Genomic DNA, 102360 nt, shown 5'->3' on the forward strand with positions numbered 1-102360 from the left:
GTCTGTGTCAATACTTCTAAACAGTCATGACCCGGAGGCCCCGGCTCCGGCAGTAGAGTCGCTGGATTTAAGGCAGTGGTGTGCTTGAAGGTAAGACCTGGATTAGATAAAAGAAAGATTTCATATCTCGATTGTCTGGAGGGGTTCAAAAATTTCCCTCCTTCTCCTCCGAGAATCTGGGGAACCCCATGTGGAGTGTGTATCTCCATGTCAGCTCCCATAACAATCTTTTGGGCCTCTTCCATGAGGGTAGCAGTGGCGGCGACAGCCCTCAAACATGCAGGCCACCCCTTTGCCACCGGGTCTAAGACCTTGGAGTAGTATCCCACTGGTTTCCAAGTTGGACCAACTGGCTGAGTTAAAACTCCTGAAGCTACCCCTTTGTTTTCATGCACATATAGTCTAGAGGGCTTGTGCCCATTTGGGATCATTAATGCTGGGGGTCGCAAGAGGGCAGCTTTCAGTAATTCAAATGCATGTTGTTTTTCCTTAGTCCATTTCCAATTTGTGAGACCCTCCTTCGTGAGGGACTCATATAGGGGTTTGGCTTTTCCCCCATAATCAGGAATCCACAGTCTACAAAACCCAGTTAAACCCAAGAAAGCTCGCAGCTCTTTAGGGTTCCTGGGAGCAGGCATATCCTGAATTTCTTGAATTCGATCCTTGCTCAGAGCCCGAATCCCCTTCTTAATCTCATATCCCAAAAAGGTAACCTTTGGTTGGCAAATTTGAGCTTTTTCTCAAGACATCTTATACCCTCTCTGTCCCAGGGTATTCAGTAAGGATTCTGTCGCCTTTTTCCCCGTCTGTAAGTCGGGACTTGCTATTAATAAATCATCAACATATTGCAACAGTGCCACCTCGTGGTGTCTCTCTTTCCAGTGCTCCAAATCTTTTTGCAAAGCTGTTCCGAAAATATGAGGAGATGAAGCAAATCCCTGAGGTAATACCGTCCACAACAATTGGGTCTTATAGTATGTATCTGGATCTTCCCATTCAAAGGCAAACAATTTCTGACTATCTTCATGTAGTGGAATAGAGAAGAAAGCATCTTTTAAATCTAGCACAGAGAATACCTCAGCATCCGCTGGAACCTGGGTTAAGATGGTGTGGGGATTTGGGACTGTATGGTGGTCCACTAAAATCTTTTTGTTTATGGCCCTTAAGTCTTGTACCAGCCTAAAAGAGATTCCATCTGCTTTGGGTACACCCAAGATTGGGGTGTTAAAGGGGGATGATCCCTCTATTAACCACCCATACCTCTTAAATTTTTCAATTAGTGGCTTCAAACCTATTCAAGTGGCTTTCTTCAGAGGATATTGTTTGACACACACAGGACCTTCTCCTTCCCTCAGGGGAATTTTTACAGGGTGTACGTATTTTGCTCAGGCAGGAGTTCCGTCTGCCCATACACAGGGATCCACATTTTCTAAAATCTCAATCCCTTTGGGTTCTGATCTTGTCTCAACTGTCCGTAAAGCCATCTGGTAGTTTGAGCCTTGTTTTACCGGTAATTGCACTACGATTTGATCTTCACGGAAGAAGATTTCCGCTTGCAGTTTTGTTAGCAAATCCCGTCCCAATAGTGCTACTGGGCAGGCAGGTGATACTACAAATGCATGCTTCAGCTTATTATTCCCAATCTTCGTGAGGAGGGGCTTATATACAGGCAATCTGATCCGTCTTCCCTCTATCCCTTCTACCGTTACATACTTTCCGCTTCCTTTAGCTAAAGGGGGTTTCACAGGAATCATTGAAAAGGTGGCCCCAGTATCCACTAGGGCCTCATAATCTCTGCCACCTACCCTAATCTGTACCATGGGATCCTTCCGGGCGTTTGCCCGTAGGGCGGTGGCCTTGAATCCCTGGACCCTTCAGCTAGAATCTTCTCCCGAGGATTCCGCTAGCATCTGCCAGTCCCCTCGTTGGGTTTCCCTCTTTTTATCCCATAGCTTAGGACAATCTTTTTTCCAATGTCCTTTTTCCCGGCAATATGTGTAGCAGAAAGCCCCCTTTTCCTCTAATGTAGCAGAAAGCCCCCTTTTCCTCTTGCCTGCATTTGCTCTCCCCTCTTTGGATATGTTTCTCTTTTTCTACCTTTTCTTCCTTCCTATCTCTTTCACTTTAAGATAAGGAATTGTATTTTAAAATGTGTATGTGTGCATTTTATATCTCCCCTTGTAGTTTGGTATTTTTATCTATTTGTGTGCCATGGCATTTGTAGCTTATATTTTATACTCCTCACGTTTCAACTTTCAACTAAATGTGTTTTAGTAAGTTATTCATTGTAACATTGTTAACAAAGGCAGGAATCAAACTGCCCTTCCCTGTATCAGGCTGGCCTCTGAAAGAGTGAGTGAATCAGTGATTGAATGTGTAACATGGAAGCAGGCAGCAATTATCACCTGGAAGCTGAACTCAATAGAAGACAGTGTAACAACCGGGAAATCTCTATACCTCACTGATCAAGGGCTAGAAGCCCTGGCCTGACTTAATCAACACCAGAGACCAACTTTTGGGCTGAATATCTCCAGATCGACCACTCCCAGAGCCCTATTCTAAATTCATCAACGGACTCCCAAACCTGCACGTACATGCGGACGACCCCTGGGGCTGACAGATGCCGTCCAGTAACCACCGAGGGGGGGGAAGTCCCACGAGGGTCAATGACCCCTGGATTGGGGAACCAGAAAGCTGGGGAGTCACCAAAGTCTGCCAAGGACAGATAAAAGGCAGTGAAAAGTGACCCTCAGTGGCGCCCTCTTGATCTCCAACTCAACCAGACCCGTCCAGCCAGAAGGACCAGCCAGTGACCCCCTTCTGGAAGATAACACCACACTGAAAGAAGCCTCAATGACAGACTCCAGCGCTTGTAGGATAGGTATACCTGACTCTGTAGCCTGCTACTGTGTGTGTGTATGTGTGTGCATGTGTGCATGTGTGTGTGTGGACCAGCCCCAAGGTTTATGATTACAGTGTTTCAATCCGCCTAATAAACTAGAATTTTAAGGATCCCGAGTTGGACATTTGTAACTGTTCAACAATGCATCTGTGGATGCATGACAGGGTGTGGTTGGCCTTACTGACTGCCTCCCCACATTGTCGGCCCACGTTCATCTTGGAATCAATAATGACTCCAAAATCCTTTTCTGCCTCTGTGCTGATGAGAAGGGAGTTCCCCAGCCTGTAGGTATGCTGCTGGTTCATCCACCCCAGGTGCAGTACCTTGCACTTGTCAGTATTGAATCCCATCCTATTCTCATCCGCCCACCCCGTAACCTGTCCGGATCTAGTTGTAGGCTGTCCCACCCTTCTAGTGCGTCCACCTCTCCCCACATCTTAGTGTCATCCGCAAATTTGAACAAGGTGCTTTTCACCCCCTCGTCAAAGTCGCTGATCAAGATGTTGAACAGTGCGGGCCCGAGGACCAAGCCCTGGGGGACCCCACTGCTCACATCCCTCCAGGTCGAAAACGACCCATTCACCACCACTCTCTGGGTGCGGCCCTCTAGCCATTTTACGACCCACCTGACTGTGTAGACATCAAAGCCATAGTCGCCTAATTTTTTAATGAGAATGGGGTGAGAGACAGTGTCAAAGGCCTTCCTAAAGTCCAGAAAGACTACGTCCACCGCAACATCTGCATCTAAAGATTTTGTGACCTGGTCATAAAAGGCAACCAGGTTGGTCTGACAGGACCTGCCCCTAATGAACCCATGTTGGTTGCCCCTAAGCATGATCTCCCCTGCTGGTCCCTTGCAGATGTGCTCCTGGATAATTTTCTCAAACAGCTTCCCCAGGACTGAGGTAAGACTAATGGGCCTATAGTTATCTGGGTCCTCCTTCCTCCCCTTTTTGAAAATGGGGACCACATTGGCCCTTTTCCAGTCCTCTGGCACCTGGCCAGAGTACCACGAGTGCTTGTAGAGCCATGCCAGGGGTCCCGCAATGACCCCTGCCAATTCCCTTAGTACCCTGGGGTGGAGATCATCTGGACCTGCTGATTTAAACAAATCCAGCCCCTCCAGAAGTTCCCTAACTAAGTCCTCTCTGACCCTAGGTCTGGCTGTGGCTCTCCTGAGTCCGTCTGGAATCCCAGTGGGGGGGATGTCTTGGTCCCTGCTCAGAAACATGGAGGCAAAGAATTTGTTAAAGAGGTCAGCTTTATTGTCTGGTGGAACCACCAAATTGCCAAGGGTGTCCTGCAGGGGCCCCATGTTACCCAGTGCCTTCTTTTTACTCCCTATAGATTTAAAAAAGGATTTCTTATTATCTTTGATTCTGGTTGCTAGTCCTAGTTCTGTTTCCAACTTAGCCTTTCTAACAGCCCCCCCTACAGTCTTAAGCAACGGAGGTATAATCCTCCTTGGTGATGGTCCCTCCCTTCCACCAAGTGTATGCCTCCTTTTTAGCTTTCAGACGTTCCTAAATGCATTTGGTGAGCCATGGGGGCTTTTGAGCACTCTTGCCCACTTTGATTCATGTTGGGAGTGTCACCCTTTGGGCTCGGAGGATTAGCTCCTTAAGAAAAGACCACTTGTCTTGGACTCCCAACTCCCCTCCCCTCTGGGACCTCAGTACCTCCTTGACTAATCTTCTTAACTCATTGAGATCGCCCCTCCTGATGTCAAGGGCTATTGCCTTGCTGCAGGCCTTTGACACCCTGCGCTGGATGGTGAATTCCAGTAGGCAATGATCGCTATCACCCAGGTGGATGAGAATGCGCAGTCCACTCACCAGGTCGTCACCTGTGGCCAGGACCAGATCCAGCAAGGCATTTCCCCTGGTGGGAGTATGCACCTCCTGGGTTAGGTGGAGGTCCTGTATCTCGGCAAGGAACCTATGTGAGCAGTCAGACCTGGCTGACTGCTCCTCCCAGCAGATGTCTGGGTAGTTTAGGTCACCCATGATGACCACGTCCCTTGACTTAACTGCCCCCGCGAGCTGATCTGAGAATTCCTGGTCTACCTCTTCCCCCTGGTTGGGTGGTCTGTAGTAGACCCCCACCGTTAAGTCCCTTTCCCCACGACCCCCTTGTATTCTAACCCAGAGCACCTCAGTCTGCCCCTCCTCTGACCCAGTGTTGTTTGTTGAGGACGTGTATTGCTCTTTGACATAGAGCGCCACACTCCCACTTTTCCTCCCTGTTCTATCCCACTTGTACAGTCTGTAGCCCTGGATGTTTACCACCCAATCATGGGTTGAATCCCACCAGGTTTCAGTGAGCCCCACTATGTCCGGGTTTGTGTTAGCTAGCAGGAGGACAAGTTCCTCCTGCTTGTTCCCCATATTACAAGCATTAGTGTAGAGGCATTTAAGGCCTCCTATGGGTGCATGCACCACCCCCTTGATCCTAGGACTATGCAGACACCTGTCATGTAGCTGAGTACTTCTTGTGCTCATCACCTGTCTTGACTAGGAGGTGTCCTCGTGTCCCCCTGTGGCCCCATCCCCCAATGAAGCTAATTTAAAGCACTCCGTATGAAATCTGCCAACCTGGAAGAGAAGACACACTTGCCTTTAGGGGACAGGTGAAGCCCATCTGACCCGAGCATGCCCCCTGTGCGAAAATGCGGGTCATTGTTAAGGAACCCGAGGCCTGCCTGGTAGCACCAACTCTGAAGCTGCTGGTTGACCACTCTGATGCAGGCCTCATGGCGCCATCCACATCTACTTACTGGGAGAATTGAGGAGAATACCACCTGCGCCCCGGTCTCTTTAAGCTTGGCCCCCAGGGCCTTGTAGTCCTTCATGATGTGGTCTGGACTGCTCCCAGCCACATCATCTGTTCCCACGCGGATTAGGACCATGGGATACTGGTCTGAGGGTCGAACGAGGTCTGGGATCATGTCTGTAACATCCTGAATCCGAGCCCCAGGCAGGCAGCAGACATCACGTGCCATAGGGTCGGGTCAGCAGATGGGACCCTCCGTTCCCCTCAGGATGGAGTTTCCAATGATGAGGACTCGGTGTTTCTTCCTCGTGGTGTTCCGTCCTTGCTCAGACCGTGCTGTGCATAGAGTGGCACTAGCCCCCCTGGAGGCATCCACTTCAACTTTCTCTTCTAAGGCTGCCAAGGCTTCGAATCTGTTCCCCAGTTGTACTTGGGGAGCCACCACCACGCTAGCCTGAGCAGCTTTTGTTCTAGTGGCCACCTTCTGCCATTCTTCTGCTGTGCATCTCTCCTGGGAGGTCTGTCTGCTGGAAAACTGATCCTGCAGAGAATGGAAATTCATGTCAGTTTTGTCCTCCGCAGCCCTGATCCCCCATAGCCTGCTCACCGCAGCCTGGAGTTCCCTCACCTGCTCTTCCACGGCCCAAATTCAGGCACAAGAGGGATAGGCAAGGGAGCCTCCAGAACCCTCCCCCACCCACAGCCTCCGGGTCCCCACCAGGCAGCCCCCACAGACGGGGGGCAGGGGGCTGCCGACCCCACCATGGGCTCCATCTGGGTGGAGGCCTCAGAGGAGCCCAGGGTAGGGGGAGCTGTGGGTGCTAGCCCAGGGGACAGCTGTCTCCTGGCAGGGGCTGGGACATTGCTCCCGGGCTCTGGGGACTGCCTGCTGCCACAGTGGGCTCTGCTACCACAGCCCAGGCAGGGACAATGTCCCCCTGCCCCAGCAGCAGGGAGGTCCCAGACCCCACTCTGCAATTGCAGGGCCCAGGCTGGGAAAGCCTTATCTCCCAGTGCCAGCTCTATGGTCATGGGGCTGGCACTGGGAGATCCTTATTTCCCAGCCCAAGTCCCAGAATCACTGGGACAGTGCTGGGAGATCCTTATCCCTCACATTTGCTCTGTCAGGCAGAATCTACATGTGTACTACTGTGCAGTAAGTAATCTCGAGTAAATTTCCTACTTGCATTTGCAGGTAGAAAATTTATTCATGATTAGAGCCAATTACTGTGCAGCAAGTGTCTACACGTGTACACATGAATGCTTACTATGCAGTAATTCGCTCTACTGCACGGTAAAGCATCTTGTGTAGACATGCCCACAGGCACCTAAGTGCGATTCTATTCCATCCTATTCCAGTTCCTGAAAATTCATGAATGCACGTACTTTTGTAACACACTATCTTCTTAAGATTGAATCACAAAAGGCAGCAAGGACCCACTCACCTTTTGCATTAACTCTTCTTCAGGAAATTAAGTGGGGAAGAGAGAGAGGGAGAAGTGCAGTTAGGCATCTAAGCTGACTTATGTACCTTAACAGGTGGAATAGAATCTGTTGCTACAAGTTTCTACTGTTGTACACTTTTATGGATTACACTAATCAACCAAGCAGATAGATCAGGATTCTCTAACTGGAAAGCAGACAGTTATCAGAGGTACTGAGCTTCATTGTGTCACCACAAAAGGGATGAAAAGTCTTCAAAAGGCCACAAGCAATTGTGAATGAAAGTACTGAGCTTCAGCATTGTATTCTCTGTGGGCTCAGATCAAGCATAGTCCTCTTGAAGGCTGGCCTCTTGAAGACTCAGATCAAGCATAGTCTATGCTTATCTAGCAAGGGAAACACCGTGACCACGGGGGCAGTCTTCTTAGCCACACTGGGGAAGACTGCTCTCCTGGCACGGGGATAGTACCTGCCAAGGTAATGTATAGAAAACCTCCCACTTAGCTGCTGAAGTGGGAATGTCTTGGCTTTAAGCCCACTTTATGGAAATAGGAAACTGCTCTCTGGCTTGCCCCTGGGGCCTTACAGCTGCGGGCAAGGAAAACTCGGGGGCATCCAAACCCCAAGCCTCCAGGCTTAGGCCTGCAAGTAGGATGCTCACCAAAGGTTTTAGAAACATCTGAAGTCCCAGATGGGGGGGTGGAGGATGTTTGCCAGTAGTAGGGCCACTTATGGTTCTGGACTGACTCGTGGATTTGGAATTTGATTTGGCAAATTTGGCTTGGAATACGGAAAATTTAAATAAATAAATAAATAAAAATAAATAGGAAGACGGTAATGAAAATATACTGAACAAATGGCTTTAAGCAGCAAGGCTAACTGCAAGCTATATCCAAATGACTCGGCCTACAAAGCTAGCTATGCCACAATATTCAACTTTCAGATGTCTGGCTCCCAGTGTTAGACTCTATACACAGTGCAGAGGGTGAACTAGTTGCCTCAGAAACATGATCCAAAAATCCTACTTGCTGAGTGGGGATCTGCCTGCAGATCGCCTGTAAGGAACCCTAAGTGCAGGTGTGTTGGCAGTCCTGCCAGTGTCGGGATTGTTGGGGAACATCTCTGCCCTTTGGGACCTAGAGCCCAGCTCCCAAGAGGTATCTACTTCTAAGGGTAGAGCCTGGCAGGTATTTTTTGACAGATTTGAGCAGCATTGGCTTTTTTTAAATGCAGAGACAGGTCTTTATATAAGACCACAAAGTGGTCAGACAGACCACTCATCCAAGACACAGAAAACCAGGGTTCAAGTCTCTCCTCAGCTGGGGGGTGGGGGTTCAAAGCCACATCTGCCTCCTAGGAGAGTGCCCTCAGCACCAGACTGTGGGACTCAATGCTGAAGCTGGGCACAATGCAACAAAGAGTACAACTACTGGCACTCTCCTGGGAGGCAGATGTGGCTTTGAACCCCCACCCCCCAGCTGAGGAGAGACTTGAACCCTGGTTTTCTGCACCTCCAAGAATGTAGTATACCTCATCCAATGCACCAAATGCCCTGATGGAAGATATGTAGGAGAGACCAGACAACAACTGCGCACCAGAATGAATGCACAGTGGAAATCCATCAAAGACAGAAACACCCAATTACCGGTGGGGGCACATTTCTCACAGGAGGGCCACTCTCTCTCCAATCTCTCAGTCCTGATCCTCAAGGGAAACTTACACAACACATCCCAGAGACGAGCCTATGAGCTCCATTTCATCAATCTGCTGGATACTAGAGATCAGGGACTAAACATAGACATTGGATTTAGGGAAAAACATTCTCACTAGGAGCGTGGTGAAGCACTGGAACAGGTTAGAGACTCACAACTTCTCTGGGTAACCTGTTCCAGTGCTTCACCACCCTCCTAGTGAGAACGTTTTTTCCCTAATATCCAACCTAAACTGCCCTTGCTGCAACTTGAGACCATCGCTCCTTGTTCTCTCACCTGCCACCACTGAGAACATCCCATGGGCAGGGATGGTCCTGGGAGCAGGGGCCAGAGCAAGTGGCAGGAGACAGCGCAACCCCGACAGGCGCCTGCAGGTGGCGCTGTGGGAGTGCTCCTGCCCACGGAGACTACAGCTCCCAGCGTGCACCAGGCGCCGCGCTGCATGCCGGGAGTTGTAGTCTTGGCGGCTCAGCCCAACCCCTTGCCACGTGCGAGGCGGGAACAGTAGCCCCGCCCCTTTCCCGCAGTGGCTGGGATGCAGGCTCCACCCCTATTTGCAACCTGGCCCTCCCTCAGGACCCTGGTGGGACTGACAGCTATGAGCCTGTTTCTAAAAATGCATGCTTGAGGCGACAGCAGCAATGGCCCCGTCAGACGCTTAGTGTGAATGCCCACGGGGAGGTTTCTAGAGCCAGCGGCAGTATCAGCGAGGCAGGTTGCACCTCAGAGAGCCCCATGTGTCTTTCAGCCCGTCAGGCAGCACCGTGGGCGCCCCAACGGGAGGGGCGGGGTCCTTCCTGCCCTGGCGGCGCGCGGACACGCACTCTGCCTGCGCCTGTCGGGCCCCGCTACGGCTCCGCGGGCTCCGGGCGGATGGACGTGCGCGGCGGCGGTTACGGGAGGCGGCGGCGGCGGTTGCGGGGGGCGAGGCGGCTGCCGGGCGCGGCGCCGCGGGGATCATGATGCCCGGGGAGACGCCGGCGGCGGCGGCGGGGACCGCGGCCGAGGCCGTCACGGGTTGTGCCAACTGCGGCGCCCTCCAGCAGGTACCGTTCCGCTTCCCCCCCAGCCAGTAGTGGTAGCGCCCTGATGAGGGAGGGGGACAGGGGCGAGGACTCTCCTTGCGGTGCGGGGGCGCTCATTGGGCGCGGGAAGATCCCAAATGTGTGTGCGGGGGGCGGGGTCCCCTTTCAAGCGCTCATTGGGTGCAGGAAGGTTCCGTGTGTGTATACATATAGACATATGTGTGCACGTGTGTGTGTGTGTGTGTGTGTACACACATACATTATATATACATGTGTAGTTAAAATGCCTCTTGAAACAAGCCAAAGGCCAGATTCTCTATCCATTGAATTATTGGCAGTTTTCATTGCTTTCAGTCGTGGCGGCAGGATCTGGCTCTAGGTTTAGACTGAATCTGTTATAAAAGCTGTAGTCTGTCGGTTTGTCTGTCCATAATGCTTTATTCACACTCTGATTGGCGGATGGAAACAACCAATCAGAGTGTGAATACAGCGTTTGGACAGGAGGTAGTAGCATGGCATGGTGGTGGGGAAGCTGGCACAGCTGGCCCACACCCCCCCTCCACTGCGCTGCTCCCTGGAGCTAGTGGCAATGGAGCTGATGGAACAGAATAGGGGGCTAGGTGAGCAGAGCTGGTCTTGCCCCCCCACCCCCCCTTGCTCTTTGGAGGTGGCAGCAGTGGCATGGAGGGGGGAGTGGGGTTGGGACACCATGGGGGGAGGTGAGATCAGTGCTGCAGGCTCGCCCACTTTTTCTCCCATGTTATTCCCTCCTGATGTGGGGGGTAGCAGCGGGCCCAGGCCAATGTGGTGGCAGCTGCGGGGAAGGAGGGTAGCAGACCAGGGCTGACAGGGGACGGAGCGGGTCCGGCCTTGAAAGGCCGGGGGGGGGGGGGGGGGGGGGGGCATGCTAGGCCCAGCCCTGAAACAAGTCGAGCCTGGTGCTGGCCCCACAATGGATGGTATGGGTGTGGGGGGGTGTGCCAGGCCCTGCAACAGCAGCCGGGGGGGGCAGGCAGACCTGGTCCGGTGCCAGAGTAGGGGCACAGGGGAGCAGCCCCCCCCCCCCCCCCCCCCCCCCCCCCCCCCCCCCCCCCGCTCCATGTAGGAGGCTTTGGCAAGGGGGGTGGGGGGGTGGGGAACGAGGTCGGAGCCATCGCAGTGAGGTGGGGAGTGGCCTTGAACCCAAACTGCTGGGGGAAGTGGGGTCAGGCCCGAAGCGACTGGCGGAGGGGGAAGGAGAACAGGGTCAGGCCCGAATTGTGGGGGACGGGGCCAGACAAAGTGAGCAGTGATGCAAGGCCCAGGGACGCTGGGCTCTGTCCCTGCTGGCTTCCTGGGTGGCGGGGGAGGGAAGTGAGCCTGGCCCTGGGCCTCTGTTCCGACCCCACCATCCTGGCAGGCCGTGGAGCAAATGGGCCAATGGTGCTTACCCTGGCCCCCCTGCTCCCTGCAGGCTGTGAAAACAGAGGCGGGGCAAGGCCAGTGCTGCTGGTCACGCCCCCCTGGTATTGAACACAGTGGTGATGGAACGGTTGGGGGGGTGGGCAGCCCAGCCCCAAAATGGTGGGGGGAAGAGGGGAAGTGGGCCAGGTCCTGAAGATGGGGGAGGGAGGAGGCGGGAAGTGGGGCTGGACGCAGGCTTCTGTCCACGGCCACGCCCCACCTACCCCCCTGTCATTTTTGACGGACAATTGGCTAGTTTTTCTTTAAAATCTAAGGTTTCCTTTTTTATATTGTTTTTAAAATAAGCCTATGGTTTGAGCTGTTTGATTTTTCAAAAGTTGTTAATGTACCAGATGGTTCTGTTGAATGTTGCATGTTTTTCATAGTGAATCTTATTTCTAGATAGGATTTTTTTCCCCCTGTTGCTGTAATGGATTGCTTTTGCGCTTCTTCGAATTTTGCTTATTTCAGAAAAGACTGAATAAATATCAAGTAAAAAAAAACCCAACAAAACAATATTGTAACAAATGTTAATAATGCTGCAGAAATACGACTTTAAATGTTATCTGATCCTTTGTCAGATTCACATAACACCTGTAGGCTGGATAAAGATTTCTCAGTTCCTTGGATAATTCCTGCACAGAGCAGGAGAGATGCAGAAAGGTGTTAGATTAGTGGTGCTCAACTTTGTGGCCCAGAGGGCTAGATGCGTGGCTTTTTGGCTAAGATCACACCAGAAAGGGAAGGGGGCTTCTGAACCCCAAGGCCTCTGGGCCTGGCCCTTGCACATTGGATGCTTGCCTGGATTTGGGTCACGTCTGAAGCCCCAGACTCACGGTTCTGGGAGGGAGGATGCTTGCCCAACAGTAGAGCTACACAGACTCAGTTGAATTTTGGAACTTGCCTACTGGGCATTGCTCAGTTGAATTTGGTACTGGTTTGGCCTTGATGAAGATAAAGATGAAGGGGGAAAAAAAGGTGTTAGATCAGTGGTACTTACCCTTTTCGCTCTGCGGTCCACATGAGTGGCACAGGACCCATCTGATGGCCAGATTAGGTTTGGGGCCCAGCGCCACCCCATCCCACTCCTTTTGTCCCAGCATTCGGTCCCAGAGCTTCGACACCACCCTCTCCCAACCCTCCTACACTGGGATTGGGGCCTGGCACTATCCCTGCCAAGTCCTACCCACTGGGATCCAGTGTGTGCGGCCAAGGGCTCCCCATGGGTCCAGAGACTTGGCAGTAGGGCAGTGATGCCACTGCTCTCCTGCTGCCAAATTTCCAGACCTGTGGGGAGCCTCACAGGCCAGAGTTTTAGCCACCTGTGTGTTAGATTAATCAACATGAGTATTACTAGTTAATAAACATCCTTGATTTGTGCACATACAGTAGACCCCCGATTTACTTGAGTATTGCGTTCCGAGGGAATTTCGTGTAAGTTGAATTCGCAAGTTGGGGCAACTTTCCCCATAGGAAATAATAGAATAGTGAGGGGTTGCATACTACAGATGTACCTTAGTCATAGCTTTTTTCCCCCTTTTCTCAGGGGAATCGCCTTTAGGAGGCATGTCTAGTGTCTCATCTGTGCATCTTGAGATGCCTGTACCACAGTGGTGGCACAGCTCCGCTTGATTCCGCCTGCAGATCTTGTGAGGTGTTTGCATATATATGCGAGTCTCGCAAGCATTCGTGTATATATACACGAATGACGTGCATCTTGAGGAGCATTTTCCAGTCCAGACCCTAATAAAAAAATTGCATAAACACGAGACACGTGTAAGTTGGAATCACATAAATCGGGGGTCTGTATGTTGTATATGAATTCTTTTGGGAGTGGAGCTGCTCTACTACTTACTTTTCTTTCTTCTTTACAGAATTTAAATGAGTATGTAGCTGCATTAATTGCACTGAAGCAAAAAATATTTGACACAGAGTAAGTACAAATGCTCTTTTTGTGCAAATACGTCTTTACCATTCTTAAGTTTAGTAGTTTTGTTTAGGGGAGATAGCACAACAAAGCTGTTTTGATATAAATTCTTTATTGTCCTTGTGGATGTTGGTTTTCAAGGAATTGTTACTTCCTCAGGGAGAAGCTCAAGATGAGACTGTGAAGATAGTTGTGAGCACAGAAATGGAATGTTCATGATATGTAGAGAGACATCATGCTATGTGTTCATATCATTTCAGCCCTTCTTATTTGTTTAGCTTTCAACCTTGTGATAAATATTGCAAAAATGTTTCTAATGTGTGCAGGAGTGGGTAAAAAGGAACATATAGGAAGCAAAGAAAATGTTAGCTTTGCTGTTAAATGATAACAGAAAACGTCTTTGGAAGTAGAGTCTGAGAGTTATGATTTGAAGTGTAAGCCTGTTTCTTCCAGATACTGATCCATTTTACTAGTTACCTTTTTCATTTAAATATGGTGTGCAGGAATGAGTGTGTTTCATTAGAAGAGCCTGGAGACAATTTAATAACAGCAGTAAATGCTTCTGTGTAATACAAAGCTGATAACTTATTTAAAATGAAATTTACTGATTGCACAGCTTTCAAGTATGTTTCAGATTAACTGGGTTTCTTCAAAAGTCAAATATTAAAACTTGAGTTTGCATCATTGTTTAATGTAACAGAGATATTGTTTATATTTTCAACTTGTAAATCAAGTAACTCTAAAACTGTGTGTGTTACAGTGATATGGAAACTTAAACTTTGATTGTCCAGGTTAGACAGAAAAATGAATAGAAATATCACCCATGTCAGCAGTTTGTATTCTCTGCTTTCTTACAGCCGCCTGCTGACGGACTATCAACAGAAGTGTGATGATATCCTTTTTCATTTGAATATTTTGTGATATTGGGAGTGTTTCATTTCATGAATGGGGCTTTAGGTATTTCCGAAGTTAAAAATTAAGATTAGAAGCTAATTTGGCCCGAAATATTGAACGTAATGTATAGATTCCGGGAGGGTTGGGACAGGTGTTCAGAATTGGATACTTATTCCCACTGTAACCTGAATGCATTTTTTTTATAGTAAAGCCAGAGGGAAGAATTATTGGATCAGGGTGTGGTCTAGGGGAATTTTACAGTGGTTGTAAAAGATGCATGGCAGTATTTTCATGTTGTGTTTTTTCAGTTTATTCACTCTATTCATGCACTTACAACCCTTCTGCTGTACTGCTAGACATTGTTTTTACTCCTGCAAAGGATCATTGTGGAAGGAGGCAATAATTTGATTTTGTCATCCAAGCTGCTGATTGGATTTTGCATAGCTTTTTCTTTCCATTCTTAACACTTATGAAATTATCAGAGGAAACTGTAACTACAATTTCTTCCTTAACAAGACACCACAGCTTCAGTTTGCTGAAAGGTAAGAACAAAATTCAAGTTTAAGGCAGACTGTTTGAATCTCGGCTTAGACTGGGAATTATTCTAGTGAAGGAAGAGGGATGTTTGACACAAATAGTTGTATGGCTGGCAGTGCTGCTGTGCTAAATTCCCTGTGGGGACACATCATAGCAATGGCAGTGTCATGTAGCTTCCTAGTGACCCATAGTCTTTTTTGCTCTGGTCCTACCCCTTGGCATGTGCCCTAAAGCAGGGGGCAGCAACCTTTTTCTGTCTCAGGCTAGAGCTTGTAACCCAGAACCCTGCTGTGGCTTGAAAATCACCATCCCCTGGAGAGCCCAAGCTACTTTGCTTTCCCTGGCTACAGATAACTGGCCCTTCTGCAGCAAGGATAGCACTGGTAAGGGCGGACTATTCGGGGGATAGGCAGATCAATGCAGCTGTATGCTAGCTGGGTGGTGCCTGCCACTTTAAGAGCCAGAGCAGGCAGCGGGTCAGCCAGCAGGTGTGTGCCAGGGGAATAAGGAGGTCACATTACTGCAGGAGGGCCCTGGGATTGGAGGAGGAGGCTGAGCAACCTCCTGTTTTAATCCAGGCCCTCAGGGCTGAGGCAGCAGTCTGCTGCTGGCAGCCAGAAGAACAACACCCAGCTGAGCTTCTGCTCATGGAACATCCTTGGAGGTAAGGGCAGGAGCTATGGGGATGGTAGGAGGCTCCTGGTCCTGGGTATGACTGAGAACTGCATGCTTCTGGGGAAGGATGGCCTGGCGGGAGTGCCTGTGGTAGAGGAGTTCCCCAGAAATGCCAGGCCAGTTGCCTCCCCAGAGAAAGACAGGTAGAGGCGTCTTATAACTCCAGCCCCCACAACTTAGTGGGTAGTAGAGCAGGCAGTGAGGCCAGGCACATCTTCGGACACCTGAGCCCGTGGAGGTAAAAGGTAGTGGGGCCAGGCATGCCTGGGGAGAGCCTGATTCCCGTGGGGTGCAAGACCCATGGTCCCAGCATGGGGCCTGGGTGTTGGCCCCAGTGAGGGGGCATAGCAAGAGAATGGGCCACGTAGAGTAGGGCCTCAGGGGAGGCCTGAAGGGCTATGCAGTAAGTGTACAGTAGGGTTGCCAGGGGTGACGTGAAGGGCTGCACTAGAGTAGTTTAGGGTGTAAGCCCCAGTGAAGGAGAGTAAATTGTTACCCCAGTGAGAGGGTGAAGGAGTAGCCCCAGCGAGGGGGACAGAGGAGTTGGATCCCATTAAGTCCTCAAATGAGGTGAGGCTGAGGTTTGGGTCAGAGAATGACTCCAGTAAGTCCACAAACATTGTGAGGCTGTGTGTGAGTCATAAGTTAAGAACTTTGGCTCAGTATTGGAGCCTGGGGAGCGATAGTGAGTAGCTTAGAGCACAGTGTGGTGGCACAGTGACAGCAAGTTCCAGGGGGGAGTGAGAGTCCTGTGTGAGACTCTGGAGCATGGGTCGTGGTGTGATACACTGTGCAATATGGATGCCATATGTGAGGCATGGGACACAGTGTAGGGAAGGTTGGAGCTGTGTGTAACGCCCTAGGCATTGGGGCATTTAACGGGCAGCCTTCCGCATATTACATCAAGTTTATTTAACAGCAAGTTGTGGCAGGAGAGACGGGGCAGACTGCCCTAGACAGAGGGGTGGGCCGGTATGGTGACTGGCTATGAGTAGTCCTCTTTGTCATACTTCCCCAGGTTAGATCTAACTTCTTCATGGGCTGGATTAGGCCCGTAGGCTACAGGTTTCCCAGCTTCTGTCCTAGAGCATGTCAGTCTTTGTCCTTGGGTGTGCGGCATACTTATAGCATTCTCCATTATCGTGTCCTGGCAGAAACCTTCTTAGTTCTGGTACAGAACTTTTGTGCTATGTAAAAAGTCCCCAGGGGCCTTTAGACAGCATGCAGATCTTACCTGTTGTATGGGTTCAAAATGAGGGTTTGGATGACTCACATTTTTAATCAGTGAAGAAGGCAGAGTTACACTTCTTTGTGTAATCTGTGAGTCAGAATATGCCTCTAGGGATTTGGCACTCCTCTCAGGTCTCTTTTTTAAATCAGTCCCTATGCGTAAGTGGACTTGGCTTAACACGTGTAACAAACATACTTGTTTTTTTACACATTTTAGGCCAAGTTCACTTATGCAGCGCACACTTTTAAAGCACACTGCTTAAAGCATCTTGAATCTTGTATGGGAGACTACAAAATAAGTGCTTTTTTGCCATAGTCAGCAGAAGTACTGCACTAAATTTGGATTTTTTATCTTTTGGTTATCTCTTCATTCTCTTAACTGTGTGTTTCAGAGAGAACAGCACTCTCCGTAACCAAGTAGAACAGATGCTGCAAAAAATCTCACCTCTAGAGAAATGCCAAGAAGAGCTGGGGTCTTTGAAAGCAGAACTGGAAGAGAAAAAGGTAGTCTTGTGAGGAGCATGAGGCTGATTTAAATGCTGCTTGTGAAACCCGCACGCATGTGCACGTATAGTTTTAATACATGCAATTAGGATAGAGGCCATTTTTTTTGTCAGTGTTTTGTTTTTGTTTTTTAGTCCAAATCCCTTTTCTTCATTTTTAACCAAGCAATATCTTGGGGTGAGCTCAGGCCTTCTTCCAACTACTTGGCAGCTGTGAGTTCCAGATCTTCAAATTTTGTCACCCTGGTTCTACAGATAGCCTATAGATTCTGTCACATTACTTGCAGAATAAAATGTTACTCATTGCAAGTAAGATGGAAGAATCAGGCCCATACTGTTAGAATAGCTTTCTTAGAACAGGATGTTTGAGAGTTGTTACATACTTGGGAATATTTAGGATGTTCTCTTATATGTGAGATTTAACTTTACTTAAGTGAAACTATGCTGAATGTCCCAAACGTCAAGGTTAAATGTAGAAGCGCTAGCATGTGTAGTTTTGATAATGTATATGTCCTGCATGGGTTCTACTTGAGCCTGTGTTTTTATTTTTCATACAGCAGTATTGGGCTGGATCATTACTTGTCCAGTTGAAAAACCAAGATACTGCCTAGGTCTGGCAATTCAGTGCTGAGTTGCAGGGGGGTCACTCAATGGTCTTAGCCCTGTGTTCTTCAACTTGCCATGGTAATTCTTAAAAGGGGTGTTTGTATATTCTCACTGGTGAGAATGGCACCCACAGTGCATGACACACACTCACAACCTTCTTTCAAAGCTGTGTCTAGTAGCTTTCCCACATGCATGCCAACATAGTTTTGAATGTTAGGCTTTTTTTTGTGTTTTAGTATAACTTGCTACCCTAAGTGGGACCCTTGACTTACCATGTGTCAAGAAATTTTTCAATATGATTTGTGCTTGAAGCTTTTCTAAGTTGGGTTGGACCTGGTAATATTGTTGCATTGAAATCTCAGTGTTGATGGTTCTGCTTTGGGAAGATACATTGCAGGACTCCAAGTGGAATGTTTGTATTGAGAGGTGTTGTTTGTAGTTATGTTGGTCTAAGGACATAGGCAGGCAAGGTTCTCTGGGTAAATCTGCTATCTTTTATTAGACTAACTAAAATAGTTGGAAAAATTATTTGCAACCTTTCAGGTACAAACAAATACCACCAAATTTGCACTGAGGAGAACACTTGCGCTCGTCACCTCAACAAATTTCAAAAGGGCTTTTACTCAGCAAGGATACTTCTCCAGAGAGAGAGATCACATGTTTGAAAGAGCCACCCGAATACCATGTGAAGAATTGCTGCAGTACAATAAGAAAATTCCCATGAATTGCACACCATTAGTTATTACATACCATTCCTCCCTGGGACCTATACAGAAAATCCTCAAACAGTTGCAATCCATACTAGAAGAAGACCCAATTCTTAGACAGATCTTCCCAGAGCCACCCATCCAGGCCTTTAAATAAGCACGAACCTCGCCAACCTCATCCCCAGAAGCAAACTTCTTATGGTCCAAAACACACCAAATGGATATAGACCACAACATGACAAGAAATGTAAAACCTGCCAGAGTCTCCACCACTTCCTCAATAAGTACACCCCACAACAGAACCATCACCATTTCTGTACATCCAGGAATGTATTGCATCTCATCCAGTGCAGTAAAAGCTCTGATGGAAAATACGTAGAAAAAACCAAACAACTGCACACCAGAATGAATGCACGCTGAAAAACTATCAAAGATAGAAATACCCAATTACCTCTGGGTGCACACTTTTCACAAGATAACCACTTGCTCTCCAATCTCTCAGTTTAATCCTCAAAGGGAATTTTACAAAACACCGTTCACAGACAAGCGTAAGAACTTCACTTCATCAACCTACTGGATACAAAAAATCATGGTCTAAATATAGTCATTGGATTTATGGCACATTATAACCTGCCCACTATCTGATACCCCAGGTTACTTCTCTCCAATTTACCAGCTACATTTTTATCACCAACTTACATCACTCCTTAGGACTGAGTGAATTACAAGACATTTCTCATGCCAACTTAGTCAACAGAGTTCATAGGAACTCTTTTACATTCCAAGACAACAAAGTCAAACCTCCCGCTAAACCAATTTCAGACCACGATATTACTGCATGCAATCTCCGGGAGACAAGCAAAAAAAAAAAAAAAAAAAAAAAATCTGGCCCAGGCTCTTAGGTCATAAATAATTGTGGATTTATGTGACATTTCATGTCAGACTTCACCCCTGCCTTTTCAAAGGTCTCAAATGTCTGCCTACTCGCCCACTAAACATGAGGATACAGCTCACATCCACAAAATCCTGTAAGTAGAAGCCAGATAGTTATCTGTCTGGGTGATTCACAACCCACTCCATTTGTAATGAGTTGCTGAATTAAGAATGATCCACTCATCTGATTGATGGGGCATTCATTTTAAAGGGTACCTCTTCTTCATTGAAATGGAGCTCATCAGGTCTCACATACTTGTTTGGAGGGACAACACCCTTTGAAATAAAAGCCCCAGCAAACAGCTAGAGCAGCTCAGATCCATACTTAGGTATTTTGCAATTTTAGTGACCTAGATTTTAGGTCATGCTTTATTATACCTTAGAAATGAAAATTAACCTTCCATATTATTTTCATATTGATATGACTGTACCGATATAATAGTCAGCTTTAAAAGCATGACCAGTGCCTTTTTTCTAGCAACATTACATTGAGTTAATGATAAACTATTATGTGAGAGCCTGCATAAGAAATTCCAGTAGGTGTTATGGTTCACTACAGGGCTGTCCAATGGGCAGCCCACAAGTGCTTACTGGGTGGCATCCCTGATCCTACCCAGCCGCCACTCCCTGTGTCCCCCCAGCTGTTCCAGCAGCCAGGGTCTCTAGGCTCCTCCCATTTTATCCCCCCAACCTGCTTCTCACCCATTGTCTCTCACCCCCTCTGAACCTCACTGCTTGGCATTTGTATTTTCACTGACCTGCATTCTTGCGCACTGGATTCTGTCCCATCTAAGATGAGCGCAAAACAACTGCAGCTGCTTCCTCTGCCTGAAGAAGGGTGCTTGTACCTGAAAGCTTGCAAAGAAGTATTTTTCCAACTATTTTAGTTGGTGTAATAAAAGATATCAGGTTTACCCAAAGAAACTTGTCTGCCTATGTTTGTATTGATTAATTTTCCCATGGTACTCTTAGCTATCAAAGCTTTTCACCTTTTCTAAGTAATTAAAATTTCCTAGTGTTAGAAGTTGCTGACTAACCCAATTTCAAAATGTAAATGATTCGCATTATTTCCCTGATTTTCCCTGTGTGCTGGGGAAAACATTAGTGGTTTTACTAGATAGACGTTCCAGATCCTTTTCATTTCAGCTCTTGCCTTCTTGGCACGTTGAACTTCCGGGTGACTTTGCCTCGAGGAAGGCATGATATGGCTAAAGTTGTGAAGCTTTGCTTCTCAGCAATTTTAATGGTACTATTTGCTACTTTATTTTTAATTTATTTTCCTCACCATTTCTGTAGAAACATCTATAAAACTTTTACTCTCCAAGTGTGGGGAGTTTACTAGATTTATTAACTACTACCTTTGAAGAAAATGAAGCTACTTCTCATTCTTGGTTTCGGTCAGCACTGAAGCAAATTATCTTTTATATCGTTCTTTAGTCAGTACTTCAGGGATCTAGTACTTTATTGATTAACATTAGTTCCTTTTCTGTAAAAAAAATTAACAGAAGGTCCTAAGGGTTGTACCATCTAAAACAGTTTTACTCTGTACGTTAGTTTTGTATTTCACTCTAATTAAGTACTGAAAGCACAGACCCAAAGGAAATATATCTGTTACGTTTTGTACCTGTAGAGAACATGAATGACATACAAGATGTTTTCTTTTCTAGTTTATTTGTTCTGTTCTTCCTAGTGTTAGAAGTTATTTTTTTCTATGCAATTTTTTTCTGACCAGTTGTTTCCATGAGGATATATTCTCAATTGTCATTTTCTTTATTTACAGAGTTCTCTTAAGATTTACCAGGAGAGTCATCTGGAATATATTCGGGTGAAAGAAGAAGTCACCAAAAGTGATGCTGCGTAAGCAAATCTTTTTGTGTCCGCTTACTCTAGCATATCATGCTTATGGCAATAAGTAAACTACCTGTAAATTGTCTTGTATTTGCTGTATGCTTATATGAACAGAGATGCTTGTAAATTGTGTGTACACATGTCATAGCTGGGGCTGGAAACAATGCTGATATTTAAGCAAGCACTTTCCTATTTTCAGTTGCTGATGAAAACTTCCGAAAATTTCAGCACAGGTGGTTACATTTTGATAAAGTCATCTGGAAAAATGGCAGGCTGACTTTGACAGTTTCAGTGAAGACAGCCAGCTGTTTGAGTACAAGGCTGCCCCTCTTTTATAAGAAAGTAAAATGAGCTTTGCTGATAAACTAGTACGTTTATGATTGGGAGCAAGGACTTGCATTTTGGCAAGGAGTTTCATCCTGGGGTCAGAGATCTCTTTGCCAACTGTATAAAAATCTACATAGATTAAATTGAGTCACAAGTCTCTGGAACTAGTTGTACACAGTAGAAGATGGTTAGAGGCTGGCAGCAGTGGTCTTTAAAAGTGGAATCTTCTTTGGGCATGTTGTAGCAACTGAGCAGGCTTTTCCTGCTATTTGTTTCTGCAGATGGCTAGCATTGAGCCTAACATGGAGCACAGCAGCTGTAGCAGAGAATATAGAACCTAGGCGCAAGTCCTGTGATCATAGAATCACAAAAAATTAAGGTTGGAAGAGACTTCGGGAGGTCATTTAGTTCGCCCCCTTCTCAAAGCAGGACCACCCCCAATTGTATTATTCTATATTATCCCAGCCAAGAGTGTCTAGCCAGGTCTTAAAAACCTCCAAGGATGGAGATTCTACAACTTTTCTAGGTAAGTTGTTCCAGTGCTTTACTATGCTCCTAATGAGAATTTTTCCTAGCATCTAACAAATTTCCCTTGATGCAGCTTCAGAGCATTGCTCCATGTTTTGTTGTCTGCCACCACTGAGAACAGTCTAGCTCCATCCTCTTCCCTTCAGGTAGTTGATGGGTGCTATCCAGTCCCACATCAGTCTTCTCTTCTCCAGACCAGATAAGTCCAGTTCCATGAGTTTCTCCTTATGAGTCATGTTTACCAACCCTCTAACTATTTTTGTTGCCCTCCACTGGACTTTCTCCAATTTGTTCACATCCTTTCTGTAGTGGGGGCCCCATAACTGGACGCAGTACTCTAGATGTGGCCTCACCAGTGCTGAAGAGAGAGGACTGATCACTTCCCCCAATCTGCCAGCAACGATTCTATTAATGCAGCCCAGTATGCCGTTAGCCTTCTTTGCAGCAAGAGCACACTGTTGGCTTATATTCAGCTTATTGTCCCCTGTAACCCCCAGGTCCTTTTCTGCAGAGCTGTTGCCTAGCTGGTTGGTCCTTAGCCTGTACTTATGCATGGGATTGTTACATCCTAAGTGCAGGACTTTGTATTTGTCTTCATTGAACCTCATAAGATTTTTTTTTTTGATCCAATCCTCCAATTTGTCAAGGTCTCTTTGAATCCTAGCCCTATTGTCCAGCATATCTACTACCTCCTCACTCCCCTCCCCCAGCTTGGTGTCATCTGCAGACAGGCTGTGTGTGCACTCCATCCCATCTTTAGGTCATTGATGAAGATGTGGTCACTAGGTCATTACATAAAAGGAACAGCACTTTCTTCCTTTCCAACCCTATTTTCATAGAATCATAGGGCTGGAAGTTTCATAGAAGTTAGGGCTGGAAGAGACTTCAGGAGGTTATATAGTCCAACCCCCTGCCAGAGACAGGATCATCCGAACAATAATGAGTAAATGCTTCTAACCTATTATTATGACTACACAGGTAACCCTGTCACACAACCACAAAGCATAGATAGCATCCTATGGCAGCAAGTAAAAGCAGAGGGTCAACAGTGACCAATTTCCTGCTGCTGCAAGGGTTATTAAAATATGCTTGAGAGACCCATGGAAACTGGCAACTCCTCCCCGCCCCACCGCACTATCAAAGAAGACAAAAACCTCTGCAGTCTGTACCAGTCTGATTGTGGGTAAAATTCCTTCCTGACCCCAAATATGATGATTAGTCTGTCCTTGAGTGGAAGGGCAAGACTCTGTAACCAGGTACCTTCAAGTTTAAGTCCCAGCAGAAGCATTGGTACACCCCAGTCAAAATCCCCAGTCTTGTTGCTGCAAATGTCCAGTGCTTCTGAGAGAGGTGAAAAAGCCCCCCTGACACTTGTAGCAACAGGAGAGGAAAACATTCCTTGTCTGCCCCATGTGGCAACCAGCAAAGCGCAGAAGCATGGGAAATACCCTGAGCATAGCATAGATATAGAGACTCCTAGGTCATCCCTGACCAGTGCTTATCCAACCTCTTCTTGAACACCACCAACAATGATGGAGATTCCACAGCTTCCCCAGACAGTCTATGCCTTTGTCTTACGTTCTTCTAACGGTGAAGATTTTTTTTCCAGACATCCAATCTAAACCTACTTTGCTGCAACTTCAAGCCATGGGTCTGTGTCCTGCTCTCTGCAGCAAGAGAGAAAAGGTGTTCACCCTCATCTTTATGGCAGCTCTTCAGCCTTTTCAAATGTGTTGTAAATTTAACTCCAGGAGATGGGCATCCCAGAAGCCAAAACTTTGGGTCACTTACTCAGGTTCTAGGTTTTGGAGTGCTGAGAGTACTTCCGATGCTGAAAAATGTTGGATTTACTTAATACCATAGCTAGTTGTCTGTGCAGTGTTCCTAGAGATGAATGTGTAATAAAAATGTAAGTTGTAATACTCTTTTATACTCCTTTTGTATGAACAGGAAGAAGAAACTGGAAGCCAAAGTGAAGAAACTTGAAGGTAATTATAAGTCAGCATAAAAGTGATAATGGCCATACCTTGCTTAGTCTTTCAGTTTATTTGTAATTATCTAATTAAGTAATTGTGTTAAGTGGAAATTAAGGAGTTCAGATCACATGTAAGCAAGGATAGAATTATGGGACCCTTGAAGAGGATAAGAACTTTAGTTTGTGCCAGAATTATGGGCAAAATGATTTGGAAGAATGAGGACTGTGACTGGGGAACAGATTTAGAGATTTTTTTCAGGAGTGCTTTTAAAGGTGCTATGTTTTTGAACAATAGGCAGGATATATTGTTGGTATTGAAGACCTGAAGAAGAGGAGGTGATGTTGTCCAGCAGATCTGTGGGGAGCCCTGTGGGCCAGATTATTTGGTGCCAGAGGCCAGATCTCACCCATGGGCTAGGGAGTTTAGCACCTGGTCAGTGAAAGGAAAAAAGAAATTTTAGGACTGTTAGGCAGAAAATGCCAACAGAATTTGCTTAGGGTCTGAGTGAGGAGAGATGTGAAGAGGAAGGAGTTGGAGATGAAGTCCCATGTGTAGGCCTGGTAGCCCTGGAAGATATTGATGTTACTTGTGATGGTGAATGAAAGTATGAGAGAATTTGGAAGGAAAGGTTATGGGCTGGCTATTGGTCACTGAGTTTAAGATAACAGGTGTCCAAAGCCAGGGTGTCTGAAAATTGATAAATTTGAGAATGAGCCATAGTATTCTACTCCAGAGTAGTTGGATCATGTCCTGGGAGTCTCTGGGGACTTCTGTAAAGTCCCCAAAGCGTGGAAAAAGCCCCCTCCTTTCCCCTCTCTGCTCAGAGGCACGTTTCCTCCCTTTTGCTTCCCCCCACTTCCCCACCTGCTGCTACTGCTTTCCCTGCTGTCTGAGGGACCAAGAATGTTTTCTGCTCCAGCTCCACAATGTGGGGATGCGCTCAGCTGGGAACACTGACAGTAGCTGAGGTGATGGGCAGGGGGTTCTTCCTTCCTGTGCCTGCTCCTGTGGCTGGGGGGGACTGGACAGGGTGGGAGAATGCTCTCTCCACCCATCTCCACTGCTACTGCTGTCATTGTGCCAGCTGAGCCCAGCCCCCTTGTAGCGTGGCTGGATCAAACACGGGTGGCTTTGAAGATTTCCCCCACCCCAGTACAGTGGGGAAAACAGTAGCAGTAGGTGAGGAGGAAGAAGAGGGAAGGGGATATGCCTCTAGATACAAAGGAGAAGGAGGAGTTTGTTACTTGCTTTTGGGACTTAACTGTATTTTTGCGCATATAGCCCGCCCACGGGTATAAGCCACACCCATGTATAACCCGCAGAAAATTGTATGTTTGTAAATTAGTCCATGTGTACGCCGCACCTGTGTATTCCCCTTGGCAGCATATACACAGGGAGGCAGTACACTCCGGCTGGCCCCGGCCCCCCGTGGCAGCGGTGGCACATCCCGGCCTGCCCAGGCCCAGTAGGGAGGCGGCGCAGCCCTCCCCGGCCCCTGCAACATCAGTGGCGCAGCCCGCCCCGGCCCCGGCCTCCACGGCAGCGGCGCAGCCTGGCAGTGGCAGCGGCAGCGCAGCCCAGCCTGCCTGGGCTCAGCGGGGAAAAAAAGTTCGTTGATAGCCCACATCCCCATATAGCCCACATCTGTCCACTTTTTTTTGTAAAATCGCATATACCCCGCGGGATATATGCGTGAAAATACAGTAATTAAAAAAAAAAAAAAGACCTCAGAGGCTTCAAGCGTGGTCTGCTCACACCCTCATAGCATGGGTAGTTGCCCTTGCACCCCTGTTTTTGCCAAATTGTTGATCCACCTCTATGCTTTTCTGTGTCAGTGTCAAAACAATACAGTAAAATCCCCGATATCTGACACGAGTGGGGAATGGGCGGTAATGTAAAAATGCTGGTTACCTGAGGGCACAGGGTTTCCAGCCGTATGCGGAGTGGGGGTGGAGGGGGTTGTGGCGGCCACATGGTGAGTGGGGGGTGGCAATGGCTGCACATGGAGTGGTGGCAGCTGCAGTGGCCACGTGTGAGCTTTCCTCCGCACCCCTCCTGCATCCGGCCTGAAAACTGGTTACTATAGTGTGCCGGTTAGTAAAATCCTGGATAACAGGGATTTTACTATATAACCAAATCTGCATCAGCCTTATTGGGGGTAGTTTCCTAACTAATGAATTAAGATTGATTCATGTTGTGATGCTTTCATATTCTCTTGTTCATACAGTACAGTAATAGGAAATGGTAAATTAGAACCCTAATCCAAGTAAAATACTTCAGAAGGTATTCCACTGACTAGTGATGAATCCTACATAAACTTCCAAAGTTTAACAGATCATTTAATATAGGGCAGTTCCATAGATTTGTGTTCTATATTTGCAATTGCTGGAGTTAGATATTTTTGTACTTTGACGTGCAAATTACTAATCTCATGTACTTGCTTTTCTCTTGAATGAAGAGGCTGCAACAAAGCATACACAAGACTTCAAACAGCTGAAAAGTGAAAAGAAAATGCTTGAAAAGGAACTAAAGAAAGCACAGGTAATATTTAGCGACTTGAGGGAAAAACATTTTGTAATATTTTAAAAGAAGTAGATGAAATAGTTGTGGACTTCATGAATATTTCAGCTTCTACAAATGGGCTAGCATAATGTATTGCTTTGAAATATCAGCTTGTCAGATCCAGCGTGTTAGTAGCTCAGTTTATCAGATTCTACACAGCATTTATAAAATTTAGCCTATTTTAGATGATGACCACTGTGCTTCAGCGTGAACATTGTAAAATATATTTGCACTATGAAGTAACTTAACAGTGTTAATTGATTATATTAACAGGAAAAACTTGATGACTGTCCCAAACAGAAGTGCAAAAAGGGTGAGTAGCCAGTTGTTGTTTGCTTTCAGATTTGTAGTTGTGTTTCAAACTGTATGTTATCGTGCATCTTTCTCTTTCTTTTCAGTGTTGAAGCACGCAGAGACCCAGAGTTCAAGAGATGATCTGGTAGCAAGCATTGATAAAGGTATGTTTGAACTTGCCTGTGGAGGGAACTAGTAGTTAGAAATTCTATTAATTATTTGCAGGAATATGTTTTGCACTTTTTTAATGGTAGAGATGATTGGTAATGGAATTGTAATGTTTGCTACAAAAGTAAACAAGTTGGTTTTAAGAATGAAAAACAGTATATTTAGGAAGGAGTACAAGCCAGTCATGTTAATATACAGTTAATTGTTTCTGTTAAGAGTATAGAAAGATACAACATTTAAATCCATATCTAAGTATAGCGATATAAGCTGTTAGGATGGTACTGTTATGTCCACATGATTCTGCAGTGATGCATGTGTAGCAAATATGGTGCAACTTGCCATTCAGGGTGAAAGTGTGGGCAGTTTAGCTAACCTGCAGTTGCTTTAGGACCTTGTAGACCCTACCAGTTAGATCTTAAAAGCTATTGTGCTCTCCTGAGTGGGAGCTCTCCCCTCTGCTTTCAAGAGGTTAAAATGTATGTTTGTCTGTAACCTATAAAATCTCTAAGGATGTTTTAAGATGCAGTCATGTTTAAAAGTTTGTTCATTTTTCTGCAATCCCAGTTTGCAGTTACCAAATGCTCAGAATGAAAACGTTCTTGAAAAATAAACGCTTTCCCATCATTTTGTACTTTATCCAAAGCCCAGGGTTGAAATCTTGATGAGAAATGTTAAACTAACGTTACGAGATATGAATTAAAGCTGTATCATAAAAAACTTTGGCTATTTTTGCCCAACCACCAAGTTTGCTTGCTTCCCTGAGGGATGGCAAACTCAGAAAGGTTGGTTGAAAAGAAGGGAAATGGAAAGGATTACTGTTGTCATACTGGATTATTTCTGTTGAACGCTGCAAAAAGCCAGAATGTCTGCTTGAATATTCAAGACTTGTCGGCTGTTCCTGAATAATCCCCGAACGGGAAATAGCTAAGCAAGTAAACAAGTACCTTGCTGTGACAGTGTGCCTGTAACCTCCTTCCAGCATACACCTTCATTTTAATAACAGAGGGTGGACCCCTTATTGTCAGTGGGGGGGGTGCCTAATTTGCTGCACTTCAGCTGACAGTTACCATATTCCTTCAAACATAAAATGCCCTTGGATTAAATTTTCAATTGAAGAAAGTAAAACATCCAATAAAATCATATTTACAAGGGTAGAACTTTTATGGTGCATGTTTTTGGAGCAATCTTTCATTTTAAAGTATGCCTTAAATTTGAAGGGATACAGCATCCCTTTTTGTTAGAGCAGATGTGAAAAACTTTGAATGCATTCTGCAGGGGAGAAAACCTGTATTTTTTTTTTCTAACTAGCTCTCCTGGCTTGTAGCATTTTTTGCATAAATTAGTTTCAAAAATATTTTTCTCCTTCAAGGGAAAGTTGACATCAGTCATCATTTGCTTGTTTATTAAAACATACTCCATTTGCACCCCCAAGCATCCTTTCATTTTAATTCAGAAGAGTAGAAAGATGTAATGAACTGTGGCATAAAAATACTTTTGATATGAGGAGCTGCTGAATGTGTGAAGAAAAGATCATAGGCTCCTTCTTATTCTTTACATTATAGAAGAGCTAGGGGATAATCAGTGAAATTGAAAGGAAGCAGATTAAATGAAATACTTCATGTGACATACAGCTGTGTTAAAGAGCTCATTGCCAGGAGAAGTAATTGAGATTTAAGAATTTAATAGGATTCCAAAAAGGCACTGGATGTTTAGATGTGTAAGAAATTACCCAGGTTTTTCATTAATAATGATCAAAAGGAAGTTGGTAAAAAAAATAAATAAAAATTACAAAGCATTGTGTTTTAAGCCATAAACCAACCTCTGAGGGATTTAAGGAAAGTACCTGATTAGCAATTTATTTTATAATATTGCATTTAAGAGATTATTACATGTTCCTTTAAGCAGCTGTTATTCCAGACCATACCAGAGTAGGTAGACCACTAGGTTGACCTTATGCAGCATGCACATGTTCCTAGACTTGTTGCCAAAGAGTTCAAAGAATGTACTCGGATCCCAGAAGCCTGTACTAGAGTTATTAATCTACTGCAGCTTGTGTTAGTCCATCCCTGTTTCTATAACCTGAGCTTGCTAAATTAAAACTATCCCAGGTTTTGCTACCTGTGCTGGAATTGCAATTCTCTTTCTTTATAGATTTACATGGTCCAATAGTGAACTGTTCAGTTTTCTGGTTTTCAAACTGTTGCTTTCACTTTTTTTGCATCAGTGGTTTTATTTATCCTTCTATTTCAGTGGTGCTCACATTTTTGTCCCCGTGTCAGAATAAGGGGCGGGCAAAATACGGCCCACAGGCTGGGTCCGGCCCTCCGGGCCACTCTATCCGGCCTGCAGGGCCCCTAAAAATGTAGAAAATTAATATTTATCTGCTCCTGGCTGCCTGTCAAAGATGACAGGAACCGGGGGCAGTAGGACCCAGGGGGAGCCGGCAGGAGTCAGCAAAAAGGCTGGCTGGGCCCTGCCTCATATTACGCTATTGTACACAGGGGTGATTGCACGCTACACAAACACATGTAAATCAGGACAGAAATACTTTTTAAAATCAAGTTAATGAGTGTTGTAGATGTTTGATGTTTAGAATATAATCTGGTATTTTTGTGGTTCTGAGATGGCAAAACCCCTTGCTGAAAAAAGTACTCCCAGGGGCAAGGGGGAGGGACTTCTGGTGTTAAAGGGTCAGGTTAGGTGGCGGGACTTCTGGTCCCAAGCTGGCAACCAGGGGGGCAGGGCTCGACCTGACTCTCGACAGCTTGCCAAAACTCTGCCCAAAATAATTGCCCGCCCCTGTGTCAGAAGAATGCCATGAGACCAGATCGGGTCCTGCATGTCAGGATCAGGCTCCATGGTGCTTCCACCCAGCCAGAGATGGCACCACCATGCACGCTTGATCGGGCACACGCTGCCACAGCTAGCAGGGCTCTTCGTGGCATCTATGGAGAGCCCCACAGGCTGTATTACATGGTGCTGGGGACTGGATCTGGCCTGGAAGCCATGGGTTGAACACCCCATTCTAGTTGATGGTAGATTCTGCTATTCTTCATTTTACTGTTGCCAGATGTATATACTGGATTAAAACAAGAATGATATTGATAACTCACTAAGATAAAGCTATTAAACATAACTTTTCTTCCCTTTTAATAGAAAAAATAAAACAGTTGCTGGAAGAGCTCTGGGTGTGTATTGACAGTGCAGCAGGAAAAAGGCAGAACCAAGACAATGATTATATCTTGGGTGAGTTGGAACCCAAAGTCTTTGAAGTGTTTTTCTTTTTTACTGATTTGAGAGCAATTATTATTCTTTTTTTTCTAGCAGCGTCTGTTCAGGGTCACTCAAGAACTCCAGAAAAAATAAGCAAGTTCTTTAGACAAGGTATATTGCAATAGATTTCATTGTATTTACTATAAATATATTAATTGTTGCTAAGTGGAATTTTAATACCTCTGAAATATTACAGATAAGATAGTATCATTCTCACACTGGTATCTTTTTGTTTTGAAGTTTTGTTTTTTTTACTCGTATCTAGTACACCAAAAGCTGTGTTATCCAGCACTTTATCAACCGGAAAGCTCCGCTAACCAGCATCCAAGGGACGCAGGAAAAGTGAAACTGGACGTCCCACTTCCAGTTTCACTGCCGCAAGCTGAGTTCTTCTCCTTCGCTTCTTAGGCCCACGGCTTGGAGCAAAGCAGCCTGCGTGGGGCCCCCCTCCCTGTCCCCCAGTGACACCAGGGAGTGAACCAGATAGTGCACATTTGATTAACGGGCATCGGATAACAGAGCTTTTGTTGTACCTAGGTGTTAACATTGTTGGGGAAAAAAATCATTGCACAGTTGTACTGATGTACATTTGCCTGTTAACATGTTAAAATTATGTATTGGACTAATTTTTGCAGAGAATACAAGTGCATGGTTGAGGTTTAGCTTGGGGTTTAAAAATCAGGACCTTTGAAAGTTTAACTTCTTCTGCCTTATGTACATATACATTTAAAACAAATTCTGCATAGATATATTATGACAGGGCTATCCACCTTCTAAACAGCTGGGAGTTGTGTGTTCTGCACCAGGGGACCACATTAATGTGAGCCATGAGGTTCTGGGTTGTCCCCCCAGCCCCATCCTGCACGTCACATGTGGGTGAACTGCACCTCAGCTTCTTCACTGAACCATGTTGTGGTCTTCTTTGGTGCCATGGGCTATGCTACTATACCACCTAGGCAGGAGCAGGAAGCAGAATCTGAGGTTGGAGCCTAGAGACCCTGGCTGCTGGAACAGCTGGGGGGACACAGGGAGTGGCGGCTGGGTAGGATCAGGGATGCCACCCAGTAAGCACTTGTGGGCTGCCCATTGGACAGCCCTGTAGTGAACCATAACACCTACTGGAATTTCTTATGCAGGCTCTCACATAATAGTTTATCATTAACTCAATGTAATGTTGCTAGAAAAAAGGCACTGGTCATGCTTTTAAAGCTGACTATTATATCGGTACAGTCATATCAATATGAAAATAATATGGAAGGTTAATTTTCATTTCTAAGGTATAATAAAGCATGACCTAAAATCTAGGTCACTAAAATTGCAAAATACCTAAGTATGGATCTGAGCTGCTCTAGCTGTTTGCTGGGGCTTTTATTTCAAAGGGTGTTGTCCCTCCAAACAAGTATGTGAGACCTGATGAGCTCCATTTCAATGAAGAAGAGGTACCCTTTAAAATGAATGCCCCATCAATCAGATGAGTGGATCATTCTTAATTCAGCAACTCATTACAAATGGAGTGGGTTGTGAATCACCCAGACAGATAACTATCTGGCTTCTACTTACAGGATTTTGTGGATGTGAGCTGTATCCTCATGTTTAGTGGGCGAGTAGGCAGACATTTGAGACCTTTGAAAAGGCAGGGGTGAAGTCTGACATGAAATGTCACATAAATCCACAATTATTTATGACCTAAGAGCCTGGGCCAGATTTTTTTTTTTTTTTTTTTTTTTTTTGCTTGTCTCCCGGAGATTGCATGCAGTAATATCGTGGTCTGAAATTGGTTTAGCGGGAGGTTTGACTTTGTTGTCTTGGAATGTAAAAGAGTTCCTATGAACTCTGTTGACTAAGTTGGCATGAGAAATGTCTTGTAATTCACTCAGTCCTAAGGAGTGATGTAAGTTGTGGTTTTGGGTATGCCCTTTGAAAATCCTATGGGGATTTCCCTTTGAGAAACCAGTCATGCAAATACAAGGTGCTAGATACCTTGCTGTAGCAGATGGAAAACCTCTGCTACTAGGGAGTTACAAATGCTGTGTGGGTAGCGATCATTTTTTTACTGTAAGCAGAGAGAGTTTCTGTGGGATGGATGAATCATTTTGTGACAATAAACCATCTCAAGTGAAAACTGCAAACCATCCTTCATCTGCTGAAGAGAGAATTATGGAGGCTGGTTTCACTGTTCCAAATCTGAGTCAGCATGTGAATGTATGTGTTTACTGTGAGTCCAGGATAGCACAAGGTCCCCTTCCCTGTGGTGGATAAGGAAATGGCATTGATCCTCTCCCCCTCCTTATTTTAAAACTTAAGTGGTTCCTTAGTGGGTCAAATAAATATTCTTCAGTTTGGTCCTCTCTTGTGAGATGCTGTCTCAAATTGGGACAGGAAAAAGGTGATTGAGGAATATTGACCAGAATTGCAGAGTATTGGCAGAGCCTTCGGTGGTACAATCCTGCTAACCTGCAGTAATCCCAGCCCACGTCTAGGAAATGAAAGGCTACAGGGAAAAATCAGGCACAGCAGGAAACTGATAGTTTGTTCATAAGTTTAGACTTGAATGTTAAATTTGTTGTTTGGAAGATGGTATTGGATGGGTGACAACAGAAGAGGGTGGGATGCCCTTGTAGGAGAAGTAAGATTTCTCTTAGAAATTTAGACAAGCCTCCCATGGGAGGAAGTTCTGGGTGAATTGGTCCCAGAACCTAACAGGTTACCCTTGACAACAGGTACATAGACACTTGCATCTCAGCTCTAATGTTCTTTAGTCATGGTCTACAACCATGACTCTGTGCAGGAGCTAAACAGGCCTGGTCCTTCAGAGAGGAGATCTTGGACTTGTGGCGATTTTAAGATGATAGATACTCCCATCACTGTGATGGCTGGGCCTGTGGAAAGGGTTGCAGTCACAAAGACACTAAGGCCTGCTTGCGAGGCAGTTTTGAGTCTGCAGACAAGCAGTTTGAGAGTCTGCAGACAAGCATAACTGATGGGAAGGTATGGGGAGACTCGCATACAAACACATGCATACAGTTTTCTCTTTTCTTTTTCTCCCTTTCCTCTGTTTCCTCTCCTTTCTTTCTTTCTGCTAGTCAAAAAAATTATGACACCATGTGCAAGAGCTAAATAGGTGCCCCAAATAGGAACCTCTTATCAATGTCTCTCAGGACCACTGATACTATAAGACAAATAACTGTCTTTTTCAATTCTCCTAATAAATCTCCAGCATAGGAATACAGTTATTTGAGAATATGAAAGCTTATATTTTATTCATGCACTATGAACAGTATTTTGGAGTTTGTCTTATTTTGGTGTGTTTTCTATAGGTAATCTGTGAAAATACCATTTAGGAAAACAACAGTAATAATTTTGTCTTGCAAAATATTAACTGGATAAAGCAAAATGAAAAGTTTAGAGATCTGTCAAACCCTTTAAAATTTTGTTTTATAGAAGTTGCACAAACTCGCCGAAAACCCAGGAAATCTGAGAAAATGATACCTCACCAGTCCTCACTAGAAACTGTTATAGAACAAAACTCTTTAGCTGCCACGCAAATAAAAATGGACGAGTCTCTCATTGATCACTTTGAGAGCAAGACCACTGACGAAAGTCTGCAAAGCTGTAATGGTGACAGTGCTTTTTATGAGGACAAAACAATAGGAGTAGTTGTACAAACAGACTGTGAAGACAGGAGTTCAGACTTCTCAGATGAGGAAGAACATCTTGCTGGAAATGTAAAAGACATACTGAACTGGATCAGACCTCTTCCTCCACTACTCTCTCCAATGCAGCTTTCACCAGCAGTGACACCGGTCAGTTCCAGAACCTTTTTCTGAAATGGCAAAATTTTTGTCTTCTCCTATACAGCAAAAATAAAGGTTTCATAGGCTTATCTAACATATTATTATTTCTGTTTATGCATTTTAAAGTGACTTTATCACAGTGTTTAAATTAAAATTTAATTGATCATTTTTTTCTGTGAGTTCTTTTAAAGTATGTCATTGTGAAAGGGGAGACCATTTTCTATTATAATAAGCATGTCAAATGACTGACTATGGGCAAATAATTGCTGTCACTGCTATTTTAATGCACAGAGATGTGTGCACAAGTGATAATTTTAATCACTTAACTTTATGGAATGAGATTTGAGAGTTTTGCCTCCAGCTACTTTGTAAGTCTTTCTGCTTTACTATTGTCAAGAAGTAGTCCTTTCTCCCCTCCCTTTGCTTGTTGCTCTTTTAAAACTTTCTCAGTTTTCAATAATTGATATTTTCTGCCATCTTAAAGTATAGATGGGCACAGAAGTTGAACTATTTTTTTCCATATAGGTACTCTTACTAGCCCATTACTAAAGAACATTGATAGAGAATTGTTTTTTTACTAACTGGTAACTGTTTAAATGGCTATATGGTAGGGGTGTGCGAAACGGGCCATTTTCGATTCGGATTCAGATTCGGCCTAAATTGGGGAGAGTGATTCGATACCGATTCTCTGAATCAGCAGAATCGGCTATAGACACAGCTTTAAATGTTTTTTCTACATACCTCAAGGTACCAGGTCTGGCTCATGAATGCTGCGATGCTGGGGCAGATGGAGCGTGCCACAGGAGCATGTGGGGCGCCCCGTGTGTGTGCTCGGCAGCTAACCCTGAAATGGACCAGAAGTACTTCCTGTCCATTTCTGGGTCTGCGGCCGAGCGTGTGGGAGACGCCCCCCCGGCTCAACAGTCAGCCATGGGGGGACCCCGGGTGCCCCCCACCCCCCCAGACCAAGAGGCACCAGTCACTGGGAGGGGGTGGGGTTCCCCATGCATTCCCCAGCAGGCCCGGAAGTGGACTGGAAGTGCTTCTGGAAGCGATTTGGAGGATTTCTGATTCCATTCAGAGAGACTTAAAGGGTCTCCTGATTCGATTCAGATTTGGAAACTCGGCTGCCGAATTGATCTGAATCTCTGCTGTATCAAATTAGTGACCGAAGCTTCGCACAGCCTTACTACATGGCATAAATTCACAGTGCTGCCAGTAAATACGTTCACTTTAAAGAAATATCTAATAGTCATGGAATATAAGCTTTGAAAAACTGCTGTTTAAATTATTCATTCTCTTTTTTTTTTTCTTTTTTTCATTAAAGGATACATTATTTGGAGATTTCACTGATTCCAGCGATGAGGAAATTGACTATTGTGCTCAAACAGTGGAAGATATTTTGGAAAAAAGCTCAGAAGAGTATCATGTCAGTTTGAAGGAGGAAAGCAACATACAAGAGAAATATGAACCAGATCATGATACAGAAACTTCAAGTAAATTGAGAGTGAATGAAGAAACATCAATTTATAGTGATCTTTTCACAGCAGAGAACTTGCTCATAACTGGGAGAGATGCTGAAGCGAAGCAAACCCAGATGGTTATTTCAAGTATAGACACAATGGTAAATGAAGAACTTTTAGAAGAAAAGGTTGAAAGTATGGAAGCTGAACAGATTTTAGCAGAGCAGACTGAAAATATGGAAATTGAGACTGGTACAACAGTGCAGCTGGTGATGCCTACATCAGAAGTTAACGAAGAAAAGATGATCGATGATGAGGGGGTGCAAACTGAAGACAAAGCCTCTTCAACTGAGCGCGTGTCATTTAATTTTGAACACTTACAAGAAAATTCTAATGGGGCAGTACAAACAGAGAAAGATGTCGTTTCAAATACGAATACAGTAGCCAGTTCTGAGCATTTGCAAGAAAAGTCTAGTAAATTAATGGAAGTAGGGGAAGATGAATTACCTAGAAAAGTAGATACCCCTGAACTGTCACCCATTCCAAAGGACCGTGTTCCCTCATCGCCTCAGAAATCCATTTTTGCAGTTGAGAATGAATGTTTTGAGGAAGAGCCTAATGAGATGGAGAGTGAAATGGTTGAAAATGAATCCAAAGGCATAAAAAGAAAACCTAATGTAGTAAATGTAGTACTTGGCCTAGAAGACCATGTTGAGCAAATAACAACCGGGAAGAAAGTAATAGCAGAAGAGCTCCATGTAGAGACTGAAGATAAAACACAGCATCCTGAAGAGGAAGATTTGGCATCTAACTTCAGTAATCCTAAAAGTTTTTCGGGAGTGGAGAGTGATGAGGTGTGGCAGTGTAATGGGGAAGAAACTTTTATGAAAACTGATATAGACACTGAAATTAAAGATACTGCCATTGAATCTCAGTTCTCAGAAGAAAAACTCAGCAATGGAGAGAGACTGGAGGAACTACTTGTACAGTCTGAAGAACCTGAAGTAAATGAAGACCGTGGACTGGAAAAAGCTAGTGCTTTTATTTCTGCCACTGAAGTAAACAGAAATTCATTGTCTTTGGATGAGGCTAATGCCATTGCAGATGTAGGTGGAACTGCTGCTTCTCTTCCTACAAAAAAGGGAGAGGGTGAACAGCTCAAAACTGTAGAGCTGAGCACTGAGGGGAATATAACTGAAGTAAGCAAAAATTCACTGTCTTTGGATGAGGCAAATGCCATTGCAGGTGGATCTGCTTCCTCTCTTTCTACAAAAGCAGGAGAGGGTGAACAGCTCACAACTGGATTGCTGAGCACTGAGGTGAATATAATGAACTCTGAGCAAAAAGGTTTCTCTGGCAATTCAACGAATGGGAAAAATGTTTTAGAAATAGCTACATTTTCTGAATCTTGTCATGTTGAATGTGGAGAATTGCTGGAGGTACAAGAGGAGGGATGTTTGCAAGCTAAATTAGAACACAACCAAAAAGATGCTGGTATATTGCTGCAAAAGGAGTCAGATTTTGAAATTTTACCTGCATCACCAAACCCAGACTGCATTATAAATGGAGAAAATGAGGCATTGGAACCCAAGGAGATGGATCCAGATAAACATGTCATAGGACAAACTAGTGAAACCAAGCACATTGAAAATATGTTTGGTGTATTGGAGCACAAGTTGTCTGAAACAATAAAAGTATTCGAACGTCAGGAAATTAAAATGGAACATTTAGAATTTAAATTGGGATATGTTAGAGAGAAAAGTAGTCAGCTATTAGAGACTGAGAAAATAGGTATGGCAAACTGTGTTGTAACAGAAAGTGAACATACCTCTCAGGTACAGCCTTTAAAAGCTGTACATTCATTTTCAGTTGCTGAAAATTTTCAGTGCAGTAGTATAAGTGAGAAATTAAATGACAAATCACCTGAGGAAATGGTGATCAAGAACTGCAACAACAATTCGACTGATCTGGAAGAGAGACATGGGGAGAAAATGAATGAAAGAGGTGAGATTTCAGATGCCTCAGAACAGGTTGCCTCAGAAGAGAATGCTGAAAAAGAACTAGCTTTGTCTAAAGAAGATATTTTGTTGGGAAGAAATGTAGTTACTGAAGAGACAAACTCTTTTAGCACAGTGAAAATTGGTTCAGAGGCTACAGCAGCGCCTGCTGGTTTTACTCTCAGTCTTCAACAGAATTATCAAGATTTTAACACTAACAGCACAGACGATTCTGTCAAAGACTGTATCACACAAGATGCTGCTTCCACTGTAGCTCGAAATAATGAAATAGATTATGATAGCAGTATCCGGTTTGCATATAATCATTCTTTGTCAGATGTGAATGGCAAGGAGGCTGTACCTAATGACAAAGAAAATGAATGCAAACAACTTGTGTGCCCCATTAATGAATATGAGAATAAAAATAATATACAGACTATTAAAGAGCAGCTTGAGGAACCTCAAAAACCATTAGTAACTTTAGAGGTTTTGGGTGCAAGTTCTACTGATAGTGGTAACCATGCAAAAGAGGACACTAATTTAGTTTTTGAAGGAGGAGTTCATGGGATGTCTATCCTAAGGGAAGTTGACACACACATTTGTAGAACAAAAGAAACTTCTTCCATTCACAGAGAGAAGCCTCTGTGCTCTGAAAGGCAGATGGAGAGTCCTGTAGAATATCCTGTTACAGAAATAATGATTGAGGAAAACGATAAAGACTTGAACAGTCTTGGGGAATCTAGTAAAGACGGGGGCAGAACTTTGACAGAAACTCCTGAGTTTCAAGAGGAGGCCAGTGGATCTGCAGAAGAAGACTATCCTTTAAGAAAGGTTAAATACACCAAACACTATGACAGCTTTTCAGTGTTCAAGGAAGAATTGAACACTTCTAGGACCTCAGTAGAGGACCTGTCACAAATTCACATGGCTGTTGATGACCACCAAGTGTTTGGCCATTCTACACTGCATACAGAAAATAATGAGAGTGATAAACAATTAAAAATAAATATGCTAATGGATATAGTCATACCTTGTAAAACTAATCACTCTCCAAGTATGACAAAAGAGGTGTCACATTTCACAGGTGTGAGTGAGTCTGAAAGTAAGCTTTCCATGATACATGAAACTATGTTCCACAGTGATGAGAATACTGAAAGGGCTCCTGAACATGGAGGAAATACAAATGCAGTTGGGTGGGCCTGTGACAATGAGAAGAATTCGCTAAGAGATGAGGCATCAGAAGAGATTCCAACTAAACCAAGTACTTTAGAAACTAATTTATTGCCACACCAGCTACTAGCTGAATGCTCCAAAATTTATAAAAGTGTTATAAAAAATAGTAAATTAGATGCAGCACTGTTCACATCTGCTGACTTGTTAGAAAGAAAAGACAATGAAGAACTTGGATCAAATGTTGAGCAAAGTGTGCCACATGAGGCTGGCATAGAAACACCTGTGCCTGGTGAAGAACTAAATGATAAACAGGAAGAAACTCATGCTGCTTTTAGCTTGGCAGACTTCAATACAAGAGCATCGCAGGATGCTATCAACAGTGGCACTTCTCTTCAACAGACAGATTTTCAAAAAAGCAAAAGAGAAAACATTTCTGTTAAAAGCTCTCAGAATCTAGCTATGTTGAGTGCTATTTCTGACCCGCAAGCTGAATATCAAAATTTTGAGTCACAAGAAACAATATTGGAAAACTCACCTGCTTTAGAACTAGAGTCATCTGTAGATCTTGCACCCCAAAGGAGCAGCAGATCAAATCAGAAAGCCCAAGAACCATCAAAAAGCATAAAAGATTCAGCCAAGATGATAGACCAGGACAGCCAGGGCAAGTTTTTACAGAGGTTATCTCGAGGTAAAGGGAAAAGGAAAACTTTGCAAGTCCAGCTAACCCAGCAAGTTCTTGCAAATACTGATTCTTCCACACCTAGCAGATGCTCACCTGAGACCATCTATAAAATTAGACAGGAGATGGGCCCACCTCTTCCTCCCTTGCTTTTGCCTTTGAAAGCTACTCCTCCGAGAACAGTACGGCCTGCTTCCCCAGTGATGACTTCAGCTAGTCAGTCCTCTCTGCCATCTCCTCTTGATGACCTAATATCCCCACTACGTGATATTCCAATTCCTCCACTTGTGTCTCCCCTGGCAGATACCCCAAAACGCAGATCTCCCCCTAGGACGTGCACTCCATCACCCTCAGAAACCACTGTATGTCGAAGAATCCTGTCCTCGCCTTTGCAGTTTTGTGCTGCCACACCAAAACATGCACTTCCTGTACCGGGGCGACTTCCACTATCTGCGTCTGGTAGTGGTGCTCCAGGCGTTCCTCAAGAAAACTCTGTGAAAATACTGGACACTATGTATCCAGAGCTATCAGCAAGGGCAAGAACACTCAACATCCTCAAAGGTAACATTCAGCTCAATAGATGTGCCCCTTCAGACTCCAAAAATCTACCAGGGCCTGTGAGTCAGATTACTGGGTTCAAAACAATTGCTTCTACATCCACTGCTTTCGTTAAAACGGGAAGCAGCTCGAAACCTGACAGCAACAGAGATCAGCAGACAGATCTGGGGAATCAGCAGCCATGTACCAGCTCATTGAATCAAATTGGGAAAAGAACATTGTCAACATCTATGCCAAGAAGCGCTAAGAGGCTGCGTCTAGATAGTGAGTCGCCCAGATTGGAAACTAATGATAAGGAAGATGTTGCAAATAAAGGTAAAGGAGACTTCAGTAGCGAAGTGCAGAGTGTTATGGGTAAAACTATGCTCCTCAACAATTTTGAAATCAGTCAGTCTGTAGGGAACTCTAGTTCAGAAATGTCTTCATCAGTAGAGAAGATTATTGATCCTGACAGCAAAGCTGTGTCTTTGGCACTGAAGAAAATTTCTGAATCCTGTTTTGACCTGTTTCCTGTCATACGGAGTCATGTGCATGTAGGCAATATTTCAAAGGTCCCAGTAATGAGAAATGAAGAGAAGGACATTGTCTATGAATTTGGCGTTGCAAACAAGGTATGTGGCGTATCTTTAAATTTTGTGTGCCAGTAACTGCCTTTGTTCAGATGAAGAGAATGTAAATGTCCTGGAAGTGAAAACTTGAAGTTGGAAGTTGAGGTTCTCTGTAATGATGGTATTTGTGCTGTTGAGATGGTGAAGCCAGCAAGTACTTTGTAAAACTGTATATTTAAACAAAAAAAAAATTAAGACTTTAGACTAAGTTTCAATAGCTTCAAGACATTTAAGATATATTTGTTCCTTCGGTATCCACACATTGCTCCATCCGTTGGTGTACTCATTTTCCTGACAGTCATAAATACCAGAGTTAGCATGGTTAGTTCTTTTTCTCTAAACTTTTATTCTGGTGGGTAGCAGAATTATTTATGAAATACTTAAGTTTCCCTCTGTAAATCTGTGGTCTGATTCTTCCTCTTACAAAAGATATTACACTGGACAGTTTATTTGGTTATGTCACAACAGCTCACCCTCTGTTCAATCCATTTAGAATCATGAGATTAAGATTTTCTAGAATTGGGGAAGAGCAACTCCTAGTCCTGAACTATACACACTGATAACTTCTCTAATGTTATAGTAGAGATAGGGTGGAGGATCACAACCATTTATCAACTCATAGGGTGGAGGATCACAAAAAGATGAAATCTTTGTGAATCTATAATCTGGTGTTGGTTGGAGTATCTTGGCCCTTTTCGGAAAGGTACCTAAAAGGTTACCATCTCAATTTTTATCATTGTTTATCACTGGCTGCAATCTTTTGTACCAGTCCTTTTTCATGGGATAATACCATAGGTCTGTGTCATCTAAACATTTGAACATTTCTAAAAAATGTTTTTAAAGAACCATAAAGTCACTTTGCTTCTTTGTTATAATAATACTTATTCTGATAGGCCTGTTGTGAGGACCTCAGATATTTGTGTTTGTATGTCTTTAAAATCATTGCTTATGTCACCATGTACCTTCTTAATATGGTTACAAGGAGCATGCTATTTCATGTATAGAGTTTACGTTCATGTTTATTTGTCACCTACTCCCCAGTATATCTTGGTTATTTTTACTAATAGGCAATTGCTTTTGCTTGTTACAGCATTTAGCAGAGCTGCTGCTGCATACTATTCTTAATAAGCTTAAGACTGAGAAGACATCCTTGGAACACAGTTTCACACATGCTCTCTGCCGAGTATACATAGGAATCTGTCGGCAGTTAGGAGATTTGGAAAGAGCCCGTCTTTTCTGTTACAGCTTGCTTAAGGAAGGTATGGTTTGGTTTGGTTTAGCAATCTTGTTTTTCAAGGGTGGTGTGCGCCTTTTTGTTTTAGATTTTATTCTTCCCTCATGCTGCATATGTATTTGCACTTTTGTTCAAGAGTGTAGTTATCCTTACTCCTTCTGCCTGTAAATGGACATCTGTGTTCTTCTTGGGTCTTGTGGTACAAATGGACAGGTTTTTATTAAACTGTAGTCTCTTGCCTATTCTTGTGCTTCACCCCAGTTGATCCCTGGCTCATTTGCACCTTTAATGTTACAGTGACGTTCATGGTAGTTTTTGGCCTCTCTTTCTCTCTTTGTTTCCAGTTTGAATGCTTGTCTTGTGATTTTGTGTGTTTTCCATTCTTTTTATATTTCTGAGCTATATTTCACCACCTTTTCTTTATTAAGCTGTTAGCATCTAGCAGGTTTTAATGCATTTCTAGAGTTATAACTCTGTCTGCCCAGGTAACTTTTAATGGGTTTTTGTGGTGGATACGAGTGAAGAGTATCTATTTTTGCCACAAGGGTTGTTAACAATAGCCATGGTTCTGCTGTGCACCAGCATCTCTGTTATACTGCTGAATAGCTTCATTCTTTTACGGACTGAGCAGCTTTTGTTGCTCCAGACTTAACCCATTCACATTTCCAGTTGCCTTCCCTATTCCTTTTGTTATCATTTCTGTGGTGTTGTCTGCTGTTATTGACCAACATGATAGCTAAGTTTTTTTTTAACATTTTTTTTCTTTTGTTCCTCACCAGTTGCATTGGGTCTGTTGTTCATTTGTGTTACCATGTTGCTGGTCATTGTTGAAACACTGTACTGTCTTCTGGCAGCTCGTTTGCATTTGTATGTTTATATGTAGAAACTGAGAGGAAGGTGGTCTCGTCCACAGAAATCTAAGTATTCAGGTTCCAATGGAGCCAGTCCGAAAAGCAGAAATGATGATATTTATCCTTGACTGACTCCTATCCCCATCTTAAACCATCCTGTTGTTGTTTAGTCCACTTTTATATAGGTAAAGCTTAGTAATTCTTTAATTGTCTTCTGTAATATTTTGTAGCTAGCTATTAACTTCTATAAGCTGTCTCTGCCAAGACTCAGCAGAGCCTTTTTGAAGTCATCTAAGGTAATGATTGGTATTTGATACCAGAGTACATTTTTCTAGGATTTTTCACAACAAATATTTATTGACTAAACACTCTCCTTTTCTAAAACTCATTTATCTACTCCTAACAAGTTGTCTCTGGTTTCATCTGCCATAACATCCCGCTATAAGCTTTTTCTAGTTCCGAGTTCTTTCTTCATAAGCAGAGAGCAGTTGCTCTGAGATAAGCAGCTCAGTAGTGGGACTGCCTTGAGGAGGCTTTTCCGGTAGCTAGTGACTTTGGTGCTTGAGTGTTTTCCTAGTGTCTGTGTTTGGGGTGTGTGCGCACATGCACAAGGGCCCAGATGGGTTTTGGTGGGATCTTTTACACCCAGTAAAGATTATTTGGATAAGGAAGAAGGGGACAAGCTGAGGAATGAGATAATAAGAGACGGTCAGAGAGCTTTTCATGGGTCTGAATTAATTCAAGTCAGCAAGGCATGATGAACTTCTCCCAGAGAACTGAAGGAACTGGCAGAGATCTCAGAATGAATTTCATGAAGTTGTGCGAGATGGGCCAGGTACCAGAGAACTGGAAAAGGGCCATCATAGTGCCAATCTTTAAAACAAAGCAAACAGAAGGACCCAGGAGACTACAGACTGGTTAGCCTCACCTCAATACCCAAGAAGTTACTGGAATATATCCTGAGGAAATCCATTTGCAAGCATCTGGAAGAGGAAAAGCTGACCACAAGCAGTCAGCATGGATTTACTAAGAACAAATTGTGCCAAGCGAACTTAATCTTTTTTGACAGAGTAACTACTTGGGTCGATGAAGGGAATGCTGTGGATATGGTATATCTGGACTTCAGCAAGCCTGTTTTGACAAAGTCCCACCTGACCTTGTCTTAAATTGGAGAAATGTGGGTTTGACAAAACTACTATAAAGTGGATATACACTCCATAGCTGAAAGCAAAGGATAATTAATGGATCCATCTCACAATAGCAGGAAATTTCCCCACAAGGGTCTGTCCTGAGCCAGTGCTGTTCAGCATAGTCATTATTTGCATGCTGTCATAGTTTCTTGAGCAAATTTGCAGATGACATGACACAGAAGGATTATGAACATGTTGAAGAATGGGAATGCAATTCAGAAGGATCTTGAGAGAATGGAAAGCTGGGCTGAAGCTAACAGGAAGAAGTTCAGTGCTGACAGAAGCAAGGTGCTACACTTCAGGGAAGAGTATTCAAAAATACAAATACAAAATGGGTGACACCTGGCTGTATGGCAGCACTACAGAAAAGGATCTGTGCGTCTTGGTAGATTACAGGGTTAGTATGAGTCTGCAGAGCTGTGCAAAAAGCAAATGTGGTTTTGGGATGCATCAATAGAAGAATAGGTGCAAGATGCAGGATGTCAAAGTGCTTCTCTACTCTGCACTGGTTAGGCCTCATCTAGAGTATTGCATTCAGTTGCGGCTTCACATTTTAAAAAGGACATGGAGAAGTTAGGATCTACAGGCAGGCAGCAAAAATGATAAAGGGGAAGGGAAGTCGTACAAGGAGAGGCTTGAAGGGGCTAGGCATGTTCAGCTTGAGGAAAAGGTGCTTAAGAGGGGACCTGGTAGCAGTCTTAAAAAACCTGAGGGACTGCTGTAAGGAAGAGGGAAAACACCACCATTTCTCTTTTGCTGCATAGAGTAGGACACAGAACAATGGCTTAAAGTTGCAGCAAAGGAGGTTTGACTCAATATCTGGGGAAAAACTTCTTCACAGTAGTGCAGTGAGACAGTGGAATAGACTGCCTGGGATAGTTGTGGACTCTCTATCACTAGAGAGGTTGGACAGCCATTCATTGAAGTTAAGCCTATGTTATACTATAGGAATTCCCCATGTTTCTGGGGTTTGGTTGCTGCATGGGGCTGGAAGGGAATTCTATGCCTGCTCCTTCCATTTCCCCCCCCCCTCCCCTTGCTACTACATGGGATGTAGGGTGCAGGAGGAGTTATAAGCCTTTCTCAGAGGCATTGGATGTTGGCTGCAGCCAAGGTTGGGGATTTTGGCTGGGGTATTCCAATGCTCATGCTGGGACTTAAATCTGGAGGTTTCTGGCTAGAATGCCTTGTCCATCTACTTGGGTTCAGACCGATTGCCATACTTGGGGTCAGGAAGGAATTTTACCCCGTGATCAGATTGGTGTGGACTGTGGGGATTTTTTTCCTCTGTAGGGGGGCATAGCCATATTCCTGGGATCTCTTGACCCCATATTAACAACCTTTTACAGGAACAAGACCTTGGCTGCCATGGTCACCCTGCTTTACTTGTGGCAGGTTAGGGTGTTATGTCTTGCATTGTGTCAAGGTTGACTGCAGTTTTACTATGAGGTTAGATTATGGATTTGTGTAGGATGATTTGACTAAGGATGGTCCTGCCTCAAGCTGAAGGTTGGATTAGATGACCTCTGGAGGTCTCTTCCAGCCCTACCTCTATGATTCTGATTTAATAATATTCTGTGCTACTTGTTACAGGCAATTGTTAGGCCTTGGTATTTTGACAGTTTAGTTCTTTTCCAGTAGCTTGGTCTATTCTCTTTTCATTTACAGTTATAGATATTGAGTTGTTTCTTTAGATCCTGCCTCTAGTAGTTCAGCAAATTTGTGAATGTTGGGTGACCTGTTTTACTGTTCTTCAGCCTATGGAATTTCATAGCAAAGTTGGGAAATGTTATTGTTATATAATATGCACAAAAAATCCAAAATTGTGTAACAAATTTAAAAAGTCCCTCTTTCAAAGAGGATGATCAGTTTCTTGGCATGTCTACATGGTAAACTTAAATGTCCCAGCAGTGATGCCTCATGCATGCTTCCTTGCTTTGGACAGATTACCACGTCTGTGGTAACACTGTTGGTTGCAGTGTAGCCATGGGTGCATGGTTCTGGAGGCATGCTAAATGGACCTGTCACTCAGCAATTGTAATGAATCTGCCTGAAGTGCTACATGAACTTGATTCTGGCTAAGAAGAGCCCTCTTGGAATGTGCTCTGCATAGATGTCACGGGACCAGTGGATTGTGTCAGACAGCATGAGACAGCACATCAGCTTGGCATAGTGGTGGGAGATGCGGCAGGCATGTGTGACGTTTTCGTTGCTGGGGTCCCAGGCTCCGAGCATTCCCACGACGAGCGCATCGATTGTTATGTCATAGCTGCAGCCCTTTAGGATGTCGGCTAGCGGGACATACTTCTGCCTGCGAGCCCAGGTGTCGGTAAAGGCTTGGTGCTGGTTCTCGAAGGGGATGGTCACATCCACAATCACAATCTTCTTGGCCTTTTCGTTTGTGATCACCATGTCGGGACGCATCTGGCTCTCACAGCCCGGGATGGTGTGGTTCACGGAGGTCTCCCCTGCTGCAGCTGGGATGGCCCTCACCAGGCGGTCCTGGACAGCATTGTGGCTAAGCTGCCAGGCTCTGGTGTGCAGCCTGCAGCTGCACAGCACATGAAAGAGGGTCTCTGCCATGTAGCCACACCTTCGGCACCTCTTGTCCCAATGGCCGAAGTAGACAGCCCCTTTCAGAGGCAGGCAGTTGAGGCAGGCGTGATGGAGGAAGCACCAGTCCGCAAAGCACGTGAAGCTTCCACTGGGCATAAAGTGGTTGCTGGAGTCCCACTTCGAGGTGACGTCAAAGACCTTGCCCTGGCCTGGTTTGCCCCTCAGGTTAGTGGTGTACTTGCTGCAGATGGTGTCCTTCAGGAACCGCTCCAGGAAGGTCCTCATGTGGGGCGTCACGGTGACGCTGTTGGCATGTGGGGCTGGTTGCAGGGAGACTCTCAGCTCCTGGCACTCCTCGTTCCAAGTCCAGGTGCAGCTGACGCGCTTGCTGAGGCAGTGCATGGCATTGCGGGCTCGGCTCCACAGGGAAGCAAAGTTCCCGCCATCTCTGCTGAACTTGCCCTCCAGCGAGCCACTGAGGAAGGTGGCCAAGTCACGTCCGGTTGGTTGCCTCGTGATCCTCTTGTGGGTGGTCTCCTCGAGGGCACTGGCGGCGATGGTACTTACCATCGGGTTACTACATCTTGGCATTGGCCATTTGGCTAATCTATTAATACCCAGATAAGTTCGGATTCTGCCCGGAACCACCCAGTTGCATCTACTCAAAACTTTTGTTCATCTACTGCTACTTTGACACTGACATCTGATGGGTAGAAAGTAGTCAGAAAAACAAGTGAGCCACCATGTAGATCATCATCTCCAATGCCTAATAGGTCAAGTCATAAGAGTTACTGCATTTGTGGTTCTCCAATTCAGTCTTTTTAGGGCTGCAAGCCTGAGAGGTGTCTTCCAGTGTCCTGGTAGCCTCCAAGACAGGCTTTGCGGTACCCACTAAACTGACAGGTAGCAATCTCAGCACCAGGTACCTCAGAGCTCTGAGTCCTAGTAACTTCTGCTTCTGCCTACTCTGCAGTATGTGCTCCCTCAGCATTGGCTATTTCTATACATAAATCTTATATGTTATAGTGTAACTTGTTGATGGTACTGTGGCTGCTTCTCCTTGAGAGATTGCACATGGTGGCATCCAGACCAGCAGCTTTGGAAATCAGATTTGTCAGATTTCGTCAAAAATCTGGCCACGTTACCCAGTAGGAGTATGAGTATTGCATAGGCATTCAGGAAGAAAAACAGGAAGTCTAAGGTACAAATTGAAATGCAACTTGCAAGGGACATAAATATGATTCTATCGATATAAGCAAGAGGAAGATCAAGGAAAGTCTAGGTCCGTTATCCAATGCAGAGGGCAGTTTCTAGTAATGGATGACTTGGAATTCTGAAATATCTAATGATGTTTTTACTTCAGTTGCAGCTGATCGAGGTCAGCTATCAGCTGACGAGTACACTTGGCAGCATGGATAGGGAAGATGAGCAGCGTATCATACTGGGAAAAGAGAGTAGGGATTACTTGGAGAAGCTGGATGTTCTCAAATCAGCAGGGCTGTAGAGGATTCATCTTAGAATTCTCAGGAAATTGGCTGAATCATTTTAAAACCATTGGCTGTTGCCTTTGAGAACTCATCAAGATTAGGTGAGATCTTGGGTGATGACTGAAAAACCAGTAAATACAGTGCCAATCTTTAAGAAAGGGAAGGAGGAGGATCCTGGGGTTTACAGACTGGTCAGTCTGACCTCGATACCTAGGAAAGTCAAGATATCTATTTCTAAGCACCTTGATTTTTTTAGAGACACTGTCTCCCACCCATGTCTATATTAGTAAACAAAGGAAATACAGTCCAGACGCAAGTACTGTAAGGTGAATATAATGGATTAACGTGCTCAAACTGTAGTCATCAGTGGGTCATTGTCTAATTGGAAGGAGAGAGATCCCTGGGGAAACCTGACTCCAATATTATTCAACAGCTTCACTAATGATTTGGAGGATGGGATTGAGAGCACACTTAGCAAATTTGCAGATGAAATTTGCAGGCTAGGTAGAACTGCAGATGGTGAAGGGTAGGATTAGGATTCAGAATAGTCTTGATAAATTGTAGAAATTGTCTAAAATTAATTGAATGAACTTCAATAAGGATAAGGGTAGGCAGTCCTCCACTTAAGACGCAACAACTGCATGCACAAACACAGACTGGGGAATGACTGGCTAGTTTGCCATATTGTGGAAAAGAAGCTGGGGCTTATAGTGTACCATAAATTGAATATGAGCCAACAGTTGCAAAAAAAAAAAAAAAGTTAATAGCATACTGGACTGTCAACAGAAGCATCCTTGCAAGTTAAGAGAGATAATCTTTCTTCTGTGTTTAGAACTGATGAGGCGTCACTTGGAGTGCTCACCACTTTTGGGTGCCACACTTCATGTAAGACAAGGTTCCTTGGGTGAATCTGATATCTTTTATTAGATCAACCACTTCATGTAAAACACGGACAAGAGTCTAGTGTAGACTAACAAAAATTATTAGAGGCCTAGGAAGCATGGTGTACAAAGACAGGCTGGAAGAACTAAGATTATCTAATCTGGAGAAAACAAGACTATGGGGAGATTTGATAATTCGTGAAATACCTGAAGAGTGGTTAAATAGAGAATAGTGATAAGCTATTCTCCGTGGCTGCAGGGGATAGAACAAGAGGCAGTGGTCTCAAACTATGAAACAGCAATTCAGGTTGCATATTAGAAGGAACTTGCTCACTATAAGGGTAGTTAAGTACTGGAACATATTTCTTGAGAAGTTGCGGGATCTCCATTATAGAAAGATTTTTATGAGCAGGTTAAACAAATGTGTCCAGGACAGGTTACGTGGAGACAATACTGCCTTGAGCCATGGGGTTTGAATAGATTACCTCCAGAGGTCCCTTCCAAACCTACTTTTCTATGATTCTGTAATTATGGTGGCATCCCTGGAACCAGCCTCCTCCACAGAGGCTGCATATTAGGCCTGTGCGAAGCGGCTAGTATTAACTTCGGATATGGTCGATTCAGGGGACGGTGATTTGATTCGGTAGTCCGGGTCCAGCTCCATACTGCAGTGAGCAGGGACTGCCCGAATCCACGAATCTCTCCGAATCTTTTCCACATCAGTTCGGAGAGCTTTGAATCAATTTGGACCTTTTCATTGGTCTCCTGATTCAATACGGATTCGGAGATTCGGCCACCAAATCGGGCTGAATCTCCTTCGAATTGAATCAGCACCCGAAGCTTCGCACAGCCCTAGTGCATACTTCCAACAGAATGGCACCCTCCTTCAAAAAAGTGTTCCTTTGCCATTGAGCCTAGTAGGAACTCATTACCCACCTGTCCACCACCCCCTCTGTGCAGCACAGTGTGTCAGGAAGGGATTTTAAAGGAGTCCATGAAAAGGAGCAAGAAGAGACTTGTGGCTAATCCTTCCTCAGTATCCCCACATGCCTTTGTTTCAGTACTTCTACCTTATCAACTATAGTTTCGTTGTGCACCTCAGTCTGTGTTTGTGCAGCCTTAGACTAGAAAACCTTTATCATCCAGTGTTTAGGACTAGCTTGTCCATTACGCAGAGGCAAATTGTAAACCAGCTGAGACATGTCAGCTGGTGGCCTATAGAAAGACAGGCAGATAATGAGGGAAAACACCATCTCCATGCACAGCAAGCTGCATGTTGTTGTCCTTTCATCTTTTCCAGATGTGGCACAGTTTTTTTTCCCATTCTTGTCCCACAGATGAATTCAAGAGACTCCAGGGCCTCACTAAACATGGTGAAGACCTTGGCTATACCAGGAAGTGCATCAAAAAACCATATACCATTGCATCAACAAACTTCTTGCTCACCCAAGAGCAACAGTGAATGCAGACCTTGGACTTCCAAGATGCATGGTCTTTCCTGATGCAGTTTGCCAGGTTTATCATAACTCAGTACAAGGCTGTGTGCAGTCTGTATATCTACGGATTTATCCATCCACATGTAACATGGTCATGGTCTTTCCAGAAGACCTGTCCATACTGAAGTGAAAAGACCCGTGACCTTGATGACGGATGCTTCCACTTGACGATCAGAGTCTTATCTAAATCATCTTCGACGTCAGGGTACTGCTCTGGGGTGGTTATCAAAATGTACTGTGAAAGTAAGAGAATAACATTAAAAAAACCCACTGCCTGTAAGCATGGTAATGATTGCTCCCTAATTATTTTGGAAACAAATGTTAAGTTTAGCTAAGTTTTTAGTGGTGGTCTTTATAACATGGTATGTTGGATTAAAGCAATCCTGTCAAGTTAAAGATGGATACTTCATTTAGATGCCTAAATGGGAATTGACGATTGTCTTTAAAATCCTTCAAGACACTAATCCCACTCTTACATGTCCGTCTTTCTTCTGCAGCCTGGGGCCATTATAGCTACAACACCAGGACTCCTGAGGTCTTCTGACTGTTGTGGTGGCTTTAAAATTCTTTGTATGTTAAATATGTTTTGCTTGGTGGGTAACCCACACAAAAGAGAGGGCACTGAATTAGCTAACAGCATGATTAGGGGTACAGTGCAATTTGACACCAAAGATTTGGTAAGAATTATTTAACGGCAGGTAAAGATTTTTGACCATTGTATTTAATTTGTCTTTACAACCCTGACTACCAGCTCCCACTATTTCTGTTTCAGCAGAGGCATTTGCAAAAACTGTTTTGTAGGGAGACTGCGTGGTGTTCTGAAAATGGGTCTAAAGAACTATTTTAGCAGTGTAAAATGTTTTAAAGCCAGTTGTATGTTTAATTTATACAGTCAAGAAATGGTTTAAGCAAGAACCACCTGTAAAGAAGTGTGCTGGCCTTGCAGTCTGAGTAGCTGACTTAAAAAAAAAAAAAGTTATTAGAGACTTATCTCCCCTTTGATTGATCTCTTCTATTCTCTCTTAGACTTTCCAGAATCTGAGAAATTGATTTTGTTTATCGTAAGCGTGTGGCAAGATATATTCTCCTTCCAAGGTGTGATTAACAAAGCTGTGCAGTTAGTTGCCAGGCAACGTGCAAGAGGAGAGGTGCTGAAATGTCTGAATGCCTATTTGAACTGGGAAAAGGTAACCTGTACTTTTGCTATCTGAATGGGGCTTTAGGTCTGCGCTAATTTGCATGCAAGCTTAGTGCCTAGATAAACCACTAGCAGGCAGAAGGGAGACTTCTCTTGCGCCTCTCTCTGCATCCAAGTAATCTGTTACAGTATACAGCTGCTAATGCTGCTGCCTGTTTTGCTTTTTCCTGCTACCCTCTTTCCTGTTTAAACCTTGTTGGTTTTTTTTTAACATGCACTTTTGTGTTTTAAAGTTGGTGGGGGGTTTTGGTATTGTTTTTTAAGCCTCTGTGGGAGCCTTACAAGTGAGGAAAGGATTTACCCTAAAATGCTGCAAATGGAAATGAACTGCTAATCCCAATTTTTGCTGGGGTCCCAGCAGTCCTAAAATACCTGCTACACCTTAAGTTTCAGGATTTCTTTAAGTCACTCCACAGTTAAGGATTTCCACAGTTATGTTACAAAAAAATGCATCTAAATCATCCTCAGGCTTCTTCTCAAGGGCATATGGTACATGTGTTTTAGAGCCCTTGCCTTGCTCTTGAGTAGAGAGGTAGCTGGTCATTTTAGTTTGAAATCGGCCAGAAGGCAGGGCAGCACTTGCTGTAGCATCTGGTAAAGTAGGCTGTTGTCTACAAAAGTTTAGACCTCTCTGAACTAGTTAGTTGCTAAGGTGCCACCCTGCTCTGCTTTCTTTTTGCCTTGTTCTTGTGAAGCTAGTGGGCTTTCCATTGTTATTATGACATCTGACACTAGCCCATGAAACATTTATCAGTTTTAGGGGGTACACCTTGGTGAGCAGTAGCTGGCTTTGCACTTGCATGAGACTTATCTTGCAATGCTTTTCAATTCAGTTCTGCATCTTGGCATTTGGGGAGCCGTAAGTGGGAATTGAAAGGTAACTTTCAATGAACAGTTTCTGTTAAGTAACCTCTGTTCATATGGAGGTGCGTGTAATCCAGTTGGACCCTAACCAGTCTATGAAAGGCAAGTATTGAGGATATAAAACGTAGTTATGAATAAAAACATAAATTATGGTATGCGTTACTGAGTCAATACCAGTAGGAAAAGTTGGTGGTGATTTGTTTGTTGGCAGTGTTAAGAAAGCTTGCATACAGTTTTTGATAGATAACTTTTCATTTAAAGATCAATCTTTAATTTTCCAGGAGTCACCTTTGGATGCAGGCATTATGGTTTCAAGCTTACTTTTGGCAATACAGCTGTGTCCAAAACTCGAATTCCAATCGAGTGATCAGTATGGAGAAGACCTACCTGAAAGCACTTGGGAGTACATATTTGCCATTGAGCTGCTATGTTCTCATCTGAAATGGGACTGGACCCACAACAATATCATTAGGTATTGTGAGACTCACCTCCCTGCTTCAAAGTGTTAGAGTTACCCAAATCGTTTGCTTTTTGAATAGCTGTAGGAGCATCTGTTGGCCTCTTGGCCCAGACCAATTTGTGAAGGAAGTAAAATATTTGACCTGCCTCTTCTGAAAATAGTTGTCTCTTTCCAACTGATGTAAGAGTGACTGAAAAATGCACCTCAAAACTGATGTATTAATTCTAATCAAAATTCTAGCATGGAACAAAAACACTATTGTATTTTGTCTAGTCTATTCCTGGTTTCTGCTTCAGGAGGCAAGAAGCCTTTTTGACTGTACTGGTCTGCCAGGAATTGACGTCAGCCTTAGTATCCATAGTAATTTTAGAAACATTTTGTGGAAATGTGCAGTGTGTGTATGATATACAGAAATGTAGTAGTAGTCAGCTTATGGGCTGATTAAACAGAGCACTTGCGTTTAAAGTTTTCTCATTTGAAAAAATACTAGTTATTTGTAAAAGCCTCAATTTACGTATAAGGCCAAATTAAACTAGTAATATTCCTTAAGGGAAGAACTTCGTATGGCATGGCATGATGTAAGCACCCTGCAAATTACAAAAACTACCCTGTTTTGTTGTTTGTGTATGATACATGTCACAAAAGCTATTTCAGGGCAATGCTTTTTTTAGAATTGGTAAAAGCATAGCTGCAGTGAAATTTGCATATATACTGTCTTAATTAGGATTTAGGCTACCAGTGAGAGTCATATAAATCGTGAATAACCTAACGGTTCCCATTTTTATGTATAGGCAGAACTGTTAAGGTCTAGTATTTGATGTCCTGGAAAGTTAGAAGTACTGTATTTACTTGAACATTATGACCTATTATAAGACCTAATGACTGATTATAAGACGACCCCCCCTCAATAATTAGATTCTGTATATTAGAAATTTATGTATCTGTTATAATTTTCGAGGTATAGAATGTAGTTATTGGAGGTTTGCCTTGAATGCGTCTTCCTCCCACTGCTACATCAGGGAAAATAAATCTTGGCGGGGGGGTTAGGTAGCCCAAACTTCCTTTCTCCTGCCTCCTTACTGTCAGACCCTGTTCTCCCTGAGCACATTGAAGCAAAGGAAAAATTTGAAAACACTGACTGAAATAAACATACATGTAATAACTTTCATATAGAGAAATTATTACATATCCATAGGTTTAGTTCTTGTAGAATTGATGCCATTTACCTCTTTTGAAACTGCTGCAAGTTTTAGTACAGGTACTCTGTAAGCACACTTTTAAACAGCGCTTCACCTACCTATAGAGTGTATAAACTCTTCATGATGTTAGTCCAAAGCCAAAAGACTGATGATTTACCATATAGATCATTGGGTTGGACCTCAGCAGAGATGAGTGTTTCAAGCCATGGTAACCCCCAGAACAGCAGTGCTGTGTGTAGTGTGTGTGTGTGTGTGTACACTCCCACAAAGGATCCATGTGCAACTTAGCCCCTCACTCATGACTGGAACTGCATTCTCTTGTCAGAGTCCTGGGATCTTCCAAAAACGTATAGACAGCCGAGGCGCAGGGCAACCTTGGATGGAAGGCAGGGCCACACTAATAATGTGCAACAGGCTGAGAGAGGGGGTGATGGATAGATTTTGGGTGAAGTGTTTGGGGCCCAGTTTGATGTTTGCCAGACATTTAAGGCTGGTGAAGAAACAGGACTCATTGGAAATAGGAAAGAAAGGCATAGCTCAGCTATGGGACTGAAAAGGAAGTCAAAATGTATTCAGTGCAGTGACTTGAAAAAGTTGGCACTGAGGGGGACTGCACTCAGTGGGCACTACCATATGTCTTATTCAGATGGGCTGTCCTAACTTATCCTTGCGGTAGGTTCTCATCAGTATATGTGTCCCATATGGGTCACGTGTTTTTATAGGCATGATTAGTGTTAGTTGTATTTAACCCAGCGTTTCCCAACTGGTTTGCTGTGGCACACTAGTGTGCCGTCAGGCATGTCCAAGTGTGCCACGGCATTTTGGGCTGGAGCCATGCTCCCTGCCTGCTGCTGCTGCGGACACAGACAGATAGGGGGAGCTTGGCTTCAGCCCAAAATGCTATGGGGCTGGCCACGCGCCACACCCCCTTGTCCCTCCGTCGGTATCTGGCTGGCCTTGGGCTGCCACCCCCCCCCCCCTTAGTTTTCACTTATTTTTTTACTACATAAAAATTATAGAACAATTTTCTATTGGAAAAAGCCTCAGGCCACAACCAGTCAGAATGTTTTTGAGGCTGGATTCCTATTTGAAATCTCTGGTTTTACCTTGTGAATAATGGTTTGCACACCTAAGTGTGCTAATATTGTGTGACACCCTTGAAAGGATCCCAAGGCGCTGAACCCTGCCATGAAACTCTAGTTGAGAATCCTTATTAGGGGAATTTATTTCTTATAACAGATCTGTTTTTATTCCTTAAAAAAAGCAGGGGAAAAAGCTGGTTTATAGCTCTTCAGAGGGCAGGATGTATAGCATGTAAAATTTAATTGCAAGAAGATAGATCTTTCATCAGACAAAATGGTAAAAGTTTTATGGTAAGCTGAAGAACTATACGATGTATTCATTTCTTACATGACTGTAGCTCTGTATCAGTACTTTAGTCTTTCAAGTCTTACGTTTTCAACTTCCAGTTTTTTTTTTCACAGTAAAGAGCTTTGGCCTCTCATGCATAAGTGGATACAGCACAGAAAAGGACATGAGGCTGTTCAGTCTATTCCAGATATTATTGTAGCATCAGCACTCAGGCTAATTGGTGAGTAACTGAAGTTTTGGTTGAATCCTTACTTTGTATAGGTATGCCCTCTAAAGATGTCAGGGTGACTGCTGGAAGTATTTGTATGCTTTTTGGATCTTGAATTCATTTACTTTTAATGTGATTTCATAAAAAAAAATCAACCGTTTTTAATTTCCTATGCAGACATCTTATCTCATCTTCTCTGTGTGGGAAATTTGACCTAATTTTGGTACGTATTTGAGTCTTCAGAGGAGAAATTGTTAGATTATGGTGTCTGAAAGATTTCTGATGGCTCAGTGACTTTGGGATGTATTAGTAGGAAATAAAGAATCCTTTTAATGTATGCCACATCCTTGTGGAGAAGGTGCTGGTGCTGCTGTATTCTGGGGCTCCATCTCTTTACAGATGTTCTGGCAGACTCCTGCGTTGTAGATGTGATTGCATAGACCGCCTTCATCATTCATCACGAAAGGAGAAGGAGGAAGCTGTGTACTGTTGTGTAATTGTTTCCAATTTGGGAGAGGAGGAGCATTTGCATTTTGCCTGACTTGCTTCTGTATGCAAATTGGTGACTGCACATGAGACGGGATGTTCTTTCTTAACCTAGTCATTTGGGTAGAAGGTAGGCTGGGTGGATCACACTATGGACTTGTGAGGTTGCTGGGATTTATGGCAATCTGTGGCAGGAAGTAGCGTCTATGTTGGGTCTGGGGAACGTGGGTACAGAGGGGACTGTGGATGAAGATGGTGGGTGGGAGCTGTTGGATGTTAGGGTGTGAGCTGCTTGGGGTGGAGCCTGCATGATTTTTGAGGAAGTGTGGGTGAGAGTGCTGGAGTGACGACTGTGTTGAAGAATGGGAAATAGATATTAGATGTAGGGGGCAAGCGTTGAGTCTTAGGCTACAGATTGGGTGGGAATCATGGCACCCAAGTAAGCAGACTGGCCTTACCCCCAGTGGGTGCCCTGAGCACTGTGCTTGACTGCTTCTTGCTGACTGTGGTCAGGGGAGCATTGGCTTGTTTGGCCTGGGATCACGGAGCAGGAAGTCCAGGTAAATGGGGCAAGTCCAGGTTGGGGGACCTTTATCAGTTCTGTCCCAGGGCCCTTTCCCAGCTCAGGGACTGTCTAGGGTGTCTCCCAGTGTCTGAACACTGCGTCTCTCCACACACCCTATGCCCCTTGTAAGCAAAGCTCTTCCTTCAGCACACAGCCCTCCCCTGTCCAGTGCTTGCACCACACAGCTGCTGACCTTCTCAACGTGCCCCACACAGGTCTCCTCTCCACAGCACACCATGTGCCATTTCTGGGCTGCAAGAGGATTGCTCAACAGTCTGTCACTGCCTATGGATGTAGATGATTTTAACAGCCCCGTCTCTGATCCTGAAATGCAGGAAATGCAAAGTGTACCATACCAGATTATTCAAAACTACCTAAGATATAAAGGTGTTTTTAGGAGTGAATCTGCAGAGAAAATGATTGTCTGTTTCCCAAAAGAGGAAAGCAAAATGCACCTGACAAAGAGAAAACACAAATGTCATGGTTATAGTAGTTTTCCTGAACTGGTAAGTAAGAAAGCATGTAGAAAACTAGACATTCGAGACGCTACAATACCTGGTACTATTCCTCTTCAGTGTTGTGTTGTATTTTTATTGTTGTTTTCATGTGTCACAAGCTTATCCCACTGAAGAACCAAGTGCACTTGTAAACACCACTCTAAACTTTAGTGAGGCAGAGGCAGCTCCTTAAGTTGAAACCACGTCCACTGGTGAAGGACCCGCAACTGCCAAATAGCAGGATGTACAGTTTTGAAAGAGAGGAGGATTCGCACCCAGGCAGAATGTGTGGCACTGTTATACAAATGTTGACCATTTGACAGATATCAAAAGGCAACAGTTTTAACCCACAGGTTATCTATCACCTGCAAACTTTCTGTTCCCAAACAAACATGAAATCAGATCAGTGTGAGCACTGTAGAAGTTACAATTTGAAGCCTCTTCGAGAGTACAGTTTTGCACGGGACTTAAAGCATATGGATGGAGTCTTCTGTGAACCATGATTTGTTTTTGGAAAACTGTAAAGAAGCAGTGTTGGCATCAGTACTAATGACAGACTGGTCCATGGGAATAGGATTCCTCAGAGGCACAGAAAGTTGAAAACAAATGAGATTTGTAGTTGCTATGGCTGATGCATTATTTGTGTATGTGATGAAAGACAAATAATAGCCCACTTGTTTCTGAAGCAGGATTAGAAAAACATTGAATGAATAGTACATGCTTAGTGGGAAGTTGTCAAAATTTTGATGTTGTGTGGAAGCATTATAGATGGAGAGGCTTCAGACCACAGGCAATCTCAGTACACTTTAAACAGCTGACTTGGGCCTGATTTTCTAAGATCTGGGTGGGTGACCACAGAATCCAAATTGAAAACGAGCCGATGCGTCGGAGGGCTACAGATTCAACGCAAACATCTGGCACAAGTGAAAGTGGCAAGATTCTTCAGCTTGGGGGGGGGGGGGCAGTTTGGCTCAATGACACTTGTGAAAGAGCAGATAGCGGTGCTGATGGGGTACATTCATCAAAATGGAACCGTGAGATTTTTATCTAGTGTGTGGGAGTCTGGGAGACAAATAAGCAAGCACTTGCAGAGCTGTTTTTGCAGAGTTGCTGTGTGGGCTATCAAAAATGAATGCACAATGTGTTATGGTTCTGAGACATAGCAATGCTGATGGGCGGTTCAGAGAAGCCCAAGACACAATCATTGCACTTCTTCCTGAAGCAATCGATACTGTCTACAGAGCCTGTGATCTGAACATGGCAATTGTTCATCCTTGTTCAAGATGACAGATTGCAAGCATTGAATACTTGCAGGAAGTAATAGCAGCAAAGCACAACAGTGTGGTTTTCACAGAACTTAAGGAATTCACGAAGGTGCAGTGTGACTGGGAAAACAGATGATGAAAATACAGCATTGTCTTCACCAGGGAATACTGCTGGATCAGCTGGGCAGATTCACTTCACTACTTCAGAGCTAAATTACATTGTAACCAGCCCATTGTGAAAATTGTCAATTTTGGCGATTATTGCAGAAAGATTTATTTTCTGTTACTAAGCCTGACTTCACTGGAGTTTGATGCATCACAAAACCTGTTCAGCTGTACTTGCACCGTGGCGTGGAGGGACTGAGAAGCATCAGAGGGAACCAGTTTATGATTTTCTGTGCCATGTGATCAGGTGAAATATCTGGCAAACTGTGTATTAGCTGCATATCTGTGCCAAATTATATGGAGGGACTACTTACAGGAACACTGAAGAAAATGGCAAATCCTGTGGTTTCTGAGCTGGCATAGTAACTGAATGTCACCTACATTTTATCACTCCAGTATTTGTTTTCACACAAATTTCATGTTATAGACAGAAATGGCAGAGCGACTGCAGCTCTCTGTCTTGGAAATCTTTCAGGCAGAACTGGATAATAGAGCTATGCAAAGCTTTGGTCACTGATTCAATTCGGCAGAGATTTGGCCCGATTTGGCGGCCGAATCTCTGAATCGAATCAGGAGACCCTTTAATCTCTCCGAATCGAATCAGAACCCTCTGAATCTATTCAGAGAGATTCGGAAAGATTTGGCGATTCAGATATAGATACAGCTTTAAATGTTTTTTCTACATACCTCAAGGCTTGTGAATGCTGAGATGGTAGTGCGGATGGAGCGTCCCCCTGGAGCACGGGGTGGTCCCCAGTGCACTCGGCGGTGGCCCCAGAAGTGGCCCAGAAGCACTTTCGGTCCACTTCCAGATCCACTACAGAGCACGCTGGGGACCCTCCCCCTGGCTCAGCGACTGGTGTCTCCTGGGTCTGGGGGGGGCACCTGGGGTCCCCCCGTGGCCGATTGCCAAGCTGGGGGGCAGGGGGGGTCCCCCACATAATCGGTGATGGATTTGGAAGTAGACCAGAAGTACTTCTGGTTCACTTCTGGGTCTGCTGCTTAGCATGCAGGGAGGGACCCCTGCACTCCTGCAGGATGCTCCATGCGCTCCATCATCACAGCGTTCACAAGCCACACCTGGTACCTTGAGGTATGTAGAAAAAACATTTAAAGCTGTGTCTATGGCTGAATCGTTGATTCTCCGAATCAGCATTGAGTCTACAGATTCGGATTCGGCCTAATTGAATCAGGACAATGATCCAATCAACTAATCGAATTGCTGTCCCCCGAATCGGGCCAAATCCGAATCGAATACAGCCTGCTTTGCACACCCCTGCTGGATAAATGAAAACAAATTAGAAGTTGCCTCCAGACCAAAATAAGTTCTTTGAAACATGGTATCCACATGTATCTCTAATAAATCATACCTTGTACCCACCAAGACCATGTTCTGTCCACAATTTCAGGAAGCCTTGCTGTGATAGAGATCTTTCAGTGCAGCGTTTTCCAACTTTTAAGCGACTGGGGGGCCATACCAGCAGGGTTGCATGGCTGTGCTGCACCCCCTGCTGCTCCACTGCAGCACTCTGCATGCTGAACCATGCTCCCCCTCCACTATACTGTGCACCCCCACTGCACTGTGTACCAAGGTACCCCAGCTCATCCTTAGCTTCCTTACAGTAAGGTCTCTGACTGCACTGGGCTGTTTGAGCATCCTGGGCTGCAGGCTAACCAGCATTGAAGGCTGCATTGTGCTGCTCCCTGTGGCAGGGGCAGGCTGAAGAAGCTCGAGGGATGGGAGCCTGGAGTTCCAGGCTATTGCTGCAGCCAAAGTAATGAAGGCAATAGTGGTTGGGTGGGAGCTGGGCGGGGGTCCACAATTTATCCCATTGTGGCCTGCCAGCTAGACAATAGTGTTTCAGTGCTTTCTGAAGAATAAAGACTTGAATATAGAATTCTGAGTGGAAACTGACATAAAAGTTTAGTGCTTCTGCAGTTGTATCACAATATCCTAGTCGATGCTGACTAGGATTAGTCGATTCCTGAAGGATTTTGGACCATGTAATGATTGTTCAGTTCATTTGTTTTGTTTATATGGTACCTAGCAATGAACTTAGTTTTGCAGAGTAATTGAATACATTGATCAGATTGTGTTCTGTTGATGGGATGGTTTTTTATCTTACTGTTTGATTCGTAGTCTTGGATTAGTATATTCAGTACTTTATATTTTATGCATCCTAACTTCAAAGTATGCGCCATGGGCAAAATGGTGCTTATGTTGTGAGTGGGTAGGGAGTAACAACCTTGCAGCACCGAATATAAAGTTGAAATCCTGGCCCTGCTTGTTTGTCACCTTGATTGCTACAGATATTATTTACATAGGAAATTAGTAGACTGTTTTACAGTATCTGAATAGTCTTGTAATGAATTTGGTGTCTAGAAATTTAAGCGTAGACCATGTAACCAATCAGCTCTTTGTGGGCTATGATTTCCTATTATGTTGCTCAGTCCACACAATATTATTTCCACTTGCATTTACATACTATATAAAATGTTGTAGATTCCAGTAGGTGTCACTGCCCTCTTTGAATTATTAAAAGATCAATTCTTCCCTCACATAGTACTGCAGGAGACAGTGCTTCAAATGAAATCTAAAATAGATTCTAGTAGCTGTGTTAATTAAGATCACTTGTGTTAAGTAAAAGCTGTGGGTTGGCCCTGCATTTCTGGTTGATTTGCTTTGAATTGTCAAGTCATTTCTGCTGTATGTGGTATTTGCTTTCTGTTCTGTTCTGCTTGTTTTTATGCACTCTTAAACTTTTGTGGCTTTTCACTTTTTAGGCATTTTTACCTTGCCAGTCATGATTTAACTAACCCCTTCATACATTTGAAATCTGTTCATTTGGAGTGCTTTAAAATCTCTGGGTTAAAGGTACTTTATAAACATTAGTCATTGTGTAATTTAATTTGCTTGAATAATGCATTTTTGCTTTCTTCTTTTCTTGTTTTTTTTCCCCGTTCTGTGACGCACCCCTATTCCCCCATTCATAGATTCATAGATGTTAGGGTTGGAAGGGACCTCAGTAGGTCGTCGAGTCCAACCCCCTGCCCTGGGCAGGAAAGAGCACTGGGATCAGACGATCCCAGCTAGGTGCTTGTCCAGTCTCCTCTTGAAGACCCCCGGGGTAGGGGAGAGCCCCACTGCCCTTGGAAGCCCATTCCAGATTCTGGCAACCCTCACGTTAAAGAAGTTCTTTCTAATGTCCAACCTAAATCTGCTCTCTGTCACTTTGTGTCCATTGTTCCTAGTTACTCCAAGCAGTGCCCTAGTAAATAGAGAATCTCCTATTCCCTGCTGCTCTCCCCTGATGAATTTATAGGTAGCCACAAGATCACCTCTCAACCTTCTCTTGTGAAGGCTGAAGGAGATCTAGGTCCCTCAATCTCTCCTCATAGGGCCTTGCCTGAAGGCCTCTCACCATACGAGTGGCCTCCTCTGAACCCTCTCAAGATTCTCCGCATCCGTCTTGAAGTGCGGCGCCCAAAACTGGACGTAGTACCCCAACTGCAGCCTGACCAGGGCTACATAGAGAGGAAGCATCACCTCCCTGGACCTGTTTGTCATGCATTTGCTAGTGCGGTTAGCCTTGTTGATCACTTTGTCACACAGACAACTCAGGTTCATTTTGGAGTCAACTATGACTCCAAGACCCCTTTCTGCTGCTGTGCTGCGGAGAAGGTCGTTCCCCCAGCCTGTAAATGTGTTGATGGTTCTTTTTGCCCAGGTGCAGCACTTTGCACTTGTCCTTGTTGAACTGCATCCTATTTCGTTCTGCCCATTTTTCCAACCTGTCCAGATCCACCTGAATCAGTTCCCTACCCTTGGTGTGTTAACTTTGCCCCATAATTTGGTATCATCTGCGAACTTGGACAGGGTGCTGTCCATGCTCTTGTCTAAGTCATTGATGAAGACATTGAATAGCACAGGTCCAAGGACCAAGCCTTGTGGGACTCCACTGCCCGCATCTTTCCAGATCGATATTGACCCATCCACCATCGCTCTCTGGATGCGACCCCTCAGCCAATTTGCCACCCACCTGACTGTGTAATCATCTACATCTTATCCTGTCAGTTTATTTACGAGAACAGAATGAAATACCATATCAAAGGCCTTCTTAAAGTCTAGGTAGATGACATCTACCTCGACTCCTGCATCTTAAGCATTTTGTGACCTGGTCCTAAAAAGAAACAAGGTTAGTCAGGCAGGATCTACCTGCAGTGAATCTGTGCTGATTTCCTTTCAGCATTATTTCCCCTGCTGGACTCCCACAAATGTGGTTCTTAATGATTTTTTCCAGCATTTTCCCAAGGATAGAGGTGAGACTAACTGGCCTATAGTTTTCCATTTCCTCCCTCCTCCCCTTCTTGAAAATAGGGGCCACATTGGCCCTTTTCCAGTCCTCTGGGACCTGACCACAGCACCATGAGTGCTCGAACTGCCGTGCCAGCAGCTCTGCTATGTCACTGGCCAATTTCTTCAGCACTCTTGGATGAAGTTCATACGGGCCCGCTGATATGAACACATCCAGCCCCTCCAAGTGCCCCTTCACAACGTCTGTGCTAAAAGTTGGTGGGCTGGTGTCCTGCCTGTGTCTGTCTAGGAATACAGATGCAAGGAATTCATTGAAGAGCTCAGCCTTGTCCACCCCCTCTGTCACCAATTGCCCTAGTTTGTCCTGTAGTGGTCCTATGCTACCCTGTGCCTTCCTTTTGCTCCCTATATACCTGAAGGAAGGACTTTTTGTTGTCCTTAATTTTTGTCACCAGCCGAAGTTCTAATCCTGCTTTGGCCTTCCTAACTGATTCCCTGCAAGTGCGAGCCAAGGAGGTATACTCCTCCTTGGTAGCTACCCCCTGTTTCCACAGCCTGTATACCTCTTTCTTTGCCCTTAGGTTCTCCTGGACTTCCCTGTTCAGCCAAGAGGGCTTCTTGGCCCCTTTGCCCCTTTTTATGTGCAATGGGATTGTCTCCTGCGCCTGTAGGATCACTCCCTTGAGGAACAACCACCCTTCCTGGACCCCCATTTCACCAAAGCTCTTGAGCTTTAGTGCCTCACTAACTAATATGTTGCCTATACCTGAAGTTGATCAGGTTAGATAAACTTCCTCTGCACTTTGAATTGTATACACTGTTTTTCTTTTTTATCTTAAACCACAATGAGCACAGTTAAACAACTGTTGCATCCTTTTTTCCAGAGGTTTTACTGTGATAATTGTGTGATTTTTTTTTTTTTTTTTAATTGTATTTGTGTAATTCAGATAAGTTGGAAAAGTGCTTTGGGATCCTTAGTCTTAAATGGTATAATAATAGGGGGTTCTTTTCCCAAGGTATATTCAGTGACTAGTTCTATTTTTCTAGACCTTCATATGTAGTATCAGTGTTCTACATAGTCAGCACTTTGATTTCAATTATTACTTTCTCCTGCAAATTGGAAAAGCTGTGTCTGAAACAGTGATTTATCATAGAGGCACACAGTAACCCTTTTTTCTTTTCCTTCAGGTCGCTTAAGCCAAATTGGTTTAAAGGAAAGATTTTCTTCTGCTGTGAAAAACATCAGCTCTGTAATTGGAGTCTTTGTACAGCATGCAAAAGAAGAAGGTAAGAAATTTTTTCATGGTAAAATCCTCTAAATGTTCTGGTGATTTTTTTTTTTTTAGTGGTAATGATGGTGGCAGTGGTGACACTGGTGGTCCAGGGCCGTAAGAAGCAAGATTTGGGAGTTTGAAGCATTGGTATAGTTGAGAGATGGGGAACAAGCTTTCAGGCTGTGGGGCACCCTTCCTCAGGTCTAGGAAGAGAAGTCCAAGATAAGTGGAAGTTAGAGCAATTGTTTTAGTAAGTTATTTTAATGGATTAGACCACTTTTGGCTTGTTGGTCCAGTGAAAGATATTTGAATATTTTTGGTAAACAGGAAACTGATAATGTTCAGTTGTTCAAGAATCTTCTCAGAAAGTTCTGAGAAGGTTCTTGAGCAAGTATATAGTTGGACTGATACAGAACAGTACCTTCTTCCTCAATTGGGCCCTAGCCTCAGCCTTTACTAGTTGGGAGCCCATTAGTGATCTCTTTGGCTTGTTCAAGTGGCAGTGACTAGAGGTAAGTTGTAAGGGAAATTACAGTGTGTCAGAAGAGCCTAGAAGACACCATTGAAATCATGGTAGAAACAGAACAGTTATTACTAGATTTTCAAAGGGACACAAGGGAAGTGGGTACGTACTTCTCTTTAGAAATCCAGCTCCATTTGAATTTGGAAGTTTATTTTAGGGTGATAATTTTTTAGTTTTTTAATGGTAAATATGGGTGAAAGACACATACACATTTTAAAATGGTGCTTCATATTTTTGATCATCATACTGCCTATTAATTTGTTTTACTAAATGTTAATATTTGATGAGGTTAAGATTCTTGGGTTCAGGTAAAATAGTTTTGAGTTTGTGTGGACTGACGCTAAGATATTATCAACTCTTTGCAGGTGTGCCATGGGGTGTGCAGCTGGCAGCGGTGTATGCACTCTTGGACTTGGGTCCAAGCAATCCAGTAGGAATTCTTGAGGCTATCCAACCTTGGAGAGCAGCAGCTACTAACAGCATCCCAACTGCAGTCAATAGTGGCATAACTGAACTCAGCTCCCTATCTACAGCAGAATCAAAGTAAGCCATTGGGAAGGAGGTTCATCATCTATGGAAAAAGTGCCTTTTATTACACTGGATGGCACCTTTTTAAAAAAGAACTCTTACAACAATACAAAAAAGAAAAAGCCATGAAGCATATGCACCCATTTAATTACATAGGCACTGTGTACCCCCTTGGGAATAACAAAGGAGGCACTGAAGGATTTTGTTTGCCCTTTCTGCTGCAGAGACATCCAGAAATAATTAGGGTTTTTTTTTCTTTTCTCTTTTTTTCTTCCTGGTGTAAGTCATCAGTTATATAAAAGCTATTGGCTGATTTGTAGTCCAGGAGTATCTGGTTTAAAATAGAAAGGTTCTGTCTTGATTAGTCTTCCATTAGCTGAAAATCTGGCTACTACACCTCTTGTCCTTTTGATGGACTATTTGCCAAAACAGAAGACAAAGCCCTGCATTGAGGGAAAAGAAAAAAATGTTGTTTTATGTTTGTCCATAAAATAACTGTTCAGGTGTATTTATTATATTTTATATGGAAGATAGCATCCCAATGGTAAAAGCTTAAATATTTGGCCTGCATCCTGCTTTACTTATTTGTAATTAGCTTCATTGAAGTCAATGTGTCTACTCGGATAAGGCAAGCGGGAATGGGCTCCTTGTGTAACAATGTTATATATAGTATAAAAGATTCAGAGGTAATGGATCTCTGTGAGTTTGTATATATGGTATACTCCTATAATGTGTTTCACATTTGATGTTGTTCCACTTTGGGAATTTTAGTGCGTGTATATAGGAAGTTGGGTTAAAAAAAATCTTTAAAATGTTGAAACTTCTAATGTAGTTTCATGTGTACACATCAGGCTTTTTTTAGGAAATGTCTCAAAACATTTTTATAATAAAAAGGAAATGCAAAACAATACTGTGTCTATAGCAGTCACTTTTCACTTCAATTAGCAATTCATTTTAAAAAAGAGCTAAGAGGCAGCTGTCCAAAATAGATAATCGTCTTTAGAAAAACTGGCCATTTTTTCCAGCATTTGTTCAGCAACTGTTGGTTACCATGGTGTGTGTTCATGTTAGCATTTGTTTTATCCATATGATGAGCTGAGTTATGAGTAAGAAGTGATTTCCCATCCCCATTAAAATGGAAAGCTTAGGTATGTAGCCTTGTTTCTTGGGTAGTAGACAGTGGCATAACACTTGAAACCTGTTTAAAAATCTTTAGCCTTCTCTGGCAAGGTAAAACATGTTGAAGGCTTTATTGGCCTTAGTAGTGCTGCTGAAGATTACTTCTGGCAAGGTTAGAGCTGTACTGCTCACATGTAAACAGATCTCATGTTGAGGCTATTATAGATTCATAGATGCTAGGGTCAGAAGGGACCTCAACAGATCATCAAGTCTGACACCATGCCCTGGGCAGGAAAGAGTGCTGGCATCAGATGACCAGGTGCCTCTCCAGCCTTCTCTTAAAGATGCCCAAGAAAGTCTGTGCAGGGCTGAGAACTGAACCCCTAGTCTCCAGAGCCCCAAAGGTAGTGTTCTAACTATTAACCCATCCTTCCTCCTAAATTGGAGATGCTGGGGATTGAACCCAGGGCCTCATACATGCAAAGCATGTGCTCTACCACTGAGCTACATCCCCTTTTTACCACTTACCTACATCCCCCTTTTTGAGCTACATCCCCCTTCGCTGCCCCCCCCCCCCCTTTACATGAAACAAAATCAGTACATCTTAATTTCCATTAAGGAAGTTTCTAAAATGATATACAACTAAAACATTAAATCTTGGTGAATTTTAGATTAACATAGTCATTGTAGGGAATTGCCATTAGAGGGCACTCCAGCACAGAATTAGCCATGAAATCAGTTCAACTGAATTTATGGTTCAGTTTCAGAAATGGAAAAAGCTGTTGCTGAATTCTTGATTTGCCAATGCAGCTAACTGGGCTATGGGACTTATTTGTATTCCTGAGAGGAGCACACGTTTAAAGCATAAAATGTGGACAGTTAGAATACCGTGGGCTACAGCTACAGTCTTCTAAAGTCGCCAACTAAAAAGTACAAGTTTATAGCATCTAAATACAACATTTTTGGTGTTTTCTAGACCGTTTTCCTGCATACTTTCCTTTTGTGACATGAGCTTTGAATTGGACACAAGTTAGGTAGAGATTCTACATCTTACAAGTATTTTAATTTCATTAACTGGCAGGCAGGATAGAAATTGCTGTCTGAGAAATGCTTTGGAAAATTGAGCTGCATGTATTTATTTATTTAAATATTTTGCATCCAAGCATTGGTAATATATAAAACATTTCCTCATTAGGTTAACTGGTTCAAAGTTAGAGAAGATCAATAGTAATTAAAAGTCATGACTAGATGATGCCTGCATTAACCAGAGAGAATTCAGGTGCCCAGGTATATTCTACTAAACCAAAGAGTCAGTCAACAGCTCAGTTGTTTACTCTAATAGTGTGTCACCTATTGAATTTGCATGAAAAATGTAGTCAGAAGAACCCTTCTAAAGAGTTAAGACAGCAGTAGGTCAATGCAGTAATAGCACTGCTGATGCTTGTGCATGTTTGCCAATTTGAGGGAGAGGGAAAGAAACTCTAGCCATGTCAACTTTGTCCCAATCTTGAGGACTAAAGGTGCTTTCAGAAAGGTGTGTGTGTGGTCTGTAGTGCACTTTCTTTTTAGGAGGACACTGATAAAGTTTTTTTGGCCAATACCAGTGGCCAATTATTAACCAGCCATATCAGCCACTACCGATCTGATTGCCAACATGCAGCCCAGCAGCTTGGAGAGCAGCATTCAGCCAGTAAGTCTGTAGGGGGGGGAAGGAGCATGGGGGTGGGGGCAGATTGAGGCCCCCATACTGAGAAAGGGAGTGGGACTGGGGCAGGTGTTGCCCAGCTGGGGTGGCACAAAGTGCAGGACAGAGCCATGTGGGGATGGGGTGGGCAGCTCTTGCCACCTGGGAGAGGCATGAGCAGCATGTGCCCCCCGGATTTGTGCATGAGGCGACAGCAGGCTTGGGGCTGTGCTGTCCTTTTCCTGGCAGGGGGTGTGGGTCGGGGCTGTGTTTGGGGCAGGTGGCGGTGGTGCTGGGAGGGTGGGTACAGGGGGGCTATGGCCACCCCAAAATTCTCCGTAGCTGCCCCCCTCCTGGTGCAGCCCTCGCCCAGCCCCCCTGCTGGGAAGAGGCTGGTGTAGCCTCTGGCCCCGAGCCAGTAGTGGGCAGCCTGCCCTCCCCCTACGCACAAATCCAGGAGGCACATGCCACCCTTTACTCCCCTGGGATGCATGCAGCAGTGGGAGCTACCCACGGCTTTGCCCCACGCCCTGCCCTAGCTCTGCAGCTCCTGCCCCAGTCCCAGCCCCATTCCCTCCCTCACTGTGGGTGCCTTAATCTGCCCCCTCTCCCCCGACATGCCCCTTTCCCGCCACATTTACCGGCCAGACGCTGCTCTCCAAGCAGCCGGGCTGCACTCCTGGCCACATACATACTGTGGCTGTGTGCATGCAGACAACATCGTGTACATTTATGCACACAACATTAGCAAGCACATCGACCAAATAAAGCCGATTGCTGATAATGTCTATTTTCCTTTTTATCAATGCCGATACGATATGGACCAATATCTTGGTGCACCCTACCTTCTTTCCCAGATAAGCTGCTCTACGTTCCATGACCTTTTTAACAGGTGTTCAGAAAAAATGTTGGACATAAAAGGGGCAGATCATTATGCATCCTTAGACCTTGACTTTTTCTCAGTTTCCTCAGTCAAACGTTGAGATGAGAGCTATTCTGACAAATGACTTTCTGTGAAGCCAATCTACATGGTTATGCTATAGGCAAAGGAGATTTTCCATCTTGTCTGGGAGAGCAATTTTATGGTTATCTAAATGGTTTCCAAGTTGATATTTAGAACCTCTGATTCAAGCTCCTTGTGTTTTCTTTTGGGCTTGTACAGTTCTCCAGTATGCAAAGAACAAATCCCAGCAAAGCACCTTGTTAAATGCAGTGCAAATGCTAATAAAACTGGCATTTTCATAAGAACTATAATGGGAAGTGGTCTTGATTTTAAAAGAATAAAAAAATCTTGGAGATTGCTTTAGTTAATGACATTTAACCAACTTTGAATTAAATAAGTGCTTCCAGCAGATGCACAATACAGTATAGAGCAAAAAAACTGTATTTTGACCTTCCGGGGGATAATTCTGGGTGAACATCATTGGAGAGGGAAGAACTTGCTACAATTTGCTAGTGTTGTTTAGTTTAATTTTAACTGTAAGTCACTATCTTTCAAATATTTTCATTTTGTGGGTTGCTTAAAGTGATAATCTCTTTACCCAGATCTGTCCACCTCATCTAATGTTTCCTGCAGCGGCTATAGTGAAAAGGAAGAGCATGGAATAAAAATATTAGCATGAGGGTGTGCACATGGGTAGATATGCCTGTTCATCTGTGCCACTGATTTCCTTTTTGAGTAAGAAGCCTTCAGAGCTGTATTTCATGTTTAGGTGAGCATTAAACACATTTTAAAAATAGCTGATATAGCTGTACAATTGGTGCAAATGTGTCCATTTAAGAGTGTGATGCAGTTTGGATATATCTGAATCTTAGGGAGATGAATGAAACAAAGTAATTGTAGCTTGATTTGAACAGTGGTACCCAGCTCTGGTAGACTGTTGCCTTTGCAGCTTGTACCACCCTAAAATACATCTCTTGCATCCTAACTCTATCCTTAGGACCCCTTCATCAATGGTTGCCAGAGTTGAAAGGTATGGCACAGTATTGCAGGGGGGAGAAAGAATGGCCACAGTTCCTGTGTGGTGCTGGGCAAATTATTTCAACCATACATTTCACAGGGGCTCATGAATTGTGTGCACGTTACCTTTCTTGGTGCTTGAGTGGATGGAGCTGCCTGAGGTCTGTGGTGCTGAATACTTAGAGATGCCACTGAAATATTTTTTTTCTCAACAGAAAGCACAATAAAACAACGTGCTAAATTATTTGGGCACATGCATTTCAACTGGATACTCCCACATGAAGGCACCTTTTTTTCCTCTCCCTTTGTTCCTCTATTAATTTTCTATAAAATGGGAGTGGTGCTTCCTCAGCTCTCAGAGGTTTTGTGGAGATGAATCCTTGTGAATTTGTGAAGCACTCAATTGATCCAGCAAGTGCCAGAGGAGAAATTATTCAATTCTGTGTTCAGAGCAGGGTTTGAATGATGTGCAGAATTAAAGGAATGGCTGCATACTAGATGATTAGGATAGAAAAAAAACTAACAACTGTTAATTCATTTAGCACCATCAATAGTGTGTGCACTGCAAAAGGCAAAGTTCCTATGAGGAAATAACATGTAAGAATTTAATTAAGAGGCTCTATCAGACTCTCACATGCACAAGAGTGCTAAATGAAGGTCACAGGAGCAACTTGAGCGTTGATCTCTCCAACTTTATGGCCTCATTTTTGCAACTTTCCATGTTAGATTTGATGTGTAATTTCTTAGGTTTTTTAGCTGGAAAACAGCAACTCAAAACCAAATTCCATCCACATGAGACTGTTTTGACTTCACATGATGCATATCAACAGGATTAGAATTACAGCACAACCCTCTGCCCCCTTGAACTAACCAAGCAACTGCAGTGATAGTAGGCTGCTTACTTTCCTTTTGAGGGCCAGCCGTCAGATGGAGGGGATGTACATAATTTGCCAGTGGGCGTCAAGGCTGTTTGCTGGAAACAGTGAAATGTTGAGTCCCAGAATTCCTAAGCATTTCATTCCAGGCTCTCTGGTCTTGTGCTCCCTTGATTACAGGTGTTTCTATACCCTCAAGCTTAATCCACTCTTGTCCCTCAAGCTAGACCTCACTCATGATCCAGACCAGCTCTGAACTTTAGTCAAGCTCTGTCTCCTCCTTGCTGCCTGGACATCCTAAGGAAGTCAGTGACAGCACAGGGGACAGTCCCCCTATTCTTTGTTTCCATGCCTAGGATTGACTGGTTAGTAGAAACAATTGCAGGGGAAGTCTGCTCATGGGACTGTACATAGCACCGAAGAATTTTTAGAGAATTTGATCCATCAGTGTGAACGTGCTCAGTAGGAGCTTCTTTCAACCTGCTGTTTTCAGATGCTCATAGCATGGCTATTTTCAGGTGAATTTTCCTGGGGATAGTGAAGGACACACAGTTTGATCAGCAGGGTAATCTCCACTGGCAAAACATGAAAAACCTATAGTTTCATAGTTGGTAGGGTCAGAAGGGACCTGAGCAGATCATCAAGTCCGACCCCCTGCCATGGCAGGGAAGAGTACTGGGGTCAAATAACCCCGGCAAGGTGTTCATCCAGCCTCCTCTTAAAGACCCCCAGGGTCGGAGCCAGCACCACTTCTCTTGGAAGTTGGTTCCAGATCCCAGCCGCCCTGACAGTGAAGTAGCGCCTCCTGATATCTAGTCTAAATCTACCCTCTTCCACCTTGTGACCGTTATTTCTTGTCACTCCTGGTAGTGCTCGGGGGAACAGGGACTCCCCCAATGCCTGCTGGTCCCCCCTGACTAGTTTGTAAATGGCCACTAGATCCCCCCTCAGCCTTCTCTTGTGGAGGCTAAACATGTTCAGGTCCCTTAGCCTCTCCTCATAGGACCTGCCCTGCTGCCCCCTGATCATGTGAGTGGCCCTCCTCTGGACCCTCTCCATGTTGTCCACATCCCTTCTGAAGTGCGGCGCCCAGAACTGGATGCAGTACTCCAACTGCGGCCTGACCAGTGCTGCATAGAGGGGGAGGATCACCTCCTTGGACCTGCTTGAGATGCATCTGTGGATGCATGACAAGGTGTGGTGGGCCTTCCTGACCGCGTCCCCACGCTGTCAGCCCATGTTCATTTTGGCATCAGTAATGACCCCAAGATCCTTTTCTGCCTCTACACTAACGAGAAGGGAGTTCCCCAGCCTGTAGGTATGCTGCTGGTTCTTCCTCCCCAGGTACAGTACCTTGCACTTGTCAGTGTTGAAACCCATCCTGTTCTCATCCACCCACCCCTGTAACCCATCTAGGTCTGATTGCAGCCTGTTCTTCCCTTCTAGTGTGCCCACTTCTCCCCACATCTTAGTGTCATCTGCAAATTTGAACAGGGTGCTTTTTACACCCCTGTCCAAGTCGCTGATGAAGATGTTGAGATGTTGAACAGTGTGGGCCTGAGGACCAAGACCTGGGGGACCCCACTGTTCACATCCCTCCAGGTCGAATAATACCCGTCCACCACCACTCTGTGTGTGGCCCTCCAGCCAGTTAATGACCCATCTGACTGTGTAGGCATTGACATCAGTCTTCTAGTTTTTAAATGAGAATGGGGTGAGAGACCATGTCGAAGGCCTTCCTAAAGTCCAGAAAGACTATGTCCACTGCTAAACCTGCGTCTAAGGATTTTGTGACCTGGTCATAGAAGGCCACCAGGTTGGTCTGACAGGACCTGCCTCTAATGAACCCATGTTGGTTGCCCCTAAGCATAATCTCCCCTGTTGGCCCCTCACAGACATGTGCCAGGATAATTCTCTCAAAAAGCTTACCCAGGTCCAAGGTAAGACTGACTGGCCTATAGTTCCCTGGGTCCTCCTTCCTCACTTTTTTGAAGATGGGAACCACATTGGCCCTTTTCCAGTCCTCTGGCACCACACCAGAGCACCATGAGTGCTCATAAAGACCTGCCAGGGGTCCCGCAATGACCTCAGCTAATTCCCTCAATTCTCTGGGGTGGAGATCGTCAGGACCAGCTGATTTAAATACATCCAGTCCCTCCAGAAGTTCCCTGACTAGATCCTCACTGACCCTAGGCCTGGGTGTGCCTCCCCTGGGGTCTGTAGGGGTGCCGGTGGGAGGGGAGGGTGACCCGGTCCCTGCTCAGACATATGGAGGCAAAGAAATCGTTAAATAGGTTAGCTTTGCTGTCTGGTGCGATGACCAGATTTCCTAGCGTGTCCTGCAGAGGCCCCACATTACCCGGTACCTTCTTTTTACCCACTATGTAATTTAAAAAAGGACTTCTTGTTGTCCTTGATCTGGGTAACTAGTCCCAGTTCCATCTCTGCCTTGGCCTTCCTTACTGCCCCGAGCAACAGAGGTATAGTCCTCCCTGGTGATGGCCCCTCCCTTCCATTGGGTGTACGCCTCCTTTTTAGCTAGGAGACATTCCCGTTTGCTTTTGGTGAGCCATGAGGGCTTTTGTGCCCTCTTGTCCCCTTTGATCCATGTTGGGATTACCTCCCTTTGGGCTTGGAGGATCATCTTCTTACGGAATGACCACTCTTCTTGGACACCAGACTCCCTTCCCCTCCGGGACCTCAGTGCCTCCCCAACTATTCTCCTTACCTCATTGAAATCCGCCCTCCTGAAGTCCAGGGCTGCTGCCTTGCTGCACGCATTTGCCACCTTGCGCTGGATGGTGAATTCCAGCAGGCGATGATAACTGTTGCCCAGGTGGTCGAGCACCTACAGACCCCTCACCAGGTCGTCGCCCATAGCCAGGACCAGATCCAGCAAGGCATCTCCCCTGGTGGGGCTGTGCACTTCCTGGGTTAGGTGGAGGTCCTGTATCTCAGCTAGGAACCTACGTGAGCATTCATACCCAACTAACTGCTCTTCCCAGTAGATGTCTGGAAAGTTCAGGTCACCCATGACCACCATGATGACCACGTCCTTTGACCTAACTACCTCCGTGAGCCGACTTAAGAATTTCCAGTCTAGTCCTTTTCCCTGGTTGGGTGGTCTGTAGTAGACCCCCACCATTAAGTCCCTTTCCCCATGACCTCCTTGTATTCTAACTCAGAGCACTTCAGTGTGCCCCTCCTCTGACCCAGCGCTACTCATTGAGGATGTGTATTGTTGCTTGACATAGAGCGCCACACCCCCACCTTTCCTCCCTGTCTTATCCTTCCTGTACAGCCTATAGCCCTTGATATTCACCCACCAGTCATGCGTTGGGTCCCACCATGTTTCAGTGAGTCCCGCTATGCCTGGGTTGCTGTTAGCTAGCAGGAGGGTAAGTTCCTCCTGCTTGTTCCCCATACTACGAGCATTAGTGTAGAGGCATTTGAGGCCTCCTGAAAAGGCATGCACTGGCCCCCTGATCTCAGTACTACGTGGGCCCCTGTTGCTTACCTGGGTATTTGTTCTGCTCGTCATTGGTCTAGGCTGGGCTGTTCTTGTGGGCGACGCTTGGTTTAGTGGTCTGTCACGGGCGGGGTCCTACAGGAGGGCCATGATCTCATAGATTCATAGATGTTAGGGTCGGAAGGGACCTCAATAGATCATCGAGTCCGACCCCCTGCATAAGCAGGAAAGAGTGCTGGGTCTAGATGACTCCAGCCAGATGCTCATCTAACCTCCTCTTGAAGACCCCCAGGGTAGGGGAGAGCACCACCTCCCTTGGGAGCCCATTCCAGACCTTGGCCACTCAAACTGTGAAGAAGTTCTTCCTAATGTCCAATCTAAATCTGCTCTCTGCTAGCGTGTGGCCATTATTTCTTGTAACCCCCAGGGGCGCCTTGGTGAATAAATACTCACCAATTCCCTTCTGTGCCCCCGTGATGAACTTATAGGCAGCCACAAGGTCGCCCCTCAACCTTCTCTTGCAGAGGCTGAAAAGGTCCAGTTTCTCTAGTCTCTCCTCGTAGGGCTTGGTCTGCAGGCCCTTAACCATCCGAGTGGCCCTTCTCTGGACCCTCTCCAGGTTATCCGCATCCTTCTTGAAGTGTGGCGCCCAGAATTGCACGCAGTACTCCAACTGCGGTCTGACCAGTGCCCAACAGAGGGGAAGTATCACTTCCTTGGACCTATTTGTCATGCATCTGCTGATGCACGATAAAGTGCCATTGGCTTTTCTGATGGCTTCGTCACACTGCCGACTCATGTTCATCTTGGAGTCCACTAGGACTCCAAGATCCCTTTCCAATTCTGTGCCACCCAGCAGGTCATTCCCTAGGCTGTAGGTGTGCTGGACATTTTCCTCCCTAGGTGCAGCACTTTGCATTTCTCCTTGTTGAACTGCATCCTGTTGTTTTCTGCCCACTTGTCCAACCTGTCCAGGTCTGCTTGCAGCTGTTCCCTGCCCTCCGGCGTGTCCACTTCTCCCCATAGCTTTGTGTCATCTGCAAACTTGGACAGAGTACATTTCACTCCCTTGTCCCAGTCACTGATGAAGACATTAAAGAGTATCGGTCCAAGGACCAAGCCCTGCGGGACCCCACTGCCCACACCCTTCCAGGTCGAAACCGACCCATCTACCACGACTCTCTGGGTGCGACCCTCCAGCCAATTTGCCACCCACCGGACTGTGTAGTCATCCAAGTCACAGCCTCTTAACTTGTTCACCAGTATGGGGTGGGATACCATATCGAAGGCCTTCCTGAAGTCTAAGTATACGACATCCACCCCTCCTCCTGTGTCCAAGTGTTTCATAACCTGGTCATAAAAAGAGACTAGATTGGTCAGGCACGATCTGCCTGCCACGAACCCGTGCTGGTTTCCCCTCAGCATAATTTGTCCTGCCGGGCTCTCACAAATGTGAGCCTTGATAATTTTTTCAAAGACTTTGCCAAGGATGGAGGTGAGACTGACTGGGCTATAGTTGCCCGGGTCCTCCTTCCTCCCCTTCTTGAAAATGGGGACCACATTGGCCCTTTTCCAGTCCCCCGGGACTTGGCCCGTGCGCCACAAGCATTCAAATATTCCTGTCAGTGGCTCTGCAATGATGTCGGCCAGTGCCTTTAGCACCCTCGGATGGGGCTCATCCGGGCCTGCCGACTTAAAGGCATCCAGTTCTTCCAAGTGCCTCTGCACCATCTCAGGGTCTACGCATGGAAGTCTGGCGCCTTGCTGCTGCCTCTCTACAACCCCAATGACAGACTTGTTGTTCCCCTCGCTTAGGAACACTGAGGCAAAGAACTCACTGAGGAGTTCAGCCTTGTCCCCTCTGTCCATCACCAATTGTTTCTGCCCATTTAGCAGGGGTCCTATTCCTCCCTGGGCCTTCCTTTTACTCCCTATATATCTAAAAAACAATTTCTTGTTGTCTTTTACTTGGGTTGCCATCCTCAGCTCCATGGTAGCTTTGGCCCGTCTAACTGCCTCCCTACAAGCACGAGCAGAGGAGGTGTATTCATCTTTGGGGATCTCTCCCTGTTTCCACTTTTTATGTGCTCCCCTTTTGGCCCTTAGGCTGCCCTGGATTTCTCTGGTCAGCCAGGGAAGCCTCCTGGCCCCTTTCCCTCTTTTACCTCGCACGGGGATCGTCTTGCTTTGTGCCTGAAGGATCGTTTCCTTAAGGCACAGCCACCCTTCTTGGGCTCCCATCCCTTCAAAACTCCTACTCTGCAGTGTGTCCTTGACTACTCGCCTGAGTTCATTGAGATCAGCTTTCCTAAAGTCTAGCACTTTCACCCTACTAGTTACCTTACCCACTCGACGTCTTATGGTGAATTCTATTATTAGGTGATCACTGTCCCCCAGATGGCTACCGATCTGTAAGTCCCCTACCATGTCATCCCCCGTTGCCAATACCAGATCCAGTATGGCATTCCCCCTAGTGGGGGAATGCCATACTGGACTAGTAGGGGACTGCCATCTCCTTAAGGCCCCCTTCCTCCGTGCCAAGTTGGCCCAAGGGCACCCTCTGATTCTCGCCTGCCACGTCTTTGCTGTTTAGATAAGTTTGGGAGGCTGCCTTACGTCTTCTTGGACACGGTTCGTTGCAACTTCTGTCCCCGTGGACTCCCAGTCCCCTTGTGGGTCTTGTCCTGCAAATGGGTGCTTTGGGGCACCCTAGCCTTATGGGCTATGCATGGCTCCAACCACCCCTTATATCACGCCCCAAGCCTCGCAGTTGGAATAGACGTTGGTCTGTCAAGTATACACTCGCCCTCTCTTGGGGCTCTCTCCGTAGCGCTGCCCTCTCTCAGGGATCCTCTGCAGCCCCGCCCTCTTCCTGGGGCCTTCACAACAACGCCGCCCTTCTCTCCAGGGCCTTCTCCACAATGCTGCCCCTTTCGGTAACACTGTCCCCCTTCTCTGGGGCTCCTCAGTACTGCTGCCCTCTCTCAGGGCCTTCTCTGTACTGCCGCCCCCTCCTGGGGCTCTCCGTGGCCATGCTGGGCCTTCTCAGGAATGCCACCCACTCTCTGGGGCCTACTTGGTAAAGCCCCCCCATCTCTCAGGGCCACCGTACTGCTACCCCCTTTCTCCGGGGCTCACCGCACTGCTACCAGGGGATTGCCATGCCCACACTGGGGCTTCTCAATAGCGCCCCCTCTCTGGGGCTTGGCCACGCTCACATTGGGGCTTCTCAATAGCGCCCCCTCTCTGGGGCTGGGGTCTATGCACCCCGTATGCTGCACTCTCACTGGTGCTGGGGTCCCCACGCTGCTGTGGGTTCCCTATGAGGCCTCCTCCATCCCCTGATAGCCTCACCCAAACCACCGGTGTAACAACAACAGAGCAAAACACAAGCCCCTAGGCTATAACATAACTTAAAGCCACCCAGCTAAAACCACATGGCTCAGACATCCTAGAACTGCCATCCTTTACCCGGCTTGAGCTGTACCTACGGTCAGACTTCTTCTCGTATCTTTGCTCCAGGAGCTCCTTTCTCTCTGGCTGCTGGCAGGGAACCACTTTTGGCCTCAGCTCCTGGGCTTTGTAAGAGCCAGGCCCTGCCCCTTACAGCTAGCTGACCACTGGTAGGTGTGGGTCGTTTGCCTACTCCAGTTGCCCTGGCAACTAACAGCTGGGCTCCTTATTCACTGCTAGTGCTCTTTCTCTAGCAGTTTCTCCTCTTTAGGAGCAGGGCACCTCGGTGCTCTGCGACATGGTCCAAGGCTTCCACCGCTCTCATCTTCCTCTTCCCCTTCTCCTGATGAGCCTAGTTTAAAGCCCGCTGGAGGAGATCAGCCAACCTAGAAGAGAACACATGCTTACCTTTGGGGGAAAGGTGAAGCCCATCCCACCCGAGCATGTTTCTCATCCTGATGTGTGGGTTGTTTTCTAGGAAGCCAAAGCCCGCCTCAAGACACCATTCCCGAAGCCGCAAGTTGACCTCTCTGATGCAGGTCTTGTGTCATCTTCCATGTCTGCTCACTGGTAGGACCGAAGAGAATACCACCTGTGCCCCTATCTCCTTCAACATGCCCCCCAGAGTGTGGTAGTCCATCATCAGGTGATCAGGACTTCTCCTGGCCGCATCATTAGTGCCCATATGGATTAGGACCATGGGGTAGTAATTGGTGGGCTGGATAATGGCCTGGATCATCCCCGTCACATCCTGAATCTTTGCTCTGGGCAGGCAGTAGACCTTGCATGTCGAGGGGTCCTGGCGAGAGATGGGACCCTCCTTACCTTTCAGGATGGAGTCGCCGATGACGATCACGCAATGTTTCTTCCTCTGGGTCTGCTTAGCTCCTTCAGCCTGTTCAGAGTGTGGAGAGTGTGGAGTTGTCTCCTCTCCGGAGGTTTCCTCCTCTCCTTCCTTCTCCTGCAGTGTCGCAAGGGCCTAGTACCTGTTCTCCAGCCGGACTGGAGGAACTGGTACTGCTCTGCTGCGAGCAGCCCTGGTTCTGGAGGGGTCCATCTGCCACTCTGCTGCGGAGGGCACCTCCCAGGGTGCTTCTTCCTTGGATGTATGGCCCTCCAGGGAGAGAAAATACCCATCTATTTCATCCTCTGGCTCCCTGATTCCCCTCAGCCTGCTAACCTCCTGGAGCTCCCACACCTGCTCCTCCAGGGCCCTAAGACAGGCACCCATAGGACAGGTGTGGGGGCCCCCACTCCCTGCCCCCCCCCCCCCCCCGGCCCTGCTGGGCATCCCTCACAGGCAGGGGGACGCCCTGCTCCAACTGTACAGATTCCAGACCTTTTCAACCAAATAGTAGTAATAATAAAATGAGCAACATCTTTTACTTAACTGTGTTTAAAGAAACAGCTCAGTAACTTCAGCTGAAATTTTCCTGAAGCATTTCAGGCTGAGACAGACATCAATCTTGGGTAACTTCAGTATAAATGTTTAGCTTGGCAAACTTTTAGTCAGCTTTAAAACAGTCTCCAGTTATTTCCCTCTTTTTCCATGTTTTTATGCACAAGTGCACAGCAAAATGTAAAAAAGAAAGTGCCTTGCATACCTTGAAGACTTGACGTACCTTTATCCTGAAGGTGTTTTATGCCAGTGACTTTATTCTCTTTTGTCTTTAAAAAGAAAAAGAAAATGCCAACCTATGGAAAAATCATGTGTGCAGCCCAGGAAAACATATGAACATGGAGCTAGTCATTTAAAGTCTGGGCAACATGATTTTACAGATGATGATAGACAGATGGTCTGGGCAGCTATCAGCTTTCATTCATGTTAATTTGAAAGCATCTGTCTGATTCTAGTGACATTGGATCAGTTTATTAACCAGAGTAGCTGAAAGATCTTCCTAAAATTCCTAGCTTTTCTGCCTAGGCAATTATCAATACTTTGAAAGCTGTAAAATTTGATTTCAAGCTCCAGTTTATTTTGGATCCTGATGATTAGGGGAGAGTTTGCTGCTTGTTCTGGATTAAATTTAAACCAGATCTGTAAAAAGCTGAATTGGATTCAGGTGTAGTAAAGGCTGATGCTAATGTAATGTTAGTTTATATTCCCGAAATGCCTTGTTCTGTCAGAGGAGAGACTATCTGAATAAATATCTCCACTCCCATCGCTTCTGAACTCCCAATTTAGAGGGAAAAAAGTGATTAGTATCAGCAGGTTTTGCATGGTTTTGCTGAGCATACAGTTCATAGCTGCCACTGCTATTCAAAGAATGTATTGAATATGTGTTGTATGAAAAGTCATCTGCATTGCAGTTTCACTTCCAGCGAAGAAAAGATAAATTGTGACTTAAGATCTAAGTAAAGGTGTTCTAACAACTTTCACCCTGAATGGGTATAACCAGGGGCCATCTATTGCTTGCATATTGAAAACCTGTTTGTGAAATTTGCAATGGAGCGGAAAATGGAATTTTCAAAGCTTGCCTGACCTTTAAGAAAAATGACTTTGAAATTCAGCTACGACCATCTTGAAAGTCATTAAAATTTAACATACATCTTGCTTTTAAAACACTTACTTTGTAGAAGCAAGAAATCAATGTTATGTTTCTGTATGATTATGAAACTATCCCTTTAGCTTGTAAACATACCCTTGAAACGTAGCATTTTTTTAAATGAATGTAACATCTCTCGAGGCTCTATGGTTGTGACCTTTCCTACCCCTTACAGTTAGGAGTAAGCCTAAGTCTACCAAGAAACTTCAAATAGATTTTGGTCTGGTGTAATCAGTACCATAGATTCACTTTTTGTTGAGAACCCTACGTGACAGGGAAACATTATGCCAAGGCTTTATAGGCAAGGTGGAGAAAAGAGTTAAAATATATCATATTCTGTAAATGTTCAACTGGCTTTTTATCTTTCACAAGTGAATTAATGTTGTCATCTTGTTAACTTTTAAAAGGGTGGTTGCTTGCATGTTTTCCATGCCTTTGCTTGCCCATTCAGATCTTGAGCCAGACACAGTACTATCAATAATATTGAGAGAGAGAGTGTTATTCTGTAGAAAGACTGATGCCCTTTGTGGGGCGATTGCATAATGTGTGCAACCTCAGCTGGCAGAGCATTTATGGAACAAAAGCCCTGCCTCAAGGTTGTACTTTTCAGGTCAATTCACTGCTTCAGCACCCAAAAGAAATCACTTATTTTATTTTTGTCTGGTACTCAAAAGGACTTTAGTCTCTAGAGCTTTGATCTTCTAATGAAGGAAAGGGACTGGATGTCTTGAAATTAATGGATTACTACGGATGGAACAGGCTTTAAGGTGGCATTAAGACTGTAAATACATTGGGGGATGGGTAGGGAAATCCCAGCCGTATGATTCTGACCTGAGAAGTGACTGACTCCATAGATAATCTCCCCTGTGGGACCAATATTCAAAGTCCTATCTTCTGACATTTCAGGGGGAGAGGAAAACACTTTTACTATTTCAGTATTTTACCTCCTGATTGTGAAATATAAAATATATAAACTGTCCTTGGAGTAGGAGCTATAGCCCAGGCACTCCTGTGGGAGCTATGGATGTGACTCCTTCAGAGCAGGGCATGGACCTCTCTGGGTCTTCTTTGTCCTGGGTAAGTACTCTAACTACTGTCCTACTATGTAACAGGGCAGTGATGGCACCGTTGCCCCCATCCCCGTATTTTGAAAGAAAGGAGCTATTTTGCCTAGTCCTTTATTAGGTTTTGGGCATTTCCCTCAGCTTAGGTTCCTGGGGTATGAAAAAACCTCAACATTTTCAATTCTTCCATGTTAGCTCCATTTGATATTCAGGAATGATCCAATACTCTCTTTTGTCTCTAAAGTTTATGAATCTAATAGATAATTATGAGTTTGTTAAAGACTTATGTATTTGGAGTCTGAGCCAAGTGGCTTGCAAATTTCTTACTGAGGTTACTTCATCCCTTAAAGTTTTTTGTTCATATTCCAATTTGATGAGATTAATGAGTTCTGTGTTTTTTAATGGATTTTATCCAAAAAAAAAATGTGTAAAAAAATGTGTAAACATACATACACTTAAGCAACCATATGCCTAAGTGAATTTGCTACCACTTTACTTACCAATACATGAAAGTGCAATGCTCAAATTAACTCTTAAAGCAATAGATTAAAATTGATGTTGAAATAAATTCAAAATTATTATTCAAATTCCTTTTTAATCCAGGACTCCAGCTACTGTCTTATCTACCACACTGTAGGTGCATCTACATGACATGTTTACTACAGAGCTGCCTAATTAGCTTCAAAGTAAAGTCGCCGCATCTGAACGTTTACACAGCCTATTAGGCTGCAGTAAACTAATAAATGCTGCTGTAGGTTAGTACTTGTACTGCAGTGGTATTTACTGCACAGCAACACTGATGGGACTGGTTGGGGCACTAGGGTGCTTCAGTGTGGCGACTGCCCACTGGCTAGCCTCTCAGTGGAGCACCCTTGTGCCCTAGCCAGCTCTTCCACAAACTGTTGAGTCAAGTTGGAAGAGCAGCCCCAGGCTGAGCCCCCAGGAGCCTGGCAGCCGAGGCTGCTCCAACCTGGCTCAATGTGTTGTGGTTCTGGATATGTGTAAAAGTAATAACCAGGAGTGATAAACTGTGGCATGATATGAGCTGGAATTTATTGCTTCACATTAATTGCATGTGTAGATACACCCTGTATTGACAAAACTGGTGAAAGACCCAAGTGTGCACTTTTAGTTTTAGACCTTCACAAGGATGAGCTACCTAACCTGATCATAACTGCGGCTTGGGTTTAGCTATAACAGGAAACGTAGCTAACCTGAGTGATATTTTAACCTTCCTTGAATCTCACTTACATTACACATTGCTGCATCCATTCTTACTCACCCCACGCTTGTTACATTTGCAGGAAGATTCTGTGGAACAAAGAAGTGATGGGTAAATTGTACATAATAGTAGCTTTTGATGTTACTTTTTCTAATCAAGAGAGCTACTGACTCATTCCATGACAGTTTGGCGTTTACTTTTAGGAAACTTTTGAAGTCACTGTTCTGCAAACAGACACAAATGCACATACAAGCACTAATATAAAAATAGAAGAAATAGGAGGTGTCCCTAAAAAACTGAAGGCAAAGAAGAACTTTCTTCTGTTCCATTTCTTGAGAACTTTAACTCAGGTGATTGTTGCTCTTTGCTATATGGAACCAGGCAATGAAGGTTTGCTCAGAGCTTATCATAACTCATGGGTTCAATGGTCAGGTTTCAGACTTGGGCCTGGCTACAGGATTTAACCCCGTCCTGGAGGTTAAAATCCAAAGCACAGACCCAGAGAGGTCCATGCCCTCTTCCATGTCCTGTCGAAGGAAGTCTGAAAACATGCAGTTAATGGTATTACTGATAGCATGAAAAAACAATCCACTTTTCTTCTGTTTGGTTTTTTTTTTCTACAGGGATTGCTCCCATTTTATCTTCCTTGGGCTTTCTGTTAACTTGGAGAATGAGATTGTCCTGGATATCCAGAGTGGTCCCTTTCTTTCAGAGGTAGATGACCAATGGGGCTTGGATCATGAGGGAATGACTCATGGCACTCAATGACTTTAGATTTTACCAAGTCAGCATAAACTGACCACGGATCAGGTGTTTTTCCAAGAATGTAAAACACAGGATAATGCTGGGCAGGTCAAGATGTTAGCTTTCTCATTGAAGCATTTTTTCTGCAACAAGATCAAATCAGCATTTTGTTGGCATGCCAGCAAACGAGAATTTAAGAAGTGATTTGAAGGATGAAAATGGAATGCCTTTGTCCAGATTTATGAACAACCCTTTGAAAGTACAACGTGCAACATGGGAGGAAGCACAGAGGTGACTGCTTGAAAATTTACCAGCTGGATGATGGAGGCACCTCAAGCCAATTGACTTCTCAGTAATGAGTGATAATGTAGGTTATAGGCTATGAAAGGAAGCCTCAACAAGTACCCATAGAAGATATGGCAGGAGTCTTAAAAGCCATATTGACTGTTGACTTCTGGGAAAGAAATTCCAATTTTAGTTAAGGAGGGAAGCATGTTCCTTGCATAGTATGGATATGAAAGTGGCCGTCTGCCCTCTCTGGGTGCCTGTACATGCGTGGGGATGAGGCTCCAGTGTTCTGTAATTGCAGTACGTTGAAGCAAACTCAATCAAGTCTGCTGGAGTGTGCTCATTAGTGCACATCAGGAACCTTCTGTGTTTCAGCGTCCCCACACTTAAAGCACACTTGCTGCCATTTTAAACTAAAGCTTGCCAAACAAGCTTTAGTTAAAGTGCCCCTGCTGTCATTTTGAAGCATGGGACACTGAACACATGAGATGCTGCAGGCTCTCGGAGCTGCTCTAATTCAAGCACCCCCCTCCCCATCCATCCCTAGAGCATATATAAAGATGCTCTCTGTGGCCATAATTATGCTTTAGTTGCTGAGCACCAGTCATGTACGTACTATTCTACAGACAAAAGAAGGTACTGTGCCTGACAAAAGGAGTTCTAGACTATAAATATATATAAGTTAGTCACGCTATCTCATCCAAAACATGTCCAGACTGATACTGCCAGCTTCTAAAAATATGAACACATCTAAACATAACTTATTTGTGTTTGTCTATGATTCAGTAAATAGTTAATACATTTAAATAACACCTTATTACACCAGTCTAAACATTTCACAATTTACTACTGATTAAAAACATACTTCAAACTGCACAGGAAGGATACAATTCTGTCCCAGTGATATGAATAAGCTACTACAATTTTGCTCTGATAACATGGTCACTATAATTCCTAGATAAAATTGCAATAGGCTTATTCTACGGGAAGTCAATTACACTTTAAAAGAAACATCAAAATAGATATTGGAAAAGATTTGAGAGTCACATTTTGAAGTGGCAGATGCTTTCTTGTTAGGGATCACCAGAATAACCAAACTCAGCTGAAATCTCAAATAAAATCTGTTGTTCCTAAAACTACATTTTCAGTTTTACTAGACAGCTCTTTATATAACAAACATTCATTTCAAGAATAGAGGAAATTCTTCATCTTTGCTTGTCCCCAGAAAAGTAAAATGTAATTTCTACAGCTTTGCTATTCAGCTAGTTAAGATCTCAGGTTTAGAGAAAGCAGGTGCTACAGCCAAAAGGTCACTCTGTGAAAAAACAACCTGAAATGATTGATGAGAATATCATTCAGCCAGCACACTAGGTGCTGTGGCAAACCTACAACTAAATTTAGCTTGCTAACGCAGCTTCTCTAAATATGGTAGTAGTGCTTCACTCCTCTTGCAATATGTTGACCTTTCTTGTTCCTTTGTTCATTGTCTTCCAGGTATTCAGAAAAAGATAGGCTGCCAATTTTGGTTATAAAACATCTTTTAAAAAATAATAAAATGACTGGGAAACATCATTTTCAACGAACAGTTTGTTAAACTATTTCTAGCCTGTCTTTACCACAAATTCCTATCTGTTATTCCTTGGAATATAATCAATTCTTGTAACATTTAATAGTACATATAGCCAAATCTGATCTCACCTATGTGACTCCCAGAAGTACACCTTGTTTTCCAGCTGTGTTCTGAAGTATGTTATAGAGACCTGTTTAACCTTTTCCCCTTTCAATTTGTTTTTTTTTTCAACCAACACTTTAGTTTGTTTCCTTAGTGTATTATAACAACAACTACTGTCTTTGGACTTGAATCAAAGTGCATGGCAGCCAATGGAAATATTTCCATTAACTAGAATGGATTTTGGATGTGACACTATGTATTATCCTTGTGCGATGCAAGATGAGGACTTATAAAACCATCTTATTTTGTGCCTTGAAAACTGCAGACTCTCATCTTTTCCCTTTTCGGTGGAGGTGCTTGAGCTATTGCAGCTGTCAGATGTACACAGTCTTGCTCCCACTGAATTCGGAAGGGGTTCTGCTCTCTGCAATAGTTTTATGGGGAGCAGGATTGGGCCCGTATGGAGAGGGGGTGTCGATCAGAAAGGGTGTTCTCAGCCAAGGATCTTTCTCTGGAAAATACCACCTGAACTACCTGGGCGTGTCCAGACGAGCATGCACGTGCCTCTTACAGTGTCTCAAAGCCCCCCCCGCAATTGCTGCCCTGCCCGGCCCTAGCATCCAGGCAATTAAAAAATTAAATTAAATTAAATTAAAAAAACCCTCACTCATTGACAGTGGCAGCTGCCTTTGGGGTCACTGGGGCCTCCTGGCAGAGCCCCCCCACACAACACGGAGCAGTGGGGGGCAGCAGGGACTGGTCCTGGCTGCCTTGCACCTGCACTGCCACTGCCCTATCGCGTGGGTGCGGCCCAGATCAGGGCACCGTGCGGCTCTGCGAGTTGTCAGGCTGCTGGGGCTGCTCTAGACTGAGCGGTGTTGGGCCCTGGGTGACAGCCGCATCCCCTTAGTAAGGATTTGACCTATAGGAAGAGGGGGAAACTCAAGTTGAAATCTGTAAGCCTGTCTATCTGACTTTATAATTGGAGGACTACAAAAAATGATAAGCGGTGTATGTTATGGCAGATCCAAATAAGGTACATATTTTTGGGTAGTTTGTTTTTTTGTCCATTTTCATCCAAATAAGGACTTTCAATAAAATAATATAATCAACTTGCTAGATTCAGAAATTTTCAACCAGCTCTAATGCTATTGCTTCAAGTACATGCACAGTTAAGGATGTGACCTCAAGGTGTTTCATGAGTGATCTTGCATGGTCAGAAAACTAACCAAATTCATGGATTTTCAAAAATCAGAGTACTGGTATTTAACACCAGCATGTTTTGTGGTTGCCAGGCAGTGCTTTACATGTGTTGCAAGCAAATGTGAACACCTCTCTGATGACATATATGGCTCAGATTTGTAAATAATGCAACTGTCTATGCAGCTAAAATGTTTATACCATCCTGTATTATGATGTGCTCTTCGCTCTCATACTTTCCATGATATTTAAAGATTCCACACCATATCAATTAGATATTTTGGATGATTTCTGCTCAGTAACCATATGTAGTTGCTGTGTGTTCAGACAACTGTATGGGAAATACTTGTTTCTTTCTACTTTGGAAAAATATTCAAGTACAGAAGGTTATCTTGTTCATGTGCCAGTGCAGGAGATATGAAACCCAAACTGATGATTACATGTATTGTTTAAATGTCATGTTGTAACATGGCATAAATTGGTAGTTTTATTTCTTATTGTTCTTAGAAAACTGATGAACAAATGAGAGTGGTCTCAACTGTGCAATGTATTTTTAAACAGCTTATTTACATAATGTGTTGTTGCCAGCTATCTGTACTTTTAATCTTACTTGGTGTACATTATATGCATTGGGGTCTGACCAACTTGTCCTGATTCTGGGAGTCCTTTCTAATTTTATTCTGGTACATTGTCCTCCAGCACAAAGTAGATGTAAACTTGGTATAACTGGCCACAGAAAGATATCCCCCAGGTAAGGAAATCTTTAGGGCATGTGGACTAGTCATGGCAGCACATATTCTCCTGGTTCACAGCACAAGGATCACAGTCTGCTCTTGTAGCCTGGAGGCTCCTTGCTGCCAAAGTGGTTTGGGGGCATCTGATGACATTGAGCACATTACTTAGATTCACTTCTTTGCCATCAACTCTAGATTCTCTCAAACTGCAAATATGTCAGAAACTCATCCTGCTTAAAATCCATTAAGGCAACATACTCTCACTCTTCCAATATTTAAAGGTGTTCCAATTTGTATAAATTATATACCCAGGGATCAGAAAAAGATGCGAGTCAAACTAATTCTCATTCTGCTTTGATGGATATCTTCCTGTAGCTCCTTCACATGTTAAATGCTATACTAATTTAGGTTCCCTCAGGCATCGGTAGTGTGGACTGACGTGGTTTCTCTCCAGTTTAACTGACAGTCAGGGTATTTCACATGGCATATGCTTGAGTTTGAGGCCAGCTGTTCTCAGCTGAACGTTGAATCTAAAGAGTTGAAATTGCAATATATAGCCGGAGAATATATCAAGCAAGTACTGCACACCTTTCAAATTGGGCTCACCCCCAGGCTGCCATGTTAGCACTATCCTTTTTAACAACTCTGTGCATTGGGAAACAGTTAAATTACTTTTGAAAATGTTGCCTGTGCAATTAAACCATTTTGTGTGCAAAAAGTGCTGTTTTTAACCCAGTTGTTTTTCTGTTTAGTTTTTCTGAAGCTTACATCTTGATTGCTAGGCAACTACTTTGCTGAAGAAACTACAGAGACCAACATGCAACACAAATGTTGCTCCTAAAAACTTGATGTGAAAAGATGATAGGGAAGTTTCTGTGCTATAAGGTGCATCAGCCCACTCTATGATCCACCAGAGAACACTGCAAGGCCTTTTTTTTCCTCCCTTGACCATGAAAAGTCAGATGAATAGACTCAATGTCTGTTTGTCTGTCATAAATTAATGGTGTTTTCATCAGTGTTTTATCTGTATTCACCTAAGTTGGGCTCCTAGTACTCTTCTTCCTTAGTGATGCTAAGTCAAAAGTCAGTGCTCTTTTAGACACTGCAGCAAAACCTTTCTCTTTTATATTATGGTCTGGTAGGTGGGGTGCTGTCTCAGGGTGCAGGAGCAGTGGATTCTATTCTGGGTTGGATGTTAGGGAAACCACATTCCCTCTCTGAGTCTCTGCTTCCCCTTAGCTTGTCTTGTCTATTTCGGTTGTAAGATCTGAATAACATCAGTGTCTGTATAATAAAACAAGTCCCTATGTCACTTCTTTAGAATCTACAGTGGCCCTAATAGTAATAACTTCAGTGTTTCCCCTTAGAGGGTCACCTTTCTGGATGGTGGCTTATGTTTTCTTTAGAGCACAGCCCTATTGGTCACAAAACCCTATTGGTATAATTGATCACAAAACCCTATTGGTATAATATATTGTGACAAATTATCTAAATTAGGGAAATAAAGGCAGAATTCCAAAGGTATTTAGGGACCTAAAAATTCAGGAAGACATGTAGGAGAATATTCAATAAATAATGAGGTTTATGATACGTTTTGCTGCTTTTGAAAAATCCACCAGTTGCCTACCTGCATCTTTAAGCATCTAATTGTGTGTTGAAAATCTGGCCCATAATCTGGGACATAATTCACAACGAAGTGTTTACAAATTAGTTCTTGGTATTCACTTGGCCCAGGTCTGGCTAGCCATAACCTCAAATTAAGCACTTGATATCTGTGTGCACAAGTGCACACAAACACCTCCATGTGTCTGACCTTGACAATTGGGTCCTTTATTTGTATTTACGTACTAGGCAGAAAGGTACCTGGATCAAAATGTTTCAAAATGGCCTCATGGAGATATGAGTCATTATGTGCTTTTAGCTGGGTTTATCCTCTGTAAATACATACAAGATGTTCCAATAAATAGAAATGACTTCAAAAAACACACAAAACCTCCTAAAGGTAATTCTGAGTTCCAGAGAAGAGCGGTAAGAAATGTAATTTTGAGGTAAATGCTGGCACCTTTACTTGTCAGCTACTAAATTCATCTGTCCCTGTACTGCAGCCATGAAGCAAAAATGTTCTGTGGCAGTAATTGTCAGAGGACCATATGTTCTTGTTTGTGCAATATCCCTACATTTTCTGTCAGTAGGAGTCTTTATGATCACTGTTCGTTTAGTTCTCCTAAATGCTACAGCTTAAACTAAAAAAAAAAATCATGAAAATATTAGTTTCAGATACTTGAATATACTTCATAATGTACTCTTTTTTTAAAGGAAGCAATCTCTGATTCATGTCTGCTTTCTATTAACTGCAACACTTAAAAGCATCACAAGCACTCGGAGAATGTATTTCACTGCAGATTCACTCTAAAGAGAGAATGAAGAGTAAGTAATGACAAAACAGCGCTCTGTGTTTTATCGCTTTTATGTTTTTTTAATTAAGTTTATTCAATGCTAAATTAAAGCATAATGTGAGAGGAGCTAAAGACACATTGTCCATTTGTTGTAAATCTCTTATCTTGAGCTACCCTGGCATGGAGTTAACAAGTTCTAATTAAGCACTTCTGATTATATAATGAGCAAGATACTAAGGTCAAGAACAAGACTAAGGTCCTCTGTTCATGAGCCCCTAAATAACTTTCTCTTTTGATTCAGGATTAACAGCTGCAAAGGAAGCGCACCTGTAAGAAAAAAGTACATTATTTTATGAGGACACATCTTCTACTTAATAAAGTAAAAAAAATGTGTAAAAATTTATGAGTCAAACCATACCTTTAATTCAGTTAATTCCATACTCAAAGTAAGACTGGCAAGCTATATTAGGGAAAGCAGGTAGAAAACATGACAGAGACACTACTGATCTACATGAACGAATGGGTTCCCCCATCTTAGCCATCTGGCCTTCTTGTTAAATCTACATCCAGCTTTAGACAGTCAAGGAACAAAAGTGGCCAAGATTTCTTGTTACATCCCTGTGGTTAGGAGACCCTACCCATTTCTTTTCAGATGTCTTTGCCACCCTGACCTTAGGTTACCGTGATGGATTCTATATCAGATTGTTCCTTAAAAACCACAGAAAAGAGGGACAGAAGTTGTGGGATGCTCACTGATAGGTTCAGATGTTACTGCTGTCTTTGCTGGCTTGGCTACCTATTGGTAGAAAGCAGGGTAGCTTTGTACTTTATAGACTAAATCAGAGATATATATAGCGTAAGCTTTCCTGAGCCCAAGCTTGCTTCTTCAGATGCTGTGAAAGGACATGCACAGAGTAGTGTGTAAAATGGAGAGAGTGATTTCAGTTCAAAAGGCAGGAAGGGAAACAGGGAGAGAAGCTGGGAGCAGAGGGAGGGGGTGGGAGTGGGGCAGTGCTGGGAGAGGAAAATAAGCCATAAATCCATAGGAATGATCAGTCTTAGTCTGAATCTGAAATTAACTGAATATTAGGTATGATGGGATTCATAGGCTGCTGACAGACATAGGGAAAAAACAAACAAACAACCTAGTGCTTTATGGGAAGATGAAGTACATTCATTCGACCTGGCTCCCCACTGTCTGTATATGTTGCACACTTCAGTGGGGCTTTTTGGTGCTTTTATCTAATAGCTGATTGAATTGTGCAATCTATACAGATGTTGGGTGATCTGGGTCAAGCTAACGTGATGCCTCTTCTGTGCATGCTCTGAACTCAGTGCAGGGGCACGCCAAACTTAAAGTAAAGCAATGGATTTTTTTCCTTTTATGTCTGTAAGCAGCCATAAATTTGAACTTCCTAGTGTTCAGACTAATACAGCTAACTACCTCTTTCTGCCTGTTGGTGGCTAGTGGGAATTTAAGGTGTTGGCTTTTGGTGTATGAAGTTTTGAACAGTTTGGAATGATGCATGTGACCTATTACTTTTTCATGTAGTGCTGTCAGAGAAGAAATACTCGAGTTATCAGTGCCCTAGATGAAAAGGGAGGTGGGTAAGTGACAAAAAATGTTGGTGAACAAGTTTTCTGCTGTGGGATTTGCTCCTCAAGTTTGTTCACCTGCAGATTACATAACTGTATCCTTGCTGGTAAAGCAAAAACTTACATCTTGCACATTTCTGTATTGGACAGTGTTGAAAAGAACTCATTCTAACAAACTTCAGGAGGGGTTGGGCTTTAGGTAAGCCTTCACTTTTTATTCCCACAAGTTGTAAGTTTCTCTGACCAGAAAAAGGCTTTGGATTTGTATCCAAAATTTATAGACGAGTGCAGATGAGTTTCTTTAATGAAACCTTGCTTGTATAAAAGTATCGGAGGTCTCCAAGACCTTTGTTAACATTCAGAAACAGATACAGGAGAAAAAGAAATGCCACTTGTACATGAAAACTAGGAAAGCAAAAATGACCTCTCTGCTACTCCTTTGGTGAAATTCCCAGTTCTCCATGTGTCTCAACAAATTCTTTTGATTCTCTCATTCTCTTGTTCTGTTGCCTGTTTGACACTTCTGTCACTCATTCACTCTTTGTTTGACACTTCTCCTGTCATTCAGCTTGCTTCTGGAGAGCAGTCTCACTTGAAGTATTTTTCCTTTGATTTTTCTCATTTTACAGTTTCTGTCCCCTCACCTGCTCTTCTTTCTATGCCATTATTAACCTTTTGCTTCTGTCTCTTACCAAATCCTCTTTAACTAAGCAGTCAGCTCCTAGTAGTGCTGTCACCATGCTACCCTCTAAGTTAGAACCTGGTAGTCACAATGATGAGCAATCGACTCATTTTGATCTCCTGTTGGATCTCATTTTTCTAGCACTTTTCCCCTCTACCCTAAACAGAGGCTTGTGACTAAAATCTTTTCAAATTATGGGCCTGATCCTGAAATAAAAATGCAGCAAACTTCCATTGACTGCTAGTTTTTTTCCTGCCTGTGGAAGATGGGAAGAGCCCCTGTTTTGGTTAAATTTTAAGTTTAGTGAGTAGCACTTCCCGAATTGGAGAGCGTTTTCTCTAATATTTGCTTGATAAATAGTTTGGAAATTGCCAAATTGAGTCATACCAGCAGCCTGTGTAGTCTGATATTCTGCCTTTTGATAAGGAATCAGTGCAAGGTGCTAGCATTCCAAAAGTATGCACTCCTGAAATAACCTATACACAGAGACAGTTTCTTCCAGAGACAGTTTCTTCCTAATCTGTGTCATATTGATGCCTTGTAACCTAAGGTCTTCAATTCTATATGCATTTGATCTAATGCACTAGTGGGTCTTTTAGATATTAATAAAATCTATTTCTAGATTTTATTGTCTTTTACAATTTATTCCTAGTTTAGGGTTATCTTTTACTAAGGTAATTGTGTACAAACTGCCCCCCCCCCCCAATGCTTGTGGTAAAATAAGAGTGAAAAGTCATATATTTTAAGGCTAGCAGGGGTCATTGTAACCATCTAGACCAGGGGTTTCCAAAGCTTTGTTTTTTAGAAAGCCATCTAAACCATCAGATGTCATGCTTGGAAGGGAGGGGCGCATAACAAAATGCAATACCTTTATGTTCACAGATGTAACATTATATGCAACATTATATGCATTATATATGCCGTAAGAGTTGCAATAAGGAACATCCAGCATCATTGCTTAACTCAAGCTTGAGGGAGAATTCTGTGTCTGATAAAATACTTCAGGCCAGCTCATGTAACTGAGCACCTTCCGAAAGACTTGGCACACTGGTATCCATTGGATGGGGAACAAAGTTGGATTTTCTGCCAGCCTATTAAGCCCATTACAAAGGAAATCATTAGCCTTAACAATGACTGCTGCTAAGGTTTGTCAGTCAATTACTGCTGAGCATTGGGAACCCACTGATCTAGAGTTGACGTTCTGTGTGATGTGGGCTCTAGAAGCTTTGCCCCATTCTTTAATACACTGGAATAATTCCAAAAGACTGTAATGTTATCTGCTTGGTCAGCAGTCAAATACAGACCAAATGCAAGAATTATTTGGTGCCTGGAAAATCTGTTATTCAACCTGAGGGACATTGGACAAGTTCGGGAGCATAGGTGAGAATCTTCATGTGTTATGAAAGCTATGGGATCCTTTATTCATTTTCCATACATGTCACATACCTACTTAAATCTCAGTTTTGCAATTTTTGCAGAAACCATGAAAAAAGGTGGTTTCTATGATCACCGTGAAAAATGGCATTTCCTGCAATTTTGCATTGGATCAACCAAAAAAATAATAAATAAAAGCTTTCTGGAATACAAAGGAAGTGTGGCAATCCCTGCAACCATGGAGTACATGGTTTGAGAGAGAGCTACTGAGAGGCTGAGCTAGTGACATAGACTCAGTGAAGGCACCAGTCAGGAAAGCAGAAGGGTTTTGGCACCATCTTTTAAGAAGCCAGATGCAAGGTCTGAAGACGAGTGATTAGTCTCTCTGTGAATCAGCAGTGAGGGCCATGGCCTCTGGGTCCCCTTAGCCAATCAGGGTCAAGGGGGGGCTTACTGCAAAAAAGAATCACAAAATCAGCTCCATGTGCTGTAAGCGGCTCATGAAAATCTCTTCATCTCACCACAATTTAGGTAGGTCTTTAATCATAGGGCTTCTCTTGTGTCTGCTGGTAAAGTTGCATGTAGCTGTCTTAAAGCAAACCACTTGCCTCCTTGTTTCTCCCTGGTGACCAGTGGTAAAGGTGCCTACAGGAGCAGATCGCATGTATTGGCCTACAGGCTGGATTTCAGTTTGAATGGCATGAAAGGATGCTTGACTCCAGGGGCAGCTACCTTGCTTTGGGATGAGTGAAGAAATGCTGTGTGAGTGTCTGCACATGCAGAAAACAGATCTACCAGATAAGAAGAGCTGGGAAAGAAGTCACAAAAGAAAATGTAACAGAGCAAAGAATGAATGAGAGAAAAAATGTATTGGCTGTTGGCACTGGATTTTTGACCCAGATACCTTGTTCTGGGCAGACCCAAACCCTCAGACTGACCACAACTTCTCCATTTGATAATAGGCAAATTTTATTGATACACAGTGATAGCAGATAAGAATAATGCAAACAATTCTATAGCTACTAGTCCTAAAGCTGTCACAGAGGGAAGGTACATCTGGCCAGTATGCAAGCTTCACCCTGAGGTTCTTTCTTCAATGTCAGATGTCAGCAGCCTGGAGGTCGAAGGCTGAGGCCCACCGTTCCCCAGTGAGACAGGCTGCTGCTATGCCCTCTGTCCATGGTGGCCTCAGGTTCCCCTTTCATGGACCCTTTGCTGCTCTGAAATCCCTACTTTTGTATCCTTTGTCCCCTCTGAATACTCTTCATTCCCAGGCATCATTGTTTGGTCTCCCTGGGGTCATCATACTGTCATCCATGTTCTGTCCTGTCAGCATATTCCTTTGTTTTCCAAACCCATCACATGCACACATCTTAATCTGGTTATTTACTGGGCCTCCTAATTTGGTCTGTTCACCAAAGTTGGAAATTCCAGGGCCCTGCAGTTGGGCACTATGACCTAGCCAATGCTGCAGAGCCCCTTATCTCATGTTAGAGAACAGTATGGTACATATCTTCAATTTCTCAGCCTGTGTTTTTGCTGGCTTCAGATACAGTGCACCTGGAAGGAAACTTTGTCACAAACAGGCTTTTAGAAATCTATTAAACCTTGCCATTGGCCTGGACCATTGTTCTAATGCAATATCTACTTTACCTACAAGCCAATTCCCAAAAGCAAACCTCTAAATACCATTTTCTAGCCATCATTACTAACCAGAAAGCTGATAACTATAACGGGAAAGAGAAACCAAGCAGGAGCAGTGATAGAGAAAATGAACAGGAAAAAGAAAACAGTAGTTGTATTAGGCAGTGGGGGACCTAAAGAGCCCATCCACTAACTCAGTGATTCTCAAACAGGGTGCAATGATATCCTTTTAAGCATGCTGCTCAATATTAACACTGCTAGGTGTGCAAATACCTACACTTAATTCTGAAGATAAACCCAATGATTTAAAATAGGAATCCACAGTGTGAAAAAGATTCTGACCTGCTGTGGTCTGAGTTGTTTGCAATGAAATAATTGCTCTATTATCTCTTCTTAATCAAGATACGAGTCAAAGGTAAGAGCTGGTATTTTCCAAGGGATGTGTTGAGTCTAAAAAGGGTGAAAGCTACTGCACTAACCTGATCAAGGAAGGTCCAGTAAAACAGATTTGTGACCTTGTCTAAAGAAAAGACCTTGCTTTTCATTTGTATTTTCTTCTCAATGTGTGATTGAATCTTTGTTCTTCTGTCACCTTCATTAGTAAACAACAGATGTTCAGGAAGGTGAAACTTGTCTTTTCCTTTTGGCTGTGGAACCATTTGATGGAGATTTGGAGCTTATCATTTTACATGATGTCTACATAGCAAAACTCTCTTGCACTGCAGTCTGTCTTCCCTGATGTCCCATTCAAACTCCAGAATGATTTTACTTGCAATGAAAGGAATTTCCACCTCAGTAAACTCACAGCTCCACTGACTTCCATTTGCAGAGATGCTAGTGGAGCTCTAGGAATTTTTTTTTTTTGATGACCATACAGTAAGAATTTACAGTCCCCAGAGAGAAACTTAGATGTTAGCATTTTATGTTTAATTAGCTTGGCCAACAACAATGTATTCATTAATTAGCAAACATTAGGTTTGGAGTTTTGTACATCATTTACCAGGTTTATTCACTTCCAAGGGAGTTTGCATTTTTATCCAGAGTTGAAGCATTTTTTCACCTGGTTGTATGGCTACTTAATTTGTAGTAATTCCTTTTTGAAACACATGTATAGCTTTTTATTGTAAACATTTGAAACTATTTTAAGTATGGGAAAACATTGTTATGTGAACTATTACCATTTAGAGCTCTTGTAGACTAAGTTCTAGTAATGTTGATGTAGGCTGTCTTTTCACTTGCATAGTAGGATATAGGTAATCTTTAGAGGATCGACATATGCTTTAACAATGAGTTTTTTTCCTTTGTCCAGTCCATATAGTGCTTATAACTGACAACACAGTATAGGCCAAATCTGCTGTTTATCACTAGACCAGATGGGTAGTTTTAGTACAGAATCTGCCCTACTGAAGTGCCTGAATTCTTATCCAGAAGGACTTTATATGACAGTCTATCTCAGACTCTACAAATATTCTGTCCTTGGCTTACTTCCCGAGGCTGCCAAAAGGCACTTAGTTGTGTAGGTGGTTTTGTAATAAAGACACTTTTCTTTAAGGAACTGGAAACAAATAGGTCATTTCTGAAAAATCTGCATAAATCTGAAAGGCTTAGAAGCCTATTAATGGGATGAAGCAAGTAACCATCTCCACGGGCAGTTCTAGGATTCTGAAAAGGAGTGTGCAGGAGGTGTAGTACATCATTACATAACACAACACATTTTTCTTCAATTCAAAAGAAATTAGAAAATTTACTAATATGCTAGGGGCCTAGGGCTGCTATTCTGTTAAAATGCAAGCAACAACAAATATAAGTGAGTTGGGTGGGTGAAGGGTTTGACTGCCAGCTCCAGGAAAGGGAAGACACCTGGTGTCAGGGAAGTACAGCTGTTACTTCCCAGCCTGGACAGACAGAACTCTGAACCCCAACATGTGGGTCCCCCAGACACTTCACCATGGCCCCAAAGTGTCCCTCACTGCCCTTTATACTTAGTCCCTGCCAACTCAAATGCCTCCTGGGTCCACTGTGTTCTCTGTTATCCCACATATCCCCCATGCTCAGCCCCACTCATTTATGCCCCAAACTCCAGCACATTGCTATCCCCTTCATGTCCCATGGAGTTCTGCCCTTGCCCTTCACTGCCTCCATGATCCCACTGCATTCTGCACAGACCCATCTCCATCACCCCCTCACCCTCCTGTCCCTTCATCATACTCCTCGCATCCCACGGAGCTCCCCACCATCCCTCTGAGCACCCAAACCACACTGTAGCCCTCACCATCTGGGTCTCCCTTACCCCCAGTCTCTCTTGCTTCCAACCCTTCACACCTCATTTCATCCCCACAACCCCATCTGCTCTAATGAAATGAACACTATTCATTCATCCCCATAGTGTCACACTCTGTCCTCATCCTACATCCCTCTATCCTATAGGTCCTCCTCCCCACAAAAGTTTCTTGATTCCCATGATTCCCCCCTCACTGCCATCCAGCCCCTCAAAACCCCCAGAAACCTCTTCCCTCAGATCATCTCCCAAACAGTTCCCCTTGCGCCTTATGGTCCCTGACGATGAGGCAGGTTGGGGCAGGGTTATAAATGCCATGCCCCCTCCAGCTCAAAGCATGCCCACAGCTGGCCTCCACTGCCCTCAAAATACAGAAACAAACAGTTGTGGTTGCACCACCCCTACCCAGCTCCTCTTGGTCTGCTTTATGCCACCCTGGTTATGCCACTGGTCCCATAGCTACCTCCATATGCTGCAATGTATAACTTAGGGTTCCTGCAGGAACCTTTCTCATCATCTAACTTTTGCAACTTACTTCTGACTGTTGTGCCACAGCACAGCTTGACCTGCCTTCAGTCCTGCCCATCCTTTCTCTGTCTTTGATTTGTTGTGGGTTTGAATCCTCTAGGGAAAAAGCCACCCAGTACAGGTCCCTATATGGTGGTACACCCTTATTGGACATACTGACAGGTGAACAGGGAAACATTAGCATTGATAGGATAACAGTAGAGAGGAAAAGAGCTTAATTAGAGGAAGATCAGGGATCATTAACACTTATGGAATGAAGAAATTAGCATGAAACAGGTAGATAATAATAAGCCCTGAAGTCAATTGACTTCCTCAGCTCTACCTGAATAGAAATGCAGCTGTCCCTGCAGGGCAATTTGTCATAAACTGAGTGACCCAGAAATAAAAGAGGTGGCAACTTCACTATCAACCCCTTCCCCTGCCCACTTGGATCCATCTCTGATCATCTCTTTTTTGTTAGGAAGCTATTTAGACAAAAATTAGAGCCTACCCACACCTCAAACTACAACAAACTTATTTTTGAGTTACTTCTGGTTTTAATCCATTTATGAAAGTTTTGCTCAGAAAAACAAACAAAGTATAACAAGAAGGGAATAAAACTAAAATATGCACCATAGTAAATAGGAGTTGTTTCTTACAGAATTTTCTGCATTTTTTTATTACAAAAAATAAGATTATTGAACATAATTAATTGTTTAGAGCAGGTGTGGGCAATTATTTGGCCTTCTGGCCAAATAGGGAGCTTTGTTGAGGTGTTGCAGGCTGGGTCAGCACCCCTCCCCATGCAACAAGTTACCTAAACTCTCTGTTGGGGATGGGCCCATGGGTGGGCTGGAAGCAGTGTTCTGGAGCAGGAGAGGCTGCCCCCTGTACCTGGGCTGGGCTGGGTGGGGCCGAGAGACCTGCTGCAGGCTGGACAAAATTGCTTTGCAAGCCAGATTTGGCCCATGTGCCATATTTTGCCAACCCCTGGATTAGATGCTTCTTTAGATTCAAGAAGTTGGGTTCTTGCTCTGGATGGTTTTCTTTTACATCTTTAAAAAAAATGGAATCAAAATCTGTGTCCTGGTCTCTTGCTTTCTAATAAGCTTTTTGGGCAAGATAATGTTTATCACAAGGCCATTATTTCACTGATTAAGCTGTTGGAGATTTTCATTTTCTAAGTAAAAGTACCTGAATGTACATGTTTTTGCTATATTATAGCTTGGGAAACAGCATTTCTGAGAGTCTAAGCACTTCGGCTAATTTTTCAGTTTGTCTTGTGTTTTTTAGCTTCCTTGAGAAATTAGGGCATGAAATACTGCACAACTGGCTATTTGGTATTGCTGGTGTTGTTCTTGACCTGGAAAGAAGAACAAAGGACTGGAAGTTTCATGAGCATAAATAGCATCAACAGCATGCTCTCTGTTTCCCAGTTGGGAATTAAGATCATCATGTTAAATTAAATCTCTCAGTATAATAGTTATCACATGGTTCTTGCAACGCAAGAGGAATGAAATATAAATTCCTTCTTTTAGAAATTCATTTACAGGTGTAGAATGTAATATGTTTTTGTGAACAGCAGTAGACAACAGAACAATTGACTGTTTCTATGAATTATTATTATTAGACTTTTCTAAAATCTATTAGAACAAAAAGGTAATTTAAATTGATATGATAATGAATTTTAGTTTCAGTTTAAAGAAATGAAATGGAAACGAAACTGTTGAAAAAATGTTTTTCTTCTTTCCTAATTTAAAATAGTTCTTGTTACATAGCAAGTAATTTGGTCTCATGACAGTCCTGAACAGATCAGGAAAGAATGTTCAAGACTTGCTCCAACTCAGAGGGGGACTCAGAGTTTCGGATAACATTTTGATCGGGTGTCAAGTTTTCTGCACAGGCCTCTTGCTGCCTTTCATACAAGAGGTTACAATACAAGACATTTATTGTATTTGTAGAACAGAGTGTGTTGAATGAATATGATCTCAAGTATAGATAGGCTTGAGATTCTAAGCGCAAAAGTGGCTGTAAGGAATCTTGTGGAGCACAGGGTAGATTTCATAGATTTCATAGACATTAGGGCTGGAAGAGACCTCGGAAGATCGAGTCCAGCCCCCCGCCCAAAGGGCAGGAAGTCAGCTGGGGTCATAGGATCCCAGCAAGATAAACATCCAGTTTCATCTTGAAGGTGTTCAATGAAGGCACTTGAACGACCTCCGGTGGCAGGCTGTTCCAGACCTTGGGGGCTCGGACAGTAAAGAAATTCTTCCTTATGTCCAGCCTGAAACGATCTTGTAGTAGTTTGTGACCATTCGACCTCATCATCCCTTGGGGCGCTCTGGTGAACAAACGTTCCCCCAGATACTGGTGGTCACACCTGATAAACTTGTAGGTGGCCATCAGATCACCCCTGAGCCTGCACTTTTCCAGGCTAAAGAGCCCGAGGGCTCTCAGCCTGTCATCGTAGGGTCTGCTTCCCTGACCTCTGATCATGCGCGTGGCTCTTCTCTGGACTCTCTCAAGCTTCTCCACATCCTTTTTGAATTGTGGAGCCCAAAACTGGACGCAGTACTCCAGCTGCGGCCTCACTAAGGCTGAGTACAGGGGGAGAATGACGTCCTGGGATTTGCTTGAGAAGCATCTATGGATGCAAGCCAGCGTTTTGGTCGCTTTACTAGCCGCAGCATCACACTGCAGGCTCATGTTCATCTTGTGGTCAATGATGACCCCCAAGTCTCTTTCTTCCATAGTGCTAGCCAACATAACACTGCCGAGCCTATAAGGATGCTGCAGGTTTTTTTTCCCAAGGTGGAGAACCTTGCATTTATCGGCGTTGTACACCATCAGATTCTCGTCCGCCCACTTGCTGAGCCTGTCCAGGTCAGCCTGGATCACCCGCCTGTCTTCTGGCGTGGATGCTTTGCCCCAAAGTTTGGTGTCATCTGTGAACTTGGCCAGTCCGCTTCTGACTCCAGTGTCCACATCATTAATGAAGATGTTGAACAGTATGGGTCCAAGGACAGAGCCCTGGGGGACCCCACTGGTCACAGGACACCATGATGAGTGACTTCCATCAATTACTACCCTCTGGGTCCGACCCTGGAGCCAATTTTCCAGCCAGTGGATCGTGGAGGACCCAAGGCAACAATTGGCCAATTTCTCCAAGAGACGATCATGGGACACCAGATCGAAGGCTTTTTTGAAGTCAAGATATATGACATCAATCTCATCTCCCTTGTCCAGCTGGTAGGTCACCTGGTCGTAGAAGGAAATGAGATTGGTCAAGCAAGACCTACCCGCAACAAACCCGTGCTGGCTACCCCTTAAGATGTTGGCGTCGGCCAGTCCATTAAGGATGGCCTCTTTAATAAACTTTTCTAAGATCTTCCCCGGGATAGAAGTCAGGCTGATGGGCCTATAGTTAGCCGGATCCACTTTTCTCCCTTTCTTGAAGATAGGCACCACATTGGCCTTCTTCCAGTCTTCGGGCACTACACCAGAGCGCCAAGAGTTTTCAAAGATCCACGCTAGAGGTTGGGCTATGATGCTTGCCAGCTCCTTGAGTACCCTGGGGTGAAGATTGTCAGGTCCGGCTGACTTGAAGGTATCCAGCTTCTCAAGATGTTCCTTCACGAAGTCAGCATTAATGGAGGGCAGGGGATCACCCTCACCCGGACTTCCCGGCCCTGTAGCGGGCATGGGCGTTCCATGGGGCTGATGAAAGACCGACGCAAAGTACCTATTTAATAGGTTGGCTTTTTCCTGGGCGTCAGTTGTCAGTTGCCCCATCTGGTTCAGCAGGGGTCCAATGTTGCCCCTGGTTTTCCTCCGGCTCCCCACGTATCTGAAAAAGGACTTTTTATTGTCCTTGATGCTCAAAGCTAGCTGGAGTTCAGTTGCAGCCTTGGCTTTCCTGGTCAGCTCCCTGCAGGACCGGACCAGTGCAGATAAGTACCTGAGCCAGAGGACAATCTAAACCAAGGGCCGAGACTCCATGAGAGGGTCAGTATCAGAAAGCCCAAATCCAAGCCAACAATCAATAAGCAAGATCCAAAGTTACAGTCCTGGCAGTGCCATAAGTCATAAGCCAGGGAATCCAGGACCAGCCAAATAGGGTGAGGAGGAGCAGAAAGCCAGGCTGATGGAGCCAGGTGCAGGTTGTGAAGCACTGAACAGTCAAAGCCCAGATGAAGGGCCTGGGCTTATATATGAGGCCCAGCCTCCTGTGCAGCCATTTACCTCGACACTTGCAGATGGTGCCACTCTGAAACTAGGTGGACCTGCTGAGGGTACAGCTTGTCATCTAACACAAAGGATCAAAGCCAAAAACAAGAAAAAAATACTGGCCCAAAGAAGCTTGGGGAGCAATGTATATGATCTCATTAGAAGTGTCTTACTGGGTCAGACCAATGGTCCATCTAACCCAGTATCCAGTCTCTAGCAGAGAGTGCTATAGAGAGAAAGCATTGAACTAGATATATCTAGAGTTGATCAAAACCCAGTGCCTGAGGCACTTTTTTAGGATATGGAAGACCCACATTTGAATCAGACAGAGCAAGAATTTGAACTTGGGTATACTCACAGCCTAGGCATGTGCCCTAAAGCCACAGCTGTAGTGTTCATTTCATTAGAGTGAAAGATTCTGTTGAATCATGGAATATTCAAAGACTTCTGATTTTT

At 44.2% G+C, this 102360-nt stretch overlaps 1 protein-coding gene and 1 non-coding gene across 5 annotated transcripts; one reads left to right on the forward strand and one right to left on the reverse strand.

The window, feature by feature from the left end:
* Positions 1-9704: 9704 nt before the first annotated feature.
* On the forward strand, positions 9705-66078 carry ICE1 (interactor of little elongation complex ELL subunit 1). 4 transcript variants are annotated; one of them, XM_006261043.4, is made up of 20 exons: positions 9714-9875; positions 13172-13230; positions 14082-14116; positions 14642-14660; positions 16953-17064; positions 21090-21166; positions 23963-24000; positions 26447-26529; positions 26824-26863; positions 26949-27008; positions 30169-30258; positions 30337-30396; positions 33727-34088; positions 35407-40560; positions 41648-41816; positions 51279-51439; positions 52596-52786; positions 55458-55564; positions 64034-64132; positions 65008-66078. In XM_006261043.4, the coding sequence occupies exons 1-20, from the start codon at positions 9789-9791 to the stop codon at positions 65187-65189; spliced, it is 7185 nt and encodes a 2394-aa protein (XP_006261105.2). In that variant the 5' UTR covers positions 9714-9788; the 3' UTR covers positions 65190-66078. The 4 variants fall into 4 exon arrangements, with proteins under 4 accessions (XP_019346645.1, XP_006261105.2, XP_014450668.1 ...); XM_014595182.3 differs by having other exon boundaries at positions 30340-30396; XM_019491099.2 differs by lacking the exon at positions 30337-30396.
* A 653-nt stretch (positions 66079-66731) lies between these two features.
* TRNAA-UGC (transfer RNA alanine (anticodon UGC)) lies at positions 66732-66803 on the reverse strand. Its single transcript has one exon. It is a non-coding gene; the product is annotated as a tRNA-Ala (tRNA).
* Positions 66804-102360: the final 35557 nt, after the last annotated feature.

This window comes from Alligator mississippiensis, chromosome 3 (genome assembly GCF_030867095.1).
Source record: "Alligator mississippiensis isolate rAllMis1 chromosome 3, rAllMis1, whole genome shotgun sequence".
Lineage (NCBI taxonomy): Eukaryota > Metazoa > Chordata > Crocodylia > Alligatoridae > Alligator > Alligator mississippiensis.

Bases quoted from the DNA above. Each gene is read 5' to 3' on its own strand.
- ICE1 (XM_006261043.4), top strand. From the start codon at position 9,789: ATGATGCCCGGGGAGACGCCGGCGGCGGCGGCGGGGACCGCGGCCGAG. The intron at 26,530-26,823 runs GTAATATTTAGC...TTATATTAACAG, and splicing joins AGGAACTAAAGAAAGCACAG to GAAAAACTTGATGACTGTCC. The intron at 51,440-52,595 runs GTAACCTGTACT...TTAATTTTCCAG, and splicing joins CCTATTTGAACTGGGAAAAG to GAGTCACCTTTGGATGCAGG.